Genomic DNA, 117,726 nt, shown 5'->3' on the forward strand with positions numbered 1-117,726 from the left:
ACCCCTTATGTATATTGTATTGTTTACTGTTCTGTTAACATTCCCAGTGTTTATGTTCGCACATAAATATTACTGCTCTTGACGCTTGTATTTTGTGTACTGTGTGTTTGTGTTATGTCACGTTGAACTGCAGACCAAGTGGTTGCTATGAACTGCTGAAAAGGAGTAGCCTGAGCCGCTGTATGCGGCACCAACCTCTCCTCTCTTGTTCTTGTAAAGCCGGGTTAGAGAACATAGCACTACGCCGTAAAATTTACCGCGAGTTATCTTTCCACGTCGTGATCTCCTTACAAAGTTAATCACATGAACTGCCAGTCATCCCATTATGCATATTCTTTTTTACCGCGAACAAAACTGAATGGAGCGCTTTGCCATCACATAATGCCACAGAATCTGATCTAAATAACTTCCAACATCTTATTCACTCAGGCTTCAACAACTAAAAAGGAATTGTTTTTCATCTGTATTTCACCGTACTTTTCCCGGCCTTGTCTTTTTCTTGGGGTGGTGTGTTATTTATTCCTAAAATTTTCCTGCAATGTGTATGGTTTAGATTCTTTCTGTGGATGCCTATTTTTCATTAATATTTGTGATTTCTGTTGGTTTTGTTTTAGTGCTTTTAGAAATATGCCTTGTACCCCCCCCCCCCCCCCCCTCCACATGTAATACCCAAGAGTGAAGCCTTTGGGGCTATTTTGAATAAATCGATCAACGCTCAATCAATGCGTTGCCAGCTGAGCGCATACACTGAAATTATCACGCCTGCTTGGCTTCATGGCTGATTATTGAGCCGGCCTCAGTTCCGTGCTGATATCTGTTTGTTCATATACCTTGTAAGGTACTTTTCCTTCAACTTTTTCCCGAGAAGGAAGGAACAAGCACAGTGGCTTCGGCAAAGCAATTTAAGATTTCTGGCACATTTCCGAAAGAAACAGCGCAATGCACAAAGGTGTGGAATGGAAACTTTATTTCTCTTTGCTTAGCGAAGCAGAAAGAAAGAAAAGCGGAACAGGGCAGCCCGGCACATCGTCTTCAGCACTGCCATCAACGTAGGGGCTCTCGAACATCCCGCGAGGAATCCAACTCATTCAAGGAGGACCGTGCCAAGAAGGGTGGAATGAACAGTGGACCGTCACCTAGACCGCTATTGTCATCTTAGCCACAGTGATGTCGTAACTGAATCCGTAAAGAAGCGGCGGCAGAAAGGAAAAGTAACTTTCAGCCCCACACGCAATAAATATATTTATATATTTTTGTAGGAACTCCCTTACGACACGACGCAAGTTGGAAACTGCTCGTGTGTAACTGCATGCCTGCTACACAGAGCTGATGTTGCACACACATGCAGAGGAGTTGAACGCCACTCTGATCTCGGTGATTTTATTGGTTCGCCTTTTAGGTCCCGGTACACCTCAGCATCGCTTGTCTCCCTACGCTCGTTCGCGTTTAATGTTATTTACTTTTTTCAAGGTTCCTCGCTCGAAGGGCACCACCCAACACATCTCAGACGGACGCAGAAAGCAGAAGAGCAGCGGCGATGCCTCGTAAGGCAGTGAGGGCTCTATCAACACCCCTGACGAGCATTGTGAGGCAATATTAAGGCGGAAGCCTTTAATGCCTCATCGTTGTAAGCAGGAGCTGTCGACAAGAAATGTCACGCTTTTCAGTTGGTCGAAACGGTCGTAACGTCACAGTGCGCGAATTTCAAACGGGGCCAATTGCACTTTGGCTACTAACCATGGAACCAATTAAAGGGATCGTATAGTGATGCTCCAAGTAAGTCTGAGTTTAGTTAATTGCTTACTTAACCAATTAACCTTTCTAGTCAGGCCAGATAAATAAATAAAACCGAGTAAGAAATTAGCCGAGCTTGGGAATCGAACCCCGGTCTCCGGAGTGCGAGTCGAGCACACTACCACTCGGCTATGCCAGTTCAATGGTTTGGAATGAACAAAGGTGCGTCTAGTGAATACGGTGTCTTCGTTCACTCCCATCTTCCTCCCTTCCCGTTACGGCGAGGTTCAGGTGTGCACCGAGATATGCGAGACAGATAATTTCCTTTCCTCAAAAAACAATTTACTGACGAGCAAGGCGTATTTGTCCGCGTTTCAGATTGGTCCAAATTGTCGTGATGTCACCACGCGCGAATTTTGACGGGTGTCCACCGAAATATGTGAGGCAGTTACTGCGCAACTTTCTTTCGTCAAATACAATTTTCGACTAGTGCTACTGATATATGCGAGACAGTTAATGCGTAATTTCCTTTCCTCAAATACAATTTTCATTTTCTTCATTACGGCCCCTCTTTCTTCTTTCACTCCACTTCCTCCCTTCCTGTACGGTGTGGCTCAGGTGTCCACCGAGACGACAGAGAATTACTGCGCCATTTACTTTCCTTAAAAAGCGTTGCGTTCAAAGGGCAAGGCATCGCGCCGAACGGGTGGTGGCGTTCAATGGACTCCGTGGCAGCGCTACAACACGCTGTCGCGTTCCACTCCTAAAGGCGAAGCTTAAGCGTCATTAATTGGCAGTTAATTAATGCACCAACAAAATGTGAAGTGAACAATCGTGTAGCAGAATGCAGCACTCAGGCTTTCGCCTTTCAGCACTTTAGCCGCTAAAGTTCCTCGTAATTTTTTGTATGGCCACAGTCGACTCCTGTCGGCTGCTTTGGGGCGTAAGTGTAGGTCTATACATTCACCTCTACAGTTTGCACAGAAATTATTTCTAATAACACTTTCAGAGATTACGCAGCATATTAGCGAACAGAGCAAATGTGTGCAGCCAATTCTTGCTCCGTCGCGTGTTGCTCTTCTGTTTATACGCATTACACCGTACGCGAATATACCAAGTTTGTTTTCTTAGGGCCTGAACTCGCAACAAACACGCCCATTGTTGTATTTACTCGCGTAATAAGATCCGATGAGCAGTGTAGCGTTTATTGACCCGCAGCCGACTGAGTTGAAATCAAACAACGCACATCAAAACTGAGGTCGCAAATTTGGTTACAGTCGCCCACCGCAGTCGGTGGTCATATCACAATGCACGGGAGCACAAGACGTAACCCCTATGGCGAGCCAATATTCCTCGTGCAGTTGCAACTTACAGCTGCCGGTAAAAGATGGAAGAAGAGCCCGATTCTCGATGTAGACGGCGCTTGCTGAGACTCAGAAACCGGGTGGGATACCATCAGTGTGAGTGCTAGCTGCTCCCGTCAGCAGAACTACAGTGAGAAATGGCGGCACACTTTAACGCGCTCCGTAATTTTTGGGGTGCGAGCATTTCGCCGCTGTCTGCAGGACCGGCGCGCCAACGCGCAGCGGTTTGCATATGGTAGAGGACGCTCTGCGCGACGTTTGCTTTTATTCTCGTTTTGCGGCGCTGCGTGGTTGACGGACTGTAGCGGGGTTTCGTCACTTCCGGAGCGCCCCGGCGGACTCTGGCTGCTCGGCCGACAGCAGCAGATCGGCGTCCGGGAGGACCCTCTTGCCCGGACCGCCGAGGAACTCCGAGTAGCGCTTTCCCGGGCCGCCCAGGAACTCGGAGAAGCGTTTTCCGGGACCGCCCAGGAACTCCGAGAAGCGCTTGCCGGGCCCTCCCAGAAACTCCGAGAGTCGCTTGCTGGGCCTCGACCGGTGGCCGCCCAGGATCCAGTCCAGGGACGCGCCGCTGTGGCTCCTCACAAATGGACTGCCCTCTCCGGCGTACAGCTGCTGCAGGCTTCTGCTAAGCGCCCCGTCCGGGTCTGTGCACGACAGGGAGAGAGGGCCGTCAACGTGGTGGAACCCCACCAGTGTGCTTCTGTACGGTGCTGGTTGCCCTTTGTTTTCTTTGGACACTTGGGGACAGGCGTTAAAGGTCTAAACACTGATGAGAGCGCAGCGGGCAAGATCAGATGCAGAGAGTCAATTTCGCCAGTGGACTACCACATAACCAGATGCTGCTTATTTGTCTACTGCCTCTTTCAATGCGGCCCTCTCGAAGGTCATTCATTTGCCAAGATTATACTCCAAGTGTCGCCACCTGTGAGTCGATTAATGGTGGAACGAAAGAATGCGGCGGTGAACTAGCGAAGCTGCAAAGCACCACTGTTTCCAACACAAGTCTGCGCTGGAAGGAGGGTTCAGCGCTGCGGTGCGCTCCATTTCTGTGGCGGCGTGCTCATACGTGTAGGCTTCAAGATTTGCGGCAGGGTTCGATCAAGTTTAGCATAGGTTTCCTTCATTGCCTGATATCGGAGGCTATTGAACAAACTCTAATGTTAGTTTGTTCACTACCAGCTTCAGCAGCAAAAGGGGACTTTCCTGTTTCGTATGAAATGACCGTCGCGGGGTTAATACACTATCTTCGTGTTCCGCGCCCTCTCGTGGAGATCAGCGTTGCGTCTTCTGGCAGCCACAGCTTTAAATCCATGATTTATAAAAGCCGTCGCTAGCGCTTCACAGGTTCCCATGAATATTCGCACAAGCAGCGAATAATCAGAGAGATATTCGATTTGTATTCGATTCGCTTCTTTCACTATTTGATTACTATTCGATTTGGTTTTTAACTACGCTATTCGTGTTCGATATGGCTGTGATAATCGTAACCTATAATTGTAGAGAATCCTGGGAAGCCCTGCTGCGGAGCGAGGCCCCTGCTTCACAGCAACAAGCCATCCGCCTGGCGGAAGAAGCCGCGAGGAATCAAGACCTCTTCGCCTGCTTCTAATCGCGGAGGTCCCCCCCGGCCCCCGTCACCAAGGCCTGCGTGCCGGGGACAGGGAGTAGGGGGCTTCCTTATCTGGCGGAAAATAAAGTTGTCATCATCATCATCATCTGTGATAATCGTTGACCCCTAGAATAAGCATCATCATCAACAACAAACAGCAAAAAAAGAAGAGATGCATGGGAACGTTCGCAGCAGGCTAAGTGCAAGTGCATGAGCGCGGACATTTTTAGTCAAGTGCCAAAGGCGGTTGCACCTCAGTGCCTGCGCAAGCAACGGAGGCTGCAACATGTCATGCGCGTTATGACGTCTCAGTGCAGAGTTTGACAGGGCTTTCAAGCGCCAGTTATTTAGGAACACAGTTTAGTAGTGATGTTTAGAACTCAGACTCACGTGTTGGTCGGTGCTGAGCGAGCCATACAAAATTTTCTTATGATGCCTTGAAAGGAAAGAAAGAAATGCAGAATTACTGTGCAGTCATGCGGGGCACACGATTCGCTTTAGACATGGTTTAGAAACTTCTAATGCAACGAGGCAACTTTAGAGTCATTTTAGAACCAGAAGAGCTCGAACAAACAAAGGAGGAGTTTCGGTGATCAGGCGGGTCGGCAGGTGCAAATGCGACCAAAGGAAGTGCGCAGCGTTCCGCTTCACGCTCACATGTCCGAATGAGCTTTTGCCGCCTGCGCCGTCGATCGCCCATCCAGAGAAAGAAATGGGAAAGACGATTTAGATAGCGCGGCACAATGGCTACGAAAGCCGGGATCGACCGCGTTCTGCAGAGGAACATACAAACAGACTCGTATTAATTGCCGTTTTTGACACAACCCTCTTTCTCGTCTTTTTTTCTTCTATTGTGAACGACACTGCGCCGTTTTGGCAGCGAACGTTTCGAATCGGATCGATGATGATCTCGTTTCTATGTTCCTGCAAACAGGCAAGTAATGGTTTATACGCGCTGTTTAGTAAGAGGAAAACTTTTGCGTTCAGCGCAATGGGCGCTTGCAAGGTTTAGTCTGACATGCTGTAATTACACCCAGGAGTTGTCAACTCGCCGCAGAAGTATGAGTATGGGAAATGGGTGTTTGAATTCGTCGTCGGCGATTTAATGTGGCTCCCTGCGGATGGCGCAGCCAAACTCAGCAGCCACGAAGGAAGGTCGTGGTGGCCACAAGGCAATCGATAGAACTGCGGGAAAGTTCATCTATACAGTTTGCCCTGCGGATCATTTTGTGTGCCTACATTTTGTGACCCGTTTAATTGCAACAGGGTAGTCATCTGTGTGCCACTGCACAACACTGTCCAGTTGCTAAATATACAGACGTATATATATAAAAAAGTACGTTCTACATCCAGTGTTACCACTCACGGAGTAGTTGACAATGTTTGCGCTTAAAATAGACCCCCGTGAAGCAGGCATAGCAAGTGTTGTAAGAGCGCAATAAAATAAAGAAATGAAAGAAATTGCAGCTGTTCCACACTTTCCCACGGTGGGCCTAGCGGGGATCCTCGCGGTACCTGTCTTACGCGTCCGGGCTGCTCCGTTTCCTCCGGCCGAGGAACTCGGAGCCCATCCGCTTGGGCAGCAGCAGGGCGCGCTTGCCCAGGAACTCGGAGCCGATGCGCTTCTCCTTGGCCGCCACGGCGGCGAGGTCCAGGTCGTCGTCCTCGTCCGGGGCGTCGTAGGCGAACCGGTTGAGGCCCCCCCGCAGCAGCCTGGCCACGCGCAGCGCCGGCGACCGGGCGGCCAGCTCTTCGTCCCACAGGCCCACGGGCAGCAGCGCGTCGTCCAGTCGCGAGCGCTTGCCGAGAAACTCGGAGCCCATGCGCTTCGCTGGGCGGACAACAGCGCTCTTGGTCAGCCTCAGCGCGCCTTTTTACTTTACTGTACGCCACGTTGCGCGAGTTACGCCGACTCCGTCGCTTTGACCTTCAGCTGCTCCGGAGCTGCGCCGAAACCGATGAGGAGCGGGAGCTTCGAAAGCAAAGGAAAGATGCATAGCCCCGGGGCAATGGACACCTCAGTCATGCTTCAAGCTACGTGGCGGTAGGGTTGGCAACGTTGGCATTGACAACGTTGTGACAGAAACACGGCACTGAAGCCACTGAAGCTACACGCCGTCGGCGTTCATTCGGTTATTGGCGCTGACAACGTTCTAGACTCCGATGATTTTTACGAAAGGAAGGGTTACTGGCTCGCTGGGATCCGGGGGTCCTAGGAGGTCCGAATTTCTCTGAAAAATAAAATTTTTCTTTTCCTCTCCCTGGGTCAATGGACGCCTCAATCGCGTTATGAGGTAAGTGGCTGTGGTGAGAGACAGAGAGACGTTGCTTGCATGCGTTAGCGGTGACAACATTGTGGAAGACACGTGGCATTGCAGCAATAGGCCGCAGCTTTTATTGGGTGAACAAACTCTCGCGATCAATCATTAATTTAACTGCCACTTGCCACGGTGACAGTCTGGATACGCTGCTTATCCAGTGTACAAAACGCACTCAACGTTACATAAGCCAAGCCACGTCTTGTTGTCCGATACACCAGGGCTTTTCGCTCTCTAACCAGGTTCAGCAGTATGGTTTGGTTTATTGGGGTTTAACGTCCCGAAGCAACTCAGGCTATGAGGGACGCCGTAGTGAAGGGCTCCGGAAATTTCGACCACATGGGGTTCCTTAACATGCACTGACATGACACAGCATACGGGCCTCAGGAATTTCGCCTTCATCGAAATTCAGCCACCGCGGCCGGGATCGAACCCGCGTCTTTCGGGTCAGCAGCCGAGCGCCGTAACCACTGAGCCACCGCGGCGGGGCGGTTCAGCCGTATGTTAAAATTACGCACGGTTTAGGTTCAGCAGTATGCCTAAACCGCATGTAATTTTAACACAATAGCGTTAAAACCACATATTCGCTTCTATAATAATATTATGAGGTGGTCGAACTGTGTGCTGGTATATATAGCCTGGAAAATATTTCCCTTGTTTGTTATTCCTCATTCGATGTGGAAAATAGGTCCTGCAGCGAGCTTAAGCTTCCCGGAATTTTTTACTAGCTTTTTTTTTCTAGCTTTTTATCCGCCGCGGTGCCTCAGTGGTTATGGCGCTCGGCTGCTGACCCGAAAGACGTGGGTTTGATCCCGTGCGCGGCGGTCCAATTTCGATGGAGGCGAAACTCTAGAGGCCCATGTACTGTGCGATGTCAGTGCACATTAAAGAACCCCAGGGGTTTGAAATTATCTGGAGCCCTTCACTACGGCGTCCCTCATAGCCTGAGTCGCTTTGGGACGTTAACCAAAAGACAAACCTTTTTTCTGGCTTGCCGCGCTTCTCGCCGCGTTGGGCGAGCGGTCATCACGCTTACTCAAACGAGCACGTTCAGAGAGCTGGGAGGCTGTCCTGCTCGGCTGCTCTACGTTAGAGAGCCAAAGAGTCCTCGTCGCTATAGGGCCCGAGCTGCCGCGGAAGCCACAAGGATCCCGGACTAGGGACTTCTCCTAAATTTCTGGCCCTTAAGGCCAGTCCCCACTCTCTCCTGTAAATAGCCCTAAATAAATGTTTTCCATCAGCACCACCACTCGCTTCAGCCAGCCGCTGCCAAGGTAAGGGCGTCGTATCGCGCTCGGATTTTATCGCTCAATGCTACGGGTGGCTGCCTGCTGCAAAAGTCTGCTGTATCAGGGAGCAGACCGCGAGAATATTGCCTGCCTCGCGAGGGGACCGCTTTGCGTGCTGGCCTGGGTGACCGGTTGGCGTAGCGGAGATTTCCTTCGAAAGGCCGGCCCTCCTGGTCGCCCACTGACAGCCATGCAGCCACCCGCGGAAACCGCGACCGGGAGGGAAGCGTTGCTGCCGGGCTTCGCGCGCGACCGCGATTAATGCGAATTTCTGCAGGGCCGCTGATTGCTCCATTTGTCGCTGACGGCAAAAGATGTCGTGCGCTTCTCATGCGCCATTAGGCGGATGAATTCCTCGTGGCGGAGTCGCCACTGCGGGCAACCATTACAGGCGCAATTCTGCGTGCCTCTTTGGGAAAGGCCGGATGGCTTCGCGTTGCGTCAGTGAGCGACGGGAGCAGAAATCGCCCCCCGAGATGACGCTCAGGCAGAGAAGCGCCGCCCTACCCTGGCCCCACTGCGGAGAAAGCCCCATCGCTGCTGTCAGCCAGCCAAATGTAATCTCACCTCTTCTTCGAGGGGGGATCTTTGCGCGTTTCTACGCTAGACGCGGCAGAGTGGTTCAATCGTTCGGAGTTGATTCAAAGCGTACGCAGGCTGTACGTGATACCTGAGAGCAAGTAAACTTCTCCGATGCGCAAAAATTTTAACGCACCATCGTTAACGGCTCCGTGTCGCTGAAAAGCCGGTGTCGTCGTCGGCGGCGTTGGTCGTCAGCGAAAAATCCCAGAAGTATTAATAAATAAGTCTTTCGGGTCGTAGCTTAGATTAGTCTACAAGGTTTAAACTGACCTAACCGCAGAATGTTCCAAATGGTGCAATAGAATTCAGCGTTTCGAGCAGCATAAACTTACGAGTTAAGTTAGAGAGCTTGCGGCAGCAATTCGAACCGGCGACCTATAATCGGGGCTGCGGGAGTCCACCGAGATGTGAGACAATTACTGAGCCGTTTCCTTTCCTCAAAAATGCGTTGCGTTCAAAGCTGTTTCCAACGTGCTAGGCGTGAAGCTGAATGGGTGGTGGCGTTCAGAGGACTCCCTGGCAGCGCTGCGACACGCTGTCGCTCCACGCCTAAAGGCGAATGTTAAGCACCTTCCAATTTTTTGGTTACCTTTTTTTGAAGAAATGAAAGGAGCAGTATCTGTCTCACTTCTCGGTGGAGACCTCAACCGCGCCGTGAGGGAAGGGAGGAAGGTGGGAGTGGAAGAAGAGAGAAAGAGGTACCGCAGTGGAGGCCTCTAAATAATTTTTTGTCCACTTTGGGATTAATGAATGCGGCGCAACTGAAGTCGAGAGGCGAGGGAAAGCGCTCGCTGTACTTCGGCATCATTTTACATTGCCCGTAACATGCACTCATGAAACTTGTGTAGAAATTTAAAAGGAAAGGGACGACCATCCGGCCTATTTGACCTCAGCAGCCGGCGGTTCTTAAAAAGGGGCTTCAGTTAAAAACCATCTTCCCGTGGGGTTCCTGTGATCACTGAGCATCATTACAGGTCTCTATCGCGCCATTTTTCAAGGGTGACTTAGGCATGCATGTGTACTACAGTGAGATAAATAGCGTAACTTAAACTCTATTTTCAGATAAAACAAGCTTTGCCAAGTGCACGCTCAGGCGCCATTGTATCCAACAGAAATGAGTTTCATTTGCAGGAATTTCAGAACACTGGAACTTTCAGTCAGTCAGAGTGTTGGAAAAGCGTTGGTCAATTCGGCAGAGGTGAAGCGAGATGGAATGTCTGCTTTAGGCTGGTGTGGCTGTGTCTTGTAGACTGGGAAGTAGGAGCACTTGCCATTTCTATAGCCAGGTTGCATTCGTGTCGCACAGAGTGGCGCGGTAGCGCTTGTTGGCGGAGCGGCATAGTGTTTCGTGTTTTGAATAACAATTATGAATGGCAGTGTTCAATGGTGAATTGCAACCTCTCATCAAAGGAACTATGTGCACAATTCATGGAGGAAGTATTCTCTATTGTGAAATAAACGCCTTTAGGAACCATTTGAATGCCTAACATTTACTTGGTTCACCCAATAAAAAACTCCGTGCTTACTTCACATGAGCAAGCTTTCAATTAAGCGATTATTTCCTCGTGGTTCCCTTAAATTCGTTCGAGTGCTGTTTCACTGCACAAGGGTGGATTCTTGGTTTACATCGCGGAGGTTGGGTGACGGTAGGTGATTGATGGTGGCGGAGAAAGCATTTATTAGGAAGGGACAGGAGGTATGTTTGGAACAGACCGTAAGGGACCGATCCTTACAAGCACTGGGTGGAGGTCCCTAGTTTGCCCGGGCGCGCCCGACTAAGGATTGTTGGGCCTGTAAGTCGTGGCAGCCGAGCAGGGTCGCCTCCCAGTCCTCCCGGGTTGGGTTGGGGATGGGGGGAATAGCGGGGTTGGAGGGATAGGCCTACACCATGTGATAGTGTCCGAAGACACTGCACTACATTGCGGGTAGCTGCCGTTAAATGACGGTAGGCGCCAACCGGGTGTCCTCGCGCATTGAGGGCATTCATTGGGAGAATGTGCACGTCTTGCGCGGGGGTAGCCCACCCCTCCAACTCCACCCGCGACGCGAGAAGCGCGTTCATTGACACGCCCCGAGTAGTATATGGTCATAACAAAAACTGTTGAGTCGGCCTCAGCGTTCTTATCGTAATCGCGCGAAGGGTACAGTCGTCGTAACAGAGAGATGATGCGGAAGTATTTGATCCGAACTTTGACACCTTCGTTAGCTGACAGTTTAAGGGGGATTTAGACGAGCAAAGGAGGCTGATGCGTTGTTAGAGTATGGTTTAGCTTATCATCGGTCCGTTGCACGAGCATCGCTTGCGGTAAGGAAAACGGGAGAATAGTCGATACGTGGTCACCTTTGGTCAAGTAATTCACAGGGTTCCGAAAACGTTGCAACCTTAGGTTTAATCGAGGCAATTTCATTTTTTTTATGCGGCACCAAATTTTAGTTTCACCGACAGCAAGCTTCTGGGGACCCAGACGCTTCGCAAGAAAACTTTCCACTGCCATTCTCTCTAAAAAGTTCATATCAGTCCTCATTTTTTGCATTCGGGGGATCATTTCGAGCGGCCAGGGAAGACGCGAATTCCTTTCATGAGCCATGCTCGTGCACACCGGCCATTGCAAGGTTTCTTTCCCTTTTAGAACTTTTAGACGGGGTTTAGGAAACGGATTTGAGAAATTCACAGTCAACGAGCACAGGCAACGCCCTGGACCAGCGTGGATTCTTTCACGCCGAGAGGGCTGAAGATGGTTGCATTACCCTCCATGTTGGCGTGCACGGCGCAGAAGAATCCGCTCGTGGCCAGCACCACGAGAGCGAAGAGGTGAAGGCAGCTCATGGCAGATCTGGTGCCTGCGTTGGAGAGAAGACCGGGCGGTTGAGTAACCTCGCTTGCGGGCTAATTGGGGGGGTGGGGGGGGGGGGGGGGGGTGGCATGCAGGGATGCGCAACGAATACACAACAAGTAAAAAAGCGAGTGCGCACTTGGCACCACACGCGGCGGTCACTCCGGAAGTAATGGCTTATTCTCTATAGGCAACTACGGCAGTCTCAAATAGCGCGGCACTGTCAGCCGTGCTTGTCGGTACAAGTTCGACCAACTACCCAGCACTGCGGCCAATGGGGCGTCACACCGAAGGCACCTCCTTTTGGCATAGTTTCCAACGGGCCAAGGTGTTCTCAACTTTCGAGGCCAATACGACGGGATGATGACGATGATGATGATGATGATGATGAGCACTGGAACGCTGCTATCACTTCTCGAACGATAGCCTTGTGCTGCGCTGCCTGAAGCTACATTAAGACGCTCGTGCGAGTGTGTGGCCGTGAACGAAGAAGCTCTCAATGCAAGCCCTGTGGCGTGCTGTGGCATGAAGAAACGCACGGCATCGTCGGGCATCGTGCAAGCCCTCTGTGCTCAGGAATCGCAGGTGTGGTCGTTATAGCACGAAAAAAATTCGACTCTTGACTTCGTACTGCATTGACGCCTCCACGGCACTCGCTGTCTCTCTTTGCTTCTCTTTGATACTTTTTGCCCCTCTTAGCTCTTAATTATCATCGAACAGGCCTTCATTAGCACATAAATTAACTATTTGGTTTTACTCATTGCTATCGATCATCGATTGCAATCACTTTCTTTTACATTTTTTTCTTATTAAATCACCTTAATTGATCACATTCATTCTGATTACACCCATTTTCACCTCAATCACGCAATTTGATTTTTAAATATTGGCGCCATTGCTGCTTTCCCATCCGCCTACTATATCCCCGTCCAGCCTATGGACCATTCAGCTACTTCTGCTTCTAATTAATTAAATATTTAATCTATGTTAATCAACCTTTTTGTTAGATTAATCACCACTTACCAAACACATTTGAATCCATTTCAAACTTTATTTTTACTCATTTGCCTATCTTTCCACTCTTTTGTCATTCACGGTTGTTTTCCCGTCCTCTCACTATATCGACGGCCGCGCAATTTGTATGGTTTTTCGACATTTTTGTTGTAATTAATTAACTAATAATCCTGCCAATATAATTTTTTTGCGCATCATGCTCACATTATCCTTTATCGATTACAACCATTCGTTTGATCCTAAATCTTCTGAGAACGCCACATCTGCTGCCGACACCTTTTGATGACACGAAATCGTCGACATAGCCAAGAAAGGCTTTCGCCCTAAAAAAAGAAAGAATCTGCAATGACTCTTGGTTGTAGCGCGCTACTACAAAACAAAAATGACAGACGAATAAGCGCATTCAACAACACGCATTTGTGTTGTGTAGTGGCGCACTATAACCAAGATCCAAAGCCAACTAGCCCCTGTTCCAGCACTGCTAGCAATGAAGATGTGCAGTGCAATCCCGCTGAGTTCTTCTCTTCGAGGACCAGAGGCAACGGTTTTAGCGGGCGTAAATCGTGAAGAAGCCCTGAAAGAATCATGTTTTAGCAGCGATCGCTTGACAAAAGAAAGTGAACCGCAGCTACTACTTCCTCGGAATGCCTCTACCTGCTGCAGATGCAGCTACACGTCTCCGTTCAGTGCACACTCCGAATTTGTAACGCATCCAGCAATTACTGATTGCGCGCGTTGAGTAGAGCAGGAAACATATGTTTTTCATTTCTCATAACACGCCTGCCCGGTCAAGTTGTCGCTGCTGAAAATCGTTGCCATTCGATTTTACGCAATCCAAGACCACTCGATCACAATACGAACTGTGCTTATGTTTAGAGGAGGGTGGAAAACAAGGACGACAAGAGGGCAGCTGTCGCTTGTGTGTTTCTGCGTCGACCCCGTTTTAAAACAACACTGCTTTAAATTTTGCATGACGAGTAACTGGCTTGCCTACAGCGAGATACTCGATTATGCACTCCTTCGAATATGGAGAGAACATATGGAGGTTCGATTCCCTCCTTGAACGCCCCCTGTTTTCCGCGCGCATGCGTGAATATCCCACGCACGCTATCTGCTGCGAGTGACAAGCGCCCCATTCTCCGGCTGCCATCGCTTCCCCGAGTGCAAATATCGCGCCCCTGAGATTGTGGGCCGACGCGAGAAAAAAGAAAAAGAAGAAGAAATAGGAGGCACTGCTCGGTAAATGCCGTCCGAGCTGTTCTATGACATTGTGTGGAAGGCCAGTGGAGTGTCGTGGGACAAAATTCAGCTTCCTCGTCTGGAAGCACAAACATGGAGAAAAACCGAAGAAGCTACGGCGGTGAAGGTGGGTAGCAAAGCTGCTGCGCTGAACTGGAAGCGCGAAAGGCAGACAGCGCCGTTCCTCTTCTCAGCATCGAGTTGCTCGGTGACAAGAAGAAACGATTAACCTCGTCACCTTGCACGGCTGGCATGCTGAGCGAGATCATCAGCTAGGTTTACTTATTCTTCCATCGTTAGGCTCCGGCTCCAGCAGAAATGACGGGAGCGCGTGCAAGAAGGCGCACCTCCCCGCCGCAGCTTCATTTTTCACGCGCTTAGCCCCCCGGTCACCCCTGCGCGTCGGTAATGGGCCACGCTGTTGCTCGCGAACGCCTAACGACCGCATTGTGCGGCCGACAAAGGGCGCAGCCACTGCGTCGGTTTTCCGATTCTCTTTCTCCCGCTGTTTTTTTTTTTGCGCGAAAACAAATTTTCGAGCCCTCCGTGCCCAACAAACCCGAGCCTCGTCACACGCGTGCATTTCTGAGAATATGCGCTCATATAATTATTTTTGTCATCGGCGTGCTTGTTACTTCGTACTAGATGCTGGAAACAGCTCTGCCATCTCCTGAGGATTCCTCCTTTTTCTCTCTTCGCTTTGAGAGGACGCCGTGAGTAGGCAGGCGAGAATCGGCGACGGATCATTCTTCATGAAGGGGTGCATCTGAGAAAGGAGGGGGATTCCCTTACAAAGCGCTCTCAGCGCCGCCTACCCGCCATTAGGCGAACAATGTCGGTGCTCCGGTGAAGAATGGAGCGGGTCTCACTCGGCAAGAGGGTTCGGGAAGATCCCTTCCTGTGTCACAAAGGTGCGCACCACTTTAGCTGCAAAACATACGAGCCCTTTACTGTGAACTGGGCGCTCACTTTGGTTGCTCCGTGTGATTTTTGAATTCGATTTAAATTTAGACGCCAACAGTGCTGGACGCAAGCTTAGGTAGACTAGCACAAAGCCCTCCAGTGCTGAATCGAGCAAAGCGTTGCGTTTAGGAGCGTCGCTTTTTGTTTGTAGAAACTCACACGAAATGTGCTGCAAAGCTTGATGCAACGCTTGCCACCTCCCTCCCTTACCTCCAGCTTTGTCCTTAAACCTTACAACCAGCACAGATCAACATATCCAAAGGGAACTCATAACCTCTGCATTCTGCCACTGACGTGATTCTCTAAAAAGGTCTTGCCCATTGTCAGAGAGAAAAAAAAAATTCTTAGGATGGTTGCGATTCTCCCAATCACGAAATTGAGCGCAACTGTGTCGGTGTCTCAGGCTGTGCAGGCTCATTGTTTCGCTTTGCTGGGTAGTCTGCATAACTGGCTGCGACATTAGTTCGATAGTAGCATTAGTTGATGAAGACATCTATGTGAAACGCACAGCATGCGATAATATGTGTAGTAGTCCGATAGCAGTATTAGTCGAAGAAGATGACCATGATGTGCAATGCACCACGCGAGATTGTGTTGCAGTTTAACACGAAGCGTGGTCGGCTCCGGCGATCATGCCCACTGCTTGTGTGCAGAGGCCAGCGAAGCTGATCTGTTCGCGGCGGAGCGGGTAATAGCCCCAGACGCAGCAATGCTTATTTTTATTTATTCGTTTATGATGTGTCTCGATCACTGCAACGGCGGCGACGCGGCTCAACCTACGAAGCGGCGCTTAAGAGTTGCACTGTAAAACTACGATTTTCCCAGTACTTCACTTTGCCTTTTTATCGTTTTCCATCGATCGGCTTGGCGATTTCCCGCTTTGCCGCCGTTCTGCCATGCTGCCCAATTTTTTTATCCTAGTCTTTTGAGGTCTGCCTAACCAGTCATAACACGCCACCTGTCGCAGCTGAACACACAGCCTCTCAAGTCTCCGTTCGCTATCTCTCCGGGCTGCACACCCCCGAATTGCTTTCTGCTGAGCTGGCGCATTCCATTCTCACAGTTCTGCAGGTCGACCGATCAATCCTCTTTAGGAGCCATCCTGCGTCGTCATGAAATTAAACTGCACGCTATCCACCCTAACACCCTTCCCTCATCACAACGTCCTCTTCCACACCGTGCCTTTCTCCTCGAAATAAAGGCCTTTATAAACTCCGCCAACGATGAGCGCTTTGTCCTGACGATGGCACGTCCTCTTGTCGAAACATTGGCAGGCACCCTGAGGATTTCCCCTCTCTTATTTACTCTGCCTGCCTGCCCTCTATACTATAATATCTGTTTTATACGCCAAAAAAAAAAAAGAAGGACTTCTTGTTGCGACTGTCGCGTTGATTTCCTGAAGTCACCGGCGCATTGCCTATTTTTTGTAATATAGGATGCATGATCGTTCCATCTGGGGTCGGATGTAATATGACGCCTAAGTATATTTAGCTGCTAAGCAGATAGATTATTACCTCTACGGCTGTAAGAAAGGTTGTCGTTTTCATGTTACTGACATAAGGGCAGCTTTCTCTGCGTTAATTGTCATTAGCCGTGTGGCGCACCACGCTTGTATACCTTGGCTAGTAAAGGATTTAAATGGACCTAGTCACTTAAGCTCCAGGTGGATCGGCTCTAGGTGCGCAGGGAAAGACAGCAAACGAAGCTGCTTACAGGAGTGCATGGGTTGGTCGTCCTTTTAATGCACGGGAGAAGCGAAGGCGCGAAGCACGGGAACTGCGGGAGAGGCTTAGGAAAATGGATCAGAAGATATAGGCCGCAAAAGATGTAGGGCACTTGTATGCAGTAAAGACATAGACAGGCCGCAGAAGAGAAAGATTAAACGGCTTACGTTAGCAACAGCAAGCAAGCAAAATTCACACCACCATCATCAAACAAAGTGCGCGAAACCGAGACTGCTAAATGCGGGGACAAATTGGAAGCAAAAGCATCATTGCGCAAATAGAAAGATGACATCAAGAAGGGAAGAGCATGATTATTCAAGAGGCAGTTCCCTCTCCCCCTCGGAAGAGTTTTTTGCGCCATTCACAATTAATTCTTTACTGGAAGCCCAGTCCTTCATATTCACGATTGGTCAATTGCTGTCAGTTATGATAAATAAACGGGCTGGTATTAACAGCATCAATATTGAATTTTACACCCGATTTAATTTACGCAGATGTTGAACAAATAGGACCCTAAAATGCTGTCCTGGGGTACTCCATGTGACGTTGGCTGAATAGATGTGACAACTCTGTATTGAAACATACTGAAAACGATGACAACCTTGAATTATACCAAGGGCACTTGCACGGATAACATATAGTACCGCGGCGTCTCTATCTTGTCTAGGTCAGCTCTGTCTGCACAGCTTTGCTGCGGAGACCAGGAAGATGTGTAGACGTTCTCTTGCAATCTCCGGCGTTTAAACAACGCGGTGAAATGTCTCCACTTGGCGCATGACTTTGACGATGGCTCACCGACAGCACGCAACAAATTGGGTAGACGGACAGAACAGAAACCTGCCACGTCTATCGACGGCTTCAAACCGCTGCGATGGATCCCTAGTGGCGCATTTTGTGTTCGCGTTGAAATCCGCAGTTTCCGTGGAAGCACCGCGGATGTAGCAAATGAAAAAAAAAAAAAAGAGATGCGTGCGGCAAAAGGAAGGAGGCGGTATTTTCTAACGTCGATGGCCGGTGAGCAACCAGCTTGGATGCTTAGGTAAGACCAGACGCGTCGACAACAATCTCGCGCTGTCCAAATCTCGGGCGAGAGCCTCGAGAAATGTCACTGCATCACACATTAAGCCAATTCGGCGTCATTTCGCAGCTTCATCCTGTGACGTTGCTGCCACATTTATCGCTGTGCCAGCAATCAAGTGATTCCCACGTCGAGGTCGAGATTATGCGCAGAAAAAAAGAGAAAGAATGAAAAACACGAAAGATTTCCAGGAAGTACTCACTCCGTCAACCTCTCGCCCTCGCAGTCTTTCGGCGGCAGCATCCTGCGCAAGATGGTAGCCTACCTTATCTCCCGACACACGGGTGGAGTTTCGGCGATGGCCCGATTCTCCCGATAAAGACATCAGCCTTATCGACCGAACAGCCGGCAGCGATGAGCGGAAGCAGACCTCGGTCCGTTCGCGAGCTCGGCCGAAGGAGGATCTATCGCCACTCCCGGTAATGAGCACCGCCAGCAATGGCACAAGAGCAAAGCACGCCTCGCCACGAGGTCAAAAGCCCAACTCAGAGACTAGCTGCAGCTGCACCCGTTATTGCAGCACCGGCCTTTAGGTTTTATTTTCGCCCACCTGCACCTTCTCTCTGGCCGCTTGGAACCCGCGTAGTGTTGAGAGTGTGCGTCTGCAGTAGGCGCACCAAGCGGGCAAAAATTTTCCAGAAACACAAACCGCAACGTCCGGCTTCTTCCAAACTTTGTCGCTGCTCAGCTATCTCTGCGACGCTTCCTGTGCTGGGTCTGGTATTTGGGGGCAGTTGTCTCTTCTTATCTCCGGTTGGTGTAGAGGTCCTTACGCGTCATCACTGCGTAGAGGACTAAACGAAGCCGAGGCGCTGTTCCGAGCAGTGAACGCGAGGCGGGCACTTCCTCCCCGGTCTGAAGGGAGAGGCATCGCCAGCCGCCGTCAACGAGCAAGACTTGATGTGGGCATTGTAGTTTTTAAGCTAAGTGTGAAATCACGGCTGCGATAGGGACAAGGGCCTAATTTCACACCTGACTTGCGCACTGTTCTCGGCTGTGCTGTATCGACCTTCCTTCGCTCATCAACGAGCCTCTCGTGTCTATGGTGCATTCAGTCCAAATTTCGATGGCGTTCCGTAGCACTGCTATGTTTCTTTTCTCAGGCAGACGCAGCAGCGTCGCAAGCTGGCCTTCAGCCGGCATCGCTCTCAGCTTGTTCGTCGGAACGCTTTTTCGAACCCCGGCGCGCATAACGATTGCAGGGTTGCAAATACAAATCGTCCCTTCCACCGGAGGCACAGGCTTAACGCACGTGTGCGCGGCTTGTGATCGGTCAGCGGCTTGGCTCCGGTGTATTCGGCTCTTGTGACTGGCCATGGCAAGGATGCCGGCAAGTTACGGACCGTTTGGCAGCTCAGTGCTTTTGGCCTGTGACTGAGCGACGCACGGCCTACCTAGCTCCTGCAACGATGTGAAGCTCTCACCGCTGCGCTGCTTTGTGAGGCCACAACAGCCGCCAATATGGCGACTGGACTCAGTGAGGGAAAACAGAGGCATTTCAAGTGACGTTTAGCTATGTTCCCCACGACGTGAAAAGGGGAGGAAAGGCGTAGTTATCTCAATTCAGGGCGCACGTTAGGGAAGGGACGAAGAAAGCAGGGAGAGAGAAAGGCTCCCTGTAGTCCATGGTGAGTCATGGTCAACTGCAATACTGCGATGTTTTTTTACAACAGCATTGGGGTGCTTATCTGCACCCCCGCACACGCAGTTGTGCGGGGGTGCAGATAAGGGCTACGGGGCGGATGGGGTGCCAGAAGCGTAGAACTCGAGCCGCGGTGTGTGATATCAGGCCTCTGGCGAAATTGGATGTGGTGAATTTTGAATTTTGAGTCGGATAGAATTTTCGTGGCAGAAATGGAGATGAGAGCGAGCGCAAAGGCGGCTTCCTCTGGAATTTATGATAAATCTGTGATAATGGAGCCTGATGCGAGTAATTGGGCCTGATAGCGACGGCGAGGACCATGCGGAAGCTCGACGAGTACGCGCGCTGCCACGTCTACGTAGGCTACCTCGCAACTGTCACCGTACAGCATGTGTAGGGCTTTGGCGCGGATGGCAATGCGTTCTCCGTAGGGTTCGGGGTGTACGTTCTTAGGTGTTGGAAGGATAACGACCCCCCCCCCCCCCCCCCCCCCCCCCCCCCTCCTGGTAGGATGGGTGATCGGGGCAATGCAAGGCCGGGGAGCATACCTGGCTCCGCCTGCACACCAACACATACACACCACTCTGTACGCACAAATATATCGCGACCGCTTCTGCAATGCGTGTTGCAGCGAACGCGCAAACCTAACCCACATTCTGTGGGCATGTCCGCAAATATCATCCCCGCGCTGTAATTCCACACCATGGAGCAGTGGGAGGCACTGATACGCACCTCTAGCCCTGCCGTGTAAGCGGCGGTAGTGGCCTGGGACGCCGGGGCTCCCGTCCGTCTGTTTAATTGCTAGCACAATCCATCGGTCAATCGACGGTGGCCAGCACGATGATAGGGGACCTAGAAGGGCTTGCAAGTTTTTCGAGTTTGACGCGTGCGCTCATTGAAAAAAAAAAAAAAAAATGACACGTAGAAAAAAGAAAAAGAAATTTGCGTTCTCATAATTCGAGCTTTTGTTTCCATGATGCTCTGTCATGATTGATAGATCCAGCATGAAGACAGAAATTGCTTACTCCTTAAAATAGTAAGCGATTTAAAAGCCAGTCTGCTGAATTTTATTGACCCTGTTTTCTTGGAAGCAATGGAAAGGGCCTTGCCGAAATATATGTATAAACGGGTTCTCTGACAAAAAAAAACCATGGCAGAACTTCCGAAACGTAGTATTCTGAGGCGAGAAAGTTTCTTTGCGTTTGCTAGGCGGCGTCTGATAGCCCTGGCACCAGAAGCGCGGCAGCGACTTGCGCCGCCAAGGGGTTGAGGGTGGCATAAAATTAGATGCATACCAATTATAGCAAATTTATAAATGGTCTATATACTGCCAATTGACTTGTTATCGGTTCTATTGCCTTCCTGTAAATATTTAATTCATCTTGTCTAGTCACAGTCTACAGACTGTCTATAGATACAAGACTGCTAAAATTGTACGGCGACAAATCAATAGATTGTCTATAGATTCTCTATAGGGTCTGTATTGTCCATATACTTGTGTATAGAAATTGTCTGTGGAAGAAAATCTGTGGACGGTCTATAGACTGCGCAAAAAAACAGCGCGAACAAACGGGGACTAGACGAAGAATACACAGCAACAAGCGCTGACTCTCAACTAAAGTTTTCTTCGTCTAGTCCCCGTTTGTTCGCGCTGTTTTTTTGCATTATGTATCACCAACTCGCCCGCTTATCTATCCTATAGACCGTGCTAAGGAAGTTTTACAAGGGTTGTAAAAAGTACGGAATAACTATTATGTTCTAATTTACTTTTCAATTCTTTATTTTGAGGCCAATTATGTATCGAATGAAATTAAATGTCCTGTAGAGGTTTAAGTGCTCAGGAGGTTTAAAGAAGCAACCACTAAGAAACGATATCTACCTGAAATATGCGCAATCATATTTCGCCGTTAAAGGTGTTACCGATAGTAGCGTCGCTGTTAGCACAGTGGCAGTCTGCTATTTGAAACATTTTAAAAGGTGATGGTGATGGGAAAGCAGGGCAAACGTTGCGACTTGATTGGGAGAGAGAAAAAAATTATAGCGCCTTCTTAGAAGAAAAATAAAGGTCTGTGTAATGCTCGGTCCTGTTCGCAATTAGGCCACGTACCAGCAGAGCGGCGAAGGTTGAACACAGGACGTCGCCATCGTATTGTCTGCTCTCACTGTCTACGGCAGTTTAAAATATCAATCAGTGGTGGCGAAACCGACAGCTCTCATTCGCATCTTTAGTCTTCTGCGACAGCGGATTGACCTGCAATTTTTGTGCGACTTTGCTGTACACCGTGCAGCGCCGAAGCGTAAATTCCAGTGCATATATCTCTCATTTTTCGCGACATGCTCCTCAGTTCTTCCGCTGCAAAAGAAGATCGAGAAGAAGTGCCGGATGTGAGGGAGGGCACACCCGCTCGGTTTCCTCGGAAATTACGGTTGTCGCCGTGAGATCAGCAGCGAATGACAGAGTTACGTACCTGCGTGTTAAAGGAGTGATAAGCAAATCACTGTTAACTCTGCAGGCCGCTGAAATAAAGCATCAACATCAACACGCTTCTAGAATCCCCCGCAGGCCGGCAAAACGACGCAGTGTTGGCAGAAAAGGACAAATCTCGTGGCTATTGCTTCCTTGTGCGGCTCTCGTAAGGTCGGAATGAAGCCGATAAAGAAGGACGCCGCAGGCTGCGGCGTCTCTGCTGCCTAGCTTAAATAACTGGGCTCTGCGTGTGGGTTTCAACGCACGACTAGAGCCACGCCATGGGTGAAATGCGGCACATGTTTAGTAGGCCTCAGGTATCCAGAAGTGCGTCAAGGAGCTGCTCGTAAATTCTATTCATACGGGCTTACGCCTTAGGCGTTGCCTATTCGCGTGGCTTTCCCGGGAAGCTGCCAAGGAGAACCGCGGAGAGTCGGCATCTTCGAGACGAACCTGCCGTCGGGCCGGAGCAAATCTCAGTCATGTGTCACCACATGAGCATGCGGCCGGTGAAGCAAACTTTTGTCAGTGCACGCCATAAGCCGCTGCCTACAGAGCGTGCTTCGCAGGGTGGCCATTGGGGCGTAATTAAGCGGCCGCTCCACGATCGAGGAAATCCCGGGGGCCCATTCTCGACCACCGGCGCCGCCCCGACGTAATGAGGCATTGGACGGCCTATCCTCGACACTGCGAGCCACCCCCTTGCAAGGGAGAAGCTCGAAAGGGGGGAAAAACCGCTCGGCCGTAATCCGCAAGAGCGCTCCTCGACGACGCTGCCTGCATCTTTGTTTCTAGGCAGCTTCGCGCACATCCAACTGCGGGTAATGGAATGTAAATTAAGACCGAGCGCTGGCTGCACACAGGCTGCGTGTATGACGCTCTGAAAAATGCCGAAACATTAGTGGCAAACTGCAGACATGTTCTTCCGTCTCGCGGGGCGGAGGATAGAGCTGTACCTGAAGCGCTCTGAATGCGTTCCCTGACAACGGCGGCGCGGGAGTGGATAATCCGCCCGGTGTGTCGGAGGTATATAGTTTCGGATCCCAATGTCGCCGCAGAACCGAGTGCCGATCAAGTAGAAACTGCGTCTGGGTTGCCTGACACGGCCGGAACAATAACGGTGGTCTAACTTCAGCACCACCCACTCTGTGAACAGGACAAAGTTGTAGTATGATTTGCTCCCGTTGAACCGCTGATGCAAAATGAATTTAGTTCAGGTAGTGTTCATGTTGGACGAGTCCTTGCTTAGGGAGCTCGAAACGGACATTTTGACGATACATGATCGCCTCTTTTAACGTCCATACACATTTTATTCGTAAGTGGTTGTTCCTTTGCGGGGCTGTTCAGCCTTTACTTCAGTTAATGAGCGAAGAAAGTTGGGCGAGTTGGTATATATTAATGATTATCAGCAAAAGCGAAACTGGCATACAAGACACGAACTATCTACGCACGTGTCCAGCAGCAAAAAAACACTGGGCAGAGAAAGACAGACCTGGACGCGTCGTTATTCACGCTATCAGTTGAGATAGACACCCTTACGGCGATCCAATTCATTTTGTGAAACCGCAACTGATGGTCGACTGACGCAAGTGTCTCCAGAATTATGCACGTAAAACGTACGTTGCCATTACTTCCCTAGCCAATTGGTCCTTATGCCTCAATAGAATGGCTGCACTGAAAAGAACGGGGGTGCAACCATATGAACCACGGTGCAGGGCAAGATCAATGGACGATTTTGACAAGCTATTACCGCATTGGAGCGTTACCGCATTGTTGGAGCTATCTTCATACTGTCACGCGCCACGCAGCAACCCCGTTGGAGGAGGAAGAGGCGCGATTTTAAGCATTTGTCGTGCATTTGAGGCACTGAAGTTTGCCCCAGATTTCGTCGGCTATCTAATGACACAACTGTCGCCAGAGTCGACCTTCCTGGATCTGAGAAAATCATCGCCTCAGTCGTTCGGCGGATCGTTCGTGAGGAGCTGGCCTCTCAGTCGCAATGTGTCACGATCATGCGTGCCATCCATGCTCCCTGCTTCGGCGACGTATGGACCAGCCCTGCACTCGACGCACCTATGACGAGCTGCGCAACAGTTACGGCGCAGACGATCGGGCACTTCTTTCCGAGTCTCGACATCAACGTGGCCAGCATCTGCCCGAGACCATGCCACCCGAAACACCTCGACGCGGCTTCCTGTCTGTGTACTGCTCTGTCAAATGAGTTACAGTTACGGCCGCAACAGACGCATCTCCCGCTATTGTCTGTCGATGTGCATGCCCTTCCGCCCGTCCCGCTTCCGAGACGACGCACCGTAGCAACCTTCTCTTCGGCAGCCGCCTTTTCCTGACCGTCTCTTGTCTTCGAGCGCAGCATCACTTCTCTCTCGATGCTACCGATTCCCGTCGCATTTCGCCGCCACTGGGAAACTAACTGGTGCGTCCGATGGAGGTAAGGCCACGGTCAACTTCGCCCATGCCTCTTCCCATTCACATGCTGAAGTGCCTCTGTGTGCGGAAAATGGTAGAACAGCTGCACTGGTAGACACTGGGGTCGCTGCGTCTGTGATGACACTTTCGTCTAGGCATCATCTCGGAGAGAAAGCTGTGTATGCGTGGGATCGAGCCATCATTTTTTGCGGCGTCGAGCGTGAAAGTCTGGACGCAGAAAAACATACAGGGAGGCCTGTGGATGCGACGTCTTGAGAAAATGTGGACAAAGTTCACGAAATGGCTTTGGAAAGAGAAGGACGTCGGCTAACTGCATAGCAGAGACCCTAAACTCTTCACGAGAGGGCGTGGGTTACATATTAACTGATGTGCTAGACATGACGCAGGTTTCTGCAAAGCGAGTTCCCAAACGCCTCAATGCTGACTGGAAGCATGAACATGTTTCAGTTTCTCAGGCCATACGTAGAGATGTAAAATTTCAGGAAAATTTGAATGGTGTGAAAAAAACCGTTCTTTTCAGGGTTTTTTTCATGAAAAATTGGAAATTTTGCAAAACATGACAAAAACAGATTTATCTGCATTAGCACAGCAATCAATAATAATGCTCCGAAGTTCAGTCGAATATGCAGTTATAGATGTCATATTGTGAAACGAACTTCTGGTTCTATTGCACCGAGAAGATAAATAATGATTTGCACTTCATGCGAATATGGAGGTATAAATATCATATTTGTGGAACGAACTTCTTGTTCTATTGCACCAAGAAAGGGAACATGAAAACTGATCTATAAGTCACTCCATATGGGACTCAGAATCACTGTCGCTGGATGCGGCACTACGCGCAGCAGCATGGATTGAAGCTGTGTCCACAGCTGGGTTCGACTGCACATACACAAGCTTTCGAACGCGTTCCCCTGAAAGCCTATTGCGAATCCTTGTATGGACATTCCCGAAACGTGACCAGTTTGTTCGCAGCTGGCGGATGATGGTGGTATCTGCAGCAGTCGGCAAGCCAGACGAGTTAGCGACTGGTTGGGGTAAACGCCTTGCCACCAGGTAGATGGGGTCACGTGCTTCGCTGAAGACCCCTGTCCTGTACCAAATTCCTGCGGATGGTCTGTACTCTGCTATGTTGGAAATCAAGAATCTAGGCTTGTATTTGGCTAAAACCGCTTACATGCACAGCAGCCTATGTTATTTATGCCGTGTGTGTAGTGCTGTAGAATTTGCAGCCGTTTTGTTCTACTTCAGCCGTGAGTTCAAGTATTAGTGTGTTTTTAAGTCAAGCCTGGATCTTATATGTGACCTGGCCTTCAACCCGCGTACTCGTAGCACGAACGTTTTAAAAAGCACTACCTGGCACCGGCGATGACGACTGCCCTCCAATCGTTCAAAGATGCACGCTGTAATTGTTTTCAAAGCAAAAACAAAAACCTTAACTAAAAGCAAGCAATCGTAAAACCTTGAAATTGCATTGTGAAATTTTCAATGTTTTTTTCCATTTTCCCTCGTCTGAAAAAAACGAAAAAAACCGGTTTTTTTCCAAAATTGCAGTGTTTTTTTCAGGCCTTCACATCTCTAGCCATACGTGGGCAACTTAAGGCAGGTGAAGGACAAGGATATTTCGGTATGATTTCGAGACCAAAGAGCAGCCGAAGGGGTGGTGAGACTGGGTTCACCCCGGCCAAAGAAATCCGGGACGGAAAGGGTGATGGCATCAGCGCCTTGGGACAGGGATAGAGATGTGTTTGTGTACTATGTAGACACAGCAGCATGTTATACTGCCTTGTTGTGCAGAGTCAGGCAGGGGCTGATAAAGAAGATTTTGGGAAACGGAAGCTCAATTTTTCCATCGTAATGATTCAAAAGAAAGTTTTCCTAATCGTTCAGAAACCAGCCAATATCAAATTTCCAGTGTAGTGCAGCATCCACCTTACTAGCACGATTTAGCTTCCAGCGACTATCATCTGCTTCCGAGTCTTAAGAAACACTTGAAGGGCACACATTTTTCTGCTCGTGAAGATTTCATAGCTGCTCCAACCAGTCCTTTTTCCAGAGGTGTCTATAGACGCTGCTGGACCTTCCTCCCAGATGCATTCACCTTTGGCTATAATGTGTTGAATAAACGCAAACGGTGGCCAGTGCGGGGTCAGCAGCCTGCGACGAACGAAGCGGCATCGTCGCCATCGTCGTAGGCCACAAACATCCACGGGCGACCGCCTTGCTCCTAGTGGAGAAGCCAGCTGTGTGAAATCCGCTGGGAAGTCTCGAATTGGGAAGTTCTGTCACTATGAGCGAAATCTCTGAGCAAGGGCGTTGCACATATCCAAAAAATTCTGGAGGAGTTGACCGCCGCGGTGGCTCAGTGGTTACGGCGCTCGGCTGCTGACCCAAAAGACGCGGGTTGGATCCCAACCGCGGCGGTCGAATTTCGATGGGGGCGAAATTCTAGAGGCCCGTGTACTGTGCGATGTCAGTGCGCGTTACAGAACCCCAGGCGGTATAAATTTCCAGAGGCCTTCACTACGGCGTCCCTCATAGCCTGAGTCGCTTTGGGACGTTAAACCTCAATAAACCAATAAACCAAACCGAAAAATATTTTTGAACGGGAATCCGTTTGTGAACGCAATTTTTTCATACGTAAGATTTCAATATAAAAATCAATATATCCCTAGATCACTCGATGGCAGTCAATTTTTTTTTCTAATAACGTTTTTCCTATCGTCAAAAGCGTTTCCTATTGGTTTTCTATGCGAGTCTCAAATGTTCGATGGGATCGATGGAAACGATTGAAAGGATGGATTTTGCTACTTATCAGAAGAATGGAACATTCCGTAAAAGTATCTTGCAGTTTCCCAACTGTCAAATTTTTGCTCCGAAATTGTCGGACATGAGGGGAAAGCCGATCAGTACGGCTGGTCCTCCGGCGAAGCGAGGCGTTTACAAGAGCTCGCACCCTACGGTAGCCGGAAACGCTGGCGTGTCAAGCGGCTGCTCTCGCCACAGGGTCAGAGAAGCGTGCACCCTTTTTCGCCATCGACGCTTCGCTCAATAAAGGAACGCTTCACTTTGCTGGATATTGCTTGCTTCCGAATTCACTTGCAGAGCTCCGTTACAGGCATACGGCATGTACGCGCCAACTCGCGTACTAAACAATCAAAGCTGGGCAACAGAAGCATACTTGCACGTGAGAAAGCGGGTTTGCAAACCCTTATGCTGATTTCTGTTTAGCAGCATTATGCAAGCAGAATAATAGAGTTTTTGGAACACAACAGCGTATTGCGTAAACTTCAACAATGCGCTACAGCGGCACCTCAGCACCATTTTGCAGTTACCCGAATGCGCTCGACCTCTCGCTACAGGTAATCCGGCTGATGAAATATCAGTAGATGTGCACAAAGCATAAGATATAATTTGATATCCTGAAATTCAGCACTGAACGATCGTTCCTTGCGTAACTTGATTTCTGGTTTTCTTTATCTTTAGTCGCAGCGCGCGTGCTGTAATTCCGCAAGCCTTCGGCTAGATCTTCTACTGTTGGCGCATTGTCGGGGATCAGTTCTTGAACCACTGCTTTTCCTTCTGATATCGAAACCTTATTACAATATGAAACAAAATTCGCTTACGTAGCGACGATTGTGTGGTTTATCGCGCTGCCACGTCTATCTAGCATTATAATCTTCTTAATGAATCTTCTACCAGTTTCTACGCGTAGTCCGATCCTTGGCAAATGAAAATCAACTTCAGTAAAAAGTGTTCTCACGTGTTTCATTTAGAGCTTGCACCCTTCCTTATCAAGGTTTGTCATTTAGAACAGCAGAAGAGAATAAGTGTCTTGTTACCTGCGCGCGAGTTCCAGGGGTGTAATAGTCATTTCATGTTTAGCTGGCTTATCATCGGAAAAAGTGCCCAGCAGAGTGACTCCGCCACTGTACACCCATCCCCAGAATATGCCCTGAGGCAGCATCTCAAGGTTGATTCTACTATGGAAATTGAGGTCGTACGAAAACGCGGCTCGTTTGGGCTTCCGGAAGGGTCAAGACACTAACGCTGCTACAGGGTATTTTTCTTCCTGCTCTCCGGGAGCAAGCAGCTCAAGTTTCTCGCTCTATGTGTGGCGCCCACTCGCTATGCATGCGCGCATCTCCGCCGCTGGCTGTCTCCATTTGTCTGGCGCCGGCTAGACGTGACAGATGGCGCCAGCGTTCACGCATATCAATCAGCCCGCACGCTTCTGAGAAACGGCAGAGTGTTTCTGGCCAGTTGATATCAGCGGCAGACGATCGCAGGAGAAAGCATCCCCTGGCAGGAGAGGGAAGGGGCACCCGACGGAAACCACCGGCGAGGGGAGCCGGAGAAACAACGGCTTGCGGTGGTGCGTCCGCCATTTCTCTTTATTTTGTTCTCACTCCAAAACACTTCTAGCGCAGGCGAACAAGGACTCGCCCACGCGCTCTTCTGTCCCGACAAGCAGCGCGTCGTTTAAGGAACGGATCGCTGAGAAACATCCGGAACGAAGCGAGAGAGCCGCGACGCACGAAGGTGGGAGTCACAGGGACGGTCGGCCTCAGCGATCATCTGCGCCAGGGGAATGGCCACGCTCGGAGCAGAAGGGGGTGGACGTGCGTAAGGACACACTCATGTTTGCTTTGGTTTGGGATAGTGGTTCATAACCTAAGTTGATTCTGAGGAAGAGAGGGAACGCAGTGTATGAGAACGTCAGAGTCTAAAAAGAAGAAAAAAATTCTGAGTGGTTTAGCTCTGGTTAAACCAGGAGGGTTGCGAAAGCAACGAAGACAGAGAGAGAGAGAGGCGATGGAGAGCGCGCGGCAGCGGCGGCGGCCCCGGCACGTTAGCGCGGCGGCGGCACCTCTGAGTCACCCGCACAGCGAGGGCGGCGCGCCAGCTGCGCGCCGCGTGACGTCACTGCTCCTCGCGCATGCGCAGTATGGCCTTTGATCAGCTCCGCGAAATGGCTCGGCGACTCGCGTTGCGCTGCGATCGCCTAGCAGCGCTTCTAAAAGCTGCCAGCCCGGTGAAAACAGGTGATTGGTTTCTTGTCTCGGTGAGCCCAGCGTATCCCTTTAACCGTTTTCCGCCAGGTTTTCCTGAACCGGTGGTGATCGGGGCATACGCACAGGGCCTCCGTAGCCGCAGAGAGACGCCACATGTAGACCACTCTTCGGAAGCCATGACGACCCCTCGTGTGATGCTGCTCAGGCCTTGGCTACAGGTGTGTGCGAAGGCTGGATACGACCGCGCATTTTATGCTTAAGTAGCCCGACATCTGTGTCTCTGCCCCTCCCTCCTTCGCTCCTGAAGGCCGCTCACCTGATAAATATTTCTGAACACGTGCGGCTTCTGCCAGGAGGCAAAGCTTAGGCAGAAAAGTTGTCCACTGCAGCGCGCTGACGTCATTCAACTCTCACTGTGTTCAGAACAATTTTTTCAGAACGATCGGAATTTGCACTCCGGCTGCTGATACATCGTGCAGAAAATTACATCTGTCATTTTTACGCGGGCAAAAAAATGAAGGATACTTGTATGCTCAGAACAGCTACAGAACATCTTCATATGCGATTCAAGAAAACCAGCCAGGTCATCCCTGTCTCTAATTTGTATCGTACAGAAAGAAAGGGAAATTATTGATCGTCGATTCGCGCAGTTCGGCTGGATGCGAATTACGTGCGCTAGCAGTTCAGTTTTCTCTTCGGTTCCGGTGTTCAGAATTTACTATGGGCAGGTTCGCCCGCTAAAAAAATTCCGAAACAAAAAAGCAATGTTCTAAAAAATTGCCTCCGCAGTCCAAAAAAAGGCTTGGAGTTGTGAGAACCAGGGAGCAGTGTTGCACAAGATATAAGACTGTATGCAAAAGAAAAATAACTGCTGTGGCCGGCAACAACAAATCGGGCGACGGCTAGATGACAGCCTCGAACCTGAAGTTGTAAGAGGTGCCACTGGCATTGTTTCAAGGAAGTTTCTGCCTGAACCCTCAAGAACGAGCTGTCATCGCGGAGCAGGAAAAGTTCCTCTGGCACGACCAGCGGAAGTCACCGTAAATATATGCAGAATTCGTCATTCCCTCAGTCATAGGTCACTGGGAGTCTTCCTATACCACTTCTGGCGCAGTGGCGCAGCGGTCAAGCGATGCTCCACTGCCCTTCTATGGCAAGTGCTACCATCGGTGGGACTTGGGTTGCTTGGGTTGGGTTGCGACCCGGGTTGCTCTTCTCGAGCAGCCTCTCCCGATTAATGGAGCTGGCGCCTGACACGGCGGGCAGGCGCTCACCTGCCCATAGAGTGGTGGACAGTCTGCCACAAAACTGGCTTCAGACAAGCAGACAAACATAAAACGGCTAAATGAAAGGAACGACCACTATGACTACCCTTACAAAAATTTCTTTAGACAGTCTATAGACTGTCCATAGAATTTTGTCTAAAGATCTATAGACTTTCCATAGACAAATCCTATCGACTAGTTTAAGGCGATACAAACATTATAGAAAATCTATAGAGGTATGGCCGTAGACTTTTAGTGGACTTTTGTCTATAGACTGTCTATGGAATATGAATAGACGAAAACATATCTGCAGGTAGGCAATAGAGTCAACAAGAAGTGTAGAGACAGTCTATAGATCATTTTTATAAGGGTATGACTAAAGAAACGCCTCGGCAGCGGATTAAAGAAAGTAAATTGAGATTAAACTCCGCCTCTAAGGTTACGACGCGACAGCGGTTCCTCCTTCACCACGCAGACGCACTGTTCCCCTTTCACAACCACAGTGAGTGTGTGAAAAACCACACGACATGATATAAAGCCTCGATTTAACAAAGCCATACGAACTGCCTGTGCGGCGTAGAGGCAGTGACTCTCAGACTGAGGGTCAGGGGTTCGACTCCTGTGTAGGCTACATAGGTGCGGTTACCAAGATACAGCGATGGGTCTGCTGCGCAGCAGCTTAAAAGGTGCCGCCTGTAACCTGAGCGTCTATGTGGGGAGGAAGACGGCTCGCGGTTGCTCCGATCTCCGATGCGCCGCTGGTGTGGCTGGCCATCAATGGGAGCTTCCTGTAACTGAAGCTTTTCGGCGGCACGCTGTGGCGTAAGCCGCGTGTCTCGAGAACGATTTTCGGGACACGTCTCTGTTTCCACATCGCTACAATCGGAGCAGCACTCGTGTGTGCGCATCTTTCAACGTGGCTATTTTCTTGTCGTGTGTGATGCTAGCGCGGAAAGCATTTCACGAAACGTGCGCCCTTGCATGAGTAACGGGCGAAAAATAACCTTTTGTTGTCTCTCTCCACAATCTGCGCCTCAATCGCGGTAGAATCCATCGGATATTTAGCGTGTTTATTATTAGTTTGGCAACCGCGTCTCTACGTTCTTATCGCTCCAACGCAGACGCCTCGCGCTTTAAAATGCATTGCCACCAGGAATTAGGCAAAGGCGATGACGCCGGCTCGAGAGCCTCAGTAAAAAGCTCGGTCGCAAACCTGCCTGAGTCTACTACGTTTCGCTATCACAAAGGCAACTGAGTTTCGAGACGGGCGCGCTCTGTTAGCGCTGGCTGTTCTGCCCTTTTTTTCGGCGGTCTTTGTAACGAAAACATGGCCAATCAAGTTTGCATTGATTACTTTTGTAAATAAGGAATATTTGCCCTCGGGGAAAGGCTGAAACTTGGTTGAGGCCACGGTAAAGAGAAACATTTGAGGAGAAGCCTTTGCGTAACTTTTTTTCAAGCTGGAAAAGAGCGCTGCCAGCCGGCCACCAATCAGGGAGGCGAGAGCGACTTGCGTCTCCGTTGCTATAGCAACTCCACAGCCTGCGCATGGGCAGTTGCGGGTTGCTGCTACTGCGCAACACTTCCTACTTCGGTGAGCAAGGTAGCAGAATTTGCTAAAGGCGCACGACTGCGTCGCTGTTTTTCCTTCGTGAAAAACAAAATTGCACGTGGCTTGGAACACGTTTTCTGCAACGCCACTCGTGCTACTCTGCCATGCTTCTTTCCTACCCCCATGCCAAAGTGGGTGCTTGTGAAGCAGCACAGTTGCTCTTTCCCAGACATGCCTCCACTGCTGTCCTGTTTAAGACACGGCACAACGCAGTGTTTGTCACGAGTTGCACTCTACCGAGACAGGGGCAGCGGACTTTCCCGCATGTGTTTGGAAAAGCTTGCATGCACCTTCTCTACGTATCTGTGCCACGCGACGCCGGGTTTCTGGATCCAGAGCAACTGGGCCGTGACCAAGGATCGGCTTAAGAATTGACACTCCCCACGGGCTCGGTCATTCACAGCACACCAGGAGGCGCGACTTCTACCAGACGCGTCCCGCTAAACTGCACTGCAACGCAGTACTATTAGCGCCGGTAGAAGCCCACTCTCTCCACCTAGCGGAGCATATATGACGCCCTTGCGTACCCGAATCGCATCTGCTGTCGCATGTATTAGGGATCCCGCTTCGATGCCCAGAGATTAAACCCTTTCAGTGGGCGACCAACCCGCACCTGAAAGGCAGGATCGACCCCGAGCGGAAAGTGCCTGCTTACTAAATAAGAAACACCCGTGCAGTTGGCGTATACGAAAGCGAATGCCTCGGGGCGACGTTCCATGCAGCGACAGGCGATAAACAAAGGTGCCCGGGAGCGATGTTCTCCGCACAGCCAGTAAATCTTGAGCAGCAGCTAATAAGGCCTGCAGGACAGCTCAGGCCTCTGCAGGGATCCCAGAGCTTTTCAATGTTTCACGCTGACACTAAAAACGTGTTCGCGCACAATACACTGGCGTGGGAAGGCGCACTTAAATAATTACGGGGCTTGAGCGCGCACTGATAGCTGCGCTAGCAAATATCAGCGTAATGGTGATTTGTTGCCTATCGCGCTCAAGGCGCCGGTGAAGTCTTCTATGACGGAATTTTTTTGTCTCCTCCGTTCACTGGGCGCAAACTCCTTTACGTCAGCCCAGCTGCGCTACCGGGCAGGCTCTTTTCAATGGCTGTGCAGGTAGTGCTCAGCAGATGACGCCTCCTCAGGCGCACTTGGAATTTGCTGCTGCTGCTGCAACTGTTCTCGCCTGGACGCCTGCACACTGGCGGGATTACTTTCCGGGGTTAGGCGAAGCATAGAGCGCTAGCGCCAGAGCATAGTGTGCGAGCTTTATCGGAGTCTTATTTATAGGAGGAGGATGAGGTAGAAGAACAAAGGCAGGGAGGTTAACCGGAAGAATAATCGGTTTGCTACCCTACACGGAGGGAAAGGGGTGAGGGAATAAAAAAATGAAACAGAAAAGAGAGTACCAGAAAATTGAAGTTTCTATGAAAAGTCAGCGTTCGTTAAAGCCACAGCCTATCATGCAAGCCAGAAGTTCGCAAGAAGCGGAGCAGTAGTGCCTTGGAGGCCTTCACCGCCGACGATCGCCGCGGCCAGTGGTTCATTTCCGTCAGTGGGCGTGGATCTAAACGCTCCAGCGCCCGGCTGAGAGACTGCCTTTCGGCGCTCTTTGCAGGGCAGTCCCAAATAATGTGGGTTATAGTCTCGTCATACCCGCAGATGGCACATGCAGGGCTATCAGCCATACCGATTAAGAAAGAGTAATGGTTGGTGAAAGCTACACCAAGCCACAGGCGACACAGTAAAGTTTCTTCACGTAGTGGTAGGCCGGATGGAAGCTTGAGCTTCAGATCCAGGTTCAAGGATTTTAAACGTGAATTGGGAAATTGGCCGGAATTCCACGCGGCAAAAGTCCTCCTCGACCACGAAAACAATGGGTACACGGCAACTGCTGCGAAACGAAGAATGTCGCTCTCTGCGACCTGCACAGCCCTGGTTCGTCCGACAGCAGAGCGCGATTTACCCCCGGGGGACGAGTGAGGCTCTGGAGCGTATATTTGCGAAATACGACCTGTGCTTTGCGCACGTGCTGTCCAGCAAGCTGAAACAACTGCTCTGTTACGCAAAAGACGTTACGCAGGAATCGTGTATAAGATCCCCTGTAAAAACTGCGATGCCTCATACATTGGGCGAGTCAGGCGATTTTAAAAGAGGATTAAGAGAGCACAATAAGGACGTCAAACAATGCCACACGTCTTCCAACGCCCCATCAGAGCATGCTCAAACGATGCAGCACATCATTAACTGGGGACACGCCTCAATCTTGGACACAAAGAAATCATTATCGTGAAGATTGCTTTTTGGATCTCTTTACGTACACACTGTCAAGGGTGTTTCTAAAAGGTCGAAGGGCAATCTCCCAGAAAACTATTCCCACTCACTTAGCTGTCATGTACGCATATAAAATGCGGCTCATTCCGACCGTCCTCATTGAGAACAAGGGACACGTATGCACCAGAAACGTCATGTTCTAAAACAATTTATTGGAGAGTGTATGTTTTATTCAACCATAATGCTTCACCCTTGCCAGACAGGATTCTGTCGAACCCTGGGCTACTATTACTATTACTACTACCATTGATATTGTTTGTACTAGTGGCAATCATTATTTGGCGTGGAAAAAGAATTCAGGTTCTAAGAAAGGGCCTGGTACAAAAGCGAGAGGAGACGGCAGGGATGCAGTAGGAGCAACTCAAATGCGACAGCTATCCGGCTGGGAGACATGCCTCCTCCTCATTCCATCCATGTCTCCCGTTCGTGGCGGAAGGAAAGCGTGCCGACCCCACAACTTACTCCCCGAGTTAACGACATGATCGCTCGCGCAAGAAGACGCATGCGAACGACACACGCTATTGTGCGCCGCGCGCTGGTTTCGTTTCCTTGTCTTTTACCAAGCGCTGCCGGGCACCCTCTAATCCTACGTAGGGAGTTCCACAGTCCGGGCATGGAGCAAACACACTCAGTCATAGCCGCGTATGTTAAGCGATGCTTTTAAAGAGTGCTAATCGTAGAACGCGTACATGGTTCATTTCATTTCATTTCATTTATTGTATGTCGTACAGGGATCGCTGCTTCTCGCGTTTGTACATTTGACGCGTTTGACCCAAAAGTCGAATGAGTTGCGTGAAATTGCAGATAACCTTGCGTAAGCTGTAGTTAACGATCGTTGTGCGGAACGTGAGCGAACGAGGAATTTCCATGTCCAATGAAGAACAAAGGCTTGTTTCCGATCGCGCATGAAGTTGTATATGCTGTGTCACTTGCGACCTGGCTGATGGAGAACAATTTTTTTTACCAGGTAGAAAGGATGCAGCGGCCTTTTCCTCTGCCCACCGCCACAACCGTGCGTAATGAGAACGGCCCAGCCGATGGAATGCAGCTGCCGGCTCTCCGTTGCACCGGCCTTCGAGGCTGAGAGGAACATCGGCGTAAAAAAAAAAAAAAACACAAACGTCGTCAGAGGCAGCCGCCAGTTTGAAAGTGGATAAAGAGGAGGAAGCGAAAATGAAAGCCACGGGAAATACGGGCTTCGCTTAATTCGATGCAACGCTTTTCTTTCCTGCCTTTCATTCGGCAGGATGGTCAAGAACACGAACAAGTTTTGCCAAGGTATACAAGCTGCAGGCTGGCACGGGGGACTTCAATTATTCATGTCACCGGAAAAGAAAGAGCAGCCGGCCCGTCACGAACGAAAGGAAACCAGAAAGTGTTCCGTTTTGCCGCCGCGGCCGATTACGGTCGCCGACTCAGGCAGCAGCCACGGAAACCGTGTAGCTTGCGCTCCGCCATCTTGTCTGCGGCTGCGTGCACTTATTTTGGATGAAGCGAGGCTGGCTTCTGTTTTTGCTGCCAGCCAGGTCACGTCACCGCTAGCGACGTCCCATGCACATGCACGGGGCAGGAAACAAGCGAGGAGTCGCGCATTCTTTCTCTTTCCACCACGAAAAACGAAGGCGCGCTTTTCTCGGCTAGATTTAAAGCAGCCGAGAGCGGGGTGCTGTTGACACTCTCCCCCCATCTGCATATGCAAGCTGCTTGCGCATAGCGCGATTGGCTGCGCCCTGATGTGTGCCTTCCCTATGGGAGGCGTGCGTGACGCGGCGGCCGCGTCTCGCACTGCGCAGTGTCCCGAGTGAGAAGGGCTCCTAGATTTTCCCAACGGACTTTGCTTTCCCGGGGGATTAAAAAACAACAACAACAACTCCACATCGAGTTACGTAAACTCACTGGACAGCAGGGAGATCTGTCCGCCCTCATCGACATGCCTGGAAGCGCTCTGTCCTGTCTTTCTTCTCTTCACGTGTCGTCTTTTTGTGCGTTAACAGAACTCTGAGAACGCAATGGACCAACTAGCCCCACAACGCGTTTTACTACACATCACTGGACCATGTAGATGCCAAACCGGAAAGAGCCCAGACCAGTCAAGCCGAGCAGAGTGTGCACCTGTCTCGACAGCCACATTCGCTTCGAATCTGTCTCCTGGGGCCAAGGAAACTCTGTAAGCGCTCGGTTTCAACATAAGCGTGCACCAGGCTTTGAGCCAGCCAGGTTGCGACAAAGCATTTTTTTACTGGTGCCCTACCTTCAACATTCTATTATGCCAAGAACATTACGACAGTTGTTGAGACGTTACGAAACTGTGCGCCCGCATTGAAGAGAAACAGCTGAAAACTAGCGATCGAAGACCTTAGACCATTCTTAGCACTTGGGCAGATAAGCAAGCCATTTCCCAGTTCATCTTTTGAGCTGTGTGGCTGGGAGCGATTCTCTCTGCAATGGAGAGAGCAAACAAATATTGTGGCCTATCGTTGAGTGACTTACCCCAACTCAGCGACCTCTCTGGATTAAAGCGCGCAAAGCAGACTGGGCCAAACCGTTGCACGACTTACCCCAACACCACTTTGTCGGCGTGGCCCCCCTGTGAAAAGATGCAGCGTTCGCGGAGCATACGAAGCAGGGTCCGCTTTCGAGACTGTGCATTCAAACGACGCCTTTTCTCCTGTCGGACGGACACGCGGCGGCGGACCGCGAAGCCCGATCTGAGCCACTTCGCGTCGAAGCCAAGTTACGCTCCCGTCGCTGTGATAAACCGAGGGAGGAGTGCGCGTAAAATATCCGTCTCCGTGCGTGCCCAGCCGATTTAATAGGCGGCTCTGGAGCGGCACGTACGGCGCACGCCATGAACGCGGCTCCTCAGGCGGTGGTTCTTTGGATGCCTTATACGACCACCGGCTAGGAAAATGCGAGCACATGCGGTTTAGCCGCCGTATTTTTTAGCTGCAAATGCTTTTCCTGCAGAAGCTACCATAAAATAACTCGCACTGTGAACCCGTTGCGCAAATCCTGGAAACGCCTGCCGCTCGACGGGGCCTGCAAACAGCGTCCGGTGGCAGTACCCGCTGCTCTCTCTTGGAGACGACCTGAAGAGCCGGAGCTCTGACGATTTGTTAGAGTGAACGGTGATTAAAAGCAAGTTGAAACCGGAGCTGTGTCAGGCGGCAGCGAACACCATGCACACGTTGTTCGACGGGCCTCGATGGCGTTGGCACCGCGAGATTTCTGTCCGCGCGAAATCGATGTGTAGTCCTTGCCTCCAGCCGAGCCCCTGCATAAGTTATGCCAGCTGGCAGTATCCAGCAATCCGGTCTATATCGCTCCGCGGACACAACACAAAATGACGTCAGTGGCTGGCTCCCCCTCACCAGCTCCGTAATGCGGCGCCGTATGTAATGCATCGCGTTCACAGAAGATGGCGCGGCGGCGGGTACACTGGTGGACTTTATCGCATACTCGGCATTACGCATCCAGTGGACTGTTCTCACACTCGGCAGAGAAACGTAGTGTTCTTTGGTAGCGGTCATCGCACCTTGCACATTGTAATCTCCCCTTCATCTGGGTCCCTTGCACACAGCGAACACCCAGGCCGTTCACACCCAAGCCCGAGCACCCGTCAACCGGGCTGAGAGAGATCTAAATTCGTGTCGCAGTGCCGATTTCTCAACAACGACGACCTCACCCTGTTTATAGGAATTCCCGTCTAATGTGCCCTCCACCGCATAAATCTCTGTTCCGAAGCGACCAGGTTTTGTGGTGCACACTTCAAACGGGCACAGTCACGACCCGCTTTCTTTCTCTCCATTATAACCCACGGTTAAACTCTCATCAGTGCCACTTGTGTCCTAGCACCAGAACTGACTTTAGTCACATCTTTCTGATTTGTTCGAACAAACCGAAGTCTCCGTACGTGGCAAGAACATCAGGAGCGATGTGGCTGCTGTGAGTAGCTCGCACAGCTCGCACAGGGGAGCACATAAATGTCCGGCCATATAGAGTGGTACGAGGCCACCCGAAAAAAGATTATCTTATAAATCAATAAAGTATTTAACCGCTCAAGTAGTGGGCGCTTATTCGATGGAAGGATGTGGCCGAACTGCAACCCGGACACAGTGTTACTACTGCTCGACGGCAGAGCACGATATCCATTTCCAATTGGCTGGTGCACTTCGCTGGACGCGAGATCGTGAATCGCAGTTGGCCGCAACAGGTCTGCTCCAACAAATGCGGTAAGTGAAAACGGGGAAGATTGAGTTCTTGGCGACACTCGCGTGTGGCGCACCGTGTGGTCGAGGCAGGAGGAAACAGAACTCTGGGCAGAACTGCTCAAGCGATGGCCAGAAGAAGCAGGGGTTTACGACATGCGGACAAGGTCGCGTAGAGACAGACCACTAGTCGATATCTGTAGGGATAGGGGCGAGTGCCATTAACATGGCGTTTCCGCTTCCTAAACCACTTTGGGACACCCTCGGGAATGGGCGGCTGTTTTTGTTCTCTTTACTCAAGACGCTGCGATTGGAAGAGCGGAGTTGCGGCCGACACGCACCTCACAGCAAGGCTATTGCATGATTCCTTTTCCTTCCGCGCTGCTGCAACCCACCTATATCTTTGCACACCCGCTGGCATTCAGCTTAATGCCCTAAAGTCTGTTGCTTGCGGCTAGGCAGCGAAAACTCTTCCTTCCGACAACGTTCCTCCGTGTTTCGGATAGAGCAGCCATTACTGTGATCAAAACTGTGGCCGTGCGCCCAGAATTGTACTTGTGCTTTGTGATGGTGAGCACAGTAAACACGAAGAAATTCATTCCCCCCCCCCCCCCCCCCCCCCCCTCCCTCCCTCCCTCGCCTGCTGCCAATGCAAGTTGGCCCCTGGGTCAGTCCCATGGCAAATTATATCCGTGTAGCGCAGTTTCGACCACGGGCTGGGCCAAGGTAAATTGTGTTCGGCTGCCGGGCCATTCACAGCGCTGACGAAGATTGCTCTCATTGAGCGCTGGGGGAGAGGAGCTCAAGCAGCTGCGTGGTACAGGCAGCCACGCAAGATGAAACACAAGCGCGGTGGTAGCGGTGGGCGCTTTGTGGTGTCTTCCCTCTTGTCCGTGTTCGTCTTTGCGCTGTGTGAATGAGAGCATCGTACATGTGTCACGCTTCAAGCACTCGCACTCTCCCTTGCCTGTGTAGTGCGCACCGGGACTGTGCTTTCACCGCGGCCGGTAGTGCTACGGACGCTGGGAGGACGGCGAATTGTCGTGAACGAGGCTGTGAACGCGCTGTTCGGCTGTCGATCCTGTGCCGTGCAGATTACTTCTGCTGCATTTAGCCATTACGTAACCATATGATCACAAGGCGCATACTAGTGTCTTCCAGATTCCGCCAGCTCAATTGTAGCCCTACCATGACACGCGGAACACCCTATAAAATCATTGTACCTTCAAGTGCCTATTCCTTTACATAGTGAATGGCATGACTTTTTCCATCTCGCCCTTGTAACATCCAAGGGTAATGCCAAAAGCAATTTTGTAAACACGTGACTAACACTCGCACTATCTTAAGTCGTTAAAACAACAAATATGCGTCGCACTCATTCGGTTAACATACTTGATCTTGCGCTGACGACCCAGACCGATCAGCGCTTGTCCTGTGGCTTTATTTCCCTGGTCCCTCGTTTTTCGCGCTGTTTTACAATGAACCTTTACGAACTAGCCCAACTCAGCGTTTTTCCAGACTGATAGAATTCTGTCGCCCTAATACCAAGATGAAATAAGCGATCATAAAGTAATTCATGGCACATGTTGATGCAAACAAAACCACGGATTCCAAATACGAAAGAAAAACACCTTATACTACAAAGGAAATTATCTTAACTTCAAGGAGGAACTAAGCAAATTGCGACAATTCTTGTCTCTTAATTTCCATTTGCGCTATCGCAGACTAAACTAGCCAATTTTTAAATATAAAATGGCTAAACTAATCGATACCTACATTCCGAGCGCAACAAATAGCGAGCGAAGCACCTCACGTTTTTTCGACACTAAAACGTCTTTGAAACAAAATTAGAGGGGACACTAAAGCTCCGCCTTGAGAGCATGACGCGATAGCCATAATGAGTTAATTCCCATATATACATAATCGCGCTGCCCGCGGCTGAGACACACTGCCCCTGCGCATCAAACACAACAGAAGTCCCTTTGTACTACGTCATGCGAGATAGTCGCTGTGTGCCGCCGCTCTTCGTGCCGTCAGTTCACCGTGGCTTTCTGGACTTTCTGGTATCTCGGAGGCCGATTTTATAGGCCGGTGACATCCACGAGTGTAGTTTGAGATTTATACATGTAAAGTTTCGGGGCATAGAGCGCACGGGGCCGCGCTGAAACAAGCTTTCAGATTCTCGAAAACAGCTCTCAACCAGGAAGTCAGTTTCCTAGTACTGTACCTCTCGGGGACAAAGACAAATAGCTGGACACGTTGGGAAGCTATTAACACGTTGGGACACGTTGGGAAGCTATTAGTTTGAAATTAAGGCGAGTACTAAAGAACAAGGCATAACGAACGCTATCTAAAAGTGTGTTGCTAGTCAGCACTGGTGTCTTTTTGCCGCGTGTCCTTGTCGCGTGTCTCGTGCTGAACTTCGAGACGTCCGAGCATTTATTTTCCTGGCCGAGCAACACGTCAGCTGTGACATCACATTTTATGCGTTCGCATAAGCCTCGTTGGAACCAAAACCCGGTCACCGGCGTCCTCAACTCACGGGGAGTGACGTCTTTAGTGACGTCACCAGGGCGAATATATCCCATTGGCTGGAGGGGAGTGACGTCAACAGACCGCTGACTGCCTAGTGCAAAGTGATGTTACCCGATCAGGTTCGCCCGTGTGAAGCCTCCACCTGCCAACCGATACTGCCCGCGCTTTAGATCATTCCCAGCCCCGCTGTAGTCACCGCCAAATTATTGCATGCAAAAAAGTTTGCTGATGCGCCCATCTGTATTTTACCGGCTACTCAATATAGTGCCTTGGAATTTACTGAGCCGTTATGGCACACCCACTCGGTTGCATCGGCGGGCACAGTCAGTCCCAAGCTCCTCAGCTAAGCTGTAGCCTATTGCAAAAGATTTTGTCCGCTGACGCAAGGTGTTTCGACTTGTGTAAGGCGAAAGGGTTATGTTATGGCTCACTGCGACAGCGAATCTCACAAATGCTGAGGACAGTACTTCTGCAGCCACCACTCATGTGAACGGCAGAGCCCGTTCTATTGAATCTGGAGCTCAAAAAAAAAAAGAAGTGCCCTCCCAGCCGACCAGCCTCCTCACCGTCCCCTGTCGGGTCCCATTGGCGAAGCGGGCCATCAGCATCCCGCCATGAACCGAACGTGCAGCTCTTAGTGGCCGTCACTGATGACTAGGGACGGCACGCAAAATGAATGGTCGTTTGCCTTCGTCGTGACGTAATGAGCCAGGTTCCGTTTACGCAGCCCGGCCTTCAATTAATCCGCCCTTTGAAGCGTCCCCACTCGGATTTCAAAGCTCATTGGAAAGCACCGTAAGCGCGGGGAGCAGTCCATTTGCGCGCCTTGTCATCACGCGCTAACGACGCTGTTCTGCACGAGCTCTCAGAATGCAGCGTGTTTGCTGTCCGCGGAGGACCGATTACCGCATCATCTCAGCGCTAGCGGCTCGCATGCTGTCCATCTACTCTCGCTGGACCAAGAAAAAGACGCCGAGGAAGCTTGCCAGAGTGGCACGAATTACTGACGCTATGATCACTCCGCGGCTTGCGTCAAGGCCAGAAATCTGAAGCCCCGCAGGCCGCGACCCTACCGCATAAAAAGCTAAAATATAAAATTATTCATGTCGATGCCTTATTTGAGTATCGTTTACTATACTGCATTATGTTTTCTTCAACTGCAGTGTCTAACGGTCTTCTGTACCTCGGCCAACTGAAGCCAAGAGAAAGGTTAGCTTTAACCAGATCAACCGACGCATGGGCGCTTCCCTGCACCCGCACAAACTATGGTAAACAAATCTCGTAATTCTTGCTGCCTGATCTTTTAAATAATTACAACAACAGCCGAACCGATCTGAACTCTCTTCCCTGAAACGCTTTTAAGCTACATTTCGCGAATAGAGCCGATTAGCCTCTTTATATTTGTCTACCGACTTCTGGTTTGGTATATGCGGTTTAACGTCCCAAAGCGACTAAGGCTATGAGAGACGCCGTAGTGGAGGGTTCCGGAAATTTCGACCCCAGGTGGTCGAAACCCCATAAACCAATCCAAACCAGAAGTCGGTAGACAAATATAAAGAGGCTAATCGGCTCTATTCGCGATATGTAACTTCAAAGCGTTTCAGGGAAGAGAGTACAGACCGACTTCTCTTGTATATCGTGTACATTGTACTTCTCTTGTAAAACCCTCCCTCGTCTTCCAAGCGTGCGCGCACACCAGGTGGTGCACAGTTGCAAGTAGAAGGAGGCCAGTGTGAAAACTGAGCAAAAAAAAAAAAAGAGAGACCACCGGCGCAAACACCCGTCGCAGTTCGTGCGTGGCAACGCGCACGTACAGTGTTTGCGATATGAAAGTAAGACATCGTTCCGAACAAACTGCATAGAAGCGACACTTTCGCAAACGTGAAACAATAACTGCACTCAATATTACTTGATTGCTCTTCGGCATAATTCTTATCGAGCCAGCGTTTGTTTGGTTTCGTTTATGGGGGTTTAACGTCCCAACGGGACCCAGGCTCTGAGGGACGCCGTAGTGCCATGAATAGCAGTTTACCAATATCCCTCAAGATGAAAGTATACAGCAGTGGAATCTCCGATCTATCCAATCTACCCCACTAATCTCCACCTCGCACCTATCACACGCAACTTGTCAGCACACACACAGGCCCGCAAGCCGCCGCCAAGCTTACGCATACAACTATACGCCACCGTTCAGCACTGCGGCGGTGGCCTACACAGACGCCTGCGTCACGGAAACCGCGGGATCCGCACCAGCCATCTTCCACCACTCTTCCCTCTCTACAACCAGCACTCACACAACATGCCCATACACCTCCCCACCCTCCACTCTCGCTCTAGAAATACACGGCATCGCCGATGCCATCATACACTTCGCCACCCTACCCCCCGCACTCGCATACGTACTCCATACAGAAACGCCGGCAGGTCCGCGTGCCTTCCAGGTAAGAACCCTTCCCTTTTCTACCCAATCAGCCTTAGATGCCGCACTCAGCGTTAAGCTCACGGGCCTTCGGTGGATCCATCCCTGGTCACATGGGCATTCCTGGCAATGAACTGGCTGATCAGCTTGCCTGCGATACTATATGCCGGGTGCCGGGGATCCCAAGGACGAGCCCACCGACGGAGTAGGCGGTCAGGACTTACAAACTCATAGTTGGCGAATACTACATGCAGCAAAATTTGGACTTAGCCGATTTACCACCGCTACACCTATCCTTATTGATCCGTTAAGCTCGCATTCTTCGCCGAAAACAGTTTAAACTCTTACATACACCAGCCAAACTTTATTTGTACCGGTACACTTCCACACCTCAATGCCCAAACTGCACACACACACATATGCAGATATAGAACACTGCCTTACACAGTGTCACTCGGCCTTCCAGTCCCCAGCCTATCCTTACCATTCCCCTCCACAATCCTTCGCTGTTCATTTTCGCTGTTCATTGAAGGACCAGTGGGAGGCTGCGCTGCTCAGCCCAGAGCCTGATCTCCAGGACAAGATCCCGGATTGGGCTCAGAGGTAAGCGAAGGCTTACCCAGCATTCCTTCAAGAAAGCTGTTACTCACTCTCATGAAGGTGTTCTGCATTCACAAGCGGATAAAACGTCTTCCTTGTATCTTCCTATATTTTATATTTGCTTTTCTTCTATACTTCGCTGCGTACGAAACTAACGCAAGTTTTTCCCAACCCTGTTAGCAGTAACTGCAAGCTAGCTATTACATGAACAAGTGCCCAATTATTAGGCTTCTCCTGCATGCTATGTTTCAGGGGGACATTGACCTGTTGCTGCACCTGCCGGCGTCCTCGCTTCGGCGGATGTAGTTGCGGCCTATTCTGGCGATGTCTTCTTCGACATCTATCCACTCCCTTCTACGTGCACGCGGCAGCGATAGTCGCCCAGGCCCGAACACTCTCCTCCTCTTTTCCCCTTCGATCTCAGCAGAAGCAATGGCTGGTTTATGGGGTTTAACGTCCCAAAGCGACTCAGGCTATGAGGGACGCCGTAGTGAAGGACTCCGGAAATTTCGACCACCTGGGGTTCTTTAACGTGCACTGACATCGCACAGTACACGGGCCTCTATAATTTCGCCTCCAAAGAAATTCGACAGCCACGGCCGGGATCGAACCCGCGTCTTTCGGGTCCGCAGCCGAGTGCCATAACCGCTGAGCCACCGCAGCCGCTCATCAGAAGCAATGTCGTCGGCTGTAGTCGGCGAAACGGGCTCAGCGCGCCGCCCTTCCACTACCCATACTGGCACCTAAAGAGCGAGGGATCGAATCCCCCACATTCGCGCGTTTGGTTTACCCCTGAGATTTTTCTTGATGTGGACGGAAGGACGGACGAAAATCTGTTGACAAAAATGGGTGAAAATGGTTTTACGGGGCTATGAACGGCGCCGTAGTGGAGAAGGTTAATTTCGACTACTTTTAACTTGCACTGACACCGCGAAGCACACGGGCCTCTAGCATTTCGTCTCCATCGAAATGCGATCGGCGCGGCCGACATCGTACCCGCCTCTTTCAGTTAGCAGCCGAACACGATAACCACTGAGCCACCGTGGTGGCAAAGAGAGGTGAAATTGTAGCCCTTAAATGCATCCCTGCATTAAAAGCATTTGATGTTGAAAAATAACCGCTAGCCATTGGATCATTCACGTGGTAACGCGGAAACATTCACAGACGAGAAGAAAAACGGAGTGCAAGTGTGAAAATTTGAGGTGTATTTGGTGCTTCGCCTGGAATACCCTCCTGAAGGAATGTGTGAGTGCTGTGCCGTGTTTTGTTGCCTTTCATACACATCGAGCGCTGTCAGTTAATAAACATTCACGCACCAGTTTAGTTAGACTCGTCTTTCGACCATCCTGGGTGACTAAAGGTCAACGTCAAGCAAAGCGTCAGCCACAGGCAAATCTTCCTCCGCGACCGTGACAGCTTATCTGAACTACACATGTAGGCGTCACTCAATACGATCGCTTTACGGCTCTCGCTTACTACTGGCGAAGGCGATCCTTCTGTCGTTTCGCCGCGGCAGAAGCTCTCCTCAGTAGCTGCCTATTCTGGCGCCATGAACCTCTCATCTTTCCCCTTCTCTTTCACTGACTTCCCTTTATCGTGGTTCATTTGGCTCCGCTTCACGCTGCTGCGTTCTCTGCCACGAAGCCATCACATCTGAATACGCAAAGTAGACGACCACTGATTTCCAGATAAAAAAATTGCCGACGATTACCTTACTTCCTAATGCGAAATTTGAGCGTAGCTCATCAGCTGTTCCAGCTTTTCGATAGATTGAGGCAAAGAATTCGAGCAAGACATGTATGTACAATCGCAGACAACTTGCTATTTTTCACACTTATTCCTTCTTCAAGAAACACTCCACTAACATTTCTTGATTGTCATGAAGGAAGCTTTGTGTTCGGAGAAACAGATGGATATATATGCTCGACCTGCTACAACAATGCCTGGTTCTCAAAGGCGAGTTCTGAGCATGTATTTCGCGTGGTCACAACCACACCGTGGGAGGCGTTACGAGCGAGAAGAACGGGATGTTTTCCCACATGAGTGGTAAGGAATTTAAGGAATCTTAAACTTTTGCATTGGTTGGCAATCTCTGCCTACTTTGCGAGGTGCTTCACAGCTTGCTCGTTCATTCACCGTGAGTTACGTGCACCGCCGCGTATACTCCATCGCGCTGCGCACCTTTCTCATAACCTCTCGTCCACACACTTGACCCGCTGCGTTCTTTGCTCATTATCATTTTCTCGAACCGCTGTCGCGTAGAACGGCCTTCCTCACGACGTCGCTGCCATCGCATGTCCACAGGCATTCTCAGTGACCATGACTTGTCGTATTCAGAACTAGCAAACATAATTGATTTTCAACCCTACCCCTTCATATACACTTCGGCGAGAGAAGGATAACGAAATACCTTGCTCCATACTGTCTTCATGGTGCGCCAACCGGCTACAGGAACATTTGCCCCACTTCGTTGTGCATTGTTTTAAAGTACACTTGGTGTTTGCATGCACGATGAAGAATGAATGGGAAAGCGCATGAACCTGTCGAATGGAGCCACAACCACTGCCGCGTGCAGCTGAAAGCGAGGCGAGTGTGACGATTAAAAGAACGGCCGAGCGTCGCAGCAACCGTGCAATGCGTACAGCAACGACGACTGCTGCTTCGAAAACAGATACCTCCCTCCCTCTGCCAACACTAGGCACAAAGGCAGCAACTCAGACATCAAGGTCTGCTTCCCATGCATGTACTGCTGCTCAGAGATGGGACAGCATGGTTGTCTGCACCTGTGGTGTCACCTGTTACAAATAGCGCGAACTGCTCTCTGAAAAGGAGATGACAGGCTTTGGTTTGGCTTAGTATGTTCAATTCGTTTTTCTTTTTTTTACGTTTCCAGCGAAATGCAGAGAAAGCCGGCGATGCTGATGGGAGCGACAACATAGACCTGTGCAGTTTGTCGACGCCGTCACGTCATAAAAGCTGCACAGGCGATGTTCTCTGTTCTTGTGCTCCCATCAATAGGCTTCAGGTGCCGTCCCTCCTTTCCCGTTTCCGAACTCAACAGGAGGACTTCTCGGCCCGCGCGCGTGAGCGCCCGGGGCACATTTCGCAGCGTCCTCCGATATGGCGTGGACATCATGAAACGAGGATAGCAAGGTCACACTACCCACTGTCAACGCATCCGCGTTGCAAGGGAGGCTGGAAACACTGCGAAGAAGGGCAGAGCTGTTGGTCCTCTCAGGAGACACGGCCCAGCTGCGGCCCACTCTGGTAGCTGTCGAGTTCGTTGAGCTGGCGCGACGTGTGCGAGGCAAGCATCCGGGCGCCATTCCTTCTCGCCGCCTCGCTCACTTATTCGGCGGAAGAGAGGCGTCCTCAGCGTAAGCTGGCTTCGTATTGTCCATCTAAGCCTCTGGTAGCATTCTCTGACATAGGCCCGAGAGGAGCCTCCGGCAGAAATAAGCCTACCTGCACGAATTTTGCAAACAGGTGAAGCGAAAGAATCGAGTGGAATGCCCTGGGCATATGCCTGGCGCGCGGTGACGCGCGGCGCAAGTGTGTTTGGAGATCGGCTTTAGCCCCGTGGATGTGTGCGCCCAGACGCCGATCCAGAACATGTGCGAAACGGGGGGCTCTTTTTTAAACTTTGCAATAAATCATCGCTGCCCAGTCGTACGCTCTCAGTCATGCAAATTCGCGCCTACTCCGCCTGAGTGCCCTGCTGCAACTACGTGCAGTCTTTCCCACATTACACGCGTTCGTCTCGGGCAGGGTGACGTTATTTTTATTTCTTGTTATGCGCCAAAGCTAACGATTGTGTACCTCTATTATGCGCTGACGATTCGGATTAGTGTGGGTGCACTCGCAAGCGGTCTCCAGGGATTTTCAGGGTGCGCCTTTCGTTCAGAGAACACGCCTGGTTTCTTTTCGATACTCGGAAAGTGGCTTCGCGCAACGCGAGAAGGAGCGAAACAGAGTTAGCGAATTTCTCACCTTCGTCTGCGGAATGGCTGTAACTGTAATTAAGGCAGTTGTTAATTGCGACGGGATAAGTGCCCAACCAGGCGAGGTCTGGAGGAAATCCCCCTGTACGCTTTTCCTTCCGCGTTCACCGCTCATTCGTTGATCGCTGCGTGGCGAAGCACCGTCCCGTCCGCCGAATGAAACCAACGAGCAAACAGAATGTCATGGCGGCTGTCAGCGCCGGTGCCGAGATCAATAGTTGCAAAAGCCATTTCGCCTCCGTTCGCAGAAATGCGGTGACAAAGACACGCCTTTTATTTAGTTTGGTTGAAGCCAGCAGTGCGGTTCCGAAGGCTGTAACGTATACAGCAGAAGCTTTTTCGCGAGAAGAGGGGCACTGAAAAGAAGGCCAGCCCATCCTAGCGACAGCCTCTGACCCATCTATGACCGGGCACCCAGTGCTAGCCGTAAGAATTACTTGACGCGGCAATTTTCACGGACGACGAGGCTGAATCAGTACGTAAAAATGACACCACTCGGTCTTTTTTTACTCCGTAGGAGAGGGCAAAATGAAGTTACGGACTCGATAATTATGTCCATAATGGTATTCCCAAATTCCTTTCTCTTGGAGAGTCCGCTGAGGTAGAGATGGAACAATAATATTTACCCCCAGCGACAACTCCGCAACTCGAAGATTTATTTTTATGTTTCACTGGATGCGTCACCATTTTTTATGAATCAGAATTGCTCCGAAAAACGTAACGTAAGAAAAGCACTTTTCCTCTCCGCCAACTCAAACAGCGCATCGTGTCCTGGCTTAATAACGGGACGCTCGAAGCAAACAAGAATTGAGGTGAGATGAATTGGATTGGTGCGGACGAGATGCGAGAGCTTTGCTCTGTATCTCTGTTCCTTTGAGCTATCCTTTTGCAGCCTGGAGCTCGAACCATACCACTGACGCTACTCGTAACTCCATTAAGTCACTATCATCACTAGAACCCAATAACCATCGCCTATCACTGAAGAGTCCTTACCAAGTTGTTGTCGCCGGTGTTGCATTATAGCCGGTGTTTCATTTTAGCCGGTGTTTCATTATATCCAGTGTTTCGCTATAGTCGGTGGTTTATTACAGGGGGATTTATTCCAGCCGGGGGTTCATTTTAGTCGCTGTAAGTAGGTGGAGCAGAACAGGCGAAGAACGGGAGCTCGCCCTAAGCGCCCCCTGCCACGGTTGCAAGTGGGGGCTTTACACAGACACCCATTAAGCATTCGCATCAGAAATAAAATTGCAAATAATGTGGTTTAGCGCACCGAAGCGACACATGGGCTTTGAGGGACGCTATAGTGGAGGGTTTAGGGTTAACCGGCACCAAGTTTGGTGTCGAACACCACGCGGGTGCCTTGGCGAGAAGGAACGGGCCGCCGATTTGCGCCGATATCCGAGTACCTTTGCCTGGGTGCGTGCTTACGCCTTCTCTCGGCAACGAAGGGACATCAGTTGGCACGAGCGCGGGTTTGAGAAGGGGCGCAATAACGGGCGATAAGTAGACGCTACTTCCGACTGTCTTCCGTACACAGCGCATGCAATTTGCCGAATGTTACACATTTCGAGGCAGTCTTTGAGCAAGGACGCAAACAAATTAGACTTCCGTGATGGGGCTTCGCAATGTGCGCTCCTTTATTCAGTGGGCTCCTAAATGCGGGAGGCTGTCCAGGCCCTTCGATTTCAGGAGTGCCGCACGTCGCGCACACAAGCAACCGACGCCCGCATCCTCGACCACAATTTCGTCCACGATTTCCTCCAGTAGTGGAGCGAATCTTGATCCTGTGCGAGTAGGTTGCCCTGTAAAGAAAGCGCCTGTGTTCCACTGAAATAACTGTGCACGGCGACGTGAAAGTGCCTGCGTGTTTTCCGTCCGTCTGTCTATATGCCAATATGAAGAAACACCAACTAGTTTGTCCCATGCAGGCGGTCGCCGGCTGCCATTTGATCTCCGTGTCTTCCTTTCCTCCGCGACCTCTTTTAAACGTGACGAAAATTCAGCTCTGCCGATGGCAGTTCAGGTTTCGAAAAAAATGAGCTTTTCTCTGCGCTGACAAGTGAGGTCTCTTCTGGAATTTCTCCCGTTTTTTTCAAAAGAAGTTAATGGCATGTTTCCACTCTCTCCTCCCTTATAAAAATGGTCTATAGACCATCTGTAGACTTCTTATTGACTCTACTGCCTTTCTATAGCTATTTCTTTTTGTCTATTCATAGGCTATAGACTGTGTATAAAAAAAGTCTACTAAAAGTGTATGGCCATAAATTTATAGATTGCCTATAAACTGTCTATGACATTTGCATTGCCTATAGACTGTTCTCTATGATTTGTCTACAGACAGTATATAGACTTTATAGACAGAAGTCTATAGACACTCTATAGACTGTCTAAAACTTTTTTTGTAAGGGCTCTGCGAAATCAGCTCATGCAACGTCGTCGTCAGTGCAGTGCAACTATACAGCGAGCGCCCAAAGAGAGCGTCTTGGATGGCCGTCGGTGGTTTTGATTAATTTTCATTCAAGAAAAAGGTCCGCATTGCGTCTTTCCGCCAATGCTCTCTCTTCGAGTGATATAGAGGAGAGTGGGGTGGAATGCGTCATGAGGCAGAACTCGACACTACGTTGCCTAGCTGAACGCAATATTTAAACATAGCAAAAAATAAATTGGTTGTTTAGCTCCCGCCGCATGTTCACTGCAAATGGACTTCAAAGCGACGGTATTTGCCTCCTGCAAACCAAGCAAGAAAACTATAAAGTGAGCCTTGATGAACTAAAACTTTGTCGGAAAGGCGCCAAGTTCTGCACACCATATATTTACGGCAGTGTGCAGCAGCTCAACCGGCCAAGCGTCGTAATTTTTATTTAATGCCCCAGGTTATTGATACCATCACATGAAATGTTTAAGAATATTCGAGCCTCGAATTATTACCAGAGATTACCTTAGCAGCAGGCTATACGTTGGGAGAAAATCCGGCATTATTGTGTTCTTTCGGGCCTAAACTAATGATAAAGCCTTTATTGCTTGCTTCCAATTCCTGTCCTTTCTTAGTCGTTCTGTCAGAGTGTTTAAGTAAAACATATAGTCGACTGGCACGAAGAACACACGAAGAAATCTCTGGAGAGCGCCAAGCAGCTACGGCGCCACCGGCAGTTTTGGACCTGCTAAAGACGCCCTCCATAGCATATCTGTAGCGCTCATCAGTCCAAGGCTACAATACGCCTCCTCTATACTGAATCCATCGCCAGCGTACCCCGTCGCTAACACCAGTGGCATTAAAAATCGCGCTGCGCGATTTACCGCCTCGTCTGCTCAAAACAATCCAGTTCACTTCTCTAAAAAAATCTCCGGAGTCTCGTACCGTGCATCGCGTCGCCTCATGCCTCGTTTCAGTCTTCTTCACACATTTGATTTCCATCCACTGCCCGTACGCGAACTTTTCGTCGAGTTTACAGCCATTCTTTTAGCACGCATTTCCATCCGTGCCATAGTAAAGAGCAGTACTACCTTTTTTCCTGCCTGAAAGCATGGTCGCATGCACAAATGGAAAAACATTGCTCGCAAGCCTAAGAAGTCATTCTAGCTGACACATCACCCCCTGAATGACGTGCATTCGTTGCCTTCTTTTCTGCTTTGTATATTTTTCGTTTGCATGTCTGCTCTTAAATTTTACAGTCGACGCTAGGTTAAGCAAATTTGTTATTAGTGACATCTTATTAATGATTGCCAGCCACTTTTGCTTGATTTTCTGTACGTTTTGTTGTAGTTTTCACTTCTCTTGATCTTGATTTGTGTTCCGCTGTGCTTTGTTCTCTCTTTCTCTCTCATCATTTTCCAGGCACGCTGATATGTTAACTTGCCTCGCCATTTGAAATGCCCTTAAAGAGAAAACAAGCAAAATAAATTTAAAAATTCGCCTTGGAACCTAAGCGCCACACACTTGCCTGCGAGCAAGAACGGCTGCCCAGAGCTGTCTTCGCCGTAGTGGTTGCAAAACAAAGCAGTAATATAGCAGACACTGTCCTTGTCATGCAAATAGGCTCCAAATGTATGTGGTGCTCATGGGGCGAACAACATGCGAACTTATTGCAGGAGTAGTTAAAGGCTGAGGGCGTCTCATTTTTACCCGTGGAAAAATGAGACATTTTGAGTTTTATAATATCGATAAATATTGCTGCGGTCTGCTTCAGCAGGCCTCTGCTTATTTACTGAGCGCGACAAGATGGTCAAAATTAATTCTCTAATAATAGTTTGCTGATACTTGTGAATAATAAAAACTAGACGATGATCTGGCAATTTTTGTTGCGTATTGCATCACCCGTCCCCTTTGTACCTGGAAGTAATGGAGAAACGATATTGCACATAGTAAGTGCGCTTTATGCGTTTTTTGTTTTGAATTCAGTAGCAATCGTCAGAGCTCAAGAATACAGATAAAAATGGAAGCTCCCCAAGAGTTGAATGTAAAGTCTTCTTGGTCCGGGGCTCGGATCTGGATCCTACTTCTCTCCGAGGCCATCATCCTATTACAAAAAATGCACATTGTGTCACATCGCCCGCGGTGGCTCAGTGGTCATGGTGCTAGGCTGCTGACGCGAAAGACGCGGGTTCGATCCCGGCCGCGGTGGTCGAATTTCAATGAAGGCGAAATTTTAGAGGCCCGTGTACTGTGCGATGGCAGTGCACGTTAAAGAACCCCAGGTGGTCGAAATTTCCGGAGCCCTTCACTACGGCGTCCCTGATAGCCTGAGTCGCTTTGGGACGTTAAACCGCATGACCCATACTAAACATTGTGTGGCAATCGACCGCAGACTGAGTCCTCGTACAGATTATAACATTTCTTATTGTAGAGCCCTTGTGTAGTTAAAGCAGAGTTTGTAATGGTCACGTATGTTTCAGGCCACTGTATGCTTGGGTGTAGCATGTTTAAGCTGCACTGCTGTAGGTGGAAACTCGTTACTGCTGCCAGACACCGCTTGCAGATACGTGTTTCCGGTAAAATTGCGCATACGAAAGTTGCGCTTTCGTTTGTTTCGTGGAGGTTTAAAAAGCGTATTCTTAGAGTGTACGCGTGATCTTTCAGAAAGGCTGAAATACGTGGCCTACAGGTAATTTTATTAGTTTTTAAAGAAATAAATAATTTTTAACAGACTGGTAAAATCGACGTTCAGTATCCCCTCGATAGAAAGTATCGAGTGAGCTCAATGCAACCACAGTGGCCACTGTTTATGTGTTTAAATTTGAAAGTGGTGGCCAATTTGTTGCGGTGACTCAATAGAAAGGGCCAATACGGAGTCAATTTATTATCCAAAGGTTCCAGTGGGCAGACTGAATTAAACCTCAATTTAAACTCAAAGAATTTTCGTAAGGGCACGCTGCCCCGTAAGCTGAGCCAGCCGATGGCGGGGCAGAGCGGAATCGATAAGGCGCTTAAGCCGCTCTCAGGTGAATCATAATGAGCAATTACTCCAACAACGGAAATCTGCTCCACGAAGGAAAATTCCAAGAAATACACTTTTTATGTAAACGCATACAGTTTCTTATACGCAAAAGATGTAGCGTTAACCAAGCTCTTATATGATATGCTTTACACGTAAGGTGCAGCAACTCTCCAGTACTATGTACTGAAAATATCAGTATCAGCATGTAAACTTTGGACCTGGCTGTCTTCGATGTGAAACCAGATTTGACTCAGTTTTGTTCCAAGAACATTATTTGTACATTATTAGTTTAGGCTCTGTGTACGAAAATAGTGCCTATAAATATTTATGCTGCGAACTGAGTAGAAAAAATATTAGAACCAAGTAGAAGCCTGGGCGAGTTTGTAGGTACTCATTCTAAAACAGCGCGAACAGGACGCGGATGAAGAAGGAAACGTGGAGTACGTCTTCATTTTTGTAAAATTTTTCTATACCCAGACTGAAAACAAAAATTTTAGCGTGAGCTACACTGGCCGAGTTTGAGCAGTTTCGCATGGCTCCTGGAGAGCCGTGCTGCGCATGCGCGAGGAGCAAGTGACGTCACTACGCACAGCTGGCGTGCCTCGCCGCGCGCGCTCGCAAGCGCCGCGCCGCGGATGAAGCGAGAGCTACACAGGAAGGTGTAGGGAAGGAAGAATCTGACGGACGCGTGGTGTAGGAGTAGGACAGAGCTATCACCACCGCGCGCCCGTGCGCAAACATGGCGCAAGCAGTGTTGCCTAAAGTCCCTCGATGGTTTTAGTGCTACCATCAGGCTAGCGCCGCAGTGCGGCAACTAACTGAAATGAGGCGTATCGACGGCTACCATTGCGAATCGGGCGATGTGGCTGGCATTGCAAAAATAGAGGAGGCGCTGGTCAGAGTGAAGGCGACGGAACCAGTGACGCACTGGAGCAGGTGTGACAGAGCGCTCTGCTGAAGTCGGCAAGCGCAAAATGTTGAAAACACAGGGCCTCGGTGCGCAAAGCTACGCTGTATGGGCGTCACAGTGGGCAACCGTGCCCAAAGAGCACGTGGCCGTCATGAGCGACTGGCGTTCGGTCACCGGTCGCGGCCCCGGGATTGTGAAGCAGCAGGTTGAATGCCCTCAACGTAAGAGCGGAGTCCGGCAGAAAGGAGCAGGTGCGTTCATTTCCCTTTTGAGCGAGGCGTAATTTCCGAGCAGTCGCTCGATTAGCTCGAATCGAACGCCGTGCTCCCCAGCTAGAAGCGGAATGACTCGATAGCTGGCAACATGGCCGTCCCAGCTAAACCGTGCACCGACCTTGAGTTTTGGGTGCAAAAATGCTTCGGTGTCAGAAGAAAAAATAAGCGCTGGAAAAATATCCTGCCCTAACTGAAAAAAAGAAAACTCGCTCTCTGATTGATATGTATACTGGTTGCCCGAACACTGGTGCGTGGATGCGAGGGCGTACCTGGTCCACTCCAAAAGGCGGCGCATTCACTCGCAGCCTCCCGTTAAGCTTATTTGCTCGCTTAGGAATAACAGGCATGGCACAAGACACATACGAAACGTCAGGCAATAGAAATAACGGCAACAAGCGGATGAAAAATGTAACAAGACAGAAGCGAAAACAGGTAATATTCCAACGTACATTATTAGCCAATATGAAGCGCTGTCTAATAAGAAAATACAACACGAATAATGATTCAGTGAACTATAATACATACCAATGAAAACTTAGAATAAAAGGACGTCTCAGTAAATATACATGAATTCTGACTGAACAATGAAAGAAGGATTTAGTACAATTTCCTAATTTCCTAGACATTAACGTATTCTGGCAAAGACTTTGCGGGATTAAAATTCAAGCATTCTTGTGTGAGAAATTCTCCCCTAGTTTACCAAATTCATCCTTTGTAGAACTATGTGTAATTGATATTTCGAAGACGTTCCACTTCCTAATTGCCAGTGGAAAAAAAAGTCTGTTTAATTCATTCTACAACAGCGCAAAAAAGACATGGAAAACAGGAAGACACGTACAAACAGGCGCTGTTTGTACAGCGCCTGTTTGTACACTGTTTGTAGTGTTTAAGGCAATCAAAAGGCCATCGAAAGTTATATAAAATCGAAGAATGTTTATGGCGTGTGGGTCTTATATCTGCAATGACGATCTATTTTGATGCATCTATGCTAAAATTGTGATGAACGAGTTGTACAAAATTTTCAGGCTCGTTTTTCCAGGCTAAGGCTACCAGTTTCCTTAATTCGGTGAGTTTGCTAGTGGGTCATTTTATATTTGTTAAAAAATGCATCTGATTTCGTTCCTTTATGTCTCTTCTAGTTTGTTTCTTTTGTTTAGTTGCCGGGAGCAACGCGATGTTTGGATGTTCAATTGCTGATCTTATGAAGCCATTTGTAGGCTAGTAGTGCAAGTCGGAATGGTCTTGTAATGACGGCAAGTTTCGTGTAGCTGCTGAGTGATGTCAGGTGAAGGTTCACTGAGTAGGGTTAGTACAGTATTGCTTACGCTGGAAGGATAATTCAGGCTTTGGTTTATTTCTTTTTATTGGTAGGAAAGCGCATTCGTTGACATTTTGAGTGATTTGCCACTCTGGGCACAATTTTGATAGTTTCGAATGCGTTGTTTAAGGAGACATGCTCTTCGGGAGACTAATTTCACGTCAAATAATGTAGTCATCTCATTGGTTTGTGGTTTTATGGGGCTTAACGTCCGAAAGCGACTCAGACTGAGGAACGCCCTAGCGGAGGGCTCCGGTAATTTCGACCACTTGGGGTTCTTTAGCACTGATATTGCACAGTACAAGGACCGACCGCTGCCGGGATCGAACCTGCGCCTTTCGGCAGCCATCTGAGAAAAGCGGATATTTACGTGAATGTCTTCCGGACGTCATTTATGAGGATCAAAATTAACATTGGTGCCAATACGCAGTCCTGCGGTACTCCAGGGTTAACAGGTACTGCTGGTGCTTACTTACTTGCACAAACTGATGCTGACTTTTTAGGTAATCATGAAAATCACGAATATAATTTATAGTGAGGCACCCACAAATTGTTTCGTGTACGCAATGAAAAAAAAAAGAAGACCTCTCAGCGTGAAAACGTACCCGTTCCTAGCAGTTCAGTGAAGAACACCACGGAAAGAAAAATGTGAACTCAAGAGGGGCAGGAACAAGCAAGTCACAGCCCAAAAAGAAGACATCGCATTTCGCGGTGGTTCTTAGGAGCCAACGCGCGTGCAATGCCGTCGTGACGACGCGGAACGAAGTGCGCACCCACAAGGCACCAGCAGCGCGTTTCATCGAATTCATCGGCCAAACTTAAAATAATCGGCGCACTAGACGGACAGTTGTGCGCCATCGCTTCCCTCACTGATTCGTTCTCGTTCCTCTGCGAAACACCTGCGACAGGAACCCGGATAAACAGCACGGCTGAGTGCAGGACAACAGCGAGAAAGCGCGTCCTCTTCAGGGGCCACGGCTTGCGCAGAATGGCAGCGTAATCCCATCGCGGCCCTTGCAAATGAGAGCAGCGAGGGAATGGAATGCGACCACCCGGTGTGAAGAGAAAGTAGAGGCTGAGTTAGTTTCCAGTTTTAAGCGCGGATCACGGAGAGTGTGGCTCTCGGCAACCTGTTCGCCGTTGTGTACTTCTTCAGAACCAAAACGAAAGCAAAGAGTGAAGCGTTGCTAACGATTAGAATACGAATAGAATATCTTTAAGGAAGTACGCTACTTCTGCGATTATTCATCGATCAGTCGTGCGAAACAGCGAAGTGCGGGCGGTGGCGCTGCGGTACTGTACCACTGAATGTGCTGTTAACACTACAGCTGTTAAAAGCAGATCTCCACTAGGTGGTTCGCAAAACGAAGTCCGTATATTAACTCCATAATCGTCATGTTCTGTGTTCTTTTGCTGCTGGCAATGAGAGACTAAAACATCCTCGCATGAGACGACGTGCGCATGAGCCATGGTTTCCGAGAGCGCCTTGATGCCCGGGGGGGAGGGGGGGGGGGGGGGGTGTTGATGCTGCGCAGGACCAGCCCCCTGAATGGTTGGAGGTTCTTGACGCATGTGTACGTCTCTCGCATCATTTTTTTATGTGCAGGTGGAGTGCAGTGCACAGAGCTATGGGGATGTGTGTCTGAATCGGCGAATAGTATGTGTGTCCGTAAAGCATTTGGTAGCTCAGCGGGTTTGCTTTTCATGCAATAAAGAAAAAATACCCTTCGTGGCGCATGAGTTGCGTGCCCGCTTGGCACATGAGGGCCTGTGTTCGGACCGCAATGCCGGCAAATTTCTTTTTTCGAATGGTCATTTCCGTTTGGACACGCACTGCTGAGAGGTCCTGTAAACGCCACTCAAGACAGAAGAAATGCTTTCGAATTAAAACCACGCAGACAGCGCCATTCAAGCACGTATGCGGCCATGAACCACTCTCGGTGCTTCTGAACGCCACCGGAAATGTCAAGCAGGGTACCTGTTCCAGCGTAACAGAAGATTGCAAGGTCGTGTTGGTGAGCTTGGAACATGCACTGCGAAGTTACTTTTGTTCTTATCCCTTCGTTCTGAGTATTTCATGGATGGATGGATGTTCGGAGTGGCCTCTTTGAAACGTGCAGGTGGCAGAGGCCACCTACACGGTATTTGTTTCATTTTTTTAAATGTCTCTAAATACTATATCAAACCTAACGAAACTATCCATAAATCCGCCGTTTTTCTTCAAATATAAACTCTTTTAACTTTTATGTCCGACCAATTTTTAATCCTGAACTTGCCTCCTTTCGTCACTGCCCAGCTTTTCAGCCACCAATCTTCCAATCGCTCATTCACATCCCCTTTGCTTTCTCCAAACCTTTGTGCCTCCAGGAGAGTTGCTGTTCCTGTATTGACATCTAGATGGATACCGCCATATTCTAGTAAAATATGCTCAGTTGTGTCTACGGATTTTCCCCACACTGCAAGTGTGTCATATAGTGTGGTTCAAGTTTCTTTCGTAGCTTCCCGTGCTGATTACACACCCTGATCTCAGTTCACAGAGAAGAACGGTGCCTCTTGAATTATCAACTCAAGACTCCATCCTGATTTGTCCTTTTCAATTTCTGTGCATATTTAGAGTGCTTCTTCTTTTTCTTTTTTTTTATTGAACTAATCCAGCTCTTACTCTGTGTTTGGACCTCTCTCTTCATGCCCAGGATACCGAGCCATCGTACGCTCTAGCCACCTCGAGACGGCCAGGAGCGCTGTCGTTACGCAGGCTACACGAGCCGACAGCGCGAGAGTATGGTGCAGTTTACCACGACACTGCGGCGATAGTGACGTTTTATGATGTATTCGCTATGTGCTCCGAATTGACTCTTTTCTCTTGCTTGTGTGTTGATGTGCCACATTTTGTAGATAGCTCATGTACATTAACATCGCATCATTGTAATAAATACCATGTTGAAGAACAAAAAAAGCGGCGAAAGAGGTCTCGTTGAGCGGCCCTTAAAGGAGATCTGTGCGCTCAACCGCGGGTTCGACTTCCAGTCATGGGTAGTGATTCAGTTTCTTTTTCTCTTTTTCATGGTTTGGCCTCTAACTCAGCTGAAGGTGAAAGCTAGGCACCCGGCGATCGAAGCACGAGGTCCCGTAGTGAAGCTTTCGCTTCAAAAGGGTTCAGCTTAGACAAGGAGAACGCTGCGAGCTATGGAAAGTGACAGGAAGAAAGCAGAGTGAGTGAGGGAACAAACGTGGGCTAATGACATTCTATTTGAAATCAAGATTAGTTTTGGTTTTATGAGGTTTATCGCCCCAAAGTGACTCACGATATGAGGGACGCCGTAGTGGAAGACTGCGGAAATTTCGGCCACCTGGAGTCTTTTAACGTGTACTGACATCGCACAGTACACGTGACTCTAGAATTTCGCCTCCATCGCAGTTCGACTGCCGCGGCCAGCATCGACAAATAAAGAGGAAGAAATGGGCTAAGGCAGGGCATCTAATGCGAAAGCAAGGTAACCGATGGTCCGTAAGGGTAACGGACTAGTCACCAAGGAAATGCAAGCGTAGCAGGGGACGGCAGAAAGTTAGGTGGGCGGATCATATCAAGAAGTCTGCGAAGACAACAGCGGGGATATTCAGCTATCAGTGATGTAATGTATTTCAAGGGGTCGTCTCCCTCTAAGCATTTTTTCTCGGCATATTGAATCCGTTCCTGATTTTTTTTGGATCTTTTTAAGCAGACATCTTATATGTTTCCTGAATTTCCCTAGCCCATGTTTAGTTGTGTTGCGATCTTCAGCCATCCAGCATCAGTGGACTGCTTGATTTTACCTTGAGCAAGGGTCTGTACTTCGTTTTTTTTTTTTTTTTTTTTTGTCGATAAGATTCCCGTTTTTTTTTTGTCTATGTCGTGTTGAGAAAGCTACGCATTCTTTGCCTCTGTGTGTTCTCTCGAAAGCACCCTTTGCTCGATTGCCTCCTTAATGTCCTTATTCCGTCAGCTTTGTGGCTTCCTCTTTCTGTTCGGCGGTCCCCACTTTTACTTCACATTTTCGCACGGATGAGTCGTTCTGATTGCAACCCCAGTTTTCCACAGAGCGGTCTTTTAGTTGTTCCTCAACGCCTGCTGCTATTTGTTTTTCTTTGTGTTTCCTTCGTGTTCCTCTTATGAACCCGTCTTCAGACTAATACGCTTATAATCGCTTCCCGCACTGCACTTCCCCTCCTCTTGTTTCCATTTTTGTGGGCTGCGTGCAGCAGGTTCTCTGCTGCACACAGATAACCCCCATCTTTATGCGAGAATCCCCATGCGATTTGTCCTTCAGATTTAGGCTCTGTACTTGCAGAAATTACCATCATCCCCACCATCATCAGACTGACTACGCCTACTGCACGGCAAAGGCCTCTCCCATGTCTCTTGTTACGTTTCGCCACCGTCGTGTGACCACCAGCGCGGCTGCAGCGGACTCTCCCAAGAGCTGCCGAGGAGTCATCGACGCAGGGTCGACACCCGGCATAGCCATGGTGGTGACAGCCGACAGCATCCTTTTGTAGAGTGAGCTACACTGTCCGTGGATGAGCGGTTTCGCGTGAGCGTGGATGAGCCAAGCTACGCATGCGCGAGGAGCTAGTGACGTCACAGCTGCGCAGCTGGTGCGCTGGAGCCCGCCAGCTGCGTATTCCAGAACCGTGACGTCATAAACCTGGCAGACGCGGTAGCAGAGGCTAGCAGGCGCGCCGCGCCGTGGAGCTGCGCTCACGCTACGCATAACCTGGCATAGCCGAGCTAAGCCACTGCCTAATTTTTCCTGTTTGTGGGAAGAAAACGGGGTCGGCTCCACCTCGCATTGCGGCAGCGCGCACACACTGGCGCGCTACTGGACAGCGCCGTGGAAAACAAACGCCCCGTCTTTCTTTGCCGGTGAACGGCAGGCCGTGTTTTCCAACGCTGCCTGCGGATAGTACAGGATGACCTTGGAAGTGCTGACCTTCCACGAAAAGGAGTTCAGTGGTCAAGGTCCCGGCTTCTGCGTCACGTTGTAATCATCGAAGTGTCTGTCCATCAGAGCACGGGCCCTCGCCACGCTGCGAGGGGACAACGGTGCCGCCTCCTGCGGTGGCCGTTGAGGGATCCTTGGTTGGATACTCCCCGAGTGCCGAGGTTCCCCAGCTCGAGAACTATAGGGATATGAGAGAGCACAGAATCCGCCGCATGATTATGCTAGGAAGATCCCTCCAGATATTTCTTGTTTGCCGCCTGCTCATGTAGATATGTAAATAAACTCGTAGAGTCTTCTTCAGCGCCCTCCGGCTCTCCCTACCACGCCTCCGACTTGCTCGTCCCTTCCCCGTCCCGACCACGCTACTTGGGTCCCAACACTCTCCAATTCACCCTGTATTGTGCCAGCTGCGACCAGTCTTCCCCGCAAACTTAAAATCTCATCATCCGTCCACTCAACTTTCTGCCGCCCCCTGCTATGCTTTTCTTCTCTACACGGAAAACATAAAAAAGAACTTACGTTGGAGTAATGAAAAAGCGTTGAAGTTCTGGCAAATCTATTCGAATTCTATTCCAATTACATTCTAGTTATATTTCAATTCTATTCCAGTTCCATTCTAGCCCTATTCTATTAGAATTCTATTCTTATTCTGCTCCAATTCTATTCTGATTATATTCCATTCCTCTGTAGTTGGTGCAGTTATGGATACTAGTACTGACTATTACTGATTAACATCTCGCATTTTCCTTTTTCAGATGACGCCACACCGTTTCGACATATCGCGAATTTTGTAGCGCCGCCACTGAGTGACGCTGGGTTTTCGTATCGATGAGCCACCTAAGGCTTTCGTATTATAAAGGAGGTTCTGCTAATCACAGAGTTCTTGCATTAGCTTTCCGTTATTATTTATGTTTCCATTCACATCTTTGATGTGGCCACTCCCATACCCTAATGGAATTTTTAGGGGTTTGTTGCGCTTGCTCGTTCAATGTTTTCTTGTTGCTATCGTGAATGGACGCCAGGTGCCAGTTGCCCTCCACGGTGCGGGTGCTTCTGCGTTGCCACAAGGCTGTCCGCGAATGCCGGCTAACACAAGCCCACGTTTGCTGCAGGCGGGTTAAGTGCAGGGTCCCTTCCATGTACAGTCGGCCGTCGCCAAGCTCCTTTCGTTCCTTCCATGCAGTGTAGCTCGATTTGACAGCCAGCGAGAGCAGGGGTCAGAAGAACGGACGATAGCACGGAGGCTTGCCTCTTTTGCGCCCCAATTTGCGCTGTATGCTACAATCAAGTCGAACAAGCCAACTCTCACACCACCGCCGCCGCTCTCTATACACGACTGCGGGCAGTTTCCGTTACGGGGACGGCGAAACGTGGCGGCCTCGTCTATTTCGAATAGCATTCGACTCGTGGGTGCCTCGTGCTCCTCGATCAACCGTTCCCTTTACGCTGGCGAAAGCGCGAAATCATTTCCACATCGAAACACCGCAAATAACATCCTTCGGCGCTTTTCGCTGCCTCACAGCATCCAGTCAGGTATGAACGCCTCACGCGCCAGCTCAAGGACGAGGCTTGCTCGGAGAGTGAGAGTCGTTCTTTCAGCACCCCATAAACTAAGCAGGCTTTGTGGGCTGAGGGCATCGTTTGTTAAATACCGTTGTCATGCGGCCGTTTTTACGTAGGCCAGAGCGGGCTATGTGTGAATGAGCGACTGTGAGAGCATGCAAAAAGTGTGCGTCAAATGCGTGAACTACAATCCATTACCACGACTATGAGTTCGAGGGTGGCGGCCACTGTGCTGCTAACTAAAAAAAAATAAAATTGGTTTTTGAGGAGCGAGAAATGCGCAGTAATTGTCTCACATCTCTGTGGACATCGAAAGGCGCGCCGTAAGGGAAACGAGGAAGGTGGGAGTGAAAGAAGAAAGAGAGTGGAGGTCTCCGGAATAATTTTGACCACTTCGGGATCTTTAAAGTGCACTGACATCGCACAGCACACTGGCGCCTTTTGCGTTCCGCCTTCATCGAGACGAGGCCGCCGCGGTCGGGTTCGAACCTGGGAACTCTGGCTCAGCAGCCGAGCGCCCTCGCCACTGAGCCACCGCGGCGGATCCTAATTTTGTGCATTCTGTAATTGTTGACAGCCGTCCAACACTAACTACAAGAGAGATTTTAGAAGCTATGCAGACAGACAGGACAGGGAGTGGCTGCGGAAATAATGTGTCTCTGCATGAGCCGCGGGACATGACTTTGGTTTTATTTTCTTTCCCTTTCATGTGCCTATGTATTCCGATCAATCATTCTAAAAAAAATTAGTTGGAAGGACCGCTTGTCCGTCGTCTTTGTTACGGCCTCTTGTTTTCCGCGCTTTACGTTTACCTCGAAAATATACGCACTCATCAAGTCATGACTGCATCACACAACTTTTGTAATTATTTCGATGCTCACTCTCTCCAAGGACTACCTTCGCAATTGTGCTATAAGCAAGGCAGGCTGAACGCAATCTAAAGTTTTTTTACTTTCGAGGCCAGTGAAGTGTGTTTGGAGCTGAAATACTGCAGAACTAGCCAGGTAATTAGGATGAGGTGCGTTCGAAGTTTCTTTTCGCTCATAATATTCCCTGTAGTAGGACTGACAATTGGGCTAGTTAGTAACAGCAGGGCGCTTCGCTGAACCAGGTTGTGAAGAGTTGGGCCAACGACACGCTTTCCTCGCTCGGCTGGCAATTACAGCGAATGCGTAGTTGCCAACCCCCCCCCCCCCCCCACCCCCACCCCCCGGAACTTGAAGAATATCGGGTACTTCATTTAGTCGTACGTAGGGAATGAACTTTTCGGTTTAAACAGAAAAAAGAAGATAAACGTACGCCTATTAAGGTTTTCTAAATTCATCGCGAAAAGGTCCTTCACATGCATGCCACAGCTGGCTGTCTGTAGAGCGGGAATCACACTCAGGTGCCGAACGAAACTAAAGTGCGGAGTGACACGGTGTAGCGCCGGATTAAGGAGCACAGTGGGCCTCTGCAGACTCCAGCTCGTCGCCAACACGTCGACAGATAGGTAGCGCGGTTCACTCTCATCATTTGGTCAGTTAATTGGCTGACATACAAGGTCGCTGGAAACCATGCACGAATATCATGAAAAGGTATCATGTTCCGGCTGCGGTTATGCGGCAATGCCACTTAGAAAGCGTGATGCCCCGCCCTCCAACCAGCGCAACTCAGCGATGACGCCCGTGGTCTACCGGGTCCATCAATTAAAGCGGCACTGAAAGCACACATGGTAAAAATCGTGAAAGCGCGCAGAGGTGACGGACCTGAACTGGTGGTGATAAACCAACCCAATGCAATGTGCTGAACAGGAGCCTCGTCATTTTGCTTCTTGACACGAAGTTCATCGCGAAATGTCACGCACTGAGATGTTCGCAGTAAAATGCGGAAAAAAGTAAGAAAACAATGGCTGGTATATTGAGGCCAGATTCCCTCCAAAATTGTGCCTTTCGGAATAATTCAAAATCTGAAAAAAATTACTAGCTGGCGTTTATTTGGAGGATTCTGATTAATTTTAAAACACTGAAACTTAACGTGGTCCACTTCAGAACGTCAGAAATTTAGTGTTTTACTTTTTTTTCCTGAACAACCGTATTAGATTTGAAATTTCACTAACCATGTCGGCTGACAACCCAGGCGACATTTTCAACCGTTTACATTTCCTATCTACAACGACCGTGAATGGTCCCTGGCGGCAAAGGATAACATAAGTGGTAATCCACATCTCTTTTGATGCGTGTGACGAAGGGTGTGCACGTGAACTACCTCGCAAAGAAGTGCGCACTCTCCGCAGGTTTTCTGTCCAATGTCGTTGCTAGTTTCTTCTGCGTTTAGACTGACTCTACCTCAACTATCGCATTATAGTTTTGGGAACTACCTCAAAAACTAACCTAAATAAAAAAAAATCCTACAAAAGTAGGCTCGAGGTATACTGCTGGAGCGCACCTTACGTAGCCATACGGATGGGGTTTTTTTATTGTAGAATATTATCCGCGTTCATGCTAACTACGGATACCAATTAATATGTTGCTTGAAGTTTTCAACCTTCACTGTACCGAATTTTTTAAAATCTCTCGTGAATCTAACACGAAAGCATATGCTTGCCTCAACGAGATCTACAGAAATATGACCTGCCCCCTGAAATTGTTCGACTTATGGCGACCAACCTTAGATGTAGCTGACTGCCTCAATCCTGAAACAGTGTAGTGCATACGCCAGTAATATATTAGCACTAGTTCGAAAGGAGTTGAAAGCGGGCTTCACGAATAGATAATTTTCAAAGTATCTCTTCAAGTCTTTTCATATCTTCCTGCTGCCTTTGCTTTTTTCTAAAGCTTGACTTCGCTCAGTTCCACTACTGTTAGGGTCGTAGATTTTCCAGGGCTGCCCGAATGTTTCATATTTTCATATAACATGCTCTCCCAACATGTTGTCCTAGTGCTTGCGATTGCTTTCATGAAAATGAGTGCTCTACGTGCCAAGATGTGCAAGGGCACCAGACAACTTCAAGCTGCCGATATGCGACTTTTTCCTGGGGGTCTCCTTTCATTCTGGTTCCATCACTTTCACCAATTCATTTATATATTTAGGCACAGGTATAAAAATTTTGTTTCAAACTGCAAGATATCCAATGTCGTGACCGGGACCACTTTTATTTTTTGATGCCATTTCTAAACGCTTACTAATCTAATAGCATGTAAAGACTCGAGAGATAGTGAGCGGGTGGTTTTCAGAGAGAGTTGGCCCGACCGTCGTCTTCTTTGGTTACCTTGAATGGGGGTTTGCGCTTTTGCTTCTCTGGGGCTCTCAAACATACTGTGCATTACGGTCGCTTCCCCTCAGCCCATTATAGACAACCCCAAGCGGTTGAAATTAAAATTAATCCGGATTCCTCAACTCTCTCATCCAGTTCCTTTTCTCAATTTCCTTAGGACTTAACTGTGATCGTGCCGCGTTGACTATTTATAAAGTCACTGCTTAGCTACACGAAACAGCCGTTTCCAAAAGAGTGAGTGACTGTGGTTGTGTTCTGCTACGTCTGCTCTGCCTCGATTTTCATTAACTGTACAACATTATTCTGAGCTCTGACAGACTAGAACAAACCAGAAACGCACCCACACTTATAAAGTGGCCATTTGCGCACGACACAGCTCAATAGGGTTTCGAGAAACGCGCAGTGAGAACGATGCATTTGAGGGCTCCCATTCGCCGCACGCATGCGCGAGACAGAAGCTTGGGCGATTTTCTTTTTCGCCTCTTCGGGATCGAACTTTAATGGGCTGGGCGCAAGTGCGAAGATATGCGGTGTCGCGCCCAGTGTTTATTTAGGGGCGATGTTGAGCGAAGCACCGGGCAAATATCGCGGCCCACGACGATCGAATCGGGCTGTATAGGATTGCACGCGGTGCGAAGAAGCGGCCTGAGACGGAGGAGTGTGCGGGAGAGCTCACCTCTCGAGACATGATCAGTGACGTTTCATTCATTCGAGACATCACGCTTTACGCGGGAAGCACTGGCAACAGTGGCGGCGAGGCATGTGAACGACCCTCGCAGCCCACTCTGAAAAGGTCTTCGTTTCGAAAATCTTAGAAATAAAAAAGGCCATTGTTGCATCACGGGCTGGTCACAGCACTCTTGTTTTGTAAAGAACGGCGAGGCCAGCACCCGATCGAGGCTCTACCAAGGTGTCGGTGGGTTTCTCGCGATCTTAGTAGCATATCAAGTTTACTTTATTCATTCTTAAATTCGCTAGTTCTACATCGGAGCTTTAAAGCATAAGCAGAGAGCTGAGCGGAGAACAGGATTCGGTGCAAGCACCCAAGAAAGAGCAGCCCAATCAACGCACTGAGCGATCGTCACCCGCTGAACAAACGCGCGAGTAGCTCGCACGGCACACGGGCGAGAAATTAAAGTGTCCGTCGTTTCCGATTGCTCCCGGCACATTTCATATTGGGCCGTGTCGCTGATAAAGCGGCGGGAAAGTATTTACACAGGGGTTCCTCTGACATGTTTTCATCCCGGGCGCCGTTTGAAGCAGCGATGTGAGAATTCTGTTGGCCCTTCTTTTTTGGCACAACACCTCTGCTATACCAACGCGTCGCATAGGCCCACGCGTCCATGTCTGATGTCAGATTCACAATGTTCTCTGTAGGTACATCAGGCGGGTATCTGCCATGGGCCTTGGCCATGGGCAACAACACCCGTCATGGCTACCTTGACCTGTCAGCAGCCCAATCTTGACAGCCAGAGACAAGCAACGCACCCGCCAAGCGCCAGCCGTACTGACATATTTGAACTTCCCTGTAGACCGTTTTACGCACGAATTCACGGACGTGAATCCGCACCTCATAGCCTTGCACGGAAAGCCGTTAACCTTTGCAGGTGTAAGGAGCGGAGGAGGTCTACGCAAAAGAAACACGCGGCACGAAGCTCAATGTTAGGCGTCAACTGTCATAACCTTGTTTAGGTCGTGAAAGCGCTGCCGCTGTTGTCACAACCAGTCCCAACCAACCCCGGCGCATCAAAAAGTAACGAAGTACACGCTGCAGAGGCAGGACATCTGTTATGGAGGCTTGACGTTACTGCCTGCCTGGAAGCCATGTTGACTGTGTGGACCAACTTCAGCCCCGTACAAATGAGCGACATTTCTGCTTTTCTCGTCCTGCGCCGCGGACTGTTCATGGTCGCGAAGCCAGCGTGAAACTAGCGTGGTTTTAGGCCAGCGCATACAACTTTGAGGAGGGTCGTATAACGTAGCGATTCTCCAATATGGCTGTCCATTTTGTTTTCACTCCACTCGACCGTGACGTGATCCTCGACGAAATAAACAGGAGGTAGGGAATAAGATGGCCACTCCCAGGCATCTGCTGCGGCAGCAGTAGTAGAAGGGACGATGCTGGGCCAATTCGTCGCACAACGACGGGCAGTTTCTTTCCCGAGACGGGATTAGAACTGATAAAGCTCGTGAGTCGTGTAAAACGCGTCGTCGTGCTTCCCCATCGTGCGTCGGTCCCGGTCCGCCACTGCGACTAGGCCGTGGGGCTCATTCAGGCTAATCAAGTGACGCCATGGGAGTCTTTCTGTTACGACCTGTGTGACATTTTCTTCCACAGCCTACGCCAACAGGAGCAGCGTCGAATGACAGTGGACCAAACTGAAGGACGATGAAATAAATGCGGCCATAGTCCGTGTCCTCTCTGGCACCGCCGATAACAAAGAGCATCGCCGGCTGTCTCCTTGGGTCGTCTTCGTAGCGGGATTCGGGAATGTAATGTGTGATATGAAACCGGCCAGAAAGACGCACAAAGAAGCCTCCCGGCGAAGTTAGACTGAAATTTTGCGCCTCGCGGGTTGCTGACAGTTGAGCTCCTCCTCAAACTCTCGGTGAGAAGCGGACCCATGTGAAGTCAGTGCCCTCGTTTTGCACAGCCGGCCATATCTTTAGCTGACGTGCGCGACGGCCGCATTTTCTGCGTTTCTGCATTTTGCGACGAAGCAAAGTTACCGGAAGCTGAATATATTAAGCACGGGCTTAGTGAGCCTGTGCTTAGATTTGATATCTCCGCAAGTTTGCTCCGTCATAAGCTGCAGGTGCACGGAAAACGCGGCCGTCACGCACGCCAGCTAGAGATTTGGCCGGCTGTACTGCTGTGGTCACAGCAGGCAGAGCCTGTCCCGGCTCGAGAGATGGGACAGTTGGTGGTGAAAAGAAGGGCACCGTGAGAAAGACTGCGTAGTTTCGTTAACGCGATCCCCTGTGCAGATTGTGAAGGTGCGGGCATCGCAGAGTCCGGATGACTGTTCAAAACGGTAGATGGGGCCCGTTCACAATCTTAGAATGAACGCCGAGTCCTTGGTCATGACTGGCATTTAGTCTGCGCGTCATTTACCATTCTAACCTCAACTCACGCGTATATTTAATCGAAACAACGGCACTTAGATCTACATGTCGATTTCTCTAGAAGGCATAGAAGGGTGGCAGCCTCATTATGAACAAAACCCCCCGTTTTGAGTGCCCAAACATCCAGTCCTAACCACATCGGTATTCCTCCTCGTGGCGTGTAAACCAGGAGAACCTTCTCAAGCGACCGTGGAGCTTTGCTGCACCACATACACAGCAGTTGATGTTTATTGTCTGGTGAAGGGAAAAGACTTCGGAGGCCTCTGCGTCAAGTAACGACACCCGCGAGTGAACAAGAGATTAAGGTTTGCCCAGAGGCGTTCTGTCCTTCTGGAAACCCTGCTTCCCGTCGACGGTGCTTTTCGCGCGCTGGTTGCAACTAAGCCAGACAAACTTTTCTCGCACGGATGTCACAGCAGCGTACAGTGTAAGCCGCTGACTTGGACTGAAAATACATTACCAAGTCTGCGTGATTGGATGCGTTCGAAATTAACGCACCTGCAATTTGCTCTACACGATTTCTTGAACCAATTAGATGACCTTGGATTAACATTGCAAAGAATGGAGTGAATAAGACGCTGCTAAGCTCAAAAACAAGCGGTACGTTTGTTAGTTTAATTGACGAAGCAAATTGAACCCCGTGAATACTAGAAAAAAAAAATGGCTTCGGAAAGCTTCCGTTGAGTCCTTGCGAGTAGACTGAGATGGGTCCCAATATGAGTGAAAAATAAATAAATTAAGTACCGGACGTGACTTGCATGGCGTTTTCCGATCTTTACACGGGAATGGGTTCCTCAGAAATGGATGAAAGGGGGAACGATGCCAGGAATGATCATGGTCCGGAGAAAACTGACTTCCCTTAAAATACTGAAATGCCGAGTAAGCCTTCCTTTGAAATTCAAAGATATGCAAAAGGGAGCTGGGCGCTGGTTCGCACGCATAGTCGGAATGCTCACGAACCAGTGTCCATCGGCGCGAGCTACCAAGAATTCAAGTTTGGCCAATATTTCCGTTAGATTTTCAATCACTGAAGCTAGGAATCTTCCGTTGTGTTCAGGACAGAAATAAGTGTGTCGCTGAGCTCTCACCTTCGCTCTGTTAGGCACAGGCTTCTCTCTGGGGATCAATTTGCGTTGGTCACCAGATGCCACGCTCTTCATGTCACTGCGGTAGTTTGACCTAAGCCGTGTACACGCTTGTGACCCGAGGGTTTTTTTTTTTTTTTGGGTGGGGGGGGGGGGCGATCACAGGTGCAAGTTTTCGGAACACGGAGGAACTCGTCGTCGCCCGGGTGCAGGGCTTGACGTTCTACGGCGCACTTGTGTTGGTCGCGCAGCAGAAGCGGCACACTGCCAAGGAATCAAACTGTTCCGTGGGCGAAAAACGTCTGTAACATCGTTACTTCTACACCAGACTTCGACACCTTGACCTGGGCCTGAGCGATCAAGGTATATGTTTATTCATACTGTTCTCTACCGCTTCTGAACGAGCACTGCCGACATAGCATAGTTCAACGAAGTAGGAGTGCCTTGGTTTCCTTGGCAAGAGAAGAGCAGGCACTCCTCCGGAAGAGGAAAGTAGCCCGCCATAAGGAGCGCAACACCCATTTCGCCAGTGTTCCGTCTTTCACTGAGCGAAACACTTATTAAACGTTGGACACAAATCTTCCCGCTGCAAATACCAGATGGTTACGAAATGTGCGAAAAATCCGATGCCTGGATCTCAAATCTTTCCGCTCTTTCTGCCTGTCAGGCACTCAGGCCACTTTGTTCCTTTTGCTTGCCGCTCCTGCCTCCATTTTGCGCTTCATTGAGGAAGTATTTCATATTTAAAATTTTTAACACTGCTCTCATTCTTCAAATTTTTGTCCACTTCATCTATAATTTTACTTTTCTATTGCTATAATTAGGGCGCAGTGTTGAAGATTGCTGCGTTTGTTATTAAATGAGTTCATTAAATGTCTAATAAAGGTCCTTGGTGGAACGCATTTTTTCGCTTCGAGCTCATGATGTGCTACTGTCATGTTTATTATTTGCAAATCAACGGTGGGCCATGGGGCATGCGAGAATGCCTAGAAGATAGCTTTACAAAACTGCGTAACATTGGATCACGCATCCTTCACGGATGCGAAAATGAAGGCTGAACAGTGAGGACAATTGACTGAGGACGGGCAAAGTGGACGCAGGGAAGCCACAGCGGGGACTCACGTGAGCTGCGGAGAGTGCGTCGGTCGGCCGGCCGAGTGTGTCTGCGCGGACCGCGATGGGGTCTCCCTCCTCTCTCAGTCGCTGCCCAACACGCGGCAAACTTTTTCGCCCCGTCGATATTTATATCGCCAGCGGGCGCCACGCCGCGGCGCGCCTATAGCTACGGGTCCCGACACGAGATCGAGGGCCGGGGCTGAGGGGGGGAGCCCGCTTCCTCTCCGTGGAATCGACGGAACCAATCAGCGGTACCTACGTCAGCGAGTCACGTGACAGCAGCCGGCCAATTACTGCTGTGCGTGGGCTCCAGCCCGGAGGCAGTGGAAAACAGAAAGCAACTGAGGTTTGCGGAGGAGGCTGAGGCGAAACGAAAACGTGCAGGAATGCGGTGCTGTGTTTCGTAGTACGGGGGCGGCGTCGTTTGGAGCAGCGAGCTCTTTGCGGCGGTTTCGGTAACAAGCGCCTCTGCGGAGGAGGGGGGGTTAGAGAGGAGTCCAGGCTGTTTCGCAAAGCAGACGTGGCCGTTGAACAAGATTCGACGCCTCACACTGCGTAGCTACCATCCACAAAACAGTCACATCTTCTTACAAAGCTCCCAGCATCCGAAGTAATACGTGGTACGTGCATGACGGGGCCTTTCTTCTTCAGCAATTTATCACAGTGCGCATACATGATTCAGCGGAATCTAAGAAATGCAAGGAGTGTCAGAAAAAGTTCAGTTTACACGCTCACGGCGGTCGTCAGATTTCACGGTTGTCCGCATGCCCTGAGATATACATTCTTTTTAAGTTTATATTACAAAACACTGCAGCTCAAGGGCAAGACAGAGTGCGCACCCGAATAAATCGATCTTATTTTTTTCTGTGCGAAATTCATGGCTTCGTTTCTTTTTCCGCATAAAGTCATCTTGCTGTTCAGCGACACAGTGGCCGGGTTTTTGTTTTATTTCCCCTTTTGATCAACCTTCGGTTGTGTCCCATCCGTAGAAATCTAGTGAGAAGCAATCGCTATTGAAAATGTGTCAAACTTTCATGGGGAGCGTATCATCAAAATTGAAACACAGGTTGAACTGTATAAGATAGCACAAAACCTGATAATGGCATATATACTGACCATGAAGACAGGAACACTTAGCCAACCAGAGGGCAACTACTTTAGGTGAGCAAGGTTTCGGGAAGAAGTGGGTAGTACGGTTGCAACAAGCATTGTTTAGCAGTCATTCACATGAATGCCAGAAGCCTCAGGAACAAATATGATGTTCTTATATGCTTCAGGACTATTTGCCTGGCATTTACGGAAGCCCGGTTCAGCTCTAATCATTTGATTCCTGAAGTTGAATGTTAGCGCTATCCCGGCCGCGCCGGCCGCGTTTCGACGGAGGCGGAACGCAAAATGCGTCGGTGTGATGACGTCAGCGACCACTTAACGCTCGTGAACGTCTTATGTGTCCTTTCTTTATGTCACTTGTCCGTTTTTTGCGCTAACTTGTTCAGAAAACCACTTAGCAATATTTTGCTGCGCTTTCGACGTCGCCGTATTGTGCGCGATGAGAGTGAAGCTAAAACAAATGGAAATAAATATAAATGCCATCACAAAGTTTCAACACTGATTGCAGGGTGGTAGAGACGAATCATAATGTAGATCAGGTATATGGCAATTTTATAAACCTTTTTAAAGGCATTTACGGAACGTTTCCTGCTAAAACCGCGCAAAACGCTCCGTAGAATTAGGATACCTTGGGAACAAGTGAAAATCATGGAACATGTCATCTACTCTCAAATTATAAATTTCTTCGACTCAAACGATTTCTTCCATTCTTCCCAGCATATGGGTTTCGTAAGGGCCTGTCTTGTGAAACATAATTAGCGCTGTTCCTTCACGACTTGCGCACTAATCTTGACCGTAACATAGAGACTGATGTCATCTTTCTAGAGTTTGCGAAAGCTTTTGATAAAATTCCTCACCGTCGTTTATTAGTAGAAGTTGCACAGCTGAACTTATATCTTAACATACTACAATGGATTGAGCAGTTTCTCACTAATCGTTCTCAATCAGTCTTTGCTAATGGCCACGTGTCTAACAGCCTCCCGGCTACATCAGGGGTTCCGCAAGGATCTGTACTCGGTTCATTACTCTTCTTAATATATAAAAATGACTTACCTGACCCCGTTTTCGGCAGTATTCGAATGTTCCCTGATGACTGTGTTATTTACCGCACTATTAATAACTCTGATGATCAACTTAGTCTTCAGACAGATCAAGCGTTCTTAATTGGTGCAACAATCGGCTGATGTCCCTCAATCCTAACAAATGAAAACTCTTATCCTTCTCTCGTCGCCACAGCCCGCATAGCTTCCAAAAATTACGAGGAACTTCAGCGGCTAAAGTGGTGAAAGGCGAAAGCCTGAGAGCTGCATTCTGCTACGCGATTGTTCACTGCACATTTTGTTGGTGCATTAATTAACTGCCAATTAATGACGCTTAAGCTTCGCCTTTAGGAGTGGAACGCGACAGCGTGTTGTAGCGCTGCCACGGAGTCCAAGGAACGCCACCACCCGTTCGGCGCGATGCGTTGCCCTTTGAACGCAACGCTTTTTGAGGAAAGGAAATTGGGCTGTAATTCTCTGTCATCTCGGTGGACACCTGAGCCGCACGGTACAGGAAGGGAGGAAGTGCGAGTGAAAGAAGAAACAGGGGCCGTAATGAAGAAAATGAAAATTTTATTTGAGGAAAGGAAGTTGCGCAGTAACTGTCTCACATAGTTCGGTGGACACCCGTCAAAATTCGCGCGCGGTGACGTCACGACAATTTGGTCCAATCTGAAACGCGGACAAATACGCCTTGCTCGTTGGTAAATTTGTTTTTGAGGAAAGGAAATGTATCTGTCTCTCCTATCTCGGCGGACACCTAAACCTCGCCGTAACGGGAAGAGAGGACGATGGGAGTGAACGAAGACACCGTATTCACTAGACGCACCTTTGTTCATTCCAAACCATTGAGCTGGCATGGCGGAGTGATAGCGTGCTCGACTCGCACTCCGGAGACCGGGGTTCGGTTCCCAAGCTCGGCCAGTTTCTTACTCGGTTTTATTTATTTATCTGGTCTGACCAGAAAGGTTAATTAGACTAATTGGTTGAATAAGCAATTAACTAAACTCAGTCAAACTTACTTGGAGCATCACTATACGATCCCTTTAATTGGTTGCATGGTTAGTAGCCAAGGTACAATTGGCCCCGTTTGAAATTCGCGCACTGTGACGTCACGACCGTTTCGACCAATTGAAAAGCGTGACATTTATGTCGACAGCTCCTGCTTACAACGATGAGGCATTAAAGGCTTCCGCCTTAATATTCCATTTCTAACATCTCGATTGAATCAGTATCATCTTATAAGTATCTAGGAGTAACTTTGTCTTGTGAGTTATCTTGGCGCACCCATATTGGCAACATCATTTCAGCAACAACACTCGGTTTTCTCAAGCGCCATCACCGCCTTGTGCCTCTACGCGTAAAGTTACTCGCATATTAATCGATTATCAGACCAAAATTAAAATATGCCTCTGCCATATGGAGCCCGAACCAAACTTACTTAATTTATGTATTAGAAGCTGTCCAAAACCGTGCCACTTGATTGATCCACTCTTCATACTCATATGACGTCAGCATTTCTTCACTGAAAGCATTATCAGGACTACCGCCCCTTTCGTTCCGTCGTCGCATTTCAAGTCTCACCCTTTATCACAAATTATTTCATTCTTCCCTCAATCGGTCACCGTATATGACAGCTGCAGCACGCATATCTCACCGCACCAGTCATCCCCTACAAGTTGCCCGGCCGCCATCGCATACTGCCACCTTTTCTGCTTCATTTTTCTTTCGAGCAGCAACGGACTGGAACGGCCTACCTACCCCGTGACATCGTCAACATCGCTTCATCCTCTACTTTTCAAGAACATGTAACCGATCGCCTTCAGTGCCAAATAATATTCTCTGTTTTTCTTTGCTCATTTTATTAAAATCGCGCCCCTTATGTAATACTACCGATACAAGGGGGCCTTTAAGGAAAATAAACTGAACTGAACTGAAGAAAGCTACCAATTATTTGGCACATTTATGAGAAGGAATTAGGCAAATGTGTGGCATGCCTGCAAGAACTTTCGGAACGGAACAAATTCTGAAATATACTGAGACAATAAGTTTCGCTGATTCGGAGAATATTTCGAGCATTAGCGATTGATGCAAAGATGAATTGGTCTCAGTCAGTGATTACAGACGATGTAAACATTATCAGGTGAAGGGGGTCTGGTCAGCACATAACTCACATTTACTAGGTTGAGGTGAAGAGCGTAATAACACTCCCGTAGGCCGATGTGAAGCATGCCATAGACGCTCACTATATATATCCCTCACCGAAGAATCCCAACCGACTTATCTACACTAAAGAACAACATCGCTTGCGAAGCAGACGAAATAAGTAGGGGTGTGCGAATATTCGAAAGTTTCCAATATAATTCGAATATTATATTTTTAGTATTCGAATTCGATTCCAAATCCAAGTATTCGTGGCGTCTCGAATATTCGATCAGACACAAATATTCGTATATAGCCGAATATTCTATGCGAGCACCGCCGTTTATTTCGGTCCGTAAGTCATATCGACAGAGACACAACACGGCGGCGCCCAGAGCAATGCGTAACGTTGGGCCTTGCCGTAGCTGACTGCGCTGGTGAGCTTCATTGTGGCTATACCTGCGAAGCTTGTATAGTTAGAGCTGTGCACGAAGTACCTCGAAATACGTGTCAGTTCAGTGCCAAGTGAGAGGGCATTTTCTGTGCCTGGAGAAGTCGTTTCAGCTAGAAGGGAACGACTTCTGCCTGACCATGTGGAGCAGCTGGTTTTCCTTCACGACAACCTTTTATGTTCATCCCAGCAACGCACTTTTGTGCTTATGGCAAGCAAGTCTTAATCAATGTTGTGTACTAGCCATTTTCTCTGATATTTCCACTCTTGTAATATTAATGTTGGAGACTTTGATACACACACCTTTTGTGTTCATTTAATCATCGATAGTTGAACTGTGATGTTTTGGGTGCTCAAATAAATGTTTTGTAGTGGTTAAATGCGTCTGTCCTTGATTATTCGATATTCGATTCGATATTCGATTCGATATTCGGAACCAAGTATTCGTATTCGATTCGTATTCGAAGAATTTGATATTCGCACACCCCTAGAAATAAGCATAGAGACCACACATAGTGTAGCTCGAATAATATGTCATCCCCTTTCGTGTATGTGGAATTCCGTCTTATCGACTGGTGAGTTTTCTATACTCAGGAAAACTGCAAGATGAGTAGCCGTGCATAAGCGGTGTGCGATATATAGCCTCAATAATTAGAGACGTATCTCAATTGTCCTTATAGATCTCAAAACATCTGAACATATTGTACCTAGAAGAACAGCTAGGCACCTGACGAAACACGAGGCAATACTACCAGAAAAGTTCGTGTTTCAGAAACAAAATCTGCCGAGCACGGTCTTTTGCATGCGAGAGGTTATGATTCAGAGCAAGGGAACGCAGTTTTATGCAGTTGGAGTCCTTCTGCATTTTAGGAAGGAATACAACAAAATGTGTTGCTTTCAAGCCTTAAAGTGAGCAGCTGATTTTCAACTACGATTTAAAGTTCGAGCGCCAGATTATGAAAATATATCGGGCATAAAATTTTTAGGTTTATGGTTTAACGAGAGATGGTATTGGTCGGTTCACGTAATATTGGTGGCGCCAGGGCAATGATCAACATGTTAAAATGTTATATTGCAATGCATTAAAAAGTAACCACTTAACCTTTAATCCCGTGAATATACTCTTGCACACACTATTCTCTTTTCATATGGGGAACCACCACCAAAAGTAAACATGTCACTTTCTATGCTGAAGCAGTAAAATTAATTTGCAACCGTGACTTCTTTTCACAGACTAAACAATTATTTGACAAGCTCGGCATAACTCTTAAGGCCATCCGTTCTTGCATAAATTGTCACTCGAGACATTCTGGCTTAGACAAAATGATCGCGTACGTTTTAGTCACACTTTTTCTGCCGAAGAAACTGCGTGTAAGCTAGGAATGACGCGATTTCAGTGCCACTGGTTCGCGCAAACTACGTACGCAGGCGGTAAAATTCCAAATATCGACATTACACAGCAAAGGCGCTATTGTAAAGGAAGAGTTGGAAATGTGAAATTCAGGCACGAATTTTCAAAAAGACGCTGAAAAATATTTTATCGACTGTTTTTACGAATAACTGCGCTCAATTTGTGTTTCTTTTCAGATGATGCGCTAAAGCTTTAGGATGTTTCGTTGCTCTGTTGAGTTATGCATTATGGGCCTGAAAGTGTGGACCGAATGTGTTCACGCTTCCTGCTGAGTGTCGACATGCTTCAGCTTCTGCGACACCATTAAAGCAAGAATACTGTACTGCCTTTTGCTGCGGCATCTGAGACAATTGCACGCCTTAAATAAGTAAATAAACAAATAATTTATTATTTATTTATTTAGTTCTGCGGATTCGCTTGACTCCAAGCAGACGTGCGCACATATACAAATAAAAAACAAGATATGCACGAGCCTCATGCAAGAGCAAACAGATGATGCGAAAAAAGAAACCAAAAAGACAAGAGTTTCACATACAAAACGCTCTCAAATTATCAACAAACGTTTCTACATTCGGGCTGTTCACTACACACTTCGGCAATTCATTCCACTCTGCAATCGATTTGACAAAAAATGAGTGTTTAACTGTATTAGAGTATGCACGAAATTCTTGCAGCATTTTTCCATGGTTATAACGCGCACTTGCTCGTGAAACAGGAGTAATATAATCATGGGTGTTTATTCTAATCAGATTATTATATATTAGGTACAAAAATTTCAACCTTGCTTCAGTGCGCCTTGTGCAATGGTCCATTACAAAATGGCATCTGCGCGCAGCGGGGCCCTCAGGTACGGATTCAAGTACAAAACAACCATACAGATCCGAGCTCTGTGGAAACGCAGATGCATGGCATGATTGCCAGGAATTTACACAACCGGCGATGCATTGCGGTAAGGGCCGGGCTACTCGCGAATGCATTTGAGAGAGACTGCGACGAAGCTCTTCGCCTTTGATGCCTCCCTCGCAGCGCGGTCTTTGCTGCTTGACGCGCACTCTTCCAGCAACGTTGTCGGATGCAGCCGTTGCTATGTGAAGGACTGCGTACGGGAGGCCTAGGCATGGCCCAAAAGAACTCTCCATCGACGAACACCAGAGACACTGTGTCTTTCTCAAAATTATCGCCCTGCTCCGTCAGCGAAGGCGGTTGTGTGGAATGCAGCGGGCGCAACACAAAGACGTGCGAAATAGCCAGAGGGCAAAAGAGGAGAGGCCGCGCGCGGAGCCCTGCGCGACCACACGCATCCCTGCGGCCCGTTTTGCAGCGCGTCCCCAACTCCCCCCCCCCCCCCCCCCCCCCTTTTGGCGCAGAGACAGGCACGTTTGTGCGTTTGTGTGTGCGCGCATGCACGCCTGCAGACGGCCTTGTTGTGAGGTACGGGCTGCGGACTCGGAGAAGGCTAGGAGTTGGGTCTTTATTAAGGGAAGTTAACCCAAAAGAAAAGAGGGCCCCATGCCCTTGGAAAACAGACTGTCTCCCCGGGCAGCTGCTCTCTTCCGCTGCTAAGGGAGGACTCCCTTTGTCCGTTGACGGCCAAGTTTTGAATGCCGTGGCCGCGTGTCCAAGCCGCGGTTCTTGGAAGAGACCACCCCGGGTTCCGATGCGAGAAGAGAGAGGACAGCCGTGACCCTCATAAATATGTCAACTTCGAGAGGAGTGCGTCTTCGGCTGAACATGAGCTCCGCGTTCGCGAAGAGGCCGGCACCCTGCGGCGCGGAGGGTAGGCCGGAACGCTCGCGGCACAAACAGCTTCCCGGAGTTCGCGGGCCCACTGGCCTGCATTGTCTTGCAGCACGACGGCCTTACTAATGGCTCGAGGTGGCGGGGGAGGCCGGCAAGTTAGCACCAAGAGGGCTCCCAGCAGAGGAGGCGAGGAGGACACCGAAGGAAAGAAGGCGAGTCCTCAGAGAGAGGCGTTGGAGACAGATGAGACAAAGGAGAGGACGGGCAGAGACGGGCGAGGTGGACGGAAGCAGATCGCGCTGGTCTGGAGTCGGTGAGGCCGGACCCGAGGGCATCCGCTGCAAACTGACCGCCAGCCGAGACGCCCAAGAAGCCGGACGCCACAACCCGTCAGAGTACCGCCAGCCGAGACGCCCAAGAAGCCTGACGCCACAACCCGTCACAGTCACCGAAACGTGGGACCGCCACCAGGCTGAGCGCCACCCCCGCCAGAGCAGCCGAGAGCGAGGCAGCGGTGACAGCGATGAGCGGAAGACAGCGGTGAGCGGAACTCCCAGTTTCACCTTCAGGCAGAGTGAGAATAAATTAGGTTGATTCGGAGGCGTTGGGTGTGGCTCATTTCTCCTCGCTTCAGCAGAACCCGTAGATAGCAACAAACAACTGTGTTGCATTGTGACTGACCCCCGACAGGCGGGAACGATCACAAGTGGTGGCAGCGGTGGGATCTTGCTGAAGTTTTGGTGCGAGACCTTTAACCCTCGTACCCGAGGAGAAAGGGGCCAACATGTCGCTGCAGGAATCACCGAGTCTTCTCGAAGGGGTGATAGGAGCAAATGAGATGCTGTTGGGAGCTGTGATTCCATCATTCACGGGGGATGATAACGGTCCCAAAATAAGGGACTTTCTGAAAATTTTAGAGCAGGTCGGTAATCTGGGAGGATGGCAGGAGAAACAGTTAGTCGGGATGGCGCGATGTAAGATGGTCGGGGCTGCTCTGGACTTTGCATGGTTGGATGAGGAGGTGGCAGGTGCGACTTCGTATAAATCGTTTAAAGCGTTCGCGCTGAAACGATATGATACTGAGCCGGCGTGCAGGAAGTTAGAGAAGTTTATAAATGCAAAGCAGAACATTGGTGAGAATGTGCGCTCATTCGCGAGCCGGCTTCGTAGGCTCGGAACAGAGGCTTTTGAGGACGTTGATGGCGATGACACGTCGAAGAGAGAAGCGAGGCGCGAAATCCTTAGGGAGCAGCTGACCTCTATTTTTCTGAATGGGCTCCGCGATCCGGTAAGGAGATTTGCTCTATCACACAATCCCAAGACATTCGAAGAGGCAGTGGAGGTAGCGTCTAGAGAAGAGCAGTTAGAGGAAGTGACGAGCACGAGCACCGCGACTGTCCGACTTGTAGAAAGCAGAGAGGAGACGGGTTATTTTCGTGAACGCCTGGATCGGCTGGAGAAGCTGCTCGAAGAGGTCCTTCGGATACGTGAGGGCCCTCCATCTGGGCAGGCGCGAGAATTGAATCGACGCGTCAAATCAATCGCCTGCTTCTCGTGCGGCAGGTTAGGGCACATCTCACGTTTTTGTCGTCTGCGACAGATATCGCACGGGCACATCTCAGGGCGCTTGGACCACTCCAAGCAGCGTAAGAAGGAAGGCGAGGGGAGCCCTGAAGGTATCAAGGAGCTAGATAAAACATCTACTGAGAGCCGTCCCGAGCGAGGGTGTTCAGAAGCGGCAGTGAGCCTATGCACGGACAAGGCAGAAGGAGTTCGCGAGCCAAGGGAAACCAGTTGCCATTCAGACGCGCTCAGCAGCGCGGCGGACGCAAGGCTAACCGAGGTTCCCCCTTTGATGGAGCAAACCCACCTGTACGAGGAGCAAAGGAAAGATTCGTCTGTGCTAAAATTGATAAACGAGTGTGACAGCTCAGAAGGAAAAAAGTCAAGATTGTATCATTTGGACTCTTTTGGTATACTCCGTTTCAGAGACAAAGCGCACGGTACCGCAGATCGAATAGTTGTCCCTTTGCTAATGAGGAGTGAAGTTGTGAGGTTATGCCACGATATGGAAGGCGGAGGACATTGAGGATTTCAAAAGACCCGCCGGGCGGTTAGCAAAGGCTATTTCTGGCATGGACTGAGACAAGATGTTGCAGAACACTGCAGAAACTGCCAATGGAGAAAGAAACCGAGGGTGAGCGAATTGCATGGACCACCTCCTGATCTTAGTGTGACTTAAGGGAAGTCTGGGAGTTGCCACGACCATTGAACTGTGCTCATGACTTTTCTGCGGTTGCGTGCTTTACTTAGAGTGCGGAATTGTCCGCCGTGCGAAATTTTCTCCTCTGCCTGGGGGGACTGAGGGTCCGCCCACATTTTGCCGTGTTGTGAAACCAGTGCTTGTGCGCGACGACGATGTTTGGCAGCTTTGACATACTCGAAATATGACTACTGCCATAAGATTGAGTTGCGAACTTTGCGACGTACTGTTGGTTGTGAAAGTGCGGTGACCACGAATTTTCCGTAGAAAATTTCTTTATAAGAAGAGGGGGTTGTGAAGGACTGCGTACGGGAGGCCTAGGCATGGCCCAAAAGAACTCTCCATCGACGAACACCAGAGACACTGTGTCTTTCTCAAAATTATCGCCCTGCTCCGTCAGCGAAGGCGGTTGTGTGGAATGCAGCGGGCGCAACACAAAGACGTGCGAAATAGCCAGAGGGCAAAAGAGGAGAGGCCGCGCGCGGAGCCCTGCGCGACCACACGCATCCCTGCGGCCCGTTTTGCAGCGCGTCCCCAACTCCCCCCCCCCCCCCCCCCCCCTTTTGGCGCAGAGACAGGCACGTTTGTGCGTTTGTGTGTGCGCGCATGCACGCCTGCAGACGGCCTTGTTGTGAGGTACGGGCTGCGGACTCGGAGAAGGCTAGGAGTTGGGTCTTTATTAAGGGAAGTTAACCCAAAAGAAAAGAGGGCCCCATGCCCTTGGAAAACAGACTGTCTCCCCGGGCAGCTGCTCTCTTCCGCTGCTAAGGGAGGACTCCCTTTGTCCGTTGACGGCCAAGTTTTGAATGCCGTGGCCGCGTGTCCAAGCCGCGGTTCTTGGAAGAGACCACCCCGGGTTCCGATGCGAGAAGAGAGAGGACAGCCGTGACCCTCATAAATATGTCAACTTCGAGAGGAGTGCGTCTTCGGCTGAACATGAGCTCCGCGTTCGCGAAGAGGCCGGCACCCTGCGGCGCGGAGGGTAGGCCGGAACGCTCGCGGCACAAACAGCTTCCCGGAGTTCGCGGGCCCACTGGCCTGCATTGTCTTGCAGCAAGACGGCCTTACTAATGGCTCGAGGTGGCGGGGGAGGCCGGCAAGTTAGCACCAAGAGGGCTCCCAGCAGAGGAGGCGAGGAGGACACCGAAGGAAAGAAGGAGAGTCCTCAGAGAGAGGCGTTGGAGACAGATGAGACAAAGGAGAGGACGGGCAGAGACGGGCGAGGTGGACGGAAGCAGATCGCGCTGGTCTGGAGTCGGTGAGGCCGGACCCGAGGGCATCCGCTGCAAACTGACCGCCAGCCGAGACGCCCAAGAAGCCGGACGCCACAACCCGTCAGAGTACCGCCAGCCGAGACGCCCAAGAAGCCTGACGCCACAACCCGTCACAGTCACCGAAACGTGGGACCGCCACCAGGCTGAGCGCCACCCCCGCCAGAGCAGCCGAGAGCGAGGCAGCGGTGACAGCGATGAGCGGAAGACAGCGGTGAGCGGAACTCCCAGTTTCACCTTCAGGCAGAGTGAGAATAAATTAGGTTGATTCGGAGGCGTTGGGTGTGGCTCATTTCTCCTCGCTTCAGCAGAACCCGTAGATAGCAACAAACAACTGTGTTGCATTGTGACTGACCCCCGACAGGCGGGAACGTCACAGCTATACGGCTCAACTGCACGGCTCTCGCACTGCCAACATGCCGCTGCAAATACATCATTTAGCTTTGGCATGTTCTACACAAGGGAGACTTCATTTAAAATTGCTACACTGTACAACTTCCCTGGGCAACTCGCAGTAATCAAGTTGTTTTGTACACGTTTTTCCCTTAGGTGAGCCCAATGTTGAACCAGTTATTTCTTCCAAAATCGACATGACTATTCAGCAGGGCTGGGCACGGTACTTGAAGAAAGTATCTTCGATGTCGACACCCGATACGTTCAAAAAGTGCATTTGTGACAAAGATACCCGACACCGAACCATAATTGACTTCCCGTACAGGTAGTCGGCAGTGTAGCGTCATCATTTAATACACCACTAAAATCACCGATATTAATACAACCGCTAATATGATTTACTATGAAATTTCATATGGTTTCTGGAATTTTTTGTGCATTTGATCTAGAGCACTGCATTTGAACGGCCGCACCAATTTCTTCTATTTCTTCAAGCTCCACTTTCGGCGCAGCTGTTTGCTTTAAAACTTTAGCACTAGAGGCCTACGTACTGTGTGATTTCAGTGTACGTTAAAGAACCCCAGGTGGTCGAAATTTTCGGAGCGCTTCAGTACGGCGTCTCTCATAGCCTGAGTTGTTTTGGGATGTTAAACTCCAATAAACCAAGCCACAAGAATGAAGCCATGGTAACGTTGAAAAGATCGCTTGCATAAGCAGCCTAGCGAAATCTCTTTGAATAGCTTTAGTTCTTCATGCGAACCGGTCTCTGAGCCCTTGACTATATACGAACAAGCTTGAAACTCTTTCTGATGGTCTTCGTTTGTTACCGCAGTATTTACCGGCTGTCTCTGCCTTTGCCCTGTGCTAAAAGGTGCAAGCTCCGTGCCCTTGAGAAAGCCGAAGTTATTTAACGAGCACTATGTTTAACAGATGTTTAAAGTAAAACACCGTTCATCGAAGGCTGGCGGAAAAAGAAACAAAGAATAAGAAGGTTAATGTTTTTATTAGGCAAAAGATGTCCTGCTAATCTCGTGCTAATCCCTTACCGGTAGTAACAGGATTTCCTCAAACCGTCGGTCCGAAAGCCTCGCGATGTGGCCGTGCTTTAGGCGAAGCATATAAAAAAGCCTCCGTATACAGCAGCGCACCAGCACGTTGGCTTGGTGTATTTTATGAAAAAGGCTTTTAACGCGACAGAATCAATTGTCTCGTTCAGCAGAGAAGCCACAACATTGGCGTTGGCGTGTCGAAAAATCCTGGATTGGTCCAGACGGTCGTGACGTCATAACCCCATGACCTCGCGTGGGTAATTAAAGCACCCCAAAACGATCACACAGTAACAGATCATTACAGACGCAGAGGTCTGGTACGTAAATGGAAAACTGCGAACAACACCTGCGGCCGGACCAGACAAAGTAACAAATAAGGCTCTCAGGAACTTGGACACAACGTTGATCGCGGCGGTTACGGACCTTACGAACAAATACTGGTGCAGGCAACATACCACAGTAGTGGAAACACGCTAAAACCACCTTTATTCCTAAAACGGGTAAGAAACTCAGCACTGAGGATCTACACCCCATTTCTTTAACATCATGCCTAGGCAAACTAATGGAGCATGTCATATCAACAGGCTCCAAAACTATGCGGAGGACATGAACCTCCTGCCTGAAACAATGTTAGTATTCAGGGCCCAACTATCTATTCAGGACATACTCGTGCAGCTTAACAAGGACATAATCGAAGCTGACGAGGGAACACTGCCAAAAGCAATATCGGGTTTAGGCCTTATTAAAGCTTTGGACGGCGTCATCTACAACCATATTCACAAACTTGTCAGAAATCAACCCCGGAGACAGGACGTACAACTGCATGCGATCCTTCCTCATTAACAGAACAGCAGTGATAACCGTTGGAACAATAGAGTCTGCCCTAATCAAACTAGGAACAAAAGAAACACCACAGGGCTCCGTCCTGTGCCCCTTCCTTTTTAACCTCTCCCTCATGAAAATTAGCCCCAAACTGGCACAAATACCAGACCTACGTTACACGTTCTATGCAGATGACATCACGCCTTGGGTAACCAAAGGATTAGCGAAGGCTACATAGAAGACACGCTCCAAGAAGCAGTGGACATCACTGAGACATGCACAAGGGAATTCGGCCTCTATTGTTCAGAGCAAAATTTTAACTCTTCGTGAACGATATAAGCAAGGAGGTAAGATAACTACAACCCCCCCCCCCCTCTCCACCCCCGCCCCCCACAAATGAACCTCTATGTCAATGGACGATCCATCAAAGAGGTACAAATCATGAGAATACTGGGGTTATATTTACAAACAAATGGAAAGAATAATGACACACTCACTAAGCTAAAATGCACGGTAGAAGCGACGGCGTGATTAAACCGCCGCATCGCTAATCGAAGACAATGGGTGAGGAAAAGAGATCTATGCCGACTAGTGCAGGCCTTTGCGCTAAGCAGGATATTAGATGCCACCCCTTTTCTCAAATTTGCGAAAGCAGAAAAGGACAAATTTGATAGCATGATACGGGAGGCCTACAAAGCTGCGTTAGGACTCCCACTAAATGCCTCAGCCGAAAGGCATATAGGGTTGGGAACACACAACACCTACAATTAACTGAAAGAAGCTCATTTATTGGCTCAAACGACGAGATCAGCCAATTCCAGAACTGGCAGGAGGATTATACCCAGGCTTGGAATTAACTTCAACCAACGAATTAAGTCGCTAAAGAAGACTTGCCCCGCGACTCTAGGGCAGTCCTACTAATCAAACCATTTCCCAAACCCATGCACCCCTTACACCATGAGGGTAGAAGACAAGCACGAGCCAAAGCCTTACATAATAAATATGGACAGTGCGATAGAACAGTTTATGTAGATTCGGCAGAATACAAACATACGAATGCCTTTGCAGTTGTGGCTGTGAACGAGAATGGTGACCACATCGTCTCATAAACAATCAAAACGAAATCCTCTCAAACGGCAGAAGATGCAGCTATAGCCCTCGCCCTTGCGCAACCCAAGAGGGCATCATTCTCAGCGACTCCAAGATGGCTATCAATAATTTCGCAAAATGGTGAATTACAAACACCTCCCTTATAATTCTTAACGCTTCCAAATTCTCACCAAATGATTTCGAACTGATATGGGGGCCAGCCCATTCCGGGATACGGGGAACGAAGCAGCCCACAATAAAACCTGGGGTTTCGTCGACCTGGCTGTGGTTTAGTCTGGCTCCCTGAATTTGACGAAGGACTACATGATCAAATTTATTTATTTTATTTCAGTACCCTCAGGGACCGAGGGCATATCATGATCATGATATGATCATGATGGGCATATCATGATCTAACCAATAATTTTAAACTAGAGAGGAGAACTTTCCCCCCTCCGGACAAAATCCTGAATAAAGAACGAGAGGTTACGCGGCGTCTTCTACAGACGAGATCGATACGCACCCCACCACTCCTCGCGCACATTTATCCTGATCTATACAACCCGAACTCTAAACACTGCGGCCAACGAGCCAACTACGATGATATCCTATGGGATTGCAAAATAGAGCTACCTCCGGGCGATCTAGTTACCGCTCCTTCTCTTGAGCGGTTGGAGACCGTGCTGGCTAGCTCTGACTCCAGAACGCAAGTTCTGGCGATGTAGTGGGCTGACAAAGTCATCGAGGGCTATGTACTCTTCACCACATCACACGACCTCTTAGCACCAAGCTCTTTCCGACGAGTAAAATGTTTCACAATCAATCAATTAATCAATCAATACAACAATGACGACGTCACTACAAAATTTCTCTATTCTTTTAAATGGCCGTGACGTCATTCCACCACCATTACGTAGTGCCTCTGAAAAAAAAAAAAGCGATAGCGCTGAAAAGAAAAACGGTCGAGCTGTGACTAGAACCGCTGCCCATAGAGTCGTGAGCGGGAAGCGCTGCCACTCGACCGTTGAGGATTTTTTTTGTCATGGTATTTATTCTATATGGTTATGTACAGAAAGAGTGTGTATGCGCGCGCGCGCGCGTGTGTGTGTGCGCGTGTGTGCGCGTGCGTGTGTGCGTGCGTGCGTGTGCGTGTGTGCGTGTGTGTGCGTGTGCGTGTGTGTGTGTGTGTTTGTGCGTGTGCGTGTGCGTGCGCGCGCGTGTGTGTGTGTGTGTGTGTGTGTGTGTGTGTGTGTGTGTGTGTGTGTGTGTGTGTGTGTGTGTATGTGTGTGTACACACAAAAACTATCTGCAGAGCACCTGGGTAGGCGCTACGTGGCACGAACTTGATAGAAAACATAACAGAACTAAAAGGCTGGCAAGGATTTACAACGCATCAGGAGAGGAAACCAATCCAGTAAAAAGCCCAATCCTTCGTAAATGTCCGTTACCTGCAGCAACATTCGGCTAAAATAAATTCTGGGCGAAACAACAGGTTCAACGTTGCGGTCTTGCATGCGCGTTTTCCAAAGGCTATGAAGTCCAATCAGAAGAATCATATCATATTGTTTCAGGTCAGGTTCGGAAACAAGAAGGTAGCGCACACTATGGGAATTTTGGAGAAAGTCTTTCTGTAGCAATCAAGGCGGAAAACTGGGCTAGTTGGTGTGTCATAGTTAATTAAAAGACGAAGGTGGTGCTTCAGGAGCAAATTTCGCGTTTTCAGTTGATGTTGAGGAGCTATTCTATTCCATACCACAAAAAGAGCTGTTAGATGCAGTAAGAGAGCGGATTGAAAGCTGGGGGGCTGTCAAGTTTCAGAATAGTAGCGGGGTTTCGGTAAATGACTTTGTAGCCTTAGTTAAGTGTTACCTCTCATCCACTTACATTTGTTTTGATGACCGATTGTTTGTGCAAAAAGATGGCATTTGCATAGGGTCTTGCATAGCCCCGGTTCTTAGTGAAATCTTTTTAGGACAGTTTGACAAGCGCGTTGCAGCGTGCATAGAGGACGAAAAGCGTGTTGTGAAGTGTTTTAGGTACGTGGATGACTTTATTGTGTTTATGCATGTTAACAACGAGAGCGACAAACCACAGGTTGTAAAAAGTGTTCTAGAAATTTTCGGTGATTGTTCTGGCAAGCTGAGGTTCACGCATGAAGTTCCAGTGGACGGGTGCCTCCAGTTCCTCGAGCTATGTTTGTTCTTTGGCACTGGGGACATCTGTTGGTCGTACCAGCCTCGCACAAAAAAAGAAATTTTAGCGTATAATTCGGCCCATTCTAAATTAGTAAAACGGGGAATTGCAAAAAGTTGCCTGCGGTGTGCTCTCGAGAAGTCCTGCCAGCATAAGATTGAGGACAGCTTGCAAGCGCAAGTGCACCGGTTGAAGAAGGCCGGTTTCCCTAACGACACAGTGATGGCTGTGGCGGAATGCCTCTTGAAGGAAGTCAGGGCAGGTGGCCGCCCTGGCGTGGCCGCCGGAGAAAGTGCCAAAAGGCTCAGGCGTACGGCCATACCGTACGTGCACAAGCTTTCGCACCGGCTGAGAAAAGTTGGAGGGAAGTGCGGTGTGGACGTCATGTTCACCGCCCCCGAAAAGCTGGTGCGCATGTGCAAAGCCGTCAATGAGAAGAGGAAACCGGTATGCACCATAAACCACGAGTGCAAGTTCGTTCCGTGCACTGCTGGCACTGTATACCGCATACCCCTCTCCTGCGGTAGATGCTACGTGGGACAGTCTGGACGCTGCCTAAATGAACGGCTACGAGAGCATCGCACGCTGGTGGATTCATTGGTGGGGGGCAGCCATTTGGCTACGCATTGTAAGCGGTGCGGGTGCGTGCCGGCGTTTAATGCCACGTGTGTGCTTGGTAGCGGAGGCACGAGGTTAGGTCGTGAGATTTGTGAGGCTTATCACATTATCAGGGAAGGCGACAAGTGTGTAAGTACGACGTCACTTGCCCTGACCAGGAAAGAAAACCATGTATCTTCGAAACAGTTTGCCACTTCTTGATTAGTTTGAGCTCTTTTTGCGCATGTGCCACTAAAGTGTTTTTAAGTACCTGTTTGTTCTAGTAAACCTTCAGTTGATGTTTAGCGCTCGTCCTTTCTCCTTCTCTGTCTTTGTCCTAGTTTTATGCGCTAGTCTTTTAATTAACTTTCTGTAGCGTCTTCTGCAGCACATCCCAAAACAAAATCGCGTGTTTGCAGTCTATAAAACAATGTTCAGTTGTTTCAGGCACATTGCACAAGCGGCAGTTTACAGAAGACACACAAGACACAAACTCGACCGTTGAGGAACTTTTTAATGCGTAAGCATTGTATGGTTATGTTTGCGGTTTCATGTCATCACCAGCTTGTCTGCACGATTACGTCCGAACGGATGGGTTGTACCAAGACGTTGTACCAACGATGGTACAACGTCTTGGTGTGACGTCATAAGATGTGACGTCGTCCTTACGCATTTCTGCTATGCAGGTGTGGCAGTGATCTCTAGCGTTTTTGCCGTCAAAGACATGGGAACATGATGCAGTATAATTAAAGCGCTTATTTACAAAACTGCAGCACTCTTAGCTGACAGTGAACGTTTTCAGCTGCGTTAGATTTTGAAACAATACAATTCCATTATCATAGTCTCTGTCCTTCAAACAATATGAATTTTTAAGTATTCGTTTATTTCGTTAAAGAAAGGTCTTGTGGGAAATAAAAGTAAATATTAAAATTATAAAATAGACAGATAACTAAAGTAAAAGAACAGTGTCCGTGGTTGCGAACTGATATGCAAAGAGGCCGCCCATTACAGGGATATCATAATAGCCTTAAGGAGTGTCCACCAGATTTTTATCAACAGATAAGAGCGAAGCATAGCCGCGTCCACTCGAGGTGTAGTTAGGATACGCAAGTTTCACTAGCTCCTCTTGAGAACTACGCCTTGCTGCAGCGTTGCTCGTCCAAGCGAAATGAATGCGTCAGCTGATGCATTTGACGATGCCGGCGCTGATGACGCCATTCACCCACGTGTGGACTAGTGCGTGGCCTCTATCGTGCTTACACAGTAAAAAATAAATGTTCTGTAAGCTCCTGAGCTTGAGGGCGAAATTCTTCCATCTCTGTTGGCAGCCACCGCAACGTGAAATAGCTGTGAAGAGGAGTTGTTTCTACCGTAACGGTGAGCCTGTCTTCTCGCGCTTTCTGTCACCGAGTGTGCAGAAGCGCAACATACATGTATGTGCCATATATCTGCCAGCAAAGATAGGAAGAAAGACGACTGACCGGGCCAACGGCACTGGCACCGCCTCTTCCTAATTCTTCCTTTTTTGTTCCATGTGCTACTTGGCTGAGCAAGCGACGCCAGCACAAAGTCTGACTCACAACATCCTCAAAATCTGCGACATACTTCTTTTTCGAGTATCGAGGATCGTTAAAATGTGCGATACAATACAAACGTATTTTCGACACCGATACTCGGACACTTTCATTTTTAGTAAGCGATATCAATACACAAAATGCATCAAAAGATCGTATCGAAGGTGCATGTATCTTCTTTTTTTTTTTTGGTTGCTCCAGTGTGTGTGTGTCGGCCGTAACGTTCCGCAAAATGTTAGATGCTGTGTTTAGTAACTTTCGAAGGCGGGATTTTTCTTGATTTTTTTTTGTGTGGGATTTGCTACATGTGCATTTTTTCAAATACCTGTTCGTAGCCTTTTTTTCTTTCTCTTATTAACTTGTACCTGCCTTCTTAACTTGTTTACTTCTGTTTTCAGCCGTTTGTATTCTGCGTTCTATATTTGTTGTTTTCTTTGATGGATCGCCCCCTATGTAGTGCGCGGATTGGGCCTTTAAGGTATTGAAATAAATAAATAAATAAAATAGATACTGCCCATGCCTACTAGCCAGCGCAAGTACACCTATAAGGAAAGTGACTCTTCACCGAAGTGGTTACCATTGCCTCATTTACCCTTGCCATCACTTCAGGTGTGAAGATGCAGGAAGGCTGTTCGGCCCGCAGGAGTGCCGTCTGTACGCGCTGTATTTTGCAATGGTAAGAGGGTACGGTACAGTGACCACCAGTGGACAGCAGTGTGAATGGCTATTCTTCAGACTGTATTACTGTACACAATCGCATAACGTAAAGCTTATGTATTAAAAAAGCTGCAGCCTGGAGGGCGGAAAAGGAAACAGCAGCTCCATCGTTAGTTTGAGTCGAACTTGGAGCAGAATTCGGAAAGTTCGGCAATCTTTACTTATTTGATAGATGCATTGCCGATAGGTCTTAAAGCACGGCGTTCACTATCACTATCACAAAAACGACCAATCACGCATTTCACCAGTCAAAACACGCATCATTTGATACAAAATTAACAACACGTGGCTGCAAAGCGTTCCATCCATGGACTGATCTCACACAGAAAGGATAACGGAGAATCTCACTTTCGACAGGGTGTTGAGAAAGTTTTAAATTGCCATTCCTTTTCATTGAAACACAGAACGACGGCTATAGATACTTTTCTTTTTCTATACTAGGTTTAGAATAATAAATATTTCGCAAGATTTAAGCCACAAATTAATTCTCTAATGTTTAATGCCTAAGCAATATTGATTCGTTTTGCTTTCTGACCAGCTAAGTGTCCGGTCATAACTTCTGAGAAAAAAACCTACTGCCATACATGTATTCCGAACCTTTTCAAGTTTGTCTACAGCCTCTTGCGTGTACGGTTTGGAACAGCCGGATGCATATTAAAGCATCGTGCGGACGTGAGTAAACTGTAACTGTTGTTTCAGGAGTTGGGGGAAGTGGCTGAAGTTTCTTCGTGAGAAAGTTAAAACACCAGCAGTTTTCTTCGCAATGTATTCAACATGTTCGGACCAATTCAGGTAAGTAGTAAGATAAACTCCAAATACTTCAAATATTGAGCTTTGTTCAAGGCCACATGGTTGATAGTTTACTGGTAAGACGGGTAAGAACGCTTCCTCTTCCGACTGATCGCGACAGGTTGCTCAGGAAGAGCGAATTCGGCCGAACAAGACCCACCCATGGCAGCACCTGCCATCGCATGGAACTAGCGCATCGCTTAACCACTTAACCACTGCAACACTGCGCAACGAGTGGTATAAGGACTCCCAGGGCGATATGGATTAAGGTTTATAATGAGAAATTCCGCTATCATTACCGCTATCTCTTTAACCCATTAACGCTATTTCGCACTACCCTTAAGTTTTTGTTCTCTATTGTAGGCGTGTAATTTAGAGACGAGGAGATCGTGAGCAACATCGAATGCTTTCTGGAAATGCAGAAAAATGAAATCAATAACCTTTTGTTTGTCAATATCAACTTCGTTCATCCTGAAGTGTACAAATGTCGTCCGCGAAGGCAGGTTCCTCGATTGGTTTGGTTAGCAGGAAGGACCTGCATTTAGAGCAGAAACGTGGAGATGGAGACCGCCATGCCACTGGATCCACGTCCCGTTAGTCTAGCGCCGCTCTGCTGTATATGTAGGCGCTCAGTGCTCATTGTTGCGAGCACAACTTTGAAACAAGCTGAGATATGTCCGTTGCTGGGCATACTTGACTGTCGTAATGACAAAATGACGCATTCCTTCATCCTCAAGCGTACAATTGTCGTCCGCGAAGGCAGGCTCCTCGTGTGGTTTGGTTACCAGGAAGAACCTCCATTTAGAGCAAAAACGTGGAGATGAAGTCCGCCATGTCACCGGATCCACGCCCCGTTAGTCTGGCGCCGTTACGCTGTATATGTAGCCGCCCATGATGTAAAAAATAGCGCACAGGGAACACACGGGACGGAAAGAAAACGACGCAGACAAGCGCTTCTCTGCGTCGTTTACTTTCCGTCCCGTGTGTTCCCTGTGCGCTATTTTTTACATCATGAACGTTATCCAACTTGCCCAACTTTCCGCTTTGCTGTATGTAGCCGCCCAGTGCTCATTGTTGCGAGCACAACTTTGAAACAAGCTGAGATATGTCCGTTGCTGGGCATACTTGACTGTCGTAATGACAAAATGACGCATTCCTTCATCCTCAAGCGTACAATTGTCGTCCGCGAAGGCAGGCTCCTCGTGTGGTTTGGTTACCAGGAAGAACCTCCATTTAGAGTAAAAACGTGGAGATGAAGTCCGCCATGTCACCGGATCCACGCCCCGTTAGTCTGGCGCCGTTACGCTGTATATGTAGCCGCCCAGAGCGCATTGTTGCGAGCACAGAATTGAAAGAAGCTGAGATATGTGCTTTGCTGGGCACACTTGGCTGTCGTGATTCGTTTATCCTCAAGCGTACAGAAAAGGACACATTCGTTCGTACATCCTCAAGCGTACAAATGTCGTACAAGCGTACAGATGTTGGCTTCTCGAGTGGTTTGGTTGACAGGAGGAACGTGGAGATTGACACTGCATGCCGTCGGTTCGTTGCCCGGCGAAATTGCGGAGTTCCGGCTTTAGGTTCGGCGTCAAATTCGGCGCCATTTTTTTAAATCCATTTTGGCGTCGGCTTCATGATGATTGCTGGATGATGTTCTTCATAGTCTGCCGAGATTAGAAGCCTAAAGAAGTTTATGAGCAAAACGCGAGGCGATTGGCGGAATTTTCTGTTCCGTCCGTTTTCAATCCGCGCCTCAGAATTTTTTCTGCACGCCGTCATCACTGCAGTGCCGTCGCCCTTCTAAGGGAAAAACTTCGCGCCCATGTGCTTTCAGAGCTTGTTTTTAGATATGGCCAGGGGACACGCATAGCAGGGAAAAGAGCGAGTGGGTAATTTGATCGTGGTGCCATAATTGGGATATTAAAGCTGTACTTGTTTATTGCTTTCTTTGCGGGGGAAAAATAACACGCACGCGCCCGTCCAGCTAGGCTACATAACGGCGCCGAATGGGAACTGTTCAGAGCTGCATGCCAGTACGTTGACAAATCTGTCCGTACTCTAGTTGCTTCGTGATCGGTCGTAGCCAATCGCCAACTTTGAGGCAGAGAAGAGGCCTGTCACGATGCCACAGGCTGACCGGTGGCTGCTGCGGGAACGATCGGCCGGACACTGGCTCGCACAGTGCTGCACGCTTCTGAAGAGAAAAGCAGGCGTGGCGGCCATAAAGCTGTTGTAAATCCAATTGCGCTAATGCGATCCACGAGCGGCGGTAAATCGAACAGCGGGCTCCCAATTCGAGGTACATTTCTGCACACTGTCCGCGAGGGCGGAAAAACAAGCAGCCACAAGAGGCAGGTGGAGGAGGGCGCTGAACACTCTCCCTTCCTCCTCTGAATGCGAGCAGCGGGGCGTCGAACAACAGCGCCATGACAAGCTGCGCTGAACAGCTTCGACGGCAGCAGAGTGGAATGAGGCTAAAGACAATTTACGTCCTGCGGACGTAACCGACCTTCATTATCCCCCCCCCCCCCCCCCCCCACCCCCGACCTCGCTGCTGCCTGCGCCACAGTCGAATGTGAATATTTTCGCCCCGCATATTTAATTTCGCAAAATACTGAGAAAAATATCCTGAAATTGTAACCCATTCCGCGTAAACACAGTGTAAACACATCATGCCCATGAAAAAAACAAGTTAAAAAATGCACAGGTGATCATGCAGTGTGATGCGATGAATTTAAATTACTGTCGAGGGTATAACTTTATAGGGCACTCGGCAGGCGATGTAGACTCATAGCCGCCATGTCACCAGAGCGGTTAGATCACTTCACTGCCGCGCATTAATGAACGCGACTTCCATATCCACTAGTGTGGCCTCGACCCGACGGCTAATAATGGAGCTCACGGCTTTGTTTGCGGATCACGCGTCCTGGGGAGTTTTGTCTCCGACTGTACATATCGCTTTACATTGATCTTCCCGTCGAGTCTTTGGAATTTGATTTGGCCGTCGCCTTCCGGTGCTGCATGGGCTGCTGGTGGGCTTCCTGAGGGAGGATGTGACTGTAGGGCGAATGGGTTGGTCTTTGAAGGCCGCCTTTATGATGGAGGTGGATGCAGGGTACTTGAACGGGGTGCGTTTTCCGGCGAGTTCCCGGAGGTGCATTCATCTGAGGATGGAGGCTAAACACACACACACACACACACACACACACACACACACACACACACACACACACACACACACACACACACACACACACACACACACACGCACGCACGCACGCACGCACACACGCACGCACGCACGCACGCACACGCACACGCACACGCACACGCACACGCACGCACACACACACACGCACACGCACACGCACACGCACACACACACGCACGCACACACACACACACACACGCACGCACGCACGCACGCACACGCGCACGCGCACACGCACACGCACACACACACACACACGCGCACACGCGCACACGCGCACACGCACACACACACACACGCACGCACGCACGCACACACACGTACACACGCACACGCGCACACACACACACACACACACACACACACACACACGAGTGCGTGAGTGTTCATTCAAAGGCAAATAAGAAGGAAAGCTGCCTATGGAAGGAATGGACTGCTCAGAAAAGTGTGTCAAACATCCTGTCTGCTAAGACGGGTTTTCTTCATGTCAGTTCTGTTAAATTTTTAAGGATCATGTCTCTGCCACTGCAAACTGAGAAAGGTGGAAAGTTTTTTTTTATTCCAAATGGCATTTTTAAAGAAAAAACCTTCCAAGCGATTTACAAAAATTTTGTAGCCCTAAAATATGCCAAGTGGGGGGAAAACGAAATTCAGTGAATTTTGCAACAGCACGCAGTTGACGTCTTTGGCAAATAATCTCGCTACTAGCTCAAGGAATTTCTCGGTGACCGTCTCTTCGGCGAAAAACCAGGAACATGATATGCCATTTAGGACTATTGTAGTGAGAAAGGCTCATGGCAACACAACGCGAGCCGTTTCTTGCTAAGTAAGCTTAAGAATCTTCGTGTTGATGACCCCTTCGTGACAAAGAAGAAGCAGTTGCCGAATTTATGCAGAAGAACGATAAGACAGATTTTTTTCTTTTCTATACACATTCAAGATTTGTTTTGTTCTGTCCCACACGCTGATTAGGTGGCATCAGTAAGAGGCTGCTTTGAAGGCTCGGGGGCTGTGGCCTTCCAAAGCCCGGCTGGTATCTCAGTAGATAATTCTTTAAAGTTGTTAGAACACTACCTACCTGGACGTTACTTTTCTTTTATGACAACGACTTTTTTCTGCACCGTAAAGGCATTTGTATTGTTCCTTGCGTAGCACGCATTTTGTGACATTATTTTTTCTCTCTCATTGAGCGCCAATATGCACAACCTTTTCAAAAAGGTTCTGTTTAGAACGTTTTTAGGTATGCCGATGATTGTTTGATCATTTGAAAAGTCTGGGAGCTTTGTATTCCTTGACCGGGCTGTTTTTGTCATGTTTCTTGAGATGGTGGAAAATAACTTTGTACATTTCTTCCTTCCTAACTGCAACCGCACAGCGAGTATAACTACTATGAAGTCTAATCTCTGCCTCCCAACACTCACATCACGTAGAAACGTGTTTCGTATCACCCTGTTCCACAAACTGCATCATCATCCCGCTCTAAGTGATCACCTCATCCCCTAGACAGTTTATGTATCCCGCCACACTGATCATAATCACAAAGTCGGAATTGTGTCATGTAACACGAAATGCTTCTCGCCAGTCATTCCTGCCGCGAACCTCGCATGACTGGAACCACCTTACCGCCGACGTTGCTGGCATTGTAAATTATGAGCAGTTCCGCGTAGCACTAGCTAACATTGCATATTCAGATGCTTTTTAACATTCTTGTAACCAACTGTATTTTTCTCTCCGTTTTTTCTTGTATATTTACCCCTCCCCCTCTGTAATTCCACTGGACCTGAGGGTAATGTAAATAAAAAATAAATAATTAATAAAATAAAACCAGTTTGGGTTTTACCCATGAACTACCTAACAATCAGCAGTTGCGTAATCTAGATATGTTCTGCGGGGGCCATCTTCGCTGGACGTACTTCCCCGTGCCAACAAAGTGTTAAACTACGGCTCGGCGCATACCAAGGTGGCAGAAAGAGCTTCACCGTCGCTTTGTTTAGGACGTGCACTTCGAAAACCATGCCGTTGTCAAATGCGAGGTAGTCTGGGCGATAAGGATTCCTGTCTCTTGACAGTTGGAGTCGCTAGCAATGAGGCTGGTGCACGCAGCGCTTTGCTCCTCGAAAGAAAGGGTACATAGAATAGAGCCCCATGTAGAAGGAATGAAATCTAGAAGATTGTGGTGAGGGGCTAGTTGGTACGACATTCTAAAAATAAATAATTAGTTAGTCTGCACTCATCCCATGTGCTTCTTTTTGGTCTGGTCCTTTTCTGCGCAGTTATTTGTTGTTCTTAGCATGGCTTCCCTAGACCGGTCACATCAGCAGTTGCTAAAACCCTTCTGAAAACACAACAATCCACCCAAAAAGAATTGCCCTCTCCTCTTGAAAGTCGGTGGTGGTTCCCTATGTGCACCACCTTTATCGCCACCTGAATAAAGTGGTTCTCAGGCACCATGCGGCCTGGGTGTCCTCTGCACAAACAGGCTCTCAAAGCTTTGTCCTCGTCGTTGCAATTGGGTCAGCAAAAAGAGACATAGGAACGCCTACGTGTGACACGCGCCACACGAGTGGTATACAGTATACCCCTTTATTGCGGAACATCATAAGTAGGCCAATATGGCAACTTCTTTAATGGACGGCTATGGGAGCATGCCAATAATAGAAAACAAAAAAAATGCATTTTCCTTAAGGTGTCCGCAAGTGCACGCTAAGACTGCTCCACGCCGAGATTCTGGCCAGGAACTCGAATGAAAAGACTCGGCTTCTGCTAGAGGCTATGTACAGTCTTTGTCAAAAGTTTAGAGCACAGGGGGTTCACTTCTAAGCTTCATATTGGGACTCCAGGAGCATTCATGAAAGTCCTACCTATTGCAGGAGGCAGTACGAGAAATCTTCTCATGCCCAGGAAATTTGGAGCGCTAGAGATGCATTAAGAACGACACAGTGTGGAGTTTTACTTATCTGCCGTTATTTTTGTTCTTTATTCCTTCTCCATTAACTTTTCTCGGGGCGCATTTAAAGAAAACTAAAGATAATGCGTAAATAAATATAACGGAGTCCGGTATGAAACTGGCTTGGCTGAATGACGAATAGGCAATTTTTCTCTGTTGAAAGAATGGCGAGCAAGGGGCATAAAATGCGCCTTAAGTGAGTGTGCATTATAGGCAAGTATGATTAATTTCGGGAAAACGTCGGAGTTAATGCAAAATCGCGTCTAGAATCATTTTCGCTCCATAGGCTCCATACATCTCCCTCTGCCATGCGTCTTGCGAAACAGCGCCAATTCTGATTACATCAAGCCTTATAACGGAAATAAATGACCTGTCTGTTGCGAGTGAAATATGTTCAAGCTAATGTTTTTGAATCTAACCTTCTTTCTGGTCCTTAAGTTGAACAAGCATATTGAAGAGCACGCGGCTTCGGTGCAAAGGTAAGTATTTTATTAAATACTAGGTGAAAAATTGATGACTCATGTAACGTATTGATTCTTTTTTGTCTAAAGCTGATCGGCTACCTTATGAGGTCCTCAACAGCTTCAGTGTATTGATAAAGGGGAGTGTTACGTCAACTTTCGCCGGCGGTGCGCTTCAGGTGCATGCAGTCCGCCGTGCATTGGCTGGTAGTGTGCAGAAATCTTGCAAGGCGTGTAATGAGCAATGCCTCCTTCCCCGTCAGGAAACGCCGTTCGCGCTACTTTTTTCTTGCTACAGTAGACCTATGCCGCCTCATTTATACCTTTGTCTTCAGCCGTGTGCTGTACACTACCTCATACTTACAGCTATCCAAACATGACATAAACGCTTTGGATGTTCTGATTCGCAAGGCATTCAAGGTAGCACTTCATCTTCACCTCGACACACACACAGACAAATTACCAGGCCTGGGCCTCCACAACACGATCGGGGAACTGGTGGAGGCCCACTGACTGGCCCAATACATCAGGCTCACAAAAACTTCCACAGGTCGGTATATCCTGGACTCCCTGGGTATCAGAATACTGGCCAACGACCCAACCCTCCTCGCCATCCCACGACCCCTTCACCGGGAGCTTCTCATCAGGCCGCTCCCGAGGAATATGCACCCGTCCCACCATGAGCAGCGCCGCAGAGCCCGTGCGAAGGCACTCCATCGAGCGTACGGCTCCGAGCCGGACGCCGTACGCAGCTGTGGTGGATTCCTCTTCATCCACACTCCTCACACTACCTCTCTCTCCAGACTCGTCCTCAGAGGCTTCTGGAAGCCGCCATTGCACTTGCTATCACTCGCACGGAAGCCCGGTATATTTTAAGTGACTCTAAAACTGCGATTCTAAATTTTGCTCGAGGCCGAGTTCATGTCCCTGCTTTTGATATACTGGATTCGCCCGATGCACCCCCGCCCCGCCAAGTAGAGCTGATATGGGTGCCTGCGCACTCCGGGAATCCCGGAAACGAGGTCGCCAACCTTTTAGCCCGAGGTTCTTTAAACCGGGCTCAGGTGGCCTCGGATCGGGGATTCACGAAGGAGCGCATGCACTCATTCAGTGAGCTGACCCAGGCATACAGAGCCTCACGCCAGCTCCACCCCCTGTCCCACCCCTCCCTAGATAACAGACACGCAACACTATGGCGCAGATTACAGACACACACTCTCCCCTCGCCCCTTACCCCAACCCACTATTATCCCTCCTTCCCCACTCCTGCTTGCGCCCTATGCCCAGAACGCTTCGCTTCTTCCCTCCACATGCTTTCCCTCTGCCCGGCGGACCCTCCCCCGCGGGACCTAGAGAACCTCAAGACCTGGGAGGACTGGGAGACCCTGCTGCGCTCTGAGGACCCGGCCGTGCAGACCATCGCCACCGGCCGTGCTGCCAGTGTTATGGACCTTAGGAACGTAAACACTTGAGTGCAGTGGGGTCGTGCGAGGACCCTGGGGCGTGCCCCGAATTCCTGTGTAAATAAAGCTTTTTTTTCTCTCTCTCTCCTCTTGTGCGCGTGCGCGTGCGTGCGCGTGAGCGCACTTGTGCGACGGGCTCATTATTGCGTCTGATCTAAGCTCGGTGAAGAAAGGGCAGAGTAATCTCCTGTCGTCTCCTTAACACTACCTTTATTCTTGCTTTAATCAATGTTCTTTGGCAAGCTTTGCCTTCAAGTAATTTAAATCGCAATCCTGCCGAAGCAGCTTTTCGCGATTAGTGCTTAAGTCTCAGGCGCTGGTGACAGACGAGTGAAGAATGCGATTTGGAGGACAAGACTTGTTCTTAATTTTGTTTTTGTTTCTTGTATTCGAAATTGCACTTTACCAGCTGAGCGCAATGTCAGTAAGTAAATTCCCGTTCCCAATTAGCCAGGATAAGCGCGCGTAGCTGTCTAGTGTTGTGGTTTTTCCTACTCTATATCACACTGCTCGATCCCTTGCAGATCTCTGCAGCAAGGATCGAAATATCTTAGTCCTGCTTTTGGCGTCCTTTTATTCAAAACCGCACAATGCTTGCATAGTCGGCAGCACTGACCAAATACGTTTCCAAACGTCAATTTCTGTCGCACAATTTTCTTTTCGGCACGAATGTTGGGCGCTGGCGGCATGCCATCTCTGGGGTACTTTGTAACGGACCGGATCACTCTGATTACGAGACAAAAATGGCGACGACGCAAAAAAAAAATATTAGGGGTGGGTCGGAGGCTGTTCACTGCTCAGTGTAGTATTGCTTCGTCTTTGGCGGGCCACTAAGACGATTTTTAGAGCGAAACTCTACTACACAACCAAAGCTGCAAAAGCCGTTTCATCGCTGAATCCAGACCTTGAATAAATAAATAAATAGAATCAGTATTGCCGCAACTGGGTTTTGAACTCACGGCGATGGGAACAGGTAAGCTTGCCTGGCCTGTGCACGAGAGCACCATGCTATCACCGCTTCTGTTTTGATAGACGTGGTATTTATCACAGTGAAGCAATGTGCAATGTACATGAACTACGTCCTAACGATGAAGAAACCAATCGCCAGTCAGCACACTGCATCATACGACACACCTAAACCAAGCGCGAGAAAAAAACGGGGGTTATCCTTTCTTAGGTGTGTCTACTATGTAATAGTGATGTGCCCTGTTTTATGCTACCACCGCAGCCGATCACGACTCGTGTTAAACTGCAACACACTCTCGCGCTGTGCTTTCACGTCGTCGTCTTCATCAACTAATACTACTATCGAACTAATGTCACCAGTTATGCTGACGACCCAGCAAAGCGAAACCATGAGGCAACCAGGCTAAAAACATGCTTTCGCATGCCTACTCGGTTTCACTACCTTAAAACCGGACCCCTTTTTTTGATCGACTGATTAGTTTGGGCAACTACAACAGGAGGAAATATCACAAAGTTGGCACTGCTCCAATAAAGAGCCATGAGGCTCATTTTCTAAAGCTTCATAAATCTCTCAAAGAGGACCGTTATTTACGCAGGTGAAAATCGTTAACTTTAAATCTTTGTATAACTATAGACTCTTCCTACTATATAAGCAAGGTATCACGAAGAATAAAACAACACGCTAACACTATTAGCGGTGGTTCAAGAAAACGTGAGTACTTACAGGACCCTGTAATCCAGAAAGTTTGCACGTCACTGACTGTCATACGAACTACGGCAAAGAGTTGCTTCGCTTCAGATTTCCTGTCTTAATAAGCCAACACTCATCCAACAATCGTAAAGAATTTACGCCTGTTCCCTTTAAAAAAATTCGTGGAATGTTTCTATGAAATTTTGCGCATGTTTCCACCACGACTTTTGCGCCGGTTTGATGCTCCCCCACTACTAAAACCAGAGACTACTAAATACACAACTCCACAAGGAAAACACAGCTTTCCCGCTTTTACGGTTTTTATCTACCGCACTGTCAGTGAAAGTCATTCCTTCTGGTTAGTACAAACCGCTTTAACCAAACATTGTTTCGCTTCGTGTGCTTCTTTGTATTGCTGTGATGCATTGCGGCAGATGTAGTTCGTTGCGTTCTTATTGCTCTTTGACTTCGATTTCATTCATTATGTAACTATTTATACAAGCGTTCAAGTTGAAAAACTTGTGTGCTGCAAAATGCCTTCAAATACGGGGGCAGTCGGCCCGTCAAGCTGCAGCCTTTACGCGTCTGCTCCTTTCCTTGTCGCCAAGGCAAACGAAACAAATAAATAAAAGAATTGACGAAAATGATGGCGACGACGCTGCTTCGCTTTCTCTTCTACTCATAAGGCCCCCATCCCCAATCAGTTGGGCGAAACGGGTTGCTCGGGAAGAGCAACGTGGGTCTCACAAACCCTGCCATCGGAGGGCAGCGGCGCATGGCATAACCGCTGCACCACTGCGCAAAGAGTGGTATGAAGACTATCAGCGATCTTTGAATGCGAAGTAGACAGTGACCAATTCCGAAAAATGCGAAATATATGCGAAATATATGCGAAATATATGCGCTAGCGCTTCGGTTTTCACATCGGTTTAGGTTCGCGGTTTCATTTTTAAGCTCAAGTAGGCTTCATGCAAACGTTCAGCGAAATCTGTGAGTGCGGGCCTTAACGCTAGCGTAGGCTAACGCTAGCGCAGGCTAAGGGATATACGGGCTGGTGGCAGTTCGCACCAACGCTCAGCTTTTTGTAGCGTGAGCTACACTGGCCGTGGATGAGCAGTTCCGCTTGAGCGTGGATGAGCCAAGCTGCGCATGCGCGAGGAGCGAGTGACGTCACAGCTGCGCAGATGGTGCGCCGGAGCCGACAAGAGGCAGGAAAGGATGGTGAGGAATGACAGCCAGCTACAGCCATGGAGAGGGAAAGCAAAGTCGCTGCTAAGCGGAACAGTTGAATTAGCCGGCTCCCGAAGTGGTTGCTTGGCAGTCAGCGGTTAACCAGAGGAAGAATGAACAGGCTAAGGCCAAGCGCGCAGCGGAGACGCCAGAGCAACGAGAGGAACGCCTAGTAAAGCGGCGTCGCCAGGAGGCTTAGCGCGGCGTGCCGGGGCCTCTCAGCAGCAGCCTCAAGACGGATGTCAAGACTCGCCGATCGACGAACTATACGGTGAAACTTAGTAAAAGTGCCCGTGCGACTCGGGCCTTTCAGGCCGACTTTGCGAACAATCCGTTTGGGTATGTGTGCGACGTGTGTGAAAGCCTATGGCACTTAAAAGACTTGACGCCGGTAAGTAGCGAAATGCGTGAAACGTTGAGTTTGGCGGCGTCTGAGTGGAGCGAAGAAGGTGGAGCCGTGACGAGGGTTTCTACGACGTGCAAGACCTGTCTCTTTAAGCAACTAACCTGTGACTACCGACACTTAGATTAAACACGGTTGAGGTTTCCACTGTTCCAAGAGGGCAGTTATGCGCCTTCCCTCTGGTTCAGGTTTAAATCGAGGTGTGGACACGTCGCCCTCACCTCACGCTACGTATCTCCTGGCATAGCGGAGCTACGCCACTGCCAATTTTTTTTCTTTATACCTTTCTCATTGTATTATCTATGTAATAAACGGGTCTATAATTTCGCCATTTTCTTAAAATACAATTCTTTATTGTGCACCTGCAGCCTTACCTCACCCCCCTGCTCCTCAGCCACCAAACATCCAATCGCGTTTTGCTCACCTGTGCAGCAGATCCATTCACATGACCATAATTATTTCTAAGTCCTAAGACCTCAAGGAGAGTGGCTTGCACATGCGTGGACATCCGGATGGTTTGGTTCGATTTGGATTGGGTATATGGTGGTTTAACGTTTCAAAGCGACCCCAGCTATTAGGGAACCCTAAGCGGAGGGCTACAGAATTTTCGGCTACGTGGGGTTCCTAAAGGTGTACGGATATCGCACAGTACACGGGCCTCTAAAATTTCGCCTTCATCGAAATTCGACCACCGCGACCGAGATCGAACCCGCTTCTTTCGGATCAGTAGCCGAGCGTCATAACCACTGAGCCCCCGCGGCGCCTGACATCCGGATGGATACCGTTACATTCAAATATGAGAGTGAGCAATTAGGGGCTAGTTGGTGTGACATGATTTCACAACATAAAACTGAGCAGGGTGCAAGACACAGGATAGCAGCAAACAGAACGAGCTCACACTAACAATTGGTTCATTGGAGCGAAACCCCGTTCCTTCAAAAGCAAAACGCATGCGCGACACTCAAAGTACCACATCCAACGAAATCCTCTTATGAAACCAAGAAAGTGAAGCTCTTTCTTATACGGGTGTATCGATGCCTCACTAACTCACTTATCAGGCCCAAAACGTAGAATATGCAAGGCTTAAATGATTTCACGTGCCTTTCTGTCCCTTGCACGGCCTATAATTTTTGTATGGATGAAAAGCGGCGCGTATTCTTCTCTTTTTTTCTTCTTTCCACAAGACTGGCAGTGTCTTGGTAGGTGCTGCCCACATTGCGAAGTCAAAGTGTTTGTGTGCTCTTGAAGACGGTTAATAATGCAACGTCCCGTCTGCCCTACACATACGGAACCGCAACTGAGTGGAATCTCATAAACAACTTCCGTTCTGCAGGGCACGTACTTGGTTCTGTGGTGGATTCCATATCATGCTTTCTTCTGACTACTTTTGTTTTTGTTCGTTAAAAGGAGGAGACGAGAAAGCTTGCATGGCGCGGAAAAGAGTACATTGACATCGAATTTCCTACCCACCTCTTTAAGGCCATGCGATATCTTGTGCACACACGCAAGAACTTCGAACTTTCACAAAACTTTCACAGAACTTTCACAGAACTTCCTGCGCGGCAGCGCACGCAGCTTCTCCACCAGTTACGCACCTCCTTCGACTGTCACCACAGCTCATTGGCCTATACGTCGACTGTCGTTGACATCGACACAGGTGCCCACGCTCCACTCTCTGGAAATCAAGGAGACTAAAAAAATAGTTTTGGTGACTGCAGTCAAACCGAGCACGCAGGTACTACTTCACCTATGGGCCCAACGGCAAGGTTGCGAATGTTACTCTGACCAGTGAACCACGATATACCTCACCTCGCACCAATCACAACTCACTCATTGGTCTGGCCAAGAGAGGCTTTCCACACTGCGCATTAAACGCTGCTTGTTACTCTTCCCGAGAGATTAGCGGCTGTCCTTGAGGAGGCTTGTGATATCCTACCAGGGAAGCCCATCTTACTTCCTCGACAACTTGGAGGGAAGTCGAAAGTGGGGCTTTTTCCTCGGAGGCAAACACTTCGCTCCTGCTTCCGCTTAGGCGACCTCTTTCGGCCAACGGCGGCTCTTCTCCACTTGAGAGCGAGTGATCAGCGAGAGCCACCAGCGCACCGCCTCTTTGGAGAGTTAGCAAAACACTCTCGGCGACTACAGTGAAACGCACTTCGGCTTCCCCCTCGAGCAGCAAACATGACTGGAAAGCCCTCCTCGAGGGACGACGTTGTTAGGTTGCAGTAGCCGGCCAAAGACTACAGGCGTCGCTGAAAACCTGTACTTATGGCACTCCTTTCAAGTTGTAAGACGTCAGAAAGGTAGGCCGTGCCAGCATTCACACATAGAAGGCCACGAAGTGTAGCTTCCTGCGAAATGAAGAGAACACATAAGTTGACCTGAGCTCTAGACATTTAGGCATTTATGAAAAGTCGGCTCAGGCTGAACAAACGGCGCGGAAAACTACTCCTGCTGTCCCATGCACACAGCGCTCGACCGGTGCACTTTGCCTGGCGTATAGTTTCCTGCGCTATTCGTTGAACATAGATTGAGATATTGGAGCCTTTTAGCATAGCGGAGACGTATTATCGTAGACGTAACGCGCCGGTTTACAGAGCGAATATTACGCAAACACAGTGCTATAGTTGGATCTAGGCGGGCTCGCTGCGACTGCGCAGCCGGTGTCCGGTAAACGGCTATCATCATCATCAGCCTGACTACACCCACTGCAGGGCAAAATCCTCTCCCATGTCTCTCCAATTAACCCTGTCCTGTGCCTGCGGCGGTCAAAATATCCCTACAGGCACACTTACGAGTACGGGACGTTGAATGACGTCACGCCTATGTATGCTTTTGGCGCGAATTATTCACTACTCTTTTCGTGGAATCCGCATTTTCGAGCCCGCGTCTCTTGGACGTCGTTGCCTTTGCCAACCTTTGCCAGTCAAATGTGCTCGAGTTCCTGCTAGTCATGTCCTTATTTATGAGCAGTTGGAAACCCAATGAAAGTGGCTGGCAAAGAAGGCAGCTTAGAAAGGCAGCAAATCATCCAGACACAGGCTAAGCATGCATAATTCGCAGCGCAAATTCTGGTGCAAGTACCCTCTCAAGTTCGCATGATGATGATGATGAAAATAACTTACCGATTTTATAAAACCTGACATTAAAATATTTCTTTTTTTTTGTATACAGCATTTGAATTTGTACTTTTGTATTTCTTTATCTGAGTATTTTGCCCACCAGTCGCGCAAAACCGTTTTTGGGCCCAGCATTCGCCTCCATTGTACATCCGCCTAGCACGCCTCATGTTAAACTGCGCCACACTCTCGCGCCGTTCATTGGAGCGTGTCGTTTTCACCAGCTTCCATTTGCTCCGCCCCGCGGCACTGCCTGCTCACCGTCATCTTCTACGTAGCACGAATCCTTGCCTTCGCTTTAATACGAATGTAGTAAACATACCCTGTACTTTCTTTTAGACCTACCGTTCTGCTCCGCCTGTCAGACTCGCAGATAATGCTTTGCAGTTCATATCCTGAGTGGTTGATGGTGGTGGTGGTGAGCAAGGCAATGTCGTCAGCGAATTGCAGGTTACCTAGGGATTCTCCATTAGCTCTTATCGCGAATTGTTCCCAATCCAGGCCTCGGAACGCCTCCTGTATACAGGCGGTGAATAGCATTGGCGAGATCGTGTCTGACTGCGTGACACCCTTCGTTGTAAAAATTTTATTGCCGAGTTTACGGAGGATGAAAAATGTATGGCGCAAAGCAAAGACAAGGGAAATGAACAGAAAGACACACACCGGCGCTGGCTATCAACTCTTAGTATAGTCAGCGCACGTGTGTGTCTTTCTGTTCCTGTCCCCAAAGCGTCCTGACCCCAACGCGTCCCATACTGGGGTCCCATACTAGGGACCTCCACCTAGTGCTTGTAAGGGTCGGTCCCTTACGGGCTGATTCAAATATACCTGCTGTCCCATCTAAATAGATGTTTTCACCACCACCACCCATGGATGATGGCATGGGAACGGATGGGCAGCTTTGTAAATCCCACATGTGCCAACTAGAAGGCAAGGGGTTTTCGAACGGTCCAGCAGCGGCCAACGCCGTCAGCAGTTTTGTTTTTTTTCCGTCGCAAGTCCCCTGGAGCCGAAGATGTTTCCGCCATGGTTTGTACTGCAGGCCCGCGATCACCAGCCCAGAGCGCCCCTGCGAAACGAGAGAACTGAAGCAGAAATGATCAAGAAACGACGGCAGGGTCAAAAGCAACTACAAAAAAATCAGCGTAATTCGGGGAAAAGCAGGCAACCCCCGTCTTCAACAGTGAGGCATTTATGCAAAGCCGCATACTAACCCCGGGCGACAAAGGGCTAGTGAACGGTACGTCTCGGAAGAAGTTGCTCAGCGAATTAGCAAAAAAAGTATGGCCTGTTCGGTTTCCTCTCCCTTTTTGTTCGCTGTTATCGCCCTTCCGCGCGGCCACGCAGTCTGATGGGGCGGGGAAAAGGAGAGGGTGAGGACTTCCCATCGTTCCTCGAATTGTGCGTGTGCCTAGTTCTGCTTCTTCGCTTCCTCGCTCTCTTCCCTCTCTGGAGCCGATCATTGCTGCTGTCGCCATCGCACGTCAAGAAGCGCCCGGAGCCGAAGTGAACCCCCCTCTATTTAAACAGCTGCTCTCCTCATAACACCGCTCGGGCAGCAATGGGCAGCAGAGGTAGGAATGGAAGTCTTTTCTGCTGTTGCGTCGCCACGGCCTCCTGATCCTCAGAGAGCGAATTCATCTCCCTTTTGAAGCGAAAAGCTTCACTAGGCTAGTCAACACCGAGGCTAGCGTGGGCCCCGTCGTCAGAAAAAGCCACAGGTGCGCATACGCGAACTGCGTGACGTCACAGTGGACACTCGAACCGCGCCGTAAGGGAAGGAAAATGAAAAGAAATTTGGTTTTAAGGAAAGGAAACGACGCCTGTCACTTAGTCATCGGCGAATAAATGTATGTTAGATGACAAATAAGAAGGAAGATCATCGATATAAATTAAGAACAGTAGTGATCTGGCAACGGAACCCTGCGGAACAAGGTACATTAACAAAAGATGAGTTCGAACCGTTAACGGGGACAAATTGTGAACGATTAATGAGAAAGCATTCAATCCATTTGAACAACTTAATGTCAATATTTAGATGACGTAACTTATGAAGAAGCAAATAATGGTATATTTATCAAATGCTTTTGGGAAGTCTAAAAAATGCTATCAGCAACTTATGACCTGTCGAGTATATGGTGTAAGCTATTAGTGAAAGAAATTAGTTGAGTGTCGCATGAATACGATTTGCGGAAACCATGCTGGACAGACAAAGAAAAACGAGTTGATCTCGAGAAAGTTTACAAGTGTTGTGAATACGATATGCTCAAGCAGTTTTGCACCATGCACAAGTACTAGATAAACTAAAGAGCATCTTTCTAAGCAGATGTATCTGAATCATGTGTTTGAGGAAATTCTGCGAAATCCGTGATACGCTAGTGCGTTCTTGGGCACAGCCGTGAAGTTACTGACAAGCTAGTGTGCTGTGGTCCGAGGCTCCTTCAATGATGCTAAAGACACTTCGCAACGATGCGGTATTGGAGATATTTTGATAGTGAACGAGTTTTTATATGCATGTGCATAGTCGGCATGGTTTTGCTATCTACAAAGGGTGGTTCGTTGCATCCTGTGTAGAGACTGTTTATGAGTTACGTCCTGTATCCCCGACTTGAAATACGCAGACCTGAGTTTAATCCCGGGTCCAGCCTGTTAGCTAGGATGACCTAGCGGAACCGTTCACTGCACTCGTAATCGAGGAAGAGTGCGATAAATGTGCAAAAGACATGTCCTTTCGAACCCCACCGTTTTCGTGAAAGCGTCTTTGGGACATTTAAGGACAAATAAGCTTTCTATTTCAGACTGTTTATTTGTGGAACCACTAGGAGTTTTTTGTTGAAAGTTACACCTAAAAATTTGCCCTGACTTTTCACTGGTTATTCGGTTTCATTTATGGGAAGAGTGGGATTAGTCTATAACCCTCGTTTGAGCAAGAACATAACAGCCACTGTTTTCTGTAAGGAGATCTGGAATCCATTATTGTCAGCCCATGTCGGTAGTTCATTTATTGTCGACTGCACTTGTCTCTCGTTGCTTATACGTTAGAGGACGTGCAAGATTTCTGAACATCGTGAGTATAGACTGATTAAGTGATAGATTTTGACATTATTTTGGCTACGACAAAGAATGTCCTGCGCAAAGCACGCCGCTGAGGCACCGCACTAACCTGAACGAAGTTTCTTGAGAGGGTTGAGACTAGGAGCACACGAAAGGAGTGGTTGGATGGAAGTCATTCAGAGAGTTTAACATTGTGCCGGGGGTGCCTAGGCTAGCCAAGAATCCCGAGCTTCCAGAGTGTGTCGTATCCCTTTCCAGATCGGAGAAGAGAGCAAGACAGTGTTTTCTGTGTATAAAGCCCCTCGCAATGATGACCGTGGCGAAGTTCTCTAGATTCAAGAACCTGATATCAAGAATGGTTTCAAAATATATTCGGCGAGGTAACGGATAAGGTCTATTGGCCTGTCTACAAGGGGATGTTGGCTGTTTCCAAGTTTCGGGGCTGGCGCAATAACGGCTTTTTTCAAGGCTGCCCGTACGCGCCGAGCGCTCATTTCTTGTTTAAAAATTTTAAAAGTGCTTCTGCATAGGGTTGAGGAAGATGCACCAGTATTTCTTAATGCATATCACAGGGTCAGGTGCACTCTGTTAGCTGCAGATAGAAGTCTGTTTACTTCTTGTATTGAAATGGTTTGCTTCAGCAGCCACTTGTAGGAAGCCTGTGTTTATCAGCTGTATTTTTATATTTTAATAAGATTATGTGTAGTGTGAAGAACCGGAAATGCTTGATAAATGTTCACCTAAGATGTCTACTCGTTCTTCTATAATTGTTTGTGCTCCAGCGGCTCTAAGAAAGCGAATTGTGAAAGGGGAGAAGCTGCAAATTAGCTGTCAAAATTGCTGCGACATTTTTTTGGATATCGTGGAACTGCTTACGGATAACACGTAGCTGTTCCGTGAAGATTTCTCTGCATTGCGACGGATACGTCGCGCTTTTACTGTCGCCTTCTTAGATTTATAAAGTTCTCGTGCACTAGATATCAGCGAAAGATTCCTTAGACTTTATTTTGTTTCTTTTTTGCTTATCGCATTCTTTTTTATGTCAAGCCTTCTCTTTTTGTTGCACAACCCCCATAGGCTGAGGAATAGTTAGGCTTAAAGCAGTACCGATACAGGTTGTCAACATTTTGATGAGTTCATGGACACTAAGATCATCCAAAAAACTTCTGTCCAGAGTGGCCTTTTCGCTAAGCAGCGCCCACTCAGCTACGTGGAGCTTCCAACGACGTGGTTTATTTGGGGTGATTGATGGTGACGATGATAGGCTGATTACCACAGGCTTCCGTCGGGGTTTTAAATTACCGCCGGCCACGCACTTACCACAAGCTTTGGAGCGCGTGGCATACACTGATATTAAAGCGTTCTAGGCCGTGTGCTTGCGGTGGCTGGCGATGGTCTCGGGACCTACTGACGACGCATCTTAATGCCAGTGGAAGCCACGCGCTCGAGAGTTCAGTGTAAAAACAGAGGGTGAAGTAAACTACAACTTTATGCAGCTCACTTTTCCTGAGTTGGAGGGCAGTATGTGCTTTTGTTAGAGGTGTGCGAATAACACCCTTTCAAAACAGAATCGATTATGAATACTGTACGTAAAAATCGAATCGAATACGAAACGAATCGTGACATGACCGGTGAGATCGCACTGGTGGAGCCGTAGTCTAGGGGGAGGGGCGTCGAGATTCGCGCGCTTCTGTCCTGTGCGTTCGTACTAAAAAAGAAAAATTGTGCTCATTTGACGTATGGAGACCACTCAAAGCTGACATGGCGGGCCCAGGCCCTCATTGCACGTGTTGATTCTGAAGAATATGGGGCCAAAGTTAAAAAAATATAAAAAAATGATTCGTCGTCAGAAGTTTGTGTTCCTGTACTTTTTTTTTTAAGTTTGCGAGACTATATCTCGTTTTCCATGAACCATATAAACATGAACTTCTCCAATGCAAATAGGCATGCTTGTGTACGACACAATGCACAATTACGGAAGTTCTGGCGCACTCCTTTCTTGAGCTAAAGACCCTCAAATTGGACAAAAAAGTTCTTTGGGCCAAGATTTACAGCTTAAAAAAAAGAGCAAGCTCTTTAAACATACAAAAAATAACAAGACGCGGATTTAAGCATTTACAGTTTGACTGTGCAAATTTTAGGTACCAGTTGTTAATATAGTGCATCTACTTTGTTTGTAACGCTTGCAGTATTTGAATGCATAACAGTAATTTCTATAGTTGTGTCTTTTCTCGAATGATTTGTGGGCTTAGTGAAAAATCGTCTTTTTTCTATACAGGGTGTTTCACCTAAGACTTTCTGCAATTTTTAAAAATAAGCTATTTGAATTAGATGCGCGCTTTTTCTGGCATAGCATTTTCAGTGGTGTAGTACATCATAATGTAGCTAAGACGTGCTAACTAGCAGGCTTCTTAACCAATATTTAATAGTTAACTTTTAAACTATTACCGTTGGGCTCCTTAATTATTGAGAGGCATGTAGCCCACCGTAAGTGATGTCCATATCCGTTTTTAGAATTTCGAGAACGCGATTATCCTCGGCGCTGTGGCCCAACAAATTTCGCCTACATCGCGCCAAAATACATGCGGTTTGAGAAGCTTGCAGGCAAAGCAACCTCTCCAGTGCACGTAACTCGTCGAAATAGCCAAAATTTGTTGGGCCACAGCGCCGAGGATAATCGCATTCTCGAAATTCTAAAAACGGATATGGACATCACTTACGGTGGTCTACATGCCTCTTAATAATTAAGGAGCTCAACGGTAATAGTTTAAAAGTTAACTATTAAATATTGGTTAACAAGCCTGCTAGTTAGCACGTCTTAGCTGCATTATGATGTACTACACCACTGACAATGCTATGCCAGAAAAAGCGCGCATCTAATTCAAATAGCTTATTTTTAAAAATTGCAGAAAGTCTTAGGTGAAACACCCTGTATAGGCACTGGGCTATTCTTCGTGTCGCCCCAAACAAAGCTGTGGTTTTGGAGATATTAGCCGACGAGGGCACCTTTTCCGTTGTTTACGTCATTGCGTTTCATTTGCCCAGGGCTTTTTTCTTGACATATCGCGGGTCGTGAGAGAAATGTATATTCACTGTCCAGCGACTAACCGTGCGCGCAGTGGTCTCCGCACGAGGCGTTCGTCGAATGATGCCGCTTCCATCGATGGAGTGGGTGCTGTTCCCCTGAAGGAAGTTTTCCGGGCAGTTTGGTGGCTAGAAACAGCGCTCCAATCACGGTCTGCGTCAGAACGCAAAACAAGATGTTTAATCTTCCTTTAGCAGACGCGAGCAAAGAGAAAAAGGAAACGGAGCAGAGCCGCTAGCTTGGCTCCTCAGGTGTCATTTGCGGCTCTGTACGTTGCGCGAACACAAGAGAGGCCGCCTTATTTGGTTTTCGATCAGCGTAAAACACTGACAAATGACTTCTCCGCATGACAGCCGCTTGCAGGTGCGCCGTTCTGTCTCCGTTAGGCGCCGCTGTTCCTTCATCCGGTTGAGCGCTGCATTTAACAGCTACCTTCCTCACAGCATGAACTGAACACAAGAGACCCGGTGTCAGTACACAGTGCGCCACCCCTCCCTGAGCCACCCTACCTCCGCACATGCAGTGATGCCCAACGGCGCGCACGGCACGGCACGCTCCACCCTGGCGCCATCTATGAAAGAGCGGTGGTACTTACGTTTGCTCGGCACAACCGGTCTCTAGCGGAGGGCTCTCAGGCTCCCATCGCGCTCGGTTACACAGACTTCGACGTGGCTCAATCCACGAACTGGGGCATAACAGCTGCGCACTAAAATTCACACAGTGAGTGAATAAACTCTATTTCCATAACTGGAATCGATGAGGCATATGAGGTGCTGCGTGGCCCCCAGGTGGGGGCGACTGCTTGGGCCCACGGCGTGAGAGCGACTGGTTGCAATTGTTCTGTAGTGGTCAAAAGTCAATTCCATCCCTCTTCCGCTGGAGCTGGCGGTTAGGGCGTGTGGGGTGGTTGTTTCGCGCATCCCCATAACATGTGAGCCTGTGTCCCGGGGGTACCATTGTTACCCCCGGAAAACAAATTCACAGCATAACTTGCCATCGACAATAGATGTAAGCACGAAATGCACTACAGGAAAGACGTACCGCAATCTAGGGCGGCTCTTATGTGCTGACAGCCGCACACAAGACCTCGGGAGCGTCCCTCAATAGCTACTTTTCTTTCCTTTAGCCTTTAGCGACACCGCGCACTGCTTTGCTTGCCGCTGTTTAAGTATGGCAACCCACGGGACCAGTGCTCGCCACGTGCCCAAGAGGGGGTGGTGCAAGCATGTCCTACACAGAACGCTGGAACGTTCGCGGCGGCCGAACACACCGTCGTCACCGCCTCCGCCGACTACGACGTCGAAGAACAAGTTATGGCTGGTTCTAGTGTTCGCGTAAATTAACGCAATGACAATGACGCCTAGATTTATCAAGTGCTACCAAGACTTCGCGTGCGCCTCTCGGCCTGCAGAGCATAACTCAGGCTCCTCTGCGCCGCAAGCAGGCTTTCGCCACGACGGGATAGGGTCCCTAGATTTAACAGGACCGTGAAGACGCTGTTCCAAGAATTTATCGCACAAGACGGGACGACAAGAAGAGAGACGACAAGAGCGCTTCTTCTCTTTTCGTTCTGCCTTGGGCACTAAATTCTTGAAATGCAAAACCAACTAGCCCAACTTGATACATTCACACTGTTCACGCATGCGCTGCCCAGGCGGCAGCGCAGCACGTAGCACCAGGTGGACTAAAAACTGAGCCAAATTTCGCCTAGGTTCGTCTCTTTCTTCCTTTCTTCTCTCACTCCCTCTTGTATCTCTTCCCTTACGGCGCGGTTCAGGTGTCCACCGAGGTGAGAGACTGAGACTACGCCATTTCCATTCCTGAAAAACCAGTTTTAATTTTTCCCCCTGCGTGTTCTATGTTCTGGCGCCAAGGTCACCCGTGGTGCACCGGCAGAGGGAGCTAAAAGCATTTGATGCTCAAAACTGTCTCTGCGTAGACTACAGGAAGCCATTATGAACTGCACTGCGCAGCTGTTTACAACACCTGCACACCCCGTGATTCCCCCCGGTCTGGCGCTCAGTGAAAAATTTGGCTCCCGAATTTGATTCACGCAATATGAAGTGTGAATTCATCAGTAACGCCAGAAAAGCTTGGGTGCAAAGCAGGGCCATTCATTCTAGCGGCACCGATCCCAAGGCAGTGCGTGTTAATGGCCATCTAACTCGACGAAACAGCAGTTGTTCGGTAAACCTTCGAAGTTTATGAATTCAAAGGCTTCCAAAATTTTCACCAATTTTTTGTTCACTGTTGTGCCAGAGCTTTTCCAACAAAAGGACTTCTCGCTGTCGTAATGTTGAAGCGCCGATCTCATCGGCCCAGCACAAGCTCGGCTCGTTGCCCAAGCTCGGGGCCAGAGAGAACCGCTGACGATGAGTCGTCAACCCGGAGGTCAGAAGCCACGACCCCCTCTCCAACGTAGCGACATTGAGGGAGAGCAGAGAGCGGTCTCCGTCGTTCTAACGAGCCCTTCTCGGGAAGCCGTTGTGCTGTCTGTCCTAGTGCTGCATTTATGTACTGCTATGTGGATTGTGTACACAAAGCCCCTTTTCGTTTGCTCTGACGTCGACTTTCTCTTCTCTGTCCTGCCCTTGCGTGTACGCCGCGCCGAATGCCAGAGAACCTTGACAACAATAACGTCACAGCACATTTGACTGCCTTTCTCATTTCAAGAAAATGCGAGCTGAAATGTATTAAAGCGAAAGCATCATTGGTTCGAAAGCCGGCGTCCGTCGCGGTACATGGCACGAAATTCGGAAGATCTCAGAACACCGGTGTACGAGGCCGCAGGCCCACAACACATGTAAGCGAATATGTGCCGTCATGAATGACCAAACGTAATGTATGAAAGTCATGGCTCATGACTCAGTCCATCTGCAATGTTGCATGACCCAGCACTTTAGAGGTAACGTAATGTAAGATGTTAAATTTGTACAGAGTATGTACGGTTATATATCGAAGTCAACAGACATGATTCATAGTCAGTATGAACGGAGCATGACCCAGCACATCAATGCTTTCGCATTCTCACAAGTGAGCAGTGCTAAGTGTCTCTTCCGAATTATTAAAAACTTCTTTCAACATTGTGCCCAGCAGGTTGAAGCAGTTGAGCCAGCCCATCACCAGTGCATCGATTGCGGATGATTGCGAGCACTGATTTCTTCACTTCATCATACGTGGCGAACTTATTCCTCTCATGGTCCAAATACGCTCTGACTGGGCGCTTCATCGCGTGTATTGTATGGGTGTGATAGACACTCGAGGCAAAGATCTGTGATCTTCGGATTTCATGAGTTGCATCCGCGCATTTTCGTGCTTATAAGAGCACAGTCTGGCGATTGGAACTTTCAGCCGGTTCTCCAGCACGTCTGACCGAATCGTGCACGTAACTGGAAGTACGCAAAAGCACAAACCTCGGGTCAACTCCGCTGGAAACAACTTTTATCTGAAGAAATCATCGGCACCGGGAACTTTTATTCTCACGGCAAAAATGAAAGGGAAAGTTAACAAGAAAAGGTGCCTAGGCTGAACACATTTTTGCAGCACTGCCAGGAAAGGGTGCGTTGTGCTCCAGAAGCCTCCGCGCCATACCCTCAAGTGCGGCAGCAACCTGTCTACGAGCCCCGCCATATTTGGTCGCCTCGTGCACAGGACGCGCCTCCGCGTAGCCTGCGGTCGAGTCGAACAGAGGTTTAGCCTCGCACCCGCTGCCTCGAAAGCCGGACACTGCAAGAAGCCTCCTCAGAAAGGGGCCGCAGCTGAGGGCAGAGTCCCTACTTGAAAGGCATCTGATATCGACTTCTACCTCCTTCGCAGCGGCATACGACCTAGTCTCATGTTCTTTTTACTTGTCGGGCGAGCACTTTTTTTGTGACAACCGTTTTGTGGTATTTATCGCGCATTATGAGCTTCTAGCTAGTGTTTCCTTTCGGGATCATTGCTTGTTAGTCCCTCACGCGTTTAATAAGCAAAGGGCAACTCAAGCATGACATGGGCGGTACGTTCGGTTAGTTCAGGGAAACGCTTGAGCGAGCTTATTTCCTGGCCAGTAATTAGCAGCACAAAAAGTGCGATGGAAGCTCGCTCGTATCGCACGTCCTGCTCCAGGGAGCGAATAAACACCGTAGTAAGAAAAGGGTAACAAACGACCGCCGCGGCTGTCAACAGACGCTGCTTCAATTAAGGCAGCGTGCTGATTAGCAGTGGCTCACATGCAGAGGTCATTACGCTTCCAATGAGCAACGATGTTTTGCCGCGGATTGGCAGAAGAAGCACGTGAACCACATTTGTTTTTCGCACAGTGCGGGAGGAGGAAAAACGCGCAACTCACTCTTGGTTCTTACCACATTGCGGCGAAAGGTCTCTGTAGTAAAGGGAGTCATTCATGGCCTTTCCAGTTCGTGTGCCCGTCGACTCAGAAATGCCCAGAATGAAGCCTTACGTACATTACGTGACATTTGCATTGTTATTTGGCCGTGACGCGAATTCTGATCGCCGAATGGGATTTTGTAATTTCCATGGTTTATTTTCACTAATGAAAATAACATAACCGGAGAAAAAAGTCCAAAACGCGGCTTACCGATGCACTGACCCTGGTTTGACATTGCAGCGTGGAGTCACTTCGTCAACTTGTGCGACGATCAAAACATGAGCTGAGTATACCAATATAGTGCATAATGAGGCAGAAACCGAAGCTATCAATTGCTGAAGGATGTCTGCTAATTTTCTCCAACTCTGAGGGAATACTTTTGCTATAAGCCATAACTAAATTGTAACTCATCCCCCCCCCCCCTTCAAGAACAGTGGGCACCCAGATAAAGTATGGATAAGCCTCTGGACGTGTATGTAAGGGCAATTTAGCGAGACGTCTTTCACCCCTTCGAGACACACAAACCCGGACCATGAAATCTTTCAAGAGAAGAAAGTAGCGCCTTAGAATCCCCCAACAAACAAACGGATATTGTCAATAACCTGCCGACAAATGAAGTGACATAGGATTTTATGCAAAGAAAAGTGCATTCAGAAGGGATATCGTCACCTCAATCATTCCAATTTCCATAGATTATTGCCATCATCCCGCCACCGAGCAC

General features: G+C 48.9%; 1 protein-coding gene across 4 annotated transcripts; it reads right to left on the reverse strand.

The window, feature by feature from the left end:
- Nucleotides 1-950: 950 nt before the first annotated feature.
- On the reverse strand, nucleotides 951-71,514 carry LOC149359236 (uncharacterized). Of its 4 annotated transcripts, none has more exons than XM_089571512.1 (5): nucleotides 71,362-71,514; nucleotides 11,648-11,740; nucleotides 6,226-6,541; nucleotides 5,101-5,146; nucleotides 3,606-3,745 (listed from the first exon to the last, which is right to left on the reverse strand). In XM_089571512.1, the coding sequence occupies exons 2-3, from the start codon at nucleotides 11,724-11,726 to the stop codon at nucleotides 6,231-6,233; spliced, it is 390 nt and encodes a 129-aa protein (XP_089427638.1). In that variant the 5' UTR covers nucleotides 11,727-11,740; nucleotides 71,362-71,514; the 3' UTR covers nucleotides 3,606-3,745; nucleotides 5,101-5,146; nucleotides 6,226-6,230. The 4 variants fall into 4 exon arrangements, with proteins under 4 accessions (XP_089427636.1, XP_089427637.1, XP_089427638.1 ...); XM_089571513.1 differs by lacking the exon at nucleotides 71,362-71,514 and adding an exon at nucleotides 17,954-18,312; XM_089571510.1 differs by lacking the exons at nucleotides 5,101-5,146; nucleotides 6,226-6,541 and having other exon boundaries at nucleotides 951-3,745.
- Between the last annotated feature and the right edge of the window lie 46,212 nt (nucleotides 71,515-117,726).

Source organism: Amblyomma mixtum, chromosome 2, assembly GCF_055824585.1.
Source record: "Amblyomma mixtum isolate Tamu chromosome 2, ASM5582458v1, whole genome shotgun sequence".
Lineage (NCBI taxonomy): Eukaryota > Metazoa > Arthropoda > Arachnida > Ixodida > Ixodidae > Amblyomma > Amblyomma mixtum.

Bases quoted from the DNA above. Each gene is read 5' to 3' on its own strand.
- LOC149359236 (XM_089571510.1), bottom strand. From the start codon at position 11,726: ATGAGCTGCCTTCACCTCTTCGCTCTCGTGGTGCTGGCCACGAGCGGA. The intron at 3,746-11,647 runs GTAATGCAACCA...TGTCGTGCACAG, and splicing joins CGTGCACGCCAACATGGAGG to ACCCGGACGGGGCGCTTAGC.